Source organism: Marmota monax, unplaced genomic scaffold (assembly GCF_021218885.2).
Source record: "Marmota monax isolate L192 unplaced genomic scaffold, Marmota_monax_Labrador192_F-V1.1 WCK01_AAM20220418_F8-fsc00280, whole genome shotgun sequence".
NCBI lineage: Eukaryota > Metazoa > Chordata > Mammalia > Rodentia > Sciuridae > Marmota > Marmota monax.
Window position 1 is genome coordinate 348,990 of NW_026692080.1, and position 106,011 is coordinate 455,000.

Genomic DNA, 106,011 nt, shown 5'->3' on the forward strand with positions numbered 1-106,011 from the left:
GATGGCTCCTCCTTCCTTCAGTGGGGAGTTCATCAGGCAGGGTATGCTATAGTCTTTCTAATCTCAGTTGTGGAAGTAGCTCCCCTTCCCAATAATATATCCAATCAGCAGGCTGAACTTGTTGCTCTCATAAGAGCATTCACTTTGGCAAAGGGAGCCTCCCTTAATGTCTACACTGACTCTAAATACACTTTCCACATATTTCTCTCCCACTCTGCTATTTGGAAGGAGTGTGAATTTCCTTACCACCAAGAGAACTTCAATTATTAATGCCCTCTTTATCTCTGATCTCCTTCAGGCCTCAAAGCTTCCCACTGCCATTGGAATCTCACATTATAAATCCCATCAGACAGACACCTCCTTTGTGACACTCAGCAACAAAAAGGCAGACTCTAAGGCAAGGGAGACTGCCCTACAACAGCCTACCCAGACTGCTGTCCTCTGCCTTGCTAGTCCCCTGATGGACTCTTTCCCACCTGACACTCAACAGATGCTTACCTTCCTTCACAAGCTCTTTCACCCTAACATCACATCTTTAAAACAATTTCTCACTTCCCACCTTAAATTCTCTCCACAGGACCTACAATTTCTCTCTACCCTCTCTGCCTCCTGTGAAATCTGCCAAAAAAAAAATAATCCCACCTCCAGTCTCCACCCAACTGCCTTCCCTTCACACATCACCCTTACTCTGATTGGCAGCTGGATTTCATCAATATGCCTCCAGTCAAGCAGTACAAATTTCTCTTGGTACTTTTAGACACCTTCTCAGTATGGGTCAAGGCTTTTCCTCCCACCAATAAATGTGCCCCTATGGTAGCCAACATCCTCATTGAACACATTCTTCCCCATTTGGCCTCCATTCCTTGCCCCAGGCTGATAATTGTCCTGAATTTACTTCCCATGTTTCACAGTCTATAGCTAAGGCACTCAACATCTCCTCCCTTTTTCATATCTCCTACCATCCCCAGTCCTCTGGCAAGGTGGAATGTACCAACAAGACCTTGAAGAACATTCTCACTAAACTATCCCTTGAATTACATTTAGAATGGATTAAACTCCTTCCCTTAGCTCTTCTTAGGTTATGAGCCTTCCCAAAGAAGCCACTCAACATCTCCCCTTTTGAGTTTCTATATGGACAGCCTGTTTCCATGCTCAGCTCAACACCCACTCATTCTCCACTACCCCCCTTGCTCCTCATATTTTCTGGCCCTTTCTTGCATATATTAGGAACATTCTTTAGCAATACAGTAATGATATTCTAGCAAAGCCTAGTTCTGCCTCTTCTCTTTCTCCTTCTCTGTCTGCTGGTGACCTGGTACATTTTTTTTTAGAGAGAGAGAGAGAGAATTTCAATATTTATTTTTCAGTTTTCGGCGGACACAAGTTTTTTTTTGTATATGGTGCTGAGGATCAAACCCGGGCCTCACGCATGCCAGGCAAGCATGCTACTGCTTGAGCCACATCCCTAGCCCAAACTTGGTACTTTTTAACTGCCCTAACAGGCCCCCTTTCTCCTTTCAACTCTTCACAAAATGGACTGGACCCTATCAGATCATTCTTACCACTACCTCTGTGGCCCACCTTGAGGGCATCCCATATTGGGTTCATAACTCCCATTTAAAATGACTTTTCTCTTCCCCTTTATACTGTGACACCCACAGGCCCTCTCAAGCTGTGTTTCTCCAAGAATGAAACCCCCAATCTTCCTTTGGTCTCTGAGGACCACAAGGACACTGCAAAACCATGAATACCATCCTTCCCTTTTTCATTTTTGACCTCCTGCCTTATTCTGCAGTAACCTCCCAGGGGTGCCATTACCAGGAATTACCATTCCAGTTTCTAGGAGACTTATAGCAACTTGCTCAAACCATACTAACCATACAGTCTCAGCTTGATTCTTTAGCTGCTGTTGTTCTGTAGAATTGAAGGGGCCTTGATATTTTTAGAGTCAAAAAAGGAAGACTTTGTCTGCACCTACATGAGGAATGCTATTTTTTATGTCAATCAATCTGGTATAGTAAAGGTCCAGATAAAACAATTCCAACAGGACCTTGAACATTGGAAACAATAGCTCTCCTCTACTGAAGGATGACAGCTAAGTAACCCCCTTCCCCAGTGGGCACTTCCCTTCTCTTTGTCATAGGCCTTCTGTTAACTCTTGCCCCCTGCATCATTAGATTGGTTCAAGACCAGATCCAAAATTCCTCACCAAAAATTGGGGCACTGGGCACAGCATTACAACACCACTCAACCTCCATCATCATTCCAATGGCATCCCATCCCCTAATGAAGGATTCAAATGCCACCCTTTCCCAGCAAGAAGCAGTTATAGAAGATTGACCTACATCCCTGTTCCCTAATGATCCCAATAAAAACAAAAAAGAGGGGAATATAAGGTCCATGCTTAGCCTCTGGGTGGCCATCTTAAGTGACAGCTGCTATTTTAAGGAAAAAGTTTCACTTTCTGGCCGAAGGGCGTTTCTGAGAAAGGCTCACCACTCCCTCTTACCAACCCAACCCTTAACTGTCCACATTAGGACCCTCTCAACTCTGATTCCTGAACCTCCCCCATAAACATCCCAGAACTCAAGCCTATTTTGCCTCTCTCTCCTATAGATAGATGGCCTTAATTTGTCAGCTCTGAGAAACAAACTTGTGTGTATCTCTGCCTGGTCTCCATCTTTTATTTCTTGCTTGCTCATCTCATTCCTTGCTTTCCCTTCACCTCCCTTCCTTTTTTTTCAGTATTTTTAGAAGGAATTTCCAAATCTAACTTGAAAATTAACCCTTCAAAATTAACACAAAATACTGCTAAATGTGAATGACTCCAAACATAGAGGTGGGAGGCAATCTATCTGAGAGCTATTTACAGATAAGTTCAGTGTGCTGCCCACTTGACTCTAGGTTTGGGCCTGAGTCCTATAGTTAGCTCACTCAATGAGCACATATAAACCAGCTGCCAGTGAAACATTTGGGTAGTCTCATAAATAAAATGGAAGAGAAAAATATATTTAAAGCTATATTATTAAAGTTCAAGAGAAGTTGAGCATTTCTCCCATTACTTAATTGGTTAGGAAAGTTTGTAGGGAGGGTTTCGAAAGTAAATATAGCATTTTGAAGAAAGCAATGAGTATTTGAGCAAATTTTCCTCATGTTGGTGCTATTAATGATTATACATATATGTACCCATATATGTATGAATATATGTGTATGTATACTTACGTGTGTGTATGTGTATGTATATTTGTGTGTGTGTGTGTGTGTGTGTGTGTAGAGAGAGAGAGGGAGACAGAGACAGAAACTGACTCTCACTATGTTGCCTAGGCCTAAAACTCCTGCACTCAAAGGATCCTTCTGCCTCAGCAAGTGCTAGGATGACAGGAATGAGCCAGCCCATCAGGATTCACTCTTATTGGCTATTTGGAAGGAACTGAAGTAAAATATGAAACTTGGATTTATTTAATGCCTTCAGAAGAGTAGGTTGAGGGATATAAAGAAATTAATAGAGCTACAGTTTTAGAGTTAAAACACCTCTTGGAAACTCCAATAACACCGAATATACTTTCTTACTGTTATAATAAAATAAGGAGCTTCAATTAAAATAAAACAAAGCTTATGCAATACCACAATTTTGTTTTGGCATAACAAAACTGATATATGACTAACAGTATATATGGTTATACTCTTTTGTACCAGTAATGCTTATTTAATTGGTTTTGGACAGATTATTATTATTACTATTATTATTGGTACCAGGGATTGAAGTTGGGGTCACTTAACAGCTAAGCCACATCCCCAGGCCGATTTTGTACTTTATTTTATTTAGAAACAGGATCTCACTGAGTTGCTTAGCACCTTGCTTTTGCTGAGGCTGGCTTTCAACTCACCATCCTCCTTCTTCAGTTTCCCAAGTTGCTAGGATCACAGCCAAGGTGCCCAATTTCCATATATATATTATATATATATTTGTCATAGATAGACAGAATACCTTTATTTTATTTACTTATTTTTATGTATTAATGAGGATCAAACCCAGTGCCTCACACATGTGAGGCAGGCGCTCTACCACTGAGCTACAGCCCCAGCTCTCCCTTTGTATTCTTAATGTAGACTTTATCTCTTCCTGCCTTCCCTTTCCCTTTCTTTCTTTCTTTTTTTTTAAATTAAAGAATAGATTTTTAATTTGTCCCAGAAAACATCTGTAATCCCAATGGCTTCAGGGGCTAAGGCAGGAGGATCACCAGTTCAAAGTCAACCTCAGCACAGTGAAGCACTAAACTACTCAGTGAGACCTGTCTCTAAATAAAAATATAAAATAGTGCTGGAGACGTGGCTCAGTGTTCCAGGGCCCCTGAGTTCGATCCTAGTATTCCTACTCTTAAAAAAAAAAAAAAAAAACGGCCTTGAGTTACATGGTAGCACTCGCCTTTGATCCCAGCAATTAGGGAGACTTGAGACTGCCAGCACAGGAGGATGGCAAATTTGAGAAGAGCCTGGGTAATTTAGCCAGACTCTGTCTCAAAAAATGAAAAAGGCTGGGATGTAGCTCAGTTATAGAGGACTCCTGGGTTTAATTCCCAACACAATAAAGGCATTGTGAATGTGATTTATGGACTCTTTATGCAGTCACTAAATTAGATACAAGACAGACAAAAATATCTGAAGATACAGTACATGAATACCTGAAGTGAAAACTTTAAAATAATAGAGGGAGAGAAAGCTAAATGTAAAATAGCTTAACGACATTGTGTGTGTGTGTGTGTATGAGAGCACACCAGAGACATCACAACAATAAAATTAAATTCCAAACTAATAGTAAAAGTGACATTCTCAGAGAGTTCAACTAAGGAAGAACAGAGAAGGGTTCCCCTTTTACTTTATTAATTTTGGCATTTCTGAGTTTTTTTTTAACCACAATAAATGTATTAATTTTTTAAATCAGCACTTCAATAGTCAATTGTCTATGTTTCATCCTTTCAGGTTATGCTGGGGTTGTGGCTCAGTGGTAGAGCACTTGCTTAGCGCGTGTAAGGCCCTGAGTTTGATCTTCTGCACCACACAAAAAGATAAATAAAATAAAAGGTATTGTGTTCATCTGTGGTGAGCGGCTTCTGCCGTTTCTGCAGACTATGGTCGCCATTACAAGATGACGCTGGCTCCGCTGTGGTCTGTGACAAACAACTCCTTATCTGGGAAAGTTGGCACATGATTTTTCACCACCCTGTGAGAAAGCTCCACGCGGCAGCTTTGCATTGGGGATTGGGATGCTTTATTAAGGCTGGGAGGGGCATCAGAGAGAGAGAAGAAGAAATATCAAGGGCCTGAATAAACTGTTGAAAGAAGATTCCCGAGTTGCGTCTTCCTTGTGGGCAAGGGGTCGCGACAAGTGGTGCCGAAACCCGGGAACCAGAACTTTCAGCAGTCAGGGGTGGTGCACCGGTTAGTCCCAGGTAAGTGGGATCCGCGATCAAAGCGGGGTTAGTCCCAGGTAAGTGGGATCCGCGACCAAAGCGGGGCAGCTCCTCTGTAAAGAAAGAGAGAGCCTTACATTTTATTGCAGCTGCACTGTGTACTTTCGCTTCTACTTTCGCTTTTGTTTTCTGTGTTTCTTTTGTTGTTGTGTCATTTTGCTTTTGTTTTTTGTGCTTCTTTTGTTGTTGTGACGACAGGGATGCTCCCCTGTAAAAGGAAGAGAGCGGGGAATTCATAGAACGGAACGCTCCCCTGTAAAAGGAAGAGAGCGGGGACTTTTGTACTTTCACTTTCTTTATAGCTCTAAAAACATTATGGGCGTTGCTTCTTCAAGCCCAATTTTGTTGGCCCTAGATGGGTTGTTACATTCAAAAGGACTTAAGATAAAGCAGAGTACTTTGCAGATGTTTTTAAGAGAAGCTGATATAGCGGCTCCTTGGTTTGCTTTTTCAGGGAGTCTTACGGTTCCCAGCTGGGACAAATTAGGGAAAGATCTAGATTTTGCTCATGAGCAAGGTACCTTGCAGGGTGGCATTATACCACTTTGGAAGTTAGTTAGAGGATGTATAACAGATGGTAAATGCCAGGAAGCTGTAAGTGAGGGTCAAGCTATTCTTGAGCAGCTGCATGAGGAAAAATCTGAAGGATCATGTAGTGAAGTGGCAGAGAGTATTAAAAGTAACAGTAGTGAGAAGGCAAAAGAGCCTGAAGATAAAAATAGGAGAAGGCTCTACCCAGACTTGACCGAATTAAAAACGCCTGAGAACACAAGCGACTCAGAGAGTTCTGAGGACCTTGATATATTGTTACAACAACTACATAAGATAAAAATGAAAAAGAAGAAAAAGGAGACACAGGGCACACAGGCCTACTGTAATAAGGGGAAGGGAGTTAACATCGGTCAACAAAACTCTGAGGATGAGGAGGTAGAATATCTAGAAGAAGATATGGTGCCGATTGCCCCACCTCCGTATGTGGGGGGAGCCAAGGTTCTGGGAGATCTTTTCATGCACAAGTTTGGAGGACAGTTAATACAGATATGGGACTTGCATACCCTGTATTTCAGGACAATAACAGGGGAAGATATCATGAGCCTTTAGACTTTAAGATAATTAAAACCTTGGCAGAATCTGTCCGCACTTATGGCATAGATGCCGCTTTCACTCTCACTCAGGTGGAGGGACTTACTAGATTTTACATGACTCCCTCAGATTGGGCTAGTCTAGTCTGCACTTGTGTTTCCCCAGGGAAATATTAGGAGTCCAAAGTTGGCTGTTTAATGTTTCTGGCAGTACCCAAGACTCGGAGCGAGATAGGAGGCTTAAAATTTCTGCAAATAATTCACAATTATCTAATGCTACATTACCCTCCGCAGCAGTCCGTCTCCAATCTCCGTTCCTGTTTCTTTTGGCTAATGTTACATTACAGGGGATGCTTAATTGTTCTAATGTTACTTGCTACTTGTCTGAGTGTTGGAATGGCTCCTGGACTACGGCAGTGGTTATGAAAATTCCAACCTTTGTCCCGATTCCGGTTACTACAGATTCAGAGTCATTTCCTATTGTTGAACTGATTAGAGCCCGTAGAGATTTTGGAATTACGGCAGCCATAGTGACAGCTGTGGCGGTATCTGCTGCTGCAGCAGTTATAGCTGGAGTAGCCATGGCCAGCCAGGTACAAACTGCTGCCACTATTAATCAGGTTATTCAACAAACATCCACCATACTTGAATCTCAAAGTAGAATTAATCAACATATTTTATCTGGGATTCTGGCTGCTAATCAAAGGATAGATCTGCTTCAAGCTTAAGTTGAGGAATTGTCTGACCTAGTACATTTGGGTTGTGTTGATCAACGTGCACATTTATGTATAACCTCTGTCAGATTTTATGATTCCAGAAATGCCTCCCGCATCATTGGAGAGTATCTATCCGGAACCTGGTCCATGGAAGCAGAAAACTTGATCCAGTCTCAACTAACTCAGATTGCTGTTTTGAATAGTACCCGTGTTGAACCAGTGACTTTGGGTCAATTCACCGATTGGATATCTTCTGCTTTTTCCTTCTTCAAAGAGTGGGTGGGAGTAGGCATTTTTGGTGCAATGTGTTGCTTCGGTGTTGTACTTTGTTTGTGGCTTCTCTGTCGCCTTAAAACTCGCCATGCACAAGAAAAGGCTATGATCATACAAGCTCTTGCAGCTTTAGAAAATGGCAACTCGCCTCAAGTCTGGCTTGCGCATCTTAAGCAGTAAACCTTTGTCATGGTCGTTACACCCCAAGTTATTATAACATTGCACTGGGATCGACATGACTTTCCTTGTTATTCTCTTAGTGTTGGAAAGCCCTTGCACTCTGCCGGTCTTACTGCCATTGCACGCAGATGGGTTTCCACACTAGTGCTTTTCTATCGCCTTGAAGTCCGTGCCTTTCTTTCAGGGTGCTGTCAACTTGTTTGTCATTATAAACAGCCACAGTTCAGCCTCAGCTATCCCCCTTCGTCCACCATCGTCACGATACAGGATGCGAGGCAAGGCACTGCACTTGAGTGATCCTTGACGAGGACCTCAAGGAGAGCATGTCCTATTGCATGCGGGTTAGACGCGTTCACGCCCCGCCCCACGAAAAAAGGCGTCGGCTGATATGGCTTCAGATCTGGGGAAGGGCCCTCCTTAGGACTAAGTCATACTATGCAGCCACTTCTGCACAGTGGGATAGGACCTCTACTCTCGCCTGTATTGTTTTAAGAAAACAGAAAAGGGGGAACTGTGGTGAGCCGCTTCTGCCGTTTCTGCAGACTATGGTCGCCATTACAAGATGACGCTGGCTCCGCTGTGGTCTGTGACAAACAACTCCTTATCTGGGAAAGTTGGCACATGATTTTTCACCACCCTGTGAGAAAGCTCCACGCGGCAGCTTTGCATTGGGGCTTGGGATGCTTTATTAAGGCTGGGAGGGGCATCAGAGAGAGAGAAGAAGAAATATCAAGGGCCTGAATAAACTGTTGAAAGAAGATTCCCGAGTTGCGTCTTCCTTGCGGGCAAGGGGTCGCGACATTCATCTACAACTAAAAAATAATTTTAAAAAATAAAATAAAAACCTGAGTGCAACGCACACACGCATGAAATTCTGATTATGTGATTCAGTGCTTAAAGAGAACTGGATGTCAGAGGAGAGTGGGGGAAAGGGAAAAGGAATGGGAAAGACAGTAGAATCAAACTGACATCAATTCCTTGTTCATATATGGATACACCATCAGTGAAACTCCACATCGTGTACAACCACAAAAATGGGTCTGTATGACATGTCAAAATGCATTCTACTGTCATGTACAACTTAAAAGAACAAATAAAAATTAAAAGGGGGGAAAAAGAGCTAGTAGAAATCGATTCCAAGGTGAGGTGGGCGTAGGAGGTAGGACACCTAGACTCGGAATCCTAGATCCTCCCAGAAGTGCCTCAGCTCCGTGGGTCGCCGGGACTGGCCGGTCAGCATCTTCCCCGCGGAGCCATTATTTCTTCCAAGATCCAGGTCAAGCCGGAGGAGTAGCCCAGTACCTTCAGCGCTTGTTTCGGGCCTGGTGAGTTGGCCCCTGGGACTGGGGTTGGGGAGGGTGGGGCTGAGAAAGCGGTGTGGACTGTGAGGTTGGAGTACTCCGAGGGAACCCAGGTCTGTGCACCTCTGGGCTGGATTTAGCTACGTTGCACGGGAGGGGGCTGAGGGGACTGAGAGGCTGAAGGGTTTCCAGGGTGAATAACGACCACAACATTAGGACTCAGGGAACGCCGGCAAGTCAGGAATTATCCTCCGGGGAGAGGAAACTAAGGGACAACTTAGGAAAAATAAACGATTTTGCAGCCTTTTTCAGGAAAGTCGGTATGGCTACCCTCTGACCTTTTGGTTCTTAAAAGCTGATTAAAAGGCATTGAATGAGCTGATTTTCAAGAGCACAAGGTGATCCTTCCCTTTCCCTTAGTTCATTGATTCTCAAACTTTATGGTGCATACAAATCAAAGGGGTGTATTAAAGGTGCATATTACAGTGTTCCCTAAGGTTCTTTCCCACCTCCCCACCGGGATTCAGATTCCCTAGATGTTTGTCAAAGAGTCTTCCTGGCTGGAATCCAGCTGCTGCGTGATACTTCCTGACATTTTGGAGACACACAGACCTCCTAGGTCTCAGGCACTGCCTGGGTTTACAGAAAACTAGCTTGGATACTTCCTAAGACTGTGCTCCAAAGATTTGGCCTTGGGTAACCTACTGAACTTTCCCTGCCCTACATTTCTTGTCTGGTGAAATGATTATAACAAAACCTCAGAGGATAATTGTATTAAATAGGGTCCTGTTTGTGTCCTAAAGCAAACTGAAGATTTGTGTGCATGTTGGCTGTTACTTTTAGGAAGCAGCAGGGTAGTATGGAAAGCTGACAGGACTTGGAACCTATCTAAGCTTTTCTTTCTGTAAACCTGGTGAATATAATACCAACTTTAAATGGTTGTTTTAAAGAATAATTTAAGAAAGCTCAAGAGAAAGTTTAAATAAATGTTGGTTTGCTCATTTTGAGAACAATATTTCCGTTCATTTGTTTTCTGCTTTGCTTTTTTATACAGTGAGTTTAAACTTTTTATCCAGACATTGGTGAGTGATCTGTGTGGTCCCTAATTCATGGAATATTTCCTCCATGAACTCTGTTTGGTAAAGGGATTTTTTTTTTCTTTTTTCTCCAGTGCGAAGAATAAAAATCAGGGCTTCATGTGTGCTTGGCACATGCCCTACCACTGAACTATAACCCCGCCCCCATGAGCTCTATATTATTACTATTTCTTTTTCATATACAGAAATTGAAAGAACTTAACAAATTGGCACAAGATCACACAATTGGTAAACATTAGAACTAGAATCAGACCTAGGTCAGAGTACCTTGAAAGTCAATGCTCTTTGTCCATTATAACTTTATATTTTTCTACTAGTTCTATTCTTTGTTCACCAGGTCATTCACTTTACTTTTTCAGCAAAAAGCTTTAGGCTCTATGATGATTATATTATCAGTTTCTATCATGATTTATTGCCATTTTCTCTATAAACAATTATTTTTACTGCTTAGGAGGGAGCCTCCCAGGGTGTGTCTTGAAGCATAGCTCCAGCTGGAGGGTATTTTAAGAACCATTCAAGGTCAAGATGAACACAGAGTCAAAGGAGGTTTTATCCCTGAATGTTCAAGCTCCTGAGATATGGGAAGAGCTTCTGACAATGAAAGTTGAGACAGAAAGTCACTTCCATAGTCAGGAATCCAGACTGAAAAGCAGTAACCCACTGGCAAGGGAAATCTTCCGAAGACACTTTTGGCAGCTCTGCTACCAGGAGACCCCTGGACCAAGGGAGGCTCTAACCTGACTTCAAGAACTTTGCTACCAGTAGTTGAGGTCACATGTGAGCACAAAGGAGCAGATTTTGGATCTATGGTTCTGGAGAAGTTCCTCTCCATCCTACCCAAGGAGCTTCAGGGCTGGGTAAGGGAACATTGTCCAGAGAGTGGGGAAGAAGCTGTGATTTTGTTGGAGGACCTGAAGAGAGAGCTTGATGAACCACAACATGAGGTAGGAAGAGAGTTTTGTGAAGGAAAAGTGTCTTTGTGGAACAGCAAGAGTCCCTGTGTCGACTGTTCCTTGACTTTGGTAATAAAATAAGATCTTCCTTTCTGCTTCCTTTTTTTCTAAAAGTGTTTCTTCAGTTCATTTCTTTAGAAATCAGATCTTGTCTCTCTGTCCCCAGATGGTAACTCACCACCAAGTAAAAGTCCTCTCTAAAGAAATAGTGCCTGTAGCAAAGCAGACATTACTAGCCTTCAGTCCCAGCCTACAGAGTCCCAGATCACATGTGACCCCACTCAGGAGTCCCATGCTATTGGAGAGACAGGTGAGAGACAGGGTTTATCTATTGTTGAACATATCTCACCTGGTCAAGTAAACCAATAAATCACAGCTGGAGAAATGGGGCATCTAATGAGTCTTTACCAGATAACAGTAATGCTCAGTGCTTCTGAATGCCTAGTGTGCTCATCTTTGACTCATCTTATGCAAGCATCTTCCTCCTGAGTACCATCCTGAAGCTCTCTAGAATTCTGGCACATGATTCATTAGGAAACTTTCAGAATTTGCTGTGGGGCATAGCTGTAAAGGATAGGTTTCAAGGTTTTACAGATATAGGTTCAGATCATGGCTTTGCCCTGTGGAAGTTGCTTATACTGGGCAGATTAGTTAACCACTTGGCCTTAGCTCTCTTATCTACAAAATGGAAGTAATAATAGTATTTTTTAGTCTATTCAGGCTTTCATAACAGAATGTCACAGACTGGTGACTTAAACAACAGAAATTTATTTTCTCACAATTCTGAAGGTTGGAAGTCTAAGATCAGTATATATCAGGTTTGGGTTTGGGGCATCTCTCTTCCTGGCTTGTACACAACGATCACCCTGTATCCTTATACAACCTCTCCTCTACATGTATGCAGAGAAAGAGAGAGAGAGAGATCTGGTGTCTCTTCTCATGAGGACATTAGTCCCCACCCTATAACTTTATTTAACCTTAGTCACCTCCTCAATGGCCATATCTCCAAATAATCACATTGAGGGTTAGAACCTAAACATATGAATTGTGAGAGAACACAAGTTAGTCCATAACAATTGTGTACTTCAGAATATTATCGTAAGCATCAAATAAAAACAGTCTGTGAAAATCCCTTAGCATGCATTATGGTACAGACATGGCAGCTGTTCTTATAAGAACTCACCCACTAGTAGCACCTTTGGCACTTGGCCATAGAACGATATGAGAAGTATGCTTAGTAGGTAAAAGACTGTATGAGAAGATCCAGTGGAATCAGACTTTGTGATTTCTTTTTTTTTTAATTTTTTGGTTGTTGATAGACCTTTATTTTATTTAGTTATATGCGGTGCTGAGAATAGAACCCAGTGCCTCATATATGCCAGGCAAGTGTGCTACTGCTGAGCCATAGCTTTGTATATAATCTTAGTGGTGGTAGTGGCCACCCTTGTGAACATAGTACTGGGCGCTTGGGGCTGAGTCAGCTGCCTTCCCATTCTAGCTCTCCCTGTAGGAACTGGCTTCAGCTTTCCTCTAGTTGCCTACACGTAACATAATAATCTCTTGCTGACTTTTTATTAGCCTTCTAACAATCAATCTGTAGCAAGATTCTTGTTCTTTTCACGGTCACATTATTCCTATCTGTATCAAAGCTATTTTCGTTGCCTATGTCTAGCCAATATTTCATCTACCCTAGCAATCATATAGTTACGGTATATTTCTATTATATTGAACACATCTCTTGGCTTAAATTAAAATAGACTTGTTGAGTAAATTCCATGTACACTGCAGACCTTCCCTTGGCTCCCATAATCTTGTCAGATTATAATTCCTTCTGGTTTCATTTTCCTCCTTTATTGTTAGAGTCTGTAAACAAGTCAGGATGGTGCCTGGCAAAATGCCAGAGGGAGTGGTTTGTGAAGTAACACCAGCGAGCCATTAAGTGTGGAGATTCCTTATTGGTTGACTGATGTATCTAGTTTATGCTAATTAGATAAGCTGTGTGGAATGTATAAATACTGCTCCTGTCCTGCAATAAACAGCTTCCACTCCTGCTGTATCAATCTATACAAGTTGCTCGTCACCCCCCCCCCACCCCAGTTATTTTGCTGCAGCCGGACTGCAGCACTTTATGAGCATCTTTCCTGCCAGTTCTTTTGTTTCTTTCCCCTTCTTTTCTTTATTTACTTGGACTTTTAATTTTCTAGCCATCATTTCCTTTCTTCTACCTCCTGAACTGCCTCTAGAATCTTCCTGAGAACCCTCTCCCAACCTTTCTAGGAAGCACAGCTCAGTAAATTCATCCACCTACACATACATCTGTTGAGGCATTCATTTGTTGAACTATTAAGTATTGACCCTGGCTATAGGAGAGTATCCAAAGGGCTTCTATAAATTAGAGTTCTCACTATAGAATATTGATGCCAGTGTTGTCTTAATTCAGCTTATTGAGTTTCTTTTTAGTTCATGCTGATTACAAAAAAATTCAACATAGAAGCTTATATAATGAAAAAATGAAAGTTCTCTAAATCCTTGCACTTAGGAGTAACTAGTCTTGACAATTTGCTGTGTATTTTCCAGACTTTTTTCTATATATAATATGTCTGGCTATACATCTGTCTTATCTTCCCCTGACCCAGTTCGTTCATTCATTCATATATATATACATATACATACATATATATATATATATATATATATATATATATATATATATATAAATTTTTTTTTGGGGGGGTGCTAAGAATTAAACCCAGGGCCTTGTACATGCGAGGTAAGCACTCTACCAACTGAGCTATATCCCCAGCCCCTTACCACCAATTTTTTAAAGAGGTGGAATAGAGCAGCTCAGCAGCTTGAGGCAGGAGGATTGCAAGTTCAAAGCTAGCCTCAGCAACTTAGCAAGACCCTGTCTGGAAACAAAAAATAAAAATGGCTGGGGATGTGGCTTCATGGTTAAGTGCCCCTGGATCCAATCCTTGGTACCAAAAAAAGAATAAAAATAAAGAGGCAGGATAATAACATCAAGGGGGGTTGTGTTGAGTCAATTTGATAATACATATGAAAGTGTTTAATAAGCCATGAAGGTCGTATGAATAGTAATTATTAAAATGTGGAATGTATTCTGGTTTTTATATTCTCCCTAGTTCCTTGAACATTTCAGATGTAATTGTGAAGTCTGAACAAAAGGGAAGTACGAATCCTACTTATGGCACATCTGTTCTATGCAGACAAATTTCTGTTTTCCAAACCTGTTGCAATTCCCCAGCCAAAAGGAGGAGAAGAGCCATGGCCTAACAACAGAGGAGTCCTAAGAGGTACCTACTCAGGTATGTGAAGAACAATACAGTTAAATGTGGAAGAAAGAATCAGATATTTTGGTCAAAAGAGGAGGTCAGAGGCTGTTTTCTTTGGGTTTCATCTGGGTTGCAAGTTGGAAGTCCAAGATCACACAGCAGCTGCTTTCCAGTATTTAGACAATTTGGGTCTGTTTCTCACCATTTTTCCTTATGCTTCTCTAAGCAGAGAGGTCATAATTTGGTTGTCTGGACACTGCCCAATATGGATAGTGGTGCAGCCTTTGCCTTAGGTGTCAACGTTGGGCCAGTCAATTGAGATCATAAAATAGTAGAACTGGTTTCAATCCTTTCCCTTTTCTTCATTTATTCATTCAATAAACATTTTTGAGGAACTACTATGTGCCAGGCATTATTCTAAGGCAATAAAATATATCTTGCTCTCATGGAGATTATATTGTAATAATGGAGAGACAATGATCAACATAAAAATAAGGCCATCTAGTATGCAGGAAGGTAATAAATGTTGTTGAATAAATAAAAAATAGAACAAGATAAGGGAGGTTAAGAGTGCAGTGGAACTCAGCACAATGGCATGTACCTGTAGACCCAGCTACTACTCAAGCAGGAGGGTTACTTTAATTTAGGATTTTGAGACCAGGATAGGCAACATAACAAGACCCCCATCTCAAATTTAAAAAAAAAAAAGAGCAACAGATTAAGCAAACAGATTGCTTTATTAATTAGAAGAATTAAGATAGGCCTCATTGAGAAGGTAAGCATTGAACAAACACTTGAAGGAAGTGAGAGAAAGCCTTGCTCTTTCCAGAAAAGGAGAGGTGCTAGAGCAGAGAGGCCTTATGGGAATACAACTTGGATGGCTGTGGATTTGAAAGTCATGAAGTACTACATGAAATACCTGGAATGGTAAAGCTTGATATTTGTTCCATAAATGAATGAATCAATATATATAAAGTAACTTTCCTTGGAAACTCTCTCTTTGAAGCTTCCTATCTCAAAAGAGAAAAAGACTCCTAAGAGTAAACTCCAGAAAAGCCACCCTGATCTTTTCCCACGTCCATGAAGAAGCATAAAAATTTTCCCCAGGCTAAGTCCACATGGGGACAGACTGAGCCACATTCTGATAATGAGGGCAAACTTTCCTCATTACCTATGAAAAGATATTAACACATGAGCTCTTCAGCTTTTAAAATCTTCCATATGGTATGATGTATGTCTGTGGACATAGTGATCCTATCATAGATGCTGGGATCAAGTGACATTTATTTACCTAGATTTTTTTTTTAACAGATGAAATGACCAAGATTGAAGACAGAGAGTTGGTGCTAGGGAAATACTGTCCTAAGGTAGTAGAACCACATGGGAAAATGTTTCATGGTCAGACCAGGGAGATATCACACCAGGATCCTCGAAATGAAGAAGTTAATGAACCTAATGGTGGGATAGAGAGGGAGTGGAAAAACTCCTTAGGAGATGGGCAACACAAATGTGATGTTTGTGGGAAGAACTTTGCTCAGAGTTCAGGTCTCATTCGACATCAAAGAACTCACACTGGTGAAAGACCCTATGAATGTAATGAGTGTGGGAAGTCCTTCAGTAGAAGTTCTAGCCTTTTTAATCACCAAGGAATCCATAATATATAGAAGCAGTACCACTGCAAAGAATGTGCGAAGGCTTTCAGCAAGAGTGCGGGTCTTATCCAGCATCAGAGAATCCACAAGGGCAAAAAGCCCTATCAGTGCAGCCAGTGCAATAAGAGCTGCAGTTCTCGTTCATTTCTTATTGAGCATCAGAGAAGCCACACAGGGGAGTGACCTCACCAGTGCTTAAAAGGTGGAAAAAGCTTTAACTGCCACTGCAATCTTATCCGCCATCAGAAGATCCATGTAGGGGCTGATCCTGTCTAGCCCTGCTTTAGCATGTTTTCTGGAGCACTGGCCAAGTTTTGTGAGGAAGATGAGAAAATGCTGCTTTCCTTCCTGTCTCCACTAAATATGTTTGGAACAAATACTAACCAATGACCCAGTCACTTCCCAAGAGGAATGTTTGGGTTTTTGAAGCTGCTGCTTTCCATTTTGTTCATTTGCCATTTTCCTGTTCTTACTACTTTGTCCCTTTTTAAAATTATCTTTTAGATGGCTGCTAATATAATAAATGGCATTGCTTACATCAGCACACATAAAAGATCTGGTATTTGTGTTTAATTCCTAAAAATAACAGAACTCTGCTCATGTTTTATAATAGATGGGTCTTTGGTGTTCCCTGAGACCCATGCCTACATTATAAACTCCTTTCCACCCTACTGGTTCCTTCTGACTCTGCCTTAGAATAGTGACCAGCATTGGCTTGGTGCTTCAGTGTTTACAGAAGGCATTCCTTTACCTAACCACCATTGTTCCTTACAACAATCACACAGGGAAATAAGTTTTATCATTATCCCATTTTACAGATGAGGTATCGCAAATTCAGAAAGTCCCAAGCATCAGAACTAAACCTGAAGCCTGAACTTTTCAATAATCTCTTCCTTTTGGAATAATTTTAGTCTTATAAAAAAAATTAGAGTTTTCCTATATATCTCTTCCTTTTGGAATAATTTTAGACTTATAAAAAAAGATTAGAGTTTTCCTATACCTTTTACCAGGTTCTAATGTACACTTTTAATATCATGTCTCTTTGATAACCCTAGGATTTTAACCACAAATTCTAATCTCCTTAAAATTCTGATTTCCTTAGTCACCTGAAATTACCTTAGTATTTTTCTATCACATCTTCAGTGTTACAAAAAAATCACTTGTATTCTGATTACAAGGCCACAACAAAGACTTCTGAGTAGACGGACACCTCAAGGAATTGAACACTGACTAGATAAGATGCTACACAAGCTACTGTTGGAAATCTCCTAATTCTTTCTCTTATGTTTGCTTAAGTCCAGAGAAAAACAATTCTTCCATGCATAGATATTTAAAAAAAAAATCAAAGAAGAGTTTGTAGCCTTGTGAGTTCCCAAATCTCTCAAAGGAAACTCTTTCCAGTGCAGTTTACTCAAGGGAAGGAAGAATCTCCTCCTCCTTGGGATGAAAACAAGTCTTAAGGCTTGAAGATATAAAAAGATTTCTTTGCCTTTTGTATTCCCTTTTATGATCTCTCTTCCATTTCTTTCCTTTAATTTATTTGACTTGATGTTTGGAGGTTTCCCAACATATAGGGGTAAAAGCAGGAAAATCCTGCAGTTTGCTCAGACAACTGTACAATTAGAGCTTTGCACTGTTTTGAATAATTCTTAAATATGTTGCACAAAGCATTCAACTCTTAATTTAAATTGGGGATAATATGAATGAAATATTTTATGGAAAATGTAAATAAAAGTGGAATAGCATAGTAGACCCCCATGCACATATTCACCCAGCTTCAACAGTTATCTACTTGTAGCCCATTTTGTTAAATTTATACCTTCTCCTCCTCACTTCCTCTGTATACTTTTAGAATAAACTTAAAATACAAACGTTGATTCAGGTAGAAATTATTAAGCAGACCTGGTGACTAAGTTCCCTCTTGTGTGGGATTTTGTTGTTGTTGTTCTTTGATTGGTTGGTTGGTTAGTTGGTTGGTTAGTTGGTTTGGTTAGGTTTTTGTTCATATTTTTGTTTGTTTTCAGTTTGGGATATTGGGGATTGAACCCAGGGGTATTCTACCACACCCTTGGAACTACATTCTCAGCCATTTATTTTTTATTTTGAGACAGGGTCTCACTAAATTGCCAAAAGCCAGCCTCCAACTTGCAATCCTCCTGCCTTAGCCTCCCAAGTTGCTAGGATTACAGGTATGCACCAACATACCCAGCCTGAATCCCCCCTTGATCCAAACCTCTATCTCTTTTTTTTAAATTTCTTCATAAGTGGCATAGGAAGTTAGATTTTAAGTCAAGGCCATTACTAACATTTTCCCATCACAAGGAAAATAAATAATCTAACACACAGCATACCAACTTCACAAAGTTTATTCTAAAAAATACAAGCTGGAACTGACATCCATTTTCCTCTTTCTGCAATTCTTTTGGGTGTCAATTAGATTAATTATAATCCTTGATGTTATTTGAAATGCACTCATATCACTGGTATTTAAATGACATACTTTTGATTATAACTTTGGTAACTTAGAGTTATTTTTAATAGTTAAATTAGCATTCACCTGCCATACAAAAGATTAGACCTTAAAAACTGCATGTACAACTGAGGTGTGGCTCAGTGATAGAGTGCTTACCTAGCATGCACAAGGGACTGGGTTCAATCCCCAGCACCCCAAAAAGAAACAAAATATTTATTAAAAGAAAACTACCTATATATCCATTATCTGTGACCCCTTATTTCAGCTACCTGACTTCTTCCAATTGAAGAAACATCGACTACCTTGAACCCCAATTTTATTCACTTCTTGCTTTCTTTTGTTATATATAATTCTATTACATATGTATGCATTCCTAAGAAGTATCATTCTTACTTTTCTTATTTATCTATTTTTGCAGTGCTAGAAGTTGAACCCAAGGCCTCATGCCTCGGTAAGTGCCCTACTCCTACCTATATCCCCAGCCCTTTATTTTAAGTGATTTTAGTATTCTTTTACAGAATTTTCAGTGAAGCATGGATGTATTTATTGCTTCAGAAATATAGCAGGACACATGCTATAAACCTGGAAACAATCCTGTTATTATTGAAGGAAGGAGTCGTGACAATAATATACCACAACTACATTTGAAAACCAGAAGATATAATGAGAGGCTTGATATATTGAAAGGGTTAATAGTGATATATTTTCCATCTATTTGGAATATAAAGACTGATCATAATCTATGAACAAGCATTCATTTATTTAACAAATAATTTATTAAGTACCTATGCAGTAGGAAATGTTTTCAGGACTTAAAATACATAAATGAACAAGACATCCAAATATCCTGGGCTCATCTTTCTAGCTGGGGGAGTCAGACAAATAATCAAGTAAATAAATAAAACATACAATATATTAGAAGAAGATAAAATGTTTTTTAAAAGACTCATCAGGCTCAGGAGAAGATCAGGAGTGCTAGTGCATAGAGGACAATTTGAGTATTAAATAAGGAGATTATAGTAGGCTTTATTGAAAAAAACGGCCTTTGAGGGGAGGAGACTTAAAAGAGGTAAGAAAGTTAGTCAAGTAGATTACTCTAGGAAGAGGAAATAGCTAGAGCAAAGGTCTTGAAAATATGTATGTTTGTTGTATTCAAAAAGTGATAAGGTCCAGCTACTTCAGAGGCTGAGGTAGGAAGATCACAAGTTCGAGGCCAACTTCATCAACATAGGGAGACCCAATCTCAAACTGAAATAAAAAGGAATGGGGATATAATTCAGTGGCAGAGTGCTTGCCTAATGTGTGTGAGGCCCTGAGTTCAATTCATGGTACCACATAAAGAAAAAAGAAGAAAGGAAGGAAGGAAGGAAGAGGAAAGAGAAAATAAAAAGAAACAAGGAGGCCTGGGCCAGGCCTGAGAGAGGGGGTAAGAGATAGGAGATGAGGTGAAAGAGGTAATGGGAAGCCAGAATTTTGAAGAGATTTGTCCACCTCTGTAAAGACTTGGGCTGTTGATTTTGGTAAAAAATGGAAACCATTGTAGGGTTTTGAGTGAAAGAATGATACAACATAGATTTAAAAATAGATTTTAAATTTTCTCAATATGCTCTTCACTGACATATTGAGAAGAGAATAAGGGGAGCAAGAGTCCACTCTTGCAAACTTTTTGCAAGCTACCATACTAATAAATTTGAAAGACAGAGTGTCCTAGACCAGGATGGCAGCAGGAAGGTAATGAAAAATGATCAGTTTCTGAGTCAACTTGGAAAATATACCACAAATGAAAACTTAACATGTAAGAATAGAGGGTAGTTCTCAGGCACTTCAAGGGCAAAGCCAAAATCTTGTTCATCTTCTTTTTCATTCATCTTTAATTCCTTAGTGTTTGATCACAGATATGACATAAACCATCACATTTATTGAATGAATGGTGCGGACACAAAACTTATTTAGAAAAAGGAAAAGACTGGTATTACTGGAAGCAAGAATGCCAGCACTTTGGATTCCATCAGTAGGTGCTAAGAGACCTTGTTTTATTATAATAAGACAAAAGAATGAGTTGACTCAATTTTCAGATTCACTCATTTAATAAGAACTCTGCTAGAAGAAAATATAATGGTAAGCCTAATACATATCTCACATATCTCTTGAATATCTCACATGTATCTTGTATATCTCTCAGCCCCAAACCAGCTGTTCTATGTCCTGTGCTATATACAAATGGGCCTGGAAAGGTACCAACTCCATTTCCCAGGCTCCCAATGTTGATGGGTAGAATTGATGAGACAGAAGGAAAAAATGGTTAAAGGTTTTAACACTTTAATTAATACATGAGAACTTGTTATTTGATGAATTAAGCAATGTGTAATCTGTTTAAGAATTCACTCAGAGAAAATTTAAAATATGGCATACTGCTTGCATTTAATAAGTTACATTAGGAATGTTTTCCCAGACTCCTGAAAACCTTGAAGAACCCAAGAAATTGAAATTTTAAAAAGAGATTTGGAAAGGTGTTCTGAAGATTTTAGATAATGACCCAATTCCTAATTTTAAAAAATACACAGTGCAGACAAGAATATATCACAATGTACATTCAATTATTAGTTGTGAAAGAGAACAAGGAGAACTTGCAATTTCAAATTCCAGAGTCTTAGATTGATGTTGCAAATAGGGAGGGATTGCTAATGCCATAAACCAAGTGAGAAATGGGGGTAGATAAAAATAGAAAACCATATATATATATATATATATATATATATATATATATATATATATATATATATATATATATGGTAAGGTAAAGTGAAACATTCACCAAAAAAAGTTAACAGAAAAGTGGTCATCCTGAAAATTTTCTATAGCAGCAACATTATTTGAAATGTAGAAAATACATACTAGACAAAACTGATGGAAAAACAGTTTCCTCATTTGAATCTGTAAGACTCAATTTTACTATCATGAGAAAAAAAACAAAATGGACTAAAAAAAGTTTTTAGAGAAAAGCAGATAAACTGAGTTTACTTAGTGGTTGAAGTTCTCATCATGGGTAACGAGGAAAGAGTATCATACAGATGTAGGGCATCATTGGAAGATAAGATACTGCCAAAAAGCTACAGGATACTTTTCAAATGTAGTCTTTATTATTAAACATTTATGATTCCAAAATATGGAGGTTTCAGCTAACAAGGTGATTTACAGTTATCTATCAATTATTAACATTTTGAGAGTACTTAGGTAACACTTCTTATTTGTATAAGCAGACCCTTACAACTTTGTGAAATAAGTTGTCACTCCTATTATTCTTTCTCCCATCAAAGGAAGAGGCAGAAAAGGTCTTCTGCAGCATTACACACATCTTTGCCAAAATTAAGAACCAATCTAGGTGGACTCTTCATCAAAAGTTATTTTTGTTATAACCATTCATCCTACCTAAGTAGCAGAGGGGAGAAGTAGAGGGGTTTTACCTGGCTTTCAGTTGGAGAAATGGAATTTGTGTATTTGGTTTTTTATGGTGCTGGAGATTGAACACAAGCCCTGGTGTGTGCTAATCAAGCACTCTACCACTGAGCTACATCCCAAGACCAGGAGAAATGAAATAGAATGCCAGCTAACCAATGCTAAAATTCCTAAAATCAACTTAAGAAAGCATGAATAGTTTATTGTTTTATACTTTATAAGCTGCTTATTTTTTTAGCTAAGCAGTTTACTAGGTCTCAATTTTCAATTTTATTTGAAGATGACTTTTTGCTCATCCTTTAAATAGTCTAGAGAAGGTGGGTGCGGTGGTGCACACCTATAATTCCAGTGACTGGGGAAGCTGAGGCAAAAGGATCACAACTTTGAGGCCAGCCTTGGCAATGTAGCAAGACCCTATATCAAAATAAATAAATAAATAAATAAATAAAAAGGACTGAGAATGTAGCTCTGTGGTAGAGTACCCCTGGGTTTAATCCCCAGTATTTAAAAAAGGCCAGAGATATAATTCACTTATTTATAAAGACACATTTATCTTATACAAAAGTAGAGTGTCTAAAAGACTATCAGCAAAATATTTTATTTTTTAATTTTTTATTTTTTGTAGTACTAGGGATTAAACACAGGGATGCTCTACCACTGAGGTATACCCCCAGCCCTTTTTGAAACAAAATCTCACTAAGTTGCTTAGGTCCTTGCTAAATTGCTAAGGCAACTTGTGATCCTATCACCTTAGCCTCCTGAGTCACTGAGAGGTGTGTACCAGCATGCCCCAAAGTAAAATAATTTCATTTTTAGGTAACACTTCTTATTTGTATAAGCAGACTTTCACAACTTTGTAAAATTATATAATACTGTCAAATAGTTTCCCAGATAAGATCTTGATCATAAAATGTCAGTGGTTTTCTAGTACTTCCTGAATGAAGTTTAAACTCTTTGCTCTGGCTCCCTTACCTAATTCGTCAAACTTGCCTTATTTACTGAATTTAACAAAGTCATGATCTTTTCAACTAAACATGTCATCCTATCCATATAATAATTAGTCATACCCCACAAGTAGTATTTCCTTTCTCTGAACTTCTATAGCCTTCAGCTTACCACTCACAAGATTATTTCTCAGTGTACTATCTTCTCTGTTACAAATCTTGTCAAACTTATCATAATAAAAACCTAAGTATATAGGTATGTACGTTTTATCCCTTCCACTGTCTAGCATAGTAGGTACTAAAAATACTTTTCTATGACATTCCTCTCCTCTACAGAGATTTTAGGGCCAGAAGAGTGAAAGGAGGTCCAGGGGTCCTCTATTAATTTCAGAATTATATTTGTATTGCTTTCTGGTTTCTATAACATGCCTCTCTTCATGTAATTCCCAGAAATAGTTAAATACCACTGAGCTTGATATCACTCACCTGTAAGCCCAGATACTCAGGAGACTGAGGCAGGATTGCAAGTTTGAGTCCAACGTGGGCAATTTAGCCAGATCTAGTCTCAAAATTAAATTAAAAAGGGACTGAGGGCATGGGTCAGTGGTAGATTTTCCTGGGTTAAATTCCCAGTACCAAACGAGAAAGAAAAAAAAAATACAGTTGCTGGCTATTATGGTTTGGATGTGAGGTGTTTCCCAAAACTCACATGTGTGACAGTACAAGAAGGTTTGGAGGAGAAATGACCTAATCGGTGAATACCTGATGGGATTAACTGAGTGGTAACTGGAGGCAGGTGGGGTATGGCTGGAGGAAGTGGTTCATTGGGGGCATAGCTATGGGTATATGTTTTATATCTGCAGAGTAGAGTCTCTCTCTCTCTCTCTCTCTCTCTCTCTCTCTCTCTCTCTTATCATCATCATCATCATCATGTGAGCTGCTTCCCTCTGCCACACTCTTCCACCATGATGTTCTGCCTCACCTCCAATCCCAAGGAATGCATCCCACTGTCTATAGACTGAAATCTCTGAAACTGTGAGCCTCCAAATAAACTTTTCCTCCTCTACAATTTGTCTGGTCAGATCCTTTAATCATAGCAGTGAAAAAGCTGACTAAAACACTAGCCCATCATGAATTTGAATGTTAAAAGTCATTCTAAGATTAGCAAAAATTTAGAAAAGGTAAAGATTATAAGACAAAAGGAAATGGCCAGCTGGTAAGGTTAATTTAAAATGAAATTTTGAAAAGCTAGACAAGATTAATTAGAGAAAGTCTACAGATTTGGAAACTAAAGAAGTTTAAACTGGACTAAAATGGGGGATAATAAAGGCAACGAAAGATTAAATAGAGGATTATTAAATGAAGAGCCCTTCTGTTTTGAAAGTACCTAATCAGCCTGCAGTACTTCAGAGCAGGAATCCAGAAATGGCACTTGAGAACAGACATGAACACTATGCTGTTGGGTGAATAAAACATGGTCAGGCAGTTATCAGAAGCAGAATCCACTTATGACATAGTCTGGCAAGGCTGGAGGCTAGTGATATACTTAAGCACCTAAGAAGATGATATCAGTCTTTGAAGAACAGAGGTGATTTGGGTGGAAAATAAGGGATATCACAAAAGTCTTGTTTCTCATGTTTAACTCACAGCTTTGAGTCTTGATTTCATATGTTGATTCTTTGGATATTGTAGAGTTCTTTTCTTTAGAAGCTCAAGATTCTCAATGTGCTTCTACCTACAGTTGGGTTTCTATTCATATAACCTGCCACTAATCCAATTTTCCTATTCCCATCCCACAGGGAAGTTTTAAAGCCACAAATAATAATTATAAATATTTAATGAGATTGCTCTGACCTGGAGGAAGTTTAAGCTTAGCTGTCATAAGCCTTTGTGCAGTTGACTTTAAGTAGGGGGAGAAGAATATACAGGGTATCTTATAACTTGGTTAGGCCCAAGATATGTAAAAGGTGACAAAGAAGATGTTGAACATTAGAGAATTTACATCAAAATTCATAATCATTTTACCTGACTTAATAAATTAATTTTTATTTACCTGAATGCAAAAGAGTAGCAAACCTGATTGCAATAATACAATTCTATGGATGAAGCCATCTCCCAATATCTTAATCATTAAGAAGTTGTTTAAAGCATTCTTACCATTAGTACTATCCTCATGAAGAAATATGGATTCCCCCACCCCAAATCTGGCAATACTATATACTTGGCACAAATACATAGTATTGACCCAGAATCTAGAATCTGAGAATCAGACAAAACACAAATGGCATTAGTTACAAATCTCTCAGAAATCTAGACACAGATTTCCAGAGCTATGCAGATCATTTCACAGATACATCCAGTCAATATTTATTAGCACCTATATGCAAGGCACAATGAGGGGTAAAAGATCTCATGAACCTGACCTACTCATGAAGGATTCATTATTGGAAAATGAATGGTAAGAGCAGCAGCCCCCCAGATTAAGAATTATCCATCCAGGAGAAAACAAAAATACTGCTGTGGCATTTAGCTATTCTGAAAGGCCATTTAAGTCCAATAGGTAAGAATAAAACACTTTAAGTCTACATTTTCCAGACAACATTCCTCAAAAAAGTTTGGTTCCAACCAATTTCTATAATGTGGAAGATAATTCATCTCAGATTGTTTCCTAACACATGATGATGCACTGGTAAATAAAGCCCTGGCCTACAATTTCTGTAGTGCTCCAGGCTAGCTTCAGTTGAATTACAAATAAGCCCCAACTTTGGCATGTATAGTCAGTGAGACAGAATTTTTTTCCCTACATGGCTCCTCTGATGTTGAACAAGGTATGAAGTTCGGGTGAAGCCTTTTCCACATGCATCACACTGATAGGGTTTCTCACCAGTATGGATTTTTTGATGTTCAATAAGGCTTCTATTCTGAGTAAAACTTCTTTCACACTCATTACATTTATAAGACACAGGAGTTCCAACATTTTCCCACTGGCTTTCCATCCTACTGTGACCTTCCCAGGCCTCTCCATGCTCAGGCTCCTGATTTTTATCAGCATGGATCCTCTGATGTCTCAGAAGATGTGAATTACGCCTAAAGGCTTTGCCACACATCTTACATTGGTATGGCTTCTCCCCAGTGTGAATTTTGTGATGTTCAAGGAGGCTGCAGCTCTGGCTGAAGGTTTTCCCACAGTCATTGCATTCATAGGGCTTCTCCCCAGTGTGAGTTCTCTGATGTTTGATAAGGTTTGAACTGTGACTGAAGACCTTGCCACAGTCTTCACACTCATATGGCTTCTCACCAGTGTGAACTCTCTGATGAATGACAAGGGCAGAGCTCCCAATGAAGGTCTTCCCACAGTCTTCACACTCATAGGGTTTCTCTCCAGTGTGGATTCTCCTGTGCTTGGTCAGGCCTGAACTCTGAGCAAAACTCTTTCCACATTCATGGCAAATGTGTCGCCTACTCCCTGTGGCATTTTTCTGCTTTCTTTGCAACCCACCCTCATCCTGTTCACCAGCTTCTGTACCTGCAGAGATCTGTGCAATGTCCTCACCAAGATGGTACAATTTCTGCCCAGGCTTTTCTAGATGTTCCTTTGCTGGAGGCAAATCCTGAATTGTAGCCTGTATTTTACCACCTGAAACAACAAGCCAACAACTGTTAATTATAGGAGCAAAGCTCTGTGATGAAAAGTGATGAGGCAAGAATTACAGAGTTATATGCTTGCCAAGGATGAGAATTTAAGTTCAAAAATAAGGGTAGGAATAATGGAGGAAAAGGAATGCTGGAGAGGAAAGAGACCTGAGAATGGAAATGGGGCCATTGAAAGAAGGGGACAACTGGAAATGAAAGAAGTGGAAGAAGAGTATCAAAAACAAAGTACTATATTGAGCACTTATGGAGTGGAGGCTTGAAAGAATAGTAAGGCAGAGTCATAGACCCAGGATTAGATACCGATAGGTCTGAGCAGAAGGCAATCGTAAACAGACCAAGCAAAAGGATTTCTGAAACATTCTGTAACAAACAGCAAAAGTAGAAACTTAGAAACTGATCACTGATCAATGATACAAGTTGTTATTTCTGCTCTTATTTCGGGCAGAAGTAGGATCCCCAAACAGAATAGACATTGGTGCTGGGAGTTCTGAGTCAGAGCACCTACTGTGCCATCAATGAGCTGTGTGACCTCTGACAAGTCGGATAACCCTCTGTGCTTCTTCACTCTCACCTCTAAGAGGGTGTAGTCTGTAGTCAATGTCTGAGGTTACTACTAACTTTCACACTGTTTGACTCAATGGTCTGTTTCTTGAAGAGGCCCTTCAGGTTTTCTCTTTTGTCAGGGCTAGAAATTCAAAGGAAATCAACATTTACTGAGCACCTACCTACTTGAGCCACAACTGTACCAAGGTTTGTATCTACTTCCTCTCATTTAAACTGACCAGAATACTGACATGATAGAGAAGAAAGCAAGGAACAGAGGTTTAGGAGTTAATTATACATCTGACCATCAACAGGGGTTCAGAAATGGTGGTTCTGAAACCAAACATACTCCAAACATGTTCTAACAATCCGTTAGGTTCTAATACACAAATTAAAGAAAAAAAGATACCTTAGTAAAAATTAGGGACTATTAATCTTACCCAGGGAAACCAGGTGTCCACAGTTTTCCTGCCTTTCATCTCTGTAGAGGTTCATTTGGGATGAATTCAGCTGTGTCCAACCAGGAGAGAAGGTCAGGGCCACGTTTTCCATTTTCAGCATCCTCTAAAACAATAAATAATCCCACTTAGTACTTCTTGCCTATAATCACTCCCAAAGCAGGATACTTGCAAAGAACAGACATAATTCTTTAAAGGAGCTCTTTAAAAAGGGCCTACCTAACCCTATCTCAATAAAATCTTTATTTAAAAGAACTGTCAAAGGCAAGAAACAATTACATTTGATGTAAGTACTTTCATATAAATATCTAAACAGTTCAGAAAGTGAAAAGGTTTGGAAAACAAGGGGCAAAACAAAAGGAGTAGAACCATATCCAAACTCTCCAAAAGATGTGTGGTATGCTTTGGTAAAGGAGCAGGTAAGGGCTTATTTACATTAATGGTTTTTAAAATACAATGAAATCTAGATCTGAGGTAAGAAAAAAATACAAAAACTCTGCAAACACTGAGTACTTCAAGCAGGACATTAAAGACTGAGAAATGAAAATCTAGGTTTAGTAAATCTTCCTTTTGGGAGTGGTGACACACTCTGTAATCTCAGCTACTTAGGGGAAGCTGAGGCAAGAGGATCATAAGTTCAGGGCCAGCTTCAGCAACTTGATGAGACCCTGTCTCAAAAAATAAAAAGGGCTGGGGATTATAGGTGTGGTAGAGCACCCTGGGATCAATCCCCAGTACCACGTTAAAAATAGGGCTAGGGATATAGTTCAGTTCATAAAGTGCTTGCCTCACACACACACAAAGCCCCGGGTTCAATCCCCAGCACCACAAAAATAAATAAATAAATAAACAAGCAAAAAAACAAAGTTGGGAATGTAGTTCAGTGGTAGAGCACTTGCCTAGTATGTGTAAGGCCCTTGATTTAATCCTCCTCACTGCCCAAACAAAACACCCCACAAAACAAACCACCATCACAATGAAATATTTAGTTGTTGAAGAAAAAAAATCCCACTGATGAAGGGGCTAACCAAAGAAAAGGGAAGCACAGAGAACCCTTTCCTGTAAGAAAACAGGAAAAGCCTCTTAAGTGGGCACCAAATATTAACCAATGATGAGATGAGAAAACTCAAATCCTATGTGGATTTAGAATGGGGTAGGGTAGAACTGGGGAAAGAGGAACCTAATAGGAAGCCTACCAATAGTAAAGTGTGTAGAGTATCAGAAAGAGGAGGGCTTTTAACTCACCTGGGACTGTGGAGTGGATCTGGCAGCTACTGGGGTATCTTCTCTGCAAATGATTCCCTGAGAAAGTCCAGGAACCTGGAGAACTAAGAAAGAAAGAAACTCTGGATAAGACATACCCTGGTGTTTAGCCTCCTTGCCTTATGGAATCTAAGATCAAAAACTGGGTTAGAACAGGGCAGGGTGGTGCATGTCTATAATCTCAGGGGCTCGAGAGGCTGAGGTAAGAGGATCATCAACAGTCAGTTAAAAGCCAGCCTCAGCAAAAGTGAGGTGCTAAGCAACTCAGTGAGATCCCGTCTCAAATACAAAATTGGGGGGCTGAGGCTGTGGCTCAGTGGAAGCACACTTGCCCAGCATGTGTGAGTCACTGGGTTCAATTCTCAGCACCACATAAAAATAAATAAAGGACTGTCAACTAAAATATATTTTAAAAAATTACAAAATAGGGCTAGGGCTATGGCTCAATGGTCGAGCGCCCCTGAGTTCAATCCCTAGTACCCCAAAATTAAAAAAAAAAAAAACTGGGTTAGGAAATTGTTGCTGAGAAGTTTATACAGTGTGTTCCTTTCCAAAGTGCAAAGGCCTAAGGAGTTCTGGTATGCTCCTGCAGACACACAAAAAACATGGGCAGAATTCTTGGGAGGAATGGTAAAGTGAATACAATATAAAACCAAAACAAAGCTTTTCATTTTTAGACTTTTTGATCTTGAGTGTTGATGGGAAGAGAAAAGGGGTTTTGTTTGTTTTTGTTTTTTGTTTTGGTTAAACTGTCTTTAGTGTGTATTAGAGTACTTTCCTCTTAGGGTCTGAAAAACTGAGAAAAATAAGGCTGATCCCATAAAGAAGACAGAGAAGTAGAGAGGAACCTCACTTTCCCTATAAGAAATGAACACTGCAAGATTCAGAAAAGGAGTTGGTTTAGGCCAAGACTTCTGTTGAGAAATAAAGACTACATGTTGAATGGTAAGTCTAAGTATTGTACATTCTGGAAACCTGCCTGAATGAACCCCCTAGAACACAAAGTTGCTTCCTGATAAATGATTTTCACCCTGTTTTCATTACAAATCTTATATTTAGAAGATGTATTCTCTTTAATTTGCAACAGTCCTACCATTTCTGGCTTTACAAATTCAGTTGGCTTTACAAATTCTACCTTATTTTCTTCATAGCACTTGTGAATATCTTAAATTATATTATTGATTCATTTTTATCTTCCCTACTAGAATATGAGCTCCACCAGAGCAAAAATTTGGTCTCACTGATGACTCTATTCCCAGTGCTAACAACAGTGACTATTATAAAAAAGGTCTCCATAAATATATGTTAAATGAAAGGAGATCACTAAGTTATTAAAAAATAAATTCTTTCCTGGTGCCAAGTTTAATATTTAATATGTCTTATTTAATATGTCTTATTTAATATGTCTTATATTTAATATGTCATATTTAATAAGACATATTTAATATGTCTTATTTAATATGTCTTATTTAATATGTCTAGGTTTGGTTAGGAAAACTTTCTACTATTGTTTCAAATTCCTGTTTTAGTTGATCAGTAATCAGCATATAAAGTAAACATCAACAGTCAGTCATGGTGGCACACACCTGTAGTTACAGTAACTCAGGACAATGAGGCAGGAAGATCATAAGTTTGTGGCCAGCCTCAACAATTTAAGGAGACCCTCAGCAACTGTGACCCTACCTCAAAAAATAAAAAGGACTAGGCTTGGTGGCTCACACCTATAATCCCAGCAGCTTGGGAGTCTGAGGCAGGAGGATCATGAGTTAAAAGCCAGCCTCAGCAAAAGCAATGTACTAAGCAATTCAGTGAGACCCTGTCTCTAAATTAAATACAAAATAGGGCTGGGTTTGCAGTTCAGTGGTCGAGTGCCCATGAGTTCAATCCCTGATATTTTATTTTATTTTATTCCCAAAATAAAATAAAATAAAAAGTAAAATGGACTGGGGATGTAGCTCAGTGGTAAAGCACCCCTGGGTTCAATCCCCAATACCAAAAAAAAGAGTAACTGTCAGTGGGTATAAGGAACTGAATCAAGTCTTTAGAATTCATACAGCCCAAGGCTAGGAATGTAGGTCTGTAGTGAGTATTTGCCTAGCATGCACCTAGCACTACAAAGTAAAAAAAAAAAGTAGATTCATACAATCCAGCCCAGAAAATAATACTCACCTCTGTCTTGTAAGTGCTGGGATGCAGGAGATTCATGCTTGAGCAGAGCCTTCATTGGTTGGAATTGGCTATTTTGTGATTCTTGAACTGGTGTCAACAATGCCACCTTGCAACAGAGCAGTTCTTGCCCCTGGTGGCCACCGGGAGGCTGAAAGTCATTCATCAAGCATTTCTATCATGCCTTCTACATGTTATTTCTACTTTCTAGGCACTAAGACCTTTATGAAGATTAATCCACTTAATTCAGACAACCCTAAGAGCTAGAACTTTGTGACTACAAAATTGAGGTCCAGTTTAGGTAGCTCACCTAAGACACCCAATTTATAAACAGCAATGCTAATATAGGAGCTCAGGCAGAACAATTCAAGAGCCCATAATCTTAACCATTACTCTGTGCTCTCCCATTATATGCAATTGTGCTTTTATGAAACTGTTTGGAATCTGGTGCTAAATTCTCAAAGAATATTAATATTTCTTCTTACCTGAAAAAATCTGGATAATAGTATCTAGTTTATGGGGCTTAGGAGACTAGTAAATAAGATTAAATAAGATTATAGTAGGCCAAACCACTCAACAGAGTTTGGCACACGGTATGTCCTTGTTAAATGCAGATTTTCTTCCAGACATCAGTTAGTTTTCAAGTTTCTTTCTCATGTGCGCTCAGAATTTCCCACATTCTTTATAAAGAATGTAAGAGACTCCAGATGATTTTTCACTGTTACAGAGCTCAGTGGAATCGATCCAAGTAAAGAAACTTGGTTTCCTGATAACTGAAGGCTCTGAGAGAACTTGCACAAGAACACTGGAAAAGATAAAGAGGAAACATTGTAAAACAGATGAGAAGATGGAGGTAAAAGTTCATCCATTTTTTAACAAGTTCAAACCCAGTGGTCTGTGAACTTGTATAGGAAAAAAAAATGGTCTTTTTTTTTACTAGTCTCTAAGAAAAATGTAACATTTAAACAAGCTAATGCGACATAAGCAGTACTAAGACTTTGTCATCAAAATAGGTCTTAGTATTTAGCACATTTAAGTTTAAAAAACACATATATATCTTTACTGGACGTTTAATCATTTGCTAACTGTGTATCAATATGATTGAGTTCTTTTGTAATCCTTTATATTTTTCTTTATGTATTTAAATACTCTGAGAAAGGGTCCAGAATACCGATAAGGAGGTTCACAATACAAAAAGTGATCTTAAAGAAATACCCCTCGCTCTGATCTTCAGGAAGGCACAGACCACAGCTCTCAGATACTAAACCTTTTCTTTCTACCTGAGGTGTGGGTTCATCCAGATGCTTCTCCAAATACTCCAACAGTACCACCACCTCCTCCCCGCTCTCTGGATGCTGCTCCCGCACCCAGTTCTGCAGGTCCCCAGGTAGGATGGTCAGGAACTGCTCCAGTACCAACAGCTCCAGAATCTGTTCCTTGCTATACATCTCAGGCCTCAGCCACTGTCGGCAGAGCTCCCGGAGCCGGCTCAGCGCCTCTCTGGGGCCTGAGGCTTCCGGATAACAGAAAGCACGAAAGCGCTGGCGCGAACATTCCTTGCCCCAGGCGAGGCTACCGGGTGCGCTCTCCTCAGTAACCGAGGCGAATTCCTCCTTCTCCACCTTCACAGTCAGAATCCCCATCTTCTCTTCTGCAGAGTGGGCTTCCAGGGCAGTTTTTTCTCTCCGTTCTCTAGCCATCCCAAGCAAAAGCAGTACTTGAATCACACTCTAGCTCCCGTTGAATATCTTCGGAGAATTCATGAAAGATGGGAACTATTTGCCAGTAAAACTGGAAATGGTTCCCTCCTCTCATACCAGGGGCCCAGATCTTTCCTGAGACGCAACTGCACAGATCTCTCCAGTAGTTCGTGCCTTGTGCAGCATACTCCTCTACACCCCACTCTAATCCCACAATAAATATTCTCAAAGGATGTCCTTGGGGTGAAAGTGAACACTGTCCAGACACACGAGAGAAGTTGAGGCTGGGGTCTAGGAAGCCTCGCGGGGAATCAAAGCCACTTCCTGGGCTCTCTAGGAAATTCCTCTCTGTGGTTGTCTCCGAATTAACCCGTTAGGGATCCTGTCTTTACCCTCACTTAAGGGAGGTTTGTTAAGGAAAGAACGGCATACCGTGAATCATAAGAAATAGGACAAGAATCTTCAAAATCTAAAGGTTGCTGCTGGGGTCCTCAATTCTTTCTGATGTAAAACTTGCCTAAAAACCTGGCATAAAATTGACACTAAAATACAGCTAGAAAGCAGTGTTTCCTAGAGTCTTCAGAACTCTGGTAGGAGTTTTTGTTCCTTAGAAACATCAGAGAGGCAGAACACATCACCAGGCACTTGTTTCAGAGTAATGACTGCCTCAGGTCCTTGCTCCCCCAACACCTCCCCCAGTCTGCCACCTTCCTCCCTTTGAGGCAAAAACAGTAAATTGAAGGAAAGCTCTCCCACCCTGACCTCATCCCCTCACAAATCCTTACCACATTCTAGGCAGTGAACTGCCAATGTAGCCACTGAGATAACTCCAGAAAAAGTAACCAGAAACTTCCTCCCCCAGCACCAGGTGGTAACCTGTTTGTTTTCCATAGCCTGTTCTCCAGGTTACCAATTTCAGTTTCCATGGCATGTAACCAGGCTTATGCTGCTCTCTGCTTCCAGAAACTCTCTAGTCCCTTGCTTTAGGTACATATTTTCCTCCTGCTTTCTTCCTTCCTGTTTCTTTCCAGACCCTATTCATGGTCTAGCACAGTGGGTAGATATACAGGCTCTCAAAGCAGGTCAACTGAGTAATCCTGACTTTATCACTCATCAGCTAGGTGATATTGATAACTTAAATTTAACTTCTCGGTATGTATGTGAGTCAGCTTTTTGTTGCTGTAGCAACAATTCTGAGAAATTTCGAGAACGATAGTAAAATGTTACATGTAAAAACAATTTCATTTTAGCTGAACTTTCAAAATCTGGTGCTTTTCTTAATAATTGTAAAGTATTGTTTTCCAAAACTTGTACCTAATTCTTAAAGTTCTTCAAATATATTTGTGTTCTGTTAGTGAGTATTTGTTATCTATAAATAAAACACAAAAAAATAAAATCCTCTCACCTCCAAAATGCATGATATGTGTTTATTCTTATTCCCAAGCACACCTTTTGCACTAATGTTTTTTTGGCCAAGTCAGAGGTGAGTAAACTACTGTCTACAAACCAAAGTTGACTCATTGCCTGCTTTTGTATGACCTGAGTGAGGAATGGGTCATTTTTTATCTGTATACAGTAGTTTACTCACCCCTGACTTAGTGTCATACGAAACCACATAAAATTCAGTTTCCATAAATAAAATTTTATTGGAACAGAGTTAGGTCCATTTATTTACATGTCTATGGCTGCTTTTGCTGTCCAAGAGTAAAAATCAAACAAAATGTTATTTGTATAAAAAAGAATTTCATGCTGGGCATAGTGGTGCTTGCCTGTAATCCCAGCAGTTTGGGAGACTGAGACAGAGGATTGTAAGTTCAAAGCCAGCAACAGTGAACAGTGCAACAGTGAAGCGCTAAGCAACTCAGTGAGACCCTGTCTCTAAATAGAATACAAAATAGGGCTGGGGATGTGGCTCAGTGGTTGAATGCCCCTGAGTTCAATCCTTGGTACCAAAAAAAAAATAAAATTCATCCTTCCTGTTAGAAAAACTGTATTACAAAAAAAAAAAAAAAAAAAAAAACCTGTATTTTAATTGCATTCTGAATTAAAAAAATTATATTTCACCTATCTTAAAAATGTGTGAAAATTTGTATTTTCTCTTGCTATCAGTATATCATAGCTCCATGGTAGAGCGCTTTCCTGGAATTCATGAGATTTGGGGTTTCATCCCCAGCAGTACAAACAAAACAATGAACAAAACACAAAAACTAGGTATTTATATAATATCCTCCACATTGCCTCTTGGCCCACAAAGCCTAAACTATATTGGTCTTTTACAGAAAATATATGCCACATCTGTTGTAGGTTATAGGTTTCCTATACAAACGGATATATTCTAAAATTCATTTTCCCACGTGCTATTGGTTTGTTAATATTTGAATTTCCCATCAAATACTGCATGGCTTAATTTCAGTAAACTGAAGTAACATTTCAGATCCATTTCATTGAACTATGAAGTCCTCGAAACAAATTTTTTCTTTATTTACAGAGAATCTGTAGTGCTTACCTTATTCATTGCGATATTTTCCATATACGTGTGATCATTCATTTATATTACTCCCAGCTTGCCAATTCCTATATTAGAATGGTCTACGGTATGGTGCTAATCCATGTCCTTTTCAATCACATTACTAAACTTCTTAGATCAAATTATATATTTTGGTTCTATTCAATTTAATTTCCTCACTTCATTGTTTACAATCCTAGCATCATGAAAGCATCATTCCTAAATTGTGGTTTAGCTCATCTTTCACTTTCAAAGTCTATGAGCTAACTGAAACGGATCAACTTAACTAGAGAGAACTCTGGTGAGAGAAATGCCTACGTACATTTTAAGACCAGGGAGAAATGGTTTTATGTGAAATATTCGCCATTTCAGAGAGTTTGCTCTAAAAATATCTTCAGAAAGTGGTTCCGAACTAAGTTTCTTAAGAAATGACCCCAGATGAGGAGAGTCAACGGGGGAAAATTTGGGAAGGCTGTGATTCAACAAGAGAGGAACTAATTCGTTTATTTCTCACGGGGGCCCAGGTTGTAGAAAGTAAATTTAAAAAAAATAGGCACCCACTCCCCAAAGGAAGACCCATACAGCCTCCCCTGATACGGGCACCTCACCGTCCAGGCGGTGACTCGGCGTTCGCCTGGCAACCCGACGGAAGCAGAAGCCGAGCGCGGGGAGCCCAGGAGCCATTCCTAGTGCTTGCCCCTGCGTAGACAGGAAGTGTCGAGGCCTAGGTGTCTGCAATAACTGTCCTGCGTTGGCCATTTGGAGTGCTGCTCATGGCTCCAGTATCTCGGTCCAGCTATTGCGAGGACGCCCCAGGTTCTCAGAGGCCACGACACAGCTCTTCTGGGAGCCCACCGTCTGCGCGGAACAGGCACTCCCCTTGGAGTGGCAGTTCCCGCCCTCACTCCCGAGGACCGGAGGGCCTCAAGCCTCCCTGGGTTGGGGTGAGCGTTGGCCCTTCTTATCCCCTTAGCCGCGCTGGGTCTTGGGAGCAGCCTCCAGGCCTCCACAGCTACTACTTCTCGTCCTCCTCTTCAATTTACTATGGGGGATATCGCTACCACCACCGTCACCACCACTATGGGGGCGATTGGCAGTGGGCAGAACACTATGAGAAGGAAAAGGAAGAGAGCTGTCGGCAAAGGAGGCTGAAGGAGAGAGAGAGAATTGGGGAGTTGGGTGCGCCTGAAGTGTGGGGGCTGTCACCAAAGTTTCCTGAGCCAGATTCTGATGAACATACCCCAGTTGAAGAGGAGCTGAAGAATCAAAAGAGTACCAATTCAGATTCCAGCTCTGAAGAAAAAAGAAAAAAGAAGACCAGTCGTTCAAAAAAGAAAAAAAGAAAGAAGTCCTCCAAAAGAAAACATAGGAAGTATTCTGATAATGTTAGTAATTCAGTCTCTGACACTGATTCTAGCTCTGATGATGATAAAAAGAAAGTCAAAAAACCTAAGAAGAAAGACAAGAAAAAGAAACACAGAGCGAAAAAATACAAGAAAAAGAATAAGAAGACTAAAAAAGAATCCAGTGACACAAGCTGTAAAGCTTCAGAAGGGGAATTTCCAGAAGGTATCTGGATGGGACAGTCAAAGACTGCAGATACAAGGGATTTAATAGGCCCAGAAGCACCTATAATACATACCACTCAAGATGAGAAACCTTTGAACTATGGTCATGCTCTGCTCCCAGGTGAAGGTGCAGCTATGGCTGAGTATGTAAAAGCTGGAAAGCGTATCCCACGAAGAGGTGAAATTGGGTTGACAAGTGAAGAGATTGCCTCATTTGAATGCTCAGGTTATGTCATGAGTGGTAGCAGACATCGCAGAATGGAGGCTGTAAGACTGCGTAAAGAGAATCAAATTTACAGTGCTGATGAAAAGAGAGCTCTTGCATCCTTTAACCAAGAAGAGAGAAGAAAGAGAGAGAATAAGATTCTAGCCAGTTTCCGAGAGATGGTGTACAGAAAGACAAAAGGGAAAGATGACAAGTAAAGACGTTTGTTGCACAGCAGGACTTTCAACAACAAATTTTCCATCACCAAAATAATTTGAAAAGATTTTACAGTGCTATTATACTTACTACATTAGTAAGTCCCTCAGGGAAAAAAAAAAATCTGCTTTTTGAGATATCTTTAGTCATTTTATTTTTATTTTCCATTTAAAAAAATACCTGCACATGATTTTTAAAATATTCAAATGTTACTGAAAGAGAGTAAAAGTAAATCTGTCATTCCAGTCCCCAATTTCCCTTCCCAAAGAAACCTCTTTTTGGTGTCTCCTGTATCTTCCCATCGTTTTGTGTTTATACAAGGGCATACTTTGCTGTATGAAGGTTAGCTTTATCCTGAAAAATGTTTTAAGGGTTTTTTTCTTCCACATTTCTTTGATCTTTCTTTTGGAGGGCTTCATTGCCTCTTGGAGCCAGTCACTTGCCTCGAAAGGACTAAAAGAATCTCAAAAAAGAACAAAGGATTCAATTGAGTTCTGGTTGCAGTTAACAGATGAGCTTTTTGAAAAATAGAAGACATTTGATTCTTATAAACTGAAAAGTCTAGACAGCAAATGTATTTCCAGTATGGCTTTACTAAAACTTGGGATTATTTCCCAATCTTTCTTTTCCATGAGTCATTTTCCTCAAACTGGTTTCAAAAAGACTGCCAAATCTCCTGGTCTGCCTGTAAATAGGAAAATATTTGTAATATTGTCTATACTATCTTTAAAGAGCCAATATTTCTGACTTCACATTCCAAACAAGAATCCAGACTTTCTTGGGTCTCATGCCCACTTAAAACAAGGGCTATTGCCAGGAAAACAGAAAGGCCTACTCCCAGAGCTACAGGTATAGTTAGTTTATGAGTTACATGGGAAAAGAGTGCTATCTGCTGAATGAAAATCAGGGTAATGTTGGGTAGGGAAAATAGACAACCAACATATGCCTGTGGTGTTGGATTTAAAAAAAAAAAACATGAAATAGTAGATTTCTGAAAGTTCTTGAAGAAAGTCTTGGCTTTGACTATTAGAAACCAAGTTCTGATTAAAGAGGACATAGGGTTTATCCATAAATGAGATATAAGTGAAACGATGAAGATTGGAGGTGCTTGAGTCTTCCAAAGAGTAGATTGGGGTCACTGCACTAACAAAGAAAAAATGAGAAGATATAAAGGAGGAGCAGAACTCATGAAGAGAAGACCAGATCAGGAGGTACTCCATGCACAGGAGAGTTAGCATTGAGAGACTGACTCAGGATTCTCTAGGGAAGACTAGAATAAACTCAACTTGTGGTCTGTCATAAGGCCTTTGTTGTCATTTAGTGATTTCTGCCTGATATCTCACTGACCTTGACAAGTTCAATAGTGGCCAAACTATCTCATTTGAATAACACCCTTCTCAAGGCTCAAGACACTGGTAAGCTGAAGGTGCAAAGGTGGGCTTCTAGAATCTAGCATGGAAGTGTAATGTGAAAGGTCACCTTCATCCCAACATATGGTGCAGTTGAAACTGGACCATTCCAGCTTGAGGTTTTCCCAAAAAAGATGGGGGAATATTGACGAAAGACTGTTACATCTTCATTTTTAGAAATAAACAATTTATTCCAAACTAAACACAGGAATTGACAATTTGCTTTCTTCGCTTAATGGTAGATCTTGGAGATGTTTTGTGTCTGTCCATGTCATTCTCCTAAATGACTTATAGCATTCCATTGTATGAAAGGACTATATTTTACCGAATGTTTAAGGTATTTCTTATATTTTACTATTACACAGTACTGTAATGAAAATCTCTATGATGTGTGACAATATACCTAGCATATTCATCTAAAATAGAATTATTGGGTCCAAAAAAATCCTCTGAAAGCCGGGCACGATGGTGCATCCTTATAATCCCAGAGGCTTGGGAGGCTGAGGCAGAAGGATCTCGAGTTCAAAGCCAGCCTCATCAGCTTAGCTAGGCCTTAAGCAACTCAGTGAGACCCTGTCTCTAAAATTAAAAAAAAAAAAAAGAAAAAAGGCCGGGGATGTGGCTCAGTGGTTAAGTACTCCTGAGTTCAAATCTGGTACCAAAACAAAACAAAAACAAAAAACAAAAGAATCCTTTGAGTCATCTAGAAATGTTCGTCTTTTAGTAGGATTACTGGATCAAAGGGAAAAAGTATATTAGATGCTTTCTATGTGCTTCACACTGTGGTAGATAACTAGGAATAAACCCAGGATCAAGTTAGTCTTGATCACTACCATCATAGGATTTTACATTCTATTGGGGGAGACAGACTTAAGAATTAACAGTTACAAGTTGCAGTATGCTATAAAAAAAAAATATATGGGTCTAGAGATTTTGCAGGGGGAACTTTTTGATATGGCTGTCAAGGAAAGTCTAAGAATGTCACAGTTAAGCTCTGTGTGCTTTTAATGGTTACTGAAACAGTGCTCTCTAATAAAATAAGATGCATCATTTTATAAACCAACATCAACACCAATATTGTACTTTCAAAAGCTTTTTATATTTGCCAATCTGATGATGAAAATGGCAGTTCATTTTCTTTTCATTTCTTTAGGAGGTAAGAGAAAGCATCTTTTAATATATTTATGAGTGTTTTACAATTTGTATGTGTGAGCACACTTTATAACTTGTCTATTCTTCTATAGGCTTTTTGTTTTATTAATCAAATTTTCAAATAATAAAAAATATCTATCATGTATCTTGAGAATATTTCTTCCTTTTATTTTTTCCTCTAAATTTGATTTATATAATCTAATGGATATACATTAAAAATAGAAATTTAAGCAAGATACATTACCAATTTAACAGAACCCGATAATCTAATTTCTTCCAATTTTTCTCAAATTCATTTGAGTGTTTCCATCTTGGTGCTCATAAAGAAATCAAACAACATATGGCTACTACAATTGAATGTCAAATTAAGTACGTATGACATACTAAATTCTTCTATAATACAATTATGAAGAATCTTTAAGGAACTTATGTTTTGTATATAGAAAAGAGTCAAACATTTAACTCAACAAAATTAAGAAACATTTCTGATTCCTCTGTTAGGTGTAGACTGCTTCTCCTTTTCTTAATGAATGTTTTTTTAGCTGTAATATCACTGAGCTGAACAAATAAATCACCTTCGGTACATAAGGAAAAATAAACACATGCTAAATGGATAAACATTACTACTACATCTTTACTAGACCATCTCTACCTCTAACACTTCAGAAGCTTAGAGATTTAGAGTATTCTTACATTAACTGCAAGAAAAATTAAAGGATAAATTCCTTTTTTGAGATCACAGCTATGAAGTCATGTGGTTATAAAATTCTGCATTTGTGTGCAAAACATTAATCACATTTACCTTTATTCACCCTAATAGTCTTGTCAATCACCTAGCAGGACTTAACAGATACCTTTCAAAGAAACAGGGACTGAGATGTGTTTATATAACTTCAATAATCTCATCACTACAGTAATGAGAGATGCAGTATCCTTTTGCTATGGTTCAAGACAATAAGGAAGGAGAGATCGCACGAAAGAGAAATCAAAATTATTACAACTGAGAAACTACTTCTCATTAAGTTTTACCATAATGCCACTTTCATTTTTACATAAGCATGGTGGCATAATTCAAGTTCAATAAATCGGAAATCTTAATATTTAAAATTTACCTTGACTTTCATTTATCACCATATTAACAACCAAAAGAATTAGAATTGAGTGTTTCCATCATGGTGCTCATAAAGAAATCAAACAACATATGGCTAATATGTTGGAAAGGGTAATGTTAAACCCACTTTGCTGAGTTGATTTATTGACACATTAACTCATTTTTATATAGAAAAGGGATAGTGCATCTCAGTTTGCTTACAAGCTAGGGCATCACTTAAAATTCTGCATTTCCTAACTGCAAACAGAATATAGCACTTACAACAGGTTATAAATAAACTGGTTTTTAAGCATAGAGCCAGCCCCAATGATAATACACTATTTAAAAAGACCTAAGGCAATGAATTTCATTTCCAATGGGAAAAAAGAACTGTGTAAACAAGCTTAAAACTACTTTTTTTGTGTGTGCCAGTGTTATAAAATGTAGCTTTTAATAAAACCTTGACCCAAATGCCATTAACTTCAGAAAATAATTTGGTGGAGAGAAGAAAGTTATTTCATTTAGGAAAAATAACCACTATCTTCTTTCCTAATCTTCAACACACACAATTTATTTATTTATTTATTTTTGAGAGAGAGAATTTTTTAAATATTTATTTTTTTAGTTTTCAGCAGACACAACATCTTTTTTTGTATGTGGTGCTGAAGATTGAACCCGGGCCGCACACGTGCTACCGCTTGAGCCACATCCCCAGCCCCAACGCACACAATTTAAACATATACAGTTGCTTTTAACACTTTACACAATTCCTATGTACTGGAGCAATAACAATGTCTAAATACAATTATATTCTTAAACACTGGATCAAGGTTTTACATAAATATACCATCCTACTCCCCACCCCCACCCCCACCCCCCACCCCCCATGGAAGTTTCTAAAATATCACATAACTTTCTTCAACATCTGCAGCCATCCAGGAATTTTTAGGAAATTTTTGTGCATGATCTTAATTCCTAATTCCTGGCTCTTTGGGCTCAGTGACCAAAGATCAAAACCACCAAAAATAATGGTTCACTTAAAGTCAGACGAGAGACCCTGGCTCAATTAGTCTCATAGTGTTGTAGGGACAAATGAGGCAAGGCACCAAAGACAGCAGGAAACAGTTTTATTTGGCTGCAGCCAGGTTCAGAGGGCACAGCTTTTGCTGAGATCAATTAATCCCCTGAACCCCGAGTTCAGGGAGTTTCAGAGTTTTATACCCAGTGTGTAAGGGGAGGGGCTCAGAAGTTCACAGTCTGCAAAAGTTCACATAAAAGCAGCTTTTTCTTTCACTGTTTTGGGCAAGTTAACTCTTCAAGGACAACACCTGAGAAGGGAAGAGCTTCTTCTCCCCTTTCTTTCTTCCCCCTGCCAGCTGTTACCATGGAGCCCAATTGTAAATTATCTTAAAAATGTAGACATCTCTGTGAAGCCCAGCTCAAGGCCAGAGGCCTTGTTTGCACATTTCTTCAAAGTACTATACTGGATATGTTTGTGAAAAACTAGTAAGGGGGTGTTCAGCACCTGGAGTGCTGGTATCTTCTCTTCTCTGCCAGTAGCCAAGTAAACAGGGCCACATGAAAACAGGAAGTTTATCTACAGTGTACTCTTTTGCAGAGACTCTTTTGTTGACAGTCCTAAAATCAGCCATGGAGAAGAGGGCTTTTCTGTGGAGAAAGGGGGTGCCACTTCAATAGGATGAGGGCAGTGCTGCATCAACTGGCTCCATGCAGGAGGAGCATGTGAAGGATCTCATCAACCAGTCATCTATACAGTCCAAGTGATGTGCATGCGCAGCAGAAATCGAATTGGGTCCCTATAAACAAAAGTCCATCATACAGATCACACACTCCTGGATCTTTTTTTCTGATCCATCTCTTCCAGGGTCATAAACTCCTTTAAGCAGATGCTATATAAGGCCTATTCATTGAGCTATCCTAATTTGTTCCTCTTCAGTCAACTAAGTTGCTAGCCGAGTCTGGCTAGGTGTTGGATAATAAACTGGAACTGGAACTTTTTCCTGATATGACGGCAGCAGCGGCTCCTGATCTGGCTGTGTCCCCTCGCCAAAGCTAGCCTGGTCGGACTGAGACTCCTGAAGCTGGAAGATGTCATCCGAGGTGGGGGATTTGAGGCAGTTCCTCATCTTCTGTGGCTGGGGCGTGTGATCTTTGCACCGTTGTGACGGTCTTCTTTCTCCCTGTTATTTGAGTTGGTTTTCTGGGAGACACTTGATCATATTGTCCTTTAGTACCTAACAAGATTGTTTAACATTATCCAAACAAATATCTTTTGTCTTTCTCACTTGGGGAAAAGATGAAGCTGAGAAACTATGACTTCTAAGAAAATCAAAGTAATATTGGTGGACTTTTTTCCAAAAAGAAAAAATACACACAATACATCAAATACTACATATAATACTTACAGAAGAATTTTCCTAACAGTTTTTTTTACTGTAGTTATGTGTAACTTGCTATTTAACATTGCCATTAATGAGGGACCTAGCCAATTAACCTGACTTAAAAAGATTTTGAGAATTATAATTTGATTATGTATCACCTGTGTCTTGGCGGAGTTAATAACAGAACAACTTTTCCTTTAAAGTACTTTTGCCTTTATGTGGTTACAGGTTGTGGAAGAGAAGATAAGCAGACAACAAAAATTTTGTGTTATGTTTGTTTCAGGAAATCAATAGAATCACTTATTATTAAACTCTGCTCAGGTAGGAAGTTGAACAGATCAAATCACTTGTCTTAACCGCCAGAATTACACAGTTTTATTCAGTGCTAATAAACACCACAAAAAATCAAACTAGAGTCACTTCTGCTGATTAAATTACGATTGTGAATTTTATGAAACTTCATTAACTTTCTTATGGACCTTTATTTTATGAATTCATGAAATTATTTAAAATAATGTTTCACCAAACACAAAACACCAATCATAAAAATCCCCAACTGGCCTGTCTCTACAATGGATATTTCATGGTAATTTTTAAGTTCTATAGTATTATAGAAATTAAATATAAAGGCATTTCTTAGCTATAAGCAGTTTAATAAGAAATTATAGATTTGGCAAAATTCTGTCTTTTTTATTTTTAACCTCTGTTAGTTGGTTTTCTGTCACTGTGACAAAATACCTGAGGTTAAACTACTTAAAAGGAGGAAAAAGCCAGGTATGGTGGTGCATACCTGTAATCTCAGCAATTTGGAAGGCTGAAGCAGGCAGATATAAAAAGTTCAAGGCCAGCCTGGGCAACTTAGGGAAAGCCTTGCTCAAATTTACAAAGGGCCGCGTGTGTGACTCAATGGTAGAGGACATCCAGGTTCAAAACAAAAGGAAGAACTGTTTATTTTTGGCTTACAGTTTCAATTTATGGCTTATTGGCCCTGTTGCTTTAAGCCTGTGGGAAGGTAGAACATTGTGATGAGCAACACATGGCAGAGGAGGTCATTTCACCTTACAATAGCCAGGAAGCAGAGAGATGGAAAAGTGGGTAAGGCAGGGGAGGGAGAGGGAGAGGAGAGGCTGATGTTCAAATATCCCCTCAAGGAAATGCTCCCAATGACCTAACTTTCTTCCATTAGGCCACACTACTAAAACTTTCAACATCTCAGTAGCATCATAGGCTGGCAATCCAGATTTAACACATAAGCCTTTGGGAGAACATTTAAGTTCAAACCATAATATAATCCAACAAGTTCAGTGAGGTTTTTCTGGAGATACTTCTAAGATTACATCATCAAATATAAGGGAAATTTTTTATTTAAGATGTGTTTATTTTTGTATGATGAAGCATATATCACCTGGCAGTGTGGCCCACACCTATAATCCCAGCGGCTCAAGAGGCTGAGGCAAGAGGATCCTGAGTTCAAAGCTAGCCTTAGCAAAAGCGAGATGCTAAGCAACTCTGTCTCTAAATAAAATATAAAATAGTGCTGGGATGTAGCTCAATGGTCAAGTGCCCCTGAGTTCAATCCCCAGTACTCTCTCTCCCCCCAAAAGAAAACATACATCTATTTTTACTTTATTAGGAATCTCCTCTTTTAATAAGAAATGCATACTGAGTTTTATTAAATAACATTGTAGCATTTATGAACATCATATGATTTTTATTAGCCTATTAATATGATTCCTTAAAGTTATAAATATTCTGATATTTAACTAAGGGTTAAGTTTATTAGGTTTATTTGTAGAATTCTGATAGTTTAAAACAATCACTGGTCACATAATTTTCTTTTTTGAAATTCAGAGATCTTGCTGTTGAGGGCAGACAGGAAGAGCATCATCATTACAAGAAGATAAGAAATATAAATCTTATGTTTGGTGACATGATTTGCAGTGCAGTTGTGTCTCTACTTATGATATTGGGGGGGGGGGTGTCTTTTTTTGCATATCCAGTGAATAGACCTTGTTTAAGTCAGCTTTTTCACTTCTGCAACTAAAAGACCTGACCAGAATAATTTTAGAGGAGGAAAAGGTTGTTTAAGGGCTAACATTTTCAGAGGTCTCAACCCATAAACAGCAGACTCCCTTCCTCAGGGCTCAAGGCGAGAGTGAACATCATGGAGAAAAGTGTGATGGAGGGAAGCAGCTTACATGATGAGCAGAAAGCAGAGAGTGGGGGTGGGGTGGAGGGCGGAACTGACTCTACCCACCAGATACAAAATATATACTGCAAAGCCAGGCACCCCAATACCCTACCTCTTCCAGCCACATCCTACATGCCTTCAGTTACCTAATTTTTATTAGGGGTTTAATTCACTGCTTGAGTTAAGGCTCTCAGAACCCAATCATTTCTCCTCCAAATCTTGCATTGTCTCACATGTGAGCTTTTGGGGACACCTCACATCCAAACCTGATGGCACCATAAAGATCACTGTAGTTTATAAAAATGAGAATAATTCTGGAAAATGAAAATCTTAAATTAGAATGATTAGCAATGACTATTCTGTCCTGGTAAAAATGGCATTTTATCTACACTTGCCCCTCCCAAAAGTTGCAGACAGACTAATTAACATGCACACTTTGCTAGTTTGGTGACTTGCACCTGTAGTTCTAGTTCTTTGAAAGGCTGAGATATAATCATCACTTGTGTCCAGGAGTTCAAGACCAGCCTGGAGAACATAAAGATTCAGGCTAAAAAATAAATTAATTAAAATGAATTAATGGACTGGGGATGTAGCTCAGTGGTAGAACCCTTGCTTACTTTGTGCAAGACCCTAGGTTCAGCCCCTCGCACTGAAAAAAAAAATGTATTGTACACCCTGAATTTTAAAAACTCTATTTAAGAATTTTGATTTTCATAGGCTTTTCAATTCAATGCCAATGATCTCAGCCTTGACAAATTAGCCATGGAAGGGGAGTTTGAGAGGGAGAGTAAGGTACACTTACTTCCTTTTGAAATGTAAAATTTTGTTATGTTTATCCTTTAAATAATTGGGGGGCAATCCCTTCTTTAGAGATAAAAATGAAATCAATGAATAAGTTTTCCCTTAAAGAAGGAATTCACATAAAATATTTACTGAAATTGTTAGCCTAACAAAAAAATTAAGTTAAATATATTTAACTTTTAAAAGATACTTTCAAGTATCTGATGCCCAAGGATAAAAATATAACTTTCTTCATGATAATGAACCTGCTATTTTTCTTGTCATGGAACTACGTCGTGGTACAATGGTTCCTTTAATATTTAACGATGTTTCAAAATTTCTATCAACTGATCAATTAAATAGAAAAGTTTGTTCAGATTTTTTTTTAAGGATTCATTTTATTCAAAGACTATAAACCAGTTTGTGACAAGATAGGAAAGAGGAACTATTTCTATTCTCTGCGATAGAATCTATTTTGGTAAAATAATATTATATAGATTTTTTTTTCCTCTCTGAAACCTACATTCAAGGGATTTTTTTATGACTCTTTCCTAAAATAACAGTCACTTTTTTTAATCACTTCAAACCTTTCAATTCAAATATCTTAATTGTTCAATTTCACTTTCAAAATATTTTGACACTAATTATTGTCATTGATGATTTTTTTGTAATTGGGAAGAAATGTGAAGTGTGAGCTTGTTTTATTTATTTAAGTGAGCAAAGTGGAAATGTTGGCTATTTGTGCTAACATTCAACTGAGCTGGCCCATTGCGAAACTAAAATAAGTTAGCGCTTTAAAATGAAAACAGGTACAGCAAAAACAGAATATCAACATAAGCTCACATTCCACTCTCCTCTTTGATGAGCAGGGATGCTTTAAAATCTCTCTAGCGAGGCCGACGCAGGACACCACAGAGTCAAGGTCCTCCAACGATCCTAGAGTGGAGAGGAAAGTGCGCCGGGGAGCTAAAGCTGACATTCTGAAAAGCTTAGCAACGTTTTCCAGAGCTTTTGGCTACCTCTGCGGGCCCTTGGTCAGTGAGTGGTGATTGGGCTCGGGTTAGGGCAGAATTGTGGCATGGAGGTTTTAAGAATGGCCAACTCTAGATGGATGCAGAGAAGCCTTCCCCGATCGAGTTGCTGAGAATTGGAAGCTGGATACGTGGCGGCAGGTATCAACACTGAGGCCTATGAGAGGACTTGTTAACGGTCATAACCTTCGGTATATTTTTCTTGCATTGAGCGCAATTTTAGATAAGTAGTAAAGGTGGGCCTCACTTGGAAGATAATCTTTGAGTAGAAATCTGAGAAGGAACAGCAAGCTCAAAGGCCTAAAGCTGGAACTTGTTTGGCATATTTGGGGAATAACAGGGAAACCAGAATGGTTGGAGCACAGTGAATAAGGATGACATTTATAGGAATGATGGATTAGGTAGAGGAAGGTGTGGAAAAAATGGACATCGAATGTATAAAAAATTTGGTCTTTTCTTGGTGATTTTGGAGATAAAGCAGAGGAAAAATGTGAATTATTATTATTGTGTGTGTACGGGGTGGTTAAGTACCCAAAACAATCTGACATGTTTTAAAGCTTCTCTAGCTGGGAACTCATGATGAGAATAGATTGTAGACGGGCAAGAGTATAATCAGGAAACAACATTTAGGAGTATTAAAAAAAAAAAAAGCTTGGGGCTGGGGATGTGGCTCAAGCCGTAGCGCGCTAGCCTGGCATGCGTGCGGCCCAGGTTCGATCCTCAGCACCACATACAAACAAAGATGTTGTGTCCGCCAAAAAATAAAAATAAATAAATATTAAAAAATTCTCTCTCTCTCTCTCTCTCTCTTAAAAAGAAAAACTTGCAAATATGTCAAGTTTTTCATTAAAAAAAAAAACTTGCAAATAATTCAAGTGGGAGATAAAGATAGTTTTGGACCAGTATTGTGGTAGATGTGGTTAATAGTGGTCAGATTATTTGTCTGCATTGAAAGTAAAGTCAGTAATATTTGCTACTGAATCAAATGTAGGGTATAAATATAAGAGAAGGCAAAGGTAAGCCAAGGTTGTTGTACTGTGGATGCAAGGGAAATTAGAGGAAATCTGAGGTTCAGCTTTGGGACCTTATGTAAATTCTTCACCTCTTCATGTCTCAGTTTCCTTCTCTATACAGCGAGGTTGTAAAGTTGGCTATGGCCACTCAAGCCTGTAATCCCAGCAGTTCTATAGGTCAAGGCAGAAGGATTTTGAGATCAGCCTCAGCAAGACTTAGTCTCAAAATAAATAAAATAAAAAGAGCTAGAGATATAGCTCAGTGGTGGAGTGCCCTTGGGTTCAATACCCAATACCAAAAGAGGGTGAGGGAAGAGAGCAAAGAAGTTACTTTTTATAAGTTTATGTGAGGATTAAGTGAATGAATAAATAGGAAGCAGATAGAATAGCTATATAGGCTAGGCAGTAGGAGTAGGATATATAAGGACCTAGGAGCAAGAAAGAGTATTGCAAGCTTGAAGAACTAAGAGTAATTCATAAGCAAAGTAGGTCATAAGAAAAGTTAAAGCACATTAAATATTTTGAACTTGATCTTAAGAGTAATGATGAGCCATTAGATGTAACAGACATAGACACAATACAGACACAATATTTCATATCCTTCTTAGAAAGATCACTAATGGCAATGTAGAAAATAGATTGGTGTAGCAGAAAGACTAGTTGTAGTAATCTGAGTAAGAGAAGGTGGTGGCAAAGGGGTTGGATTTGAGGGATATCTAAGCAATAGAATCAGTAAAACTTAATCAGATACATGAACTATAAAAGGAGGAGAGAGCAGCCAGTTTTCTGACTCAAATAGCTAGGTAGATGGAACTCTCCCCCAAAACAGGTTGTTAATTACTGATTATGTATTATGCTGATATATTTAATTAATCATAAAAATCAACCATATCATACACAATATACCTGTATTGGTCAGGGTTTTCTAGAGAAACAGAACTAATATCTATATTGAACAATCAGTAGATAGATATATAGAAATAGAGTTGTTATAGTTGGGTGTAGTGGTACATGACTGTAAATCAGCTGTTCAGGAGACTGAGGCAAGAAGATCTCAAGTTCAAGACCAGCCTGAGCAACTTACTGAAACCTGCCTCAGAATAAAAAAGGGAATGGGGATGTAGCTCAGTGGTAGAGTACCATTGGGTTCAACCCCCAGTACCACCCCCACAAAAAAAGACAGAGATTTATAATAAAGAATTAGTTTACATGATTATAGAATCTTCCAAGTCCTTCAGGGTGAATCAGCAACTTGGAGACCCAGAAGAAAAATGTTTTAGTTCTAGTCCAAGTCAAAAACCTGAGAATCAGGGTGGGGTAATGGCTCAGTGGCAGATCTCTTGTCTAGCTCCTATGAGGCACTGGGTTTGATCCTCAGTACCACATAAAAATAAAGGTATTTTGTCTATCTACAACTAAAAAGCTAAACAAACAAACAAACAAACAAAAACACCTGAGAGTGTAGTTCTAGCCTGAAGGCCAGAAGGCTTTAGACCCAGGAAGAGCTAAGAGATGTTTCAGTTCCAGTCTGAAGTCAGAGGGAAAAGATAATATTTCAGTGTGAATACTATTAATAGTAAATATTCTTTCTAACTTGGGAAAGGGTCTACTTTTTTGTTCTAGCCAGATTTTAACTGATTATATGATGCCTACCACATTATGAAGGGCAATTTGTTTTACTCAGTTTGCAGTCTACCAATTTAAATATTAAACTCATGCAAAAACACTCACAGAAACATCCAGAATAATGTTTGACCAAATATCTGGGCATCCTGTGGCTCAGAGTTGACCCAAAATTAACTATTATAATACCAAACTCATATTTTCTGGCTAATAATAATCATTTTTCATTATTTTCTCATTTAACCTGAAATCTCTGTGAATTAGGTATCATCTTCATTTTACAAATAAGTTAACTAAGTCTCTAGGAAGATAAGGGGACATGGCTTGTAAGTGACAGGGCTGAATTAGAATCCAGGCATAAGACATAGGTTTTTTCTTTTTTTTATCTTTTCCTTTTTTTTTTGGGGGGGGGGGTGGTAGTTCTGGGAATTGAACCCAGGGGTACTTTACCACTAACATACATCCCTAGTCCATTTAATTTTTTGTTTTGATATAGAGTTTCACTTAGTTGCTGAGGGTCTTGCTAAGTTCTTGAATTTGCCATCCTCCTGTCTCAGCCTCCTGAGTTGCTGGAATTACAGCATGCCCCACTAGGTCCAGTGGCATAGGTTCTTGCTATCAGACCATATTTACAGAAATAGACCTTATTGTCCCTCTAGATACTCTTTATTTTCACTTTTCTTCTTACATATAAATGTTTCCCAGGGTTCCAGCTCCCCATAATCTTTCTGTAGCCATTATAACTACTGTGCTGAAGGCCAACAACTCTATGTTGACTTCTCTCTGTCTGAAAACCCTTTCCTTGTTTCCTTGTCTAACTTTCACTCATCTCCATGAAGCCTTTTCTGACCTGTTACTGAGATTTAGGTACTTTACCATTTTGCTCTTCTAGCATCCTATGCATGCCTTCATCAAGACACTTAATCCACTGAACTATAATTGCTTCTTTATAGTAAACAGTTAATAACATTTAAGATTTATTGAACCAGGTGCAATGGCACATGCCTATAATTACATCTACTTGGGATGCTAAAGTAGGATCACAATTTCATGGCCAACCGCATCCATTTAGCAATATCCTGTCTCAAAAATTAAAAAGTGCTAGGGATGTAGCTCAGTGGAAGAATGACCCTGGGTTCAATCCTCAGTACTGGGAGAAAAAAAAATATATATATATATATATATATATATATATATATATATATAGAGAGAGAGAGAGAGAGAGAGAGAGAGAGAGAGAAATAGAGAGCAGGGCTTGGGATATAGCTCAATGGTAGAACACTTGCCTAGCATGCAAAAGGCCCTGGGTTCAATCTTCAATACCACAAAAAGAAAAGAAACAGAGCAGTAGAGGTTCAAGGAGTTGTCCTTGATTTCTTCAGCGCTTAAGAGACTGGCACATAACAAGCCATCAGTAATGATTTATGAATATTCTGACACTGGATTTAATGAACATATAACCAGTAATAATTATTTATTTATTTACATTAAAATATTTTTTTAGTTGTAGATGGACACAATACCTTTGTTTATTTATTTTTATGTGGTGCTGAGGATCGAACCCAGTCCTTCACGTGTGTGAGGCAAGCACTCTACCACTGAGCTATAGCCCCAATCCCTACTTATTTTTTCTGTATCTTTTACCAAGCCCATTTTTTTACTTGTTTTTTTGAGACAAGGTCTTGCTAAGTTGCGGAGGGCCCCACCAAATTGCTGAGAGTGGCCTTGAACTTTCAGTCTTCTACCTTGGACTTCCAAGTCATTGGGATTACAGAGCCACCACACTTGGCTCTCTCTCATCATTTTGAGAATTTTCAAATCCTTCAGAAATATTGAAAGAATAATACATGTAATGTCTTTGTGTACCAGCAGTTGTCAATTTCCTATTACATTTGTGTGTTCTTACTCTTTGCACACACACATTTGAAAGTTTCAGCATTCATTTTCTGCTAATAAGACTATTGTTTTTTTGTGACCATGAACTATCATACCAGCTAAGAAAGTTCTGTGTCAGGGGTTAATAACCACTATCTAGCTGGGGATGTAGCTCAACAGCAGAGCACTTACCTACCATGTGCTAGGGCCTGACTTTGATCCCTTTGATCCCCAGCACTTGCAAAAAATAAATAAATAAATAAAGATTGGGCATAACCATTGTTTATAAAGGATTAGATAGTAAACATTTTCAGCTTTACAGGTGATACCCTTTGTGGCAGCTGCTCAACTCTGCCATTGTATTGGGAAAGCAGATATAAACAATATCTAAACAAATGGATGTAGCAGTATTATAATAAAGGAATCCAAAATAAGGTAATAAGGTCCAGGCTTTACTTGGTTTTCTGGGCTATAGTTTGCCTACCCCATTCTAATATTTCATTCACATTTGGACTTCTGAATTTTTCAAAAAAAAATTTGTAGCTTTTTAAAATTATTATTTCACACATTGCATTTAGTGCTCTCCTTAATGTAGAATAATAACCTCCCAATACCTTCCTTTTATTTTTGAGCCCATGCCTGTTATAAATGAGCTGCAGTCTGGATTTATCTCAAAGTTTTCATTATTAGATTCATGGAAAACATTTTTAGTAGAAATGCTGTATAGATGATAAAGCACTATTGTTGTTGCTAAGTTTGATCATTCGGTAAATTTGTGACTGCCAAATATCTCCATTTTCTCCTTTGTAACTAAGTAGCCATTGGTTTGGGGTTTTTTTGAGACTGAGAATGTCTATTGTCACACTCCTTTCACCTAGTAGTTTTAGTAGTCCTTGATTGAATAATTCATTTTGAGGGCTGAAAAAATGGTGATTTTTCAAATCTATTATTTCTGCCATGTTAGATGGCAATCTTCTATAAAACAATGTTTTCTCATTTTATTTATGTGCTTAGGAATGGTTACTTTAGGAAAAAAACAAATAAATAGTAGAAAGCTTATAAATCCAAGAAGAATTGATATTGTTATTATTGTTACTACTAACATTACTACTTCTGTGATTCTTGTTATTATATTCTTAGGAGTACTCCTGAGAATACAGTCAAAAGAGAGTTCTCCAAAACAGAGCAGTCTGAAATTGGGGATGGCAACTGCATTGGTGAGTGCTCATTCCATTTCTCCTCTGAATCTGAAGAAGAAGAAACTTTGGGTAATGAAGGAGGATTGATATGTTACCAGAGTCCTAGATTCTCTGGGCCCCAGTAGACCAGATGCAGATACCCAGTGTCTCAAGAATACAATCAAAGAGAAAAAGTGGTGATGAAGCAAGAAAGAAATTTATTAATCAGTATGGTTACACTGAGAAAAAAACAAGCGGATGAGCATCCTAAACCTTGTCTTCTGGGTTCTGACAAGAGCTTCAGGAATATATAGGAGAAAGACAAAAAGTGGTAGCAAGAAGTCTTAGTCAAAGTGTAGTCTGGTTGACCATTATATCAGATCTGGTTCTGCGAGGTCCTGCTGGCTCTAGGAAAATAGTTATTACTTGAGGAGGCAATTTGGTTCCCATGATGACACAATTGTTCCCATGTAGTGGAGCATCCTTGATCCCATCATGGGGTGATCTGCCTGCAGATCCTAAAATTCTTGAAAATATCTTGAGGCTTGAAAGGCTGAAATAAGAGAGGTTGAGTAAATGTAGAGTTAATGAATATTACATTACCAATATTTAAAAAGACACTTCTTATTAACATGTCTATATGCAGAGTTGAGCAGAAATCTGACCCAAAGTTTAAGGTAGCAAAGGAAATAGCTGTAGGACCAAGTGAAGAGTCAATACTTTTAGTAAAAGCAGCCTTTAAGTCCCTGTTATAAGTACTCTACTTGAAAACAAGGATTCAAGCTGTAAGGAAATAGGAAAGGCCTTGGACAGAGCCATTTACAAATAATTCAGGCAGTTATGTAATGAAGAAATCACAGAACTTGAGGGACTTTGAGCCATCTCTGCAAGATCTGCCAATAGTGGCTGAGCCTGAGACGAAGAACAGACCCTGGAGCTGCTGGTGCTCCAGCAATTCCCAGCCATCCTGCTCAAGGAGTCCCAGGACTGAGTGCAGGACCATTGGCCAGAGAGTAGGGAGGACTTGGTTGTTGTACTGGAGCATTTGTAGCAGGAGAAACAGGACAAGGAGATAGAAATCAGATGTGCTCTTTTGCAGGAAAACTAGAATTAAGCCTCTCCCCAGACAGCTGGGTGTGAGCACAGTTCAGTTTCTTTCCTGTCTGGGTATTCATCTTTATAGGTCTTAACATCAGCCTTACTTGATCCCTACTGGAAGGAAACTGAATGTGCTCTAGATTTCCCTCCCATATTCTTTGCCACTTTGGGGTTTCTTTTTTCTATCTTTGAAGTGTTTTTTGCAACAAGTTTCCTAAATCTACATGTACTTAATTATCTCTACATGTACCTAATTATCTGTAAAACCCAAACCAGGCAAAGAAATAAAAAATGTTTGTGGAAGAAGCAGCCCCTCTGAAAAGAGGGCAAGAACAGCAGGTCCTATCCAAGTGTGACATTCAAAAACCTGAGAAAGAGAAGGGTAAGAACTAAATTGCATGTTTTTGCTTATGAGGTGAGAGAGGCTGTGCACTTCCCTTTGAGGCCCTACCAGCAACGTTGGTGTTTTGTTTGTTTTTGTTTAAAACCTTTATTTTATTTATTTATTTATTTATTTTTATGTGGTGCTGAGGATCGAACCCATTGCCTCTCATGTGCTAGGTGAGCGCTCTTCCGCTGAGCCACAACCCCAGCCCCAACCTTGGTGTTTTGTGTTTTGTTTTCGAGTTAGACTTATTGAGGTATAACTTACATCAGTAGAATTCACTGTAACTCTACCAATCAGTGAGTTTTCACAAACATGAGAAAAGTATAGTCTTCTAATCAGCACCACAATCAAGATATAAAAAATACTCATCACTCTAGGCATTTTAGTTGAATAAAACACCCCAAAAGGTGAATCTGGACCTTCATCTTGCTCTTCTTCCCTTTTACTATAGGAATGAATTTTAGAAGTAGTACAGTTTTCCACTGAAGGCAAAGAATCTCGGCCACATGTTTCATTACTTTTTTTCTCCCTTTCTTTTGCTACTATTTGAGGATTGATCCCAGGGATGTTCTACCACTGAGCTACATCCCCAGGGGTTTTTTTATTTTTTGAGACAGTTGTTGAGGATCTTGCTAAATTTCTGAGGGTGGCTTCAAATTTGCAATCCTCCTTCCTCAGCCTCCTTTGTTTCTGGGATTATAGGCTTGCACCACTACACCCAACTCATTTTTTCTTATCTCCTTCAAATTATTGTAAATAGCAACTGTCTTTTTTTAATACTTTTTTACTATCAATGGATCTTTATTTTATTTTTTTATATGCAGTACTGAGAATCGAACCCAGTGCCTCATACATGCTAGGCAAGTGCTCTAACCCCAGCCCAAATAGCAATTATCTTTTATTTCTTAATGTCACCTGGATTTTTCTATTCTACTCTTAATTTCTTGGTTACTAAAATCCCTCTTTTTCTGTTTCTTACATTTTTCTTTTCTTCTTTTTAGTCTGATATAATCCCTGCTTCTTTCTCTCTCTCTTCCTCCCTTCCATTGAAACTACCTTCTGCTCATACTTCATTATTTGAATACAAATTCATTAATGTTTCTCTTTTCCTTAAAACCTTTGTCTGTATGTATGGTACTTAGAATTGGGTACTCTACCAGTGAGCTATATCCCCAAACCTTTTTATTTTTTATTTTGAGACTGTCTTGCTAAGTTACTCAGGCTGGTCTCAAACTTGCAGTCCTCCTACCTTAGCCTCCCAAATTGCTGGGATTACCATTGTGTGCCACCATGCCTGGCTTAAAAACCTTTTAATAAGCTGAATAATATAATTTTTCTATAAAATTTTATAATAAAAAATTAAAATAAGATAAAAATCACTACCTTAACTCCCAGTTTCATTAACAAAGGCCTCACATGGCCTGTTATCAGTCTTATGTTCACTAGAATAACCAGTTTGTCCCAGTTTTTTTGAGACTTTTAGCAGTGACAGTTACACATCCTAAGAAATCCCTCAGTCCTAAATTGGGACAATTAGTTGCCTTTTGTCCCACCTACTCATATTGTATTTTTCTATCATGCCAGGCAATGTTCCATTTCCTACTTTCTCCTTGCGGTTTCTCTCTTTTGAACCTTTTTTGCCTTGTTTTTTTTTTTATCTGGAACAATTTTTTTCCTGCTCTCCCTGACTACTTCCTACTCATCCTTCAAGATATATCTTAGATATCACTTCCCCAAGTCTGGGTTAGTTTCCCCAGTTATGCTTCCAGAGCAGCAAGGTTTCTCATGTCATAGAATAGATGATATTCCATTATAGTTTCTGGTCTACTTCTTTTTTTTTTTCTTGCCAGACTAAAAGGGCAGGGACTTTATTTGTGGCATTTTGTTTTGTTTATTTTGTTTTTCTTTGAGTCACCGTCCTTGAGTAGACAATCAATAAATGTCTATTGCTGAATGACTGATTTTCTTTCTTTCTTTTTAAATTTTTTTTTTTTTTTTTTTTAGTTGTAGATGGACACAATAACTTTTTTTTTTTTCATGTGGTACTGAAGATTGAACCCAGTGCCTCATGCGTGGTAGGCAGGCACTCTAACACTGAGCTATAGCCCCAGCTTGGCTGATTTTATTTCTAAAGTCATCCTTTACTTATTGCCCACTAGGCTGTTCAGTTTGAGTCTGCTTCAAATTCCCTTTCTTCTGAGAGTCTCCTGAGTAAATTAGCTGAAAGAAAGGGGCCTACCATTTTCTGAATGACTTTGAAGAAATGAACTTATAAACAATGACAGGTATATATTTTAAAACAAAAAGTGAATATAATGATAGTAAATTCCTGAGAATGTTCCTTATCCTCTGGATCTGTTGAAATGTTATTTTATATTCAAAGTTCCGGTTATTTTTTGTTTTAATCCCCCTCCTTCCTTTTAGTTATACATATCATGTTATTGTTGAAAAAGAATCTCCTCTGTTTCCTTCCCTTCCTTCTCTTAGTCTTTCACTTCTTCATCCTGTGTAGATTACTTCATTCTATTAAAAAGAGCTTTAATCCACAGTGTAGTCCATTATTTATTATATTATTTAATATCTCCACTCCTCACATGTGACTACTTTCTCTGATGCCTTCTTACTAATCCCTTCATGTTCACTTTTACTTTTGGCTCCCATCTCTTCTCTACTTTTTAATATCTGCTACCTTTCATTTGATCACACTGATTAACCTTCAGGTGTTTTTTAGAGCTGCTTAGGGTCTCACTCTTCTATTTTGTCTGTCCATTACCCCATTCTTACTTTTCGTGTCTATTCATATTCCAGGCCTTAAAAGCCATTTTCCCATCATCCTTCACATCCTTCTGCCTGTGTGTTTGAACAGAGGTTTTCCTTCATCTTCACATAATTTCAGCCTTACGACTCAAATCTATATTCATAAAACATTTTTCTAAAAAAAAAATACCACTTGTTTAGTGTCTGCTATGTACCAGGCACTGTGCTAGTCTCTTGAACTATTGGGGTTGGGGTGGAGGAAATAGTCATATGAAATTATAAAAAGTCATATGAGATATAAAAAGTCTGTTGAACCTATATAGGAAACCAGTTACTGCTGTCCACGAAGATTAGGATTTTCATGAACACATTACCCTCAAGTTTTTATGGTTCAATGGTTTTTGATTTATTGATAAGGATACTGAGCCCAGAGGACTTAAATTACTTTATAAAATTGTGTAGCTAAGCTAGTTGGCATCACATCTACATTTCTTCATTTTCACTTAAAGTGCCATCCCTTTCTTATTGGCCTGAGGAACCGCAATTGAGCTAGTTTCCGCCCCCCCCCCCCCATGTAATGAAACATTTTCAAGACTGTACAGTCAAAAACAATTGGTTTGCTTGTTTTCTAGCTTCTCTGTGTGTGGTGTGTATCACATGATAAAACTTAAGCCATTGAAAAGAAGTCATCCTTCACCGCAACCCTCTATCCTTCCCTGAAGGTCACTATTAACAATTTCTTATATATCATTCTATGTACTTTATACAAACACAAGCAACCACAGCATTTTTACTTTGCACACATGGCTTGATTTCATTTTTTTTTCTCCTAGTTGCAGATTCCTTTTCCCAAGCACCAAAAAACAGGTAATTAGTGATATATATTTAATGTTTCAGGTGAAGAGACAAGGATTAAGAACGGGAATCTTGTTTTAGTGACCAACTCTTGTGGAAAAGTGGAATCATCTAGGAAAATTTCTGAACCTATAGAAGCTCTTTATGAAGACTCTGATTTGGGAAGGGAGCAGGCTAAGCCCAAGGAGAAGACTGACTATAAATGCTGAGAATGTAGGGAGGGAATTATCCAGCATTCAGACCTGATTGAACATGGACTTGTACCCATGGGAGAAAAGCTCAGTGAATCTGAAGGCTGTCAGAGTTCTACTCTTACTGGACATCAGAAAATTCTTTCTAGAGAGAAAGGTCATCAGTGCCATGAATGTGGGAAAGTCTTTCAGAGAAGCTCACATCTTGTCAGACATCAGAAAATCCATCTTGGTGAGAAGCCGTATCAGTGCAAAGAGTGTAGAAAAGTCTTCAGCCAGAATGCAGGCCTTTTGGAACATCTCAGAATCCATACTGGAGAGAAACCTTATCTATGTATCCATTGTGGAAAGAACTTTAGGCGTAGCTCTCACCTTAATCGACACCAGAGAATTCATAGTCAGGAGGAACCTTGTGAATGCAAGGAGTGTGGAAAAACATTTAGTCAGGCCTTGCTTCTCACCCACCATCAGAGAATCCACAGTCATTCCAAAAGCCATCAGTGTAATGAGTGTGGGAAAACCTTCAGTTTGACCTCAGACCTTATTCGACATCATAGGATTCACACTGGAGAAAAACCTTTCAAGTGTAATGTATGCCAGAAAGCATTCCGACTTAACTCACACCTCAATCAGCACATAAGAATCCACAACGAAGAAAAGCCCTATGAGTGTAATGAATGTGGAGAAGCCTTCAGACAGAAGTCAGGTCTCTTTCAGCATCAGAGACACCACCACAAAGGCAAACTGGCTTGATGAGGTGTTCTCTTCCTGTAGAACGTCAGAAAGTATACATTGAGAAGCAAACAGCACTTTAGGAAAAGTTATTCTGGCCAACATCAGAATTCTTAGGGATTGAGTTGGAAGCTGTTTGCCTCCATTCTCTGTCCTTTGCTTTCCTTGAAGTTAGTTTTGGAGCCAAATAATTTCACCCTAGACAGTATAGTGAGATCAGAGTTAAATAGCATTCTTTACTATAAGACTTCTCAGAATTTTTAATGTGTTAATGAATGATTATGGATCTCCAAGAAATAGCCTCATGACTGAGTGAGGTCTTTGAAATTATCAGCAAATATAATGTCCACTGATTCATTAGACTTGTGTCAGTCAGGGGCAGGTTGTTATTTTTTGCAAATGATATAGCAACAGACTCCTATAAAACTCATGATGTTTGGAAGTATACCACTCTCAAAGTTGTCTTAAAGTATGGGTTAATAGTGAATTCTTTTCCCTAACAGGCTCTACCCCTCCCTCCCACTAGCCTTACCTTTATCCCTCCAACTCTACCCCCCATGCACAGAGGAAGCATTTTGGAAAGCAAGGATGATCCTTTCCTGGTTAATAATAGAACTTGCCTTCAGAATTATGTCATTTCATTTTTACATTTTCTATCCCCACCCCAGTATCTCATTAATTCAAGATATTAATCAAAGTTTTACAGTCTGTGGAAGAGATATTACATTTTGAACTGTACTGAATTAATCCAAATAGCAACTGTCTTACTTGGTAACTCCAGTGCCAGTACAGTAACTACTGCATATATACTATTCAATAAATATCCACAGAAAGATATTGGACTTATTCCCTTTAATATTGATGATGCAGTTTTTAAATGTTGCTTGTTTGGGAATTCTTTGAAAGTCAAACAATAAAATCATCTTGGAGAGAAGATTATGATCTTTATATCATGAATAATGAAGTTTCATGATAATGACAAAGAATCTTAAGCTTAGAGTAGTCCATTCCCAAGCATAATAATAGCATCACTAACTGGTCAGTAGTAGCTGCATAAGGTACTGCTCTTTGGAGAAGCTGTCTTAGTTCACCAGTGTGGGAAAATTAGTGAATCCTCACAATGCAATGTCCACTAATATATCCATTGTGGAAAGAACTTTAGGCTCAGCTCTTACCAGACAATTGTTAACACCAGACAATTCAGTCAAGAGGAACCTTGTGAGTGCAAAGAATATAAAAAAAACTTTAGTCAGGTCCTGCTGTTCACTCACTATCAGAGAAGCCAGTCACTCTAAAAGCCATCAGTGTAATTATGGTTAAATCTAGGTTCAGCCAGGCATGGTGGTGCACACCTGTAATCTCAGCCACTCGGGAGGCTGAGGCAGAAGAATTGCAAGTTCAAAGCCAGCCTCAGCAAAAGCAAGGCACTAAGCAATTCAGTGAGACCCTGTCTCTAAATAAAATACAAAATAGGACTGGGGATATTGCTCAATGGTCCAATGCCCCTGAGTTCAATCCCCAGTACCCCCCCCAAAAAAAAAAAAAAAACAACAACTAGGTTCAGCTACATAGCTTAAACACACACACACACACACACACACAACACACAAATAGTAGTCACAGTAGTGAGTTATTAAAAGTTTTTCTATTTAATATAGAAGAGTCCAGTATTGAAAAAGTAGTTCCACAGTATCACTAGGGTCCTAGATTTCTGCCTTTTGATTCTACCATCCTGGTCCATGTCATCAGTATTTAAGGTCCTTGTTTCATCTCTCTGTGGCTGCTCAAACTCTGGCCATCACATCTAAAATGTGGACAAAAGACAAAAAGAATAAAAAGAGGCTTCTGTCAATTTATTCAGCTTCCTTTGAACAGTCATTCCCAAAACTGCTTAGCACATATGTCTTGATCAAAACTTTGAGGAAAGAAAGCAGAAAAGGGTATTTTTTCTTTTCTGCAGAGTGCTTACTGAATGTTAGGTTTCTTTCATTAAGAACAAAGGAATGAATGTCAGAATAGGCACTTAGCAGTCTTTGGGCCACTTCCTATTTCTTTCCATTCAATCTTACTGAGTGCAAGCTGACCAGAAGCAACAGTTAATACCATTTTCTGGAGGAAGACCAAATAGGGGAAGCAGCTGTAACTTTTTGGAACACAAAAATTTCATGAAAAGTCAGTTGTATTTCCCCCAATTACAGTTTTTTTCTTTGTGATGCTGGGGATTGAACTCAGGGCCTCAGATGCTAGGCAAGCCCTCTACATCCTAGTTCCCTAGCTACATCCTTAGTCCCCTCCCCCAATATTTTTAAATGCTATGCTGAGATCAGTAACTAAAAATTTAGCTCCCTGTTATAATTTAAATCTATTTGATTCTGTTCAGTTAAAGAAGAAAAGTACATAGAGTATTATGAGAAAGCAATTAAGCCAAGCACAATGGCATACAACTGTAATCCCAGCAATTTGGGAGGCTGAGGCAGGAGGATCGCAAGTTCGAAGCCAGCCTCAGCAACTTAGGCCCTAACTTAGCAAGACTGTCTCAAAATAAAAAGCAGGGAATATAGCTCAGTGGTAAAGTATCCCTGGATTCAATCCCCAGTACCAATAAATAAATAGATAGATAAATAGATAGATAGATAAATAAATATTACTGGGAAGTTTTGACTTTTCTCAATCAGAGCTATCCCCTGAAAGTCCCCCTCCTCCTTTTATTTTCCTGATTAAAGCTTTGTCTGTATATTTGTGCTTACTTTGACTAATATTCAGTTTTGGCCATCATCAAATCACAAGTCCCCATCTCTAGTATCATTTCCACCATTATAGTTTCATATAGGTTTATTTAGGTAAGCAGATACATATTCAAGGGAGAATTAGTGACCTATGGGATTAAGTAAGGAATACATATTCAAGGGAGAATATGGGCCATATCAAGAGTGAGAGATGTGTTTTGGGGGTTCCAAGAGATGTTACTGGTATCCTAGGCCAAAGGGTAGGGGACCTGACTTCAAGGAGTCTCAACAATCCACAGGGTCTGATAAAAGTAAACATGGTTTTACCATATGATTGATTTAGGATAGGAGGAATAAAAAGTAGAAAGGAGACCTACAGGAAGGACAAGGAAATTAAATTTGACTTCAGAAGTTCTACACACTTTTCCAGGTCTGTCTCTTCCAGGTCTGTTACTCCCAAATTCCTGTAAATCTACCTCTGCACTGTTAATTAACACCCCAATAAATGGGTTAAGCAAAGAAAGATATGATATCATGAGGATCCCAAAATTTGGGGAACTTTACAGTGCTATCTACTGATAAGATAGTGAAGATCATGTTAGTGAGGATCCTGAGATTGAGCAGATCACCAGAAACCATCTTGAGATTGCTGGACTGATTCCTACATAGCTTTCTGATTAAGATAAGATAGATAGATAGTAAAACAAATAGACACTTAAGAAAATGCCCCCCAAAAGAGGCTTCTCCATGAAATTATCCTGTACAAACATTCCAACCAACTGCTTTGTCCTGGGCTGAGGGTCGGGGGACAGACCTGAGTAAAAGCTACAGATTCAAGAGCTAACCAATCAGTGTTTCAGGCTGAACCAATAGCCTTGGCACCTTTCCAATATCCGATTAGCTTGGATATTGATCACTGCTCCTACCCAGTAGCTATATAAACCCTTACAAATCAGTACACTTAATTGGCAACCTGCTATCAGGTAGCTTCTTGCCCAGCAAGAGAGCTCTGCTTCCTTTGTTCTCACTTAAATAAATCATACTCCTTTTAGTCTCATCTTCTGTTTCTGACAATAATCCAGAAAGAAGTCACAGATGGCTGGAGACTGCTGCAATACTGAAGCAGAAGAGGCTGAAAATTCCATTTAAAAATTTTTTTTAGTTGCATATACGCATATGCTGAGGATCAAACCCAGTGTCTCACATGTGCTAGGCAAGCACTGCACCACTGAACTACAACCCCTGAAAATTCATTTCATTCCATACCCATGCCTCCCCAAGTTTCCTTTAAAAAAAGAGCTTGGAACCCCCAAAACATATCTCTCACTCTTGATATGGCCCACATTCTCCCTTGAATATGTATTCCTTGCTTAATCCCATAGGTCACTAATTCTCCCTTGAATATGTAGCTGCTTCCATAAATAAACCTCTGTGCCTCTGACTAGCACATGCTGAAATTCTTTTTCATCATGTATTCCATGAACTCCACTGGTCCTAAGTCAATTCCCCCTTTTTCTCCCGGAACTCCTCAAACACTTCTTTAGATTTATCTCTTCTTCTGTGACATGATCACCCTCCTTGGTGACTCAAAGGAGTTAAAAACTTGTGTCCACACAAAAACCTGCGAACAGAATTGCCAAAACTTAAAAGAAAGCAAGGTGGCTTTCAGTAGGTTAATGGATAATTAAAGGGCCTGTTTTTAAGAGGTATTTTATGTTTTTACTATTGGATTAAACATCTTTTTACATGTTGGTTTGGTAGTGGAGTCTCAGAGGCATGACCCTGAAGATCCAATAAATCAGATCTGGCAACTCACCTCAAAAACTAAAAAGGAAAGTTAATGATGAAAAGAGCTTTAATCAGTGTGGCTACATTGGGAAGATGAGGAGACCCGTATACTTAGCCTTGTATTCAAAGGGCTGACAATGAATTTGAGGTTTTATAGAAAGGGAAATAAAGGCAAGAGTTAGGGGATTTGTATAGCTGGAGGCTTCTCACAGTTAACAAAGCAGAGTGTGTTAATCAGGTGTAGTCAGTCTATCATCTCAGGATTGGTCAGGTTGGGCCTTGTCCCAGACAAGAAGTTGCTGTTGCATGGCTGGGAAGGTGACTTTGGCTCATCATGTGATGTTTATAACATCAGACCTTGTTCCTAGGGAGCAAAGTAGATGAATGCAAAATGGAAGCAGAGATGCTTTTAACCATCCATTGGACATTTGCCAGCAAAAGTGAGGAGTCATTCACTGAGCTATATTCCTAGCCCTTTTTAATTTGCATTTTGAAACAGGTCTCACTAAATTGCCCAAGCTGGCTTCAAACTTGTGCTCCTCTTGCCTCAGCCTCCAAAACTTCTGGAAATACAGGGATGGACCACTGCACTCAGCAAGTGTCCTTTTACTCTTAATTCCCTTAAAAATTAGAAGAAAACTAGGTGGCTTTCAGTAGGTTAATGGATAATTAAAGAGCCTGTTTTTGTTTTTGTTTTTTTTTTAATTTTTTATTGTGGGTTGTTCAAAACATTACAAATTTCTTGACATATCATATTCCACACTTTGATTCAAGTGGGTTATGAACTCCCACCTTCACCCCATACACAGATTGCAGAATCACATCAGTTACCCATCCATTGATTTACAAATTGCCATACTAGTGTCTGTTGTGCTCCGCTGCCTTTCCCATCCTCCACCCTCCCCCCTCCCCATCTCTCCCCTCCCCTCCCCTCCTCTCTCTCTACCTCCTCCACTGTATAACCCTGAGGGTCTCCTTCCATTACCATGCAATTTCCCTTCTCTCTCCCTTTCCCTCCCACCTCTCATCCCTGTTAAATGTTAATCTTCTTCTCCTGCTCTTCATCCCTACTCTGTTCTTAGTTACTCTCCTTATATCAAAGAAGACATTTGGCATTTGTTTTTTAGGAATTGGCTAGCTTCACTTAGCATAATCTGCTCTAATGCCATCCATTTCCCTGTAAATTCTATGATTTTGTCATTTTTTAATGCAGAGTAATACTCCATTGTGTATAAATGCCACACTTTTTTTATCCATTCGTCTATTGAAGGGCATCTAGGTTGGTTCCACAGTCTTGCTATTGTGAACTGTGCTGCTATGAACATCGATGTAGCAGTGTCCCTGTAGCATGCTTAAAGAGCCTGTTTTTAAAAGGTGTTTTATGTTTTTACTATTGGATTAAACATCCTTTTACATGTTGGTTTGGTAGTGGAGTCTCAGAGGCATGACCCTGAAGATCCAATAAATCTTGAGTTTTCAGTGTACACATAGCTCAGAGACACTGGGTTCGAACATCAGCACCACATAAGTAAATAAAATTAAATAAATAAAGGTATTGTGTCCATCTACAATTTAAAAAATATTCTTAAAAAAAATTAAATAGAGAACTATCAAAAAGTGTAAATATATATGCCCTTTGATCAGTTTCAATATGTAGTACCACCCAATAAATATACTCATAAAAGAAAGTAAAGCTATTGAATGACATTCCTTACATCATTGCTTATAAAGAGAAAATTTAACCTACACAGACATCAATAGGGATAAGTTATGGTATACCATACAACAGAATACCATTAGCTATAATAAGTAGATATAGAAAGATCCCCAAGCTATCTTAGCTGAAAAAGAAAAGGTACAAAATTACATTATGGTATCATAAGTGTTCTAAAAGATATGTGCACATTTATTCAGTAAACAAAATGTTCGTTGACTGATACTATATGGTAAGTAGTGTCCTGGGATGATATGTCAAAAATAAATACATAAATAAAGATAGATACCATTAACCCTGAGTACTGAAACACTTCATTTTGTAGTCTTCATGAACTTGAGTTTTCAGTGTACACATTTTTTTAGTTTCTTTAAATTTTTTTAGTTTCTTCCATTTATCAAATTATAATTGTTTATTGATGAGCGTGGTGGTGCATACGTATAATTCCAGAGACTTTGGAGGCTATGGCAGGAGGAATCACAAATTTGAGACCAGTCTGGGAAATTTAGCGAGACCCAATAAATAAATAAATAGCTGTGGGAGACCAACCTTACACGTGACTGAGTCACACTCCCAGGCTCGTTGCTAAGACACTCAGTTGCAGAAATGTGGCAGAGCTTTCCCCACCCTTCTTGGGTCCAAGGGTCAGTGTCTCCTGCATGGGTGTGTCTTGCTAAAGCCCCCTGGGTGAAACTATGCTCACCTGTTCCTTTGTAATATAACCCCTTGCCCTGTTTAGGATAGAATCTTCCATGGAAGTGCCTTGTGTGTGTCCCCTTCTCTTACTATGCCCTTGGGTGTGGCCTACTCAGGTGTCAGTCAACCTGCTGACAGTGGACATCATGAAGATAAACTCAGCCCCCTGAAATTTGACCCCTTGCCTCATTTGAATAGCTTCTCCTCAATAAAAGGGGTCAGCCCTTGCTCTCCTGCTCTCTCTCTTCCTGTGGACCCTTAAGGTCAGAGGAGCCGTCACAGTGACCCCAAAGAAAAAGGTATTTGTGTCTCTTGTGTGGTTATTTTTGCGCAGCCCAGTTAGCCCAGTTTAACTGGAGTGACCCCTGAGCCTTTTAGTCTCCAGAACAGAACCCAGCAAATAGCTACCAACATAACTCAGTGGTAGAGTGCCCCTGAGTTTAATCCCCAGTACTGGAGTGGGGAAAAAAGAAATATAAAAATTTATTGATCACCTCCTCCCCAGCCTGTGCCTGTGAGGAAGCCAAGGACAGATATGGCTTTGCCTTTACCATGCTGTTGGGTTTTTGTTTGGTTTTCTACTGGGGATTGAACAGAAGGGAGCTCTATGGCTGAAGAACATCCCCATCCTTTAAAAATTATTTTGGAACTTGAGACCCAATTGCTTCAATTAGTAGTTGGGATTTCAGGTGAGGGCTACCCCTTCCCCTTATTTGGGGGAGTTTGTGTTGTCTCCCCCCACCCCCACACCCCCCGCCGCCTCTGCCCCTTGGTACCTGGGATAGAACATAGGGGCGCTTTACCACTAGGTTACAACCCCAGTCCTTTTTGCCAATGGTCTCGAATTGCTGAGGCTGGCCTTGAAGTTGCGATCCTACAGTCTCAGCCTCCAGAGTAGCAGGGATTTCAGGCCTGTCCCACAGCGTCCCGCTACCGTTGGTTTTTACTTGAAAAGATTTGTGTAAATGTGAGGTATACTAGGGCCAATGGGAAGAGCCCCGAGCCTGGGGTCGAAAAAAGAACCGGCCTGGGTGGGGCAGCAATTGGAAGCCAGGCGTATCAGAGAGATGAGGCGAAGGCTCCTAGAGAGGCATGGAGCCCGGCAGGAAGTCGCCGCAGGCCGCCCAAAGCGGCGAGAGGAAATAACCCTGGCTGGCATCTCTGTCTGCAGGAAGTGTCTCTCAGCCTCCAGCACGGATAAAGGAAGGACCCCAGAGGTTTGCCCGCCTAGCTTGACTCCCCGGCAGGGGCCTGGGAAGACCAACCAGCCCTTCCCTACCGTGGAGCCCCAGGCCTCCATATTCCCGCTGGAGTTCTTCCTGAGGTTCGCCACGTCTTTGTTGTGCTCCTTACCTGAAGTTGTAGTCTGTTAATCAGCAGATACTTATTGAGTGCCTGCTGTGTGCCAGGTACTGTGCTAGTTGCTGGCGTGTGCTGTTAACAGACTAATTTTGGGTCCACCGGAGAGACCTGGCTACTGGCATCAGGACATCCGCATACGTTCATCAAGAAGTCCACCAATATTTGTCAAATACCAGGTACGTACTGGGCACCTAGAGTTTATGCAAAGATAACCCCCTACCCGCAAGGTGCAAGATGGGGCGATCTCTAATACAAGATGGAGAAAGAGGGTGGTGGGTGTAGTTTTCCATGGTTCCACCGCCACCTGTGTGGCTTAGTGGACAGTTTTCCCCTTTCTATGTGAGGTTTGAGGATGTTCACGAAAGTTTTATTCCTGTACATAAGAGATGGCATTTGCACGGGACCTTAGGAATTTACCTTAGAAGAATGATAGTACTTGCTATAAAATACAAAACAGGTGAAAAATTTTGGAGTAAATATCATTTACCACACAGAAATGACAGTAATAGCGATTGAAAATAACAATAAAGTAATAAAGGACAGAGGCATTTTGTATAAAGGATTAACTGGAAGCCTGGGGTGCATGCCTGTAATCCCAGCACTCAGGAGGCTGAGGCAGGAGGATCACAAATTCAAAGCCAGCCTCAGCAAAAGCAACTAAGTAACTCAGTGAGACCCTGTCTCTAAATTAAAATACAAAATAGGGCTGGGAATGTGGCTCAGTGGTTGAGTGCCCTGAATTCAATCCCCAGTACCTGATAACAAACAAACAAAAACCCCAAAGGATTAACTGGACTCAGAGGGATTATTTATAAGGTATTGTTTATTTGTACATGGAAGTTGGTGACACCAATAGAAAGGAGAAATACAGAGTGCAGCTTTGAAGGGCTCTCTGGTTTGGAGTATATTTAAATTATGGGGCAAGTGAATGAAGCCTATAGCTGAAGGTATCCAGCTGACATTTTAAGTGTGGATCTACAGTGTGAAAGGCAACTTGGAGCCAGACAAAGATTTGAGTGTTCTTGGAACAGAGGTATACTGAAATTGAGATTGTAAATGCAGAAAGTGAGGAGACAAGAGAAAAGAACTTGATGCATGTGTACTATTTCAGTTATCTATTGTTGTATAAAAAATAAACTAAAATCCTAACCTTCATGGTTAAAAACAATTTCTCAGGATTCTGTTGGTTGACTGCCACTTCTGCTGGTTTCACTTGCAATTACTCATGTAGCTGCATTCAGCTGGTGAACTATGTGGAAGTAGGCCTAACTGAGCTAATGGGGCTTTAGCTTTGGAGCCTTGGTTCTCATTTACCTTGAGCTTCCTATAGCATGGCAGTATCATGATAGCATGCCAAGAGCTATAGAGGCACTCTTTTACAGTGTCATATCTGCCATATTTCAATAGTCAGAATAAGTCATAGATCAACACATTAAAGACAAGGAAAAAGATTCCACTTAATTATGAGAATAGTGGAAAAATCTAATTACAGAAGGTATTTGGGAATAGGAAAGTTTGGAAACATTCTGTGACACCTACAAGGTAGCATACACTTGTAATCCTAGCTGCCTCAGGAGGATCACAAGTTCAAAGTTAGCATTGGCAACTTAGACCTCATCTTATAATAAAAAAAATAATAGAGCTGGTGATGTAGCTCAGTATTTGAGGGCTCATGAGTTCAACCCCCAGTACCTCAAAAGGAAGAAAATAAGAAAAAAAAAGTGGAGTTGTCAGTACACAGAGAAAAATGACCTTTGAGATGCATTGTATGCCCACAAAGCTAGCCATCTTGGTCCTCCCTGGGCAAAATTATCCCTTTTCCCCAGTTGAAGTATAAGCTGTTCCAGCATTGATAACCCTTCTTCCTCATATTCTACATCCCTTACCTCTGGGCTGAACCCCTTTATGTTTGAACCCCTTTATGTTCAAGATATATTTTTTATTGATTTCACTTGTAATAGAGGCAAGCAGGCTCAACTTTTGAGAATGACCTACAATGGGGACAAAGATTTAAGTACATTGCATAAGGTTTTGAATCTCTTGTAATTCGTATGTTTCTGATCAATTCTTATATTTAGATGTACATTTGGGAAACAATATTTGAAACATAGTCCTCAGCCAAAAAGACCTTTCTCCAGCTACAAAGCTCAACATGTATGAAGCTTTACTGGGTTCTGCTCCTGAAAATGAAGACAGCCTTGTGAAGGTAAAAGTGGAAGATCCCACTTGGGAGCAGGTGTACAACACACAGGAGGGCAGCTCCCACACTCGGGAATTTTGCCGCCTGAGATTCCGGCAGTTCTGTTACCAAGAGGCTCCTGGGCCCCGGGAGGCTCTGACCCAACTTCGAGAACTCTGCCAACAGTGGTTGAGGCCAGAGATGCACACCAAAGAGCAAATACTGGAGTTGCTAGTGCTGGAGCAATTCTTAACCATCCTGCCCAAGGAGCTGCAGGCCTGGATGCAGATGTATTCTCTGCAGAGTGGGGAGGAGGCAGTGACAATGCTAGAGAATCTAACCTCTGGACATGGAGACACAGGACAACAGGTGAGAAGATAATGTGTATGGTGGTGTGGGAAAAGAAATGATACATATGAATTTGTTAATTTTTAATTTTATTTTGAAATAATTTAAAACTTACAGAAAGATTGGGAGAATAGTATAGAGAACTCCTGTATGCTCCTCACCCACGTTCACCAGCTGTTAATACTTATTTTAAGATGTACCCATCCCACTTCCCTACTTGTGCAAGTGAGCCCTCTTTGTATGAATATGTGCATTCAAGCAATGACACACATACACTTTTTTTTTCCTGAATCATTTGAGAATTAATTGCAGACATTATGCCCCTTAACCTCTAAACCCATCATTGTATATTTCATTCTCTTGTACAACCAGAATACAATACCAAGGTTAGGAAAATTACATAAAATTGTTAGGGTACTATCATATAACACTAGTATTTCACATTTTGCCACAATATCCCCGCAGTGCGCTTTTTTAAAAAATATTTTTTATAGTATATGGACATAATACCTTTATTTTTTTTTTATTTTTATGTGGTGCTAAGGATTGAACCCAGTGCCTCACATATACTAGACAAGCAGTCTACCAACTGAGCTACAACCCCATCCCCAATAGTGCTCTTTATGGCAAACTTCCCCTTGATACAGGGCATAAGCCAGGGAGTGTCACATATTATATTTAGATGCTGTGTCTCTCTAGTCTCCATGAATCTGCTCAGTCTTTGTTTGTCATGACATCAATATTCTTGAAAAGTACAGGCAGTTTTTTTGGAGAATTTTCCTGTTTCAGTTTGTCTTGCATTTTCTCCAGAAAATTTTGGCCAGAGTATCTACCCTAGGGGTAATACTTTGTTCTCAGTCTGCCATTTCAGGAGGCTTTGGTGGTTTATCTCAATACTGATGAGATTATGGTGGAGCCTAACAAGTTTCTTCAATACAAAGTTACCATCTTCCCCTTCATAATTACTGCCTAGTGTGTAGAAGACATTTTGAGACAATGTATATCCGAGTCCTTATTAAACATTCATCTAAGGAGTCTTTTTTTGTGTTGTTTTTCTGGGTAGGAATCCTTTGCTTGTCTTACCTGCCTTGCTTCTATTCTGCACCCTAGATACTGAATAGGACCTGACTGCATGCAGTCCTTATTTGACAGATGAGTGTCTGTTTCGCTTTCTGCTTTTTTAAGGGATTAATGGGGCTTGTTCTCTGTTCTCTTGGAGAAGTCTCTAACTGCTGTTCAGTTCCACCAAGATATGTTTTCAAGGTGAATCTTTTGTCTACAGGCCTCTTTCTATATTCAGGGACCAGACATGCACCTAGTGATGACACAATATCAGGAAGCCTCTTTGGAGTGTCAGCTCCTGCCTGGGGTAACCACCCTGACATGTGAACCTCCTCAGCTTCCCCAAGAAGTGAGTGGTGAGTGCCAGAGGGTGAGTGGTGAGTTTAGTAAAGACACAGGAAGCAGGCCACTGACAGGAGCATGGTCTTTTTTAATAGGAATGTGATTATCTGTGTCCTCAAGGTTTTGTTTTTTGTTTTTATATATATTATGAAATGATTACCACAAACTTCTTAATGTTCCTATTATCTCAGTTATCTTTGGTGAGTGTGGTGAGAATACTTAAGATCTACTCTCAGCAAATGTCCAGCAATATTTATTGTTAACTGTAATTGCTGTGCTATACATTAGGTCTTCAGAATTTGCTCATTTAGCTAGGCACAGTGGTACTGTCTGTAATTCCAGTAACTCAGGGGACTGAGACAGGAGGATCTCAAGTTTGAGGCCAGCCTGGGAAGTAAGAAAGGCTCTAAGCAATTTGGTAAGACTCTGTCTCAAAATATTTTAAATTAAAAAGGATTGGGTATGTAATTCATTGATATAATATTCTTGGGTTCAATCCCCGGTATTATTTGTGTTTATATATATATAATTTGCCCAGGGTCAACAAAGGAAGAACCTCTTCTAAAATTTAAGGCTGCTTACTTTTGACCAAAATACCTTCTTTATGACATCTCTATATTCTACATTCCTAAATTTATACCCCTCCTCCTCCGAAAAAAGATCAGAATTTTTCAAGAATATGCTATAGTGGATATTGTCCCTCCTACCCAAACACTCATCACCAGCTTCTTCCCTTCTCTTTATTTTCATATCTGATTTTAACTTTTTGTGAAAATGCATCACTGTAAAGCATTCATAAATGTCACTGACTTTGGGAGTGGGAGACCCTGAAGTTTTAGAATTTCTGACAGAATAGAAACAGTTATAGTGCCCTATCCTAGACAGTAAGGTGTACATCTTCATTTGGATGTTTAATAAATCGAAGTTTTAGGGGCTAGGTCCTAAACAGAGGACACTCTTAAAGACCATTGCATTCAGGACTCTTGTTTCCTTTCTTTACAGAGTTTACTCCCCAGGAACCAGCCCTTCTCCTAGAGGAAAATTCCAGAAATACGACAGCAGTGCTTGAGTTTAACTCACCCAGGTTCCAGGTAAGCAAGGGTGCCTGGGCTTTGGAAACCTCAGTAGTTACCCTCCTTTTCTCCTTGACCTGTTCTTTGCCTTTCTCTTGGCCCACACTCCTCACTCATGGTATATTTTCTTGTGTTCATTCCATCACAGAATGTCACAGGCCATGTGCTCAATAATCCAAGGAGTTCATGTCGATTACATTCTACTACCTCATATTATACTGTGTTGAGGAAGTACATCCAGATCTCAAGATATGAGAGTGAGGGGTTTCAGAACGTGCCCCCCTATCAACTAGTCACTTGTGTTTGGAATCTCTGGTTTTTCTCCTCAGCCTGAGAACTAGGACCCTTTTTCACATTCCAATTAATTTGGTGACGATAACAGAAATTCTGTATATGCAAAATAAAACTTCACATCATCTTCACAAAATGAACTGCTTTTTTCCTTTTTAGTGTCTCAGTGGTTCATTTGTTTTCCTGGTTATTTGGTTTTTAAAAAACTACACGTTTCCCATTTAAGTCCTCTTACATACTGCTGGCACATCAGTTTTCTCTAGACACCATCTTCATGGAATCCTTTCCTCACTCAGTCCTTTTCTTTGACTTCTATTATTCTCAATCCCATTATACCCAATGTCTGCTGCTCTTAATAAGTACTTTGTCTTCTTGAAAATAAATGTATGGATAATAAAATAAATATATGAAATAATAACGATTTAAGAAAGTGTATATACATTTTAAATATCAACCCAGTTGTGGCTGGGCATTGTGACACATGCCTATAATCCCACCAACTCAGGATGGTGGCGTGGGTACAAGTTCAAGGTTAGCCTTGACAATTTATTGAGACCCTGTCTTAGAAAATGAAACTCATTAGTACACTGACCCTGGGTTCAATCTCCAGTACTGAAAAACAAACAAAAAAACCTACTGCCTTAAAAATATATATATATAATATAAAAAAGTGATGTATGTGTGTGTGTGTGTGTATGTGTGTGTGTGTGTGTGGTACTAGGGATTGAACCCAGATTCACCCTACCACTGAGTTATATCCCAGCCCCTTCTATTTTTAGTAACAAGGTCTCACTAAGCTGCCCAGGTTTGCCATGAACTTAAAATCCCCCTGCCTCAGCCTCCCAAATCACTGGGATTACAGGCAAGTGCCATCACACCCAGGTTCTAACAGATTAATTTTGGATTTCTAGCTTCTAGAACTGTGAGAGAATTAATTTCTGTTGTTGTAAGCTATCAAGTTTGTTACAAAAGCCCAAGAAATCATATAGGTTTCAAGGCAAAGTAGACTGGTAAATAGATCATAGAAGGGATGTGCTATTTAAATAAGGTAGATTTTATATTTTTTAATTAATAATTTTTTTTGTACTAGAGATTGAGCCCAGGGCACTCTACCACTGAACTATATCCCTAGTCCTTTTTATTTTGAGATAGGGTCTCACTAAATTAGCTAAGGCTGGTGTCAAATTTGTAATCCTCCCACCTCAGCCTCCCAAGTAGCTGGGATTACAGGTATGTTCCACTACTTGGCCATAAGGTAAGTGCGTGTTATTTTGCGGTGGGGGGGGGGGGGGTTGCTGGGGAATGAGGTAGGTTTTTAAGTATCAAAATAATTGTTTGCAGTTTGGGATGGTATAGTGATGAGGTAAATATATCTTCTGTCTCGAAACTCACCTATTTGTCAAAAAGTCTGTGAAAGACTAGACACAATATCAGTGTCCAGGCAAAAGGAAAGAAAGGGTAATTTGGAAAATGAAAAAAATCAAAAAGTTAGTAAAAAGCCATATGGTAGACCTTTGGAAACTGTGTCAGATAAAGATAGAAAACCATAGACAACCCCCAAAATAAATAATTATAGTGTATAATATTTCTGACTTAGCTGTCTTATATTTCTGGCTTTGAAATATTTTAAAGCAATCTTCATTAATGAAATTCAATGAAATCTCTACATTTATATTGTTTTACATCTGTTTAAAGTCTCAGAACTCTTCCATTATATATTTGTAATCAGTTTAATTGCATTTTCCATAAGTGCCATTTTGTATTGAAATGCCTATTTAGCCATAATAGAAAATGCTGTTAAAACAGTGGGTAGAACCAATTTGAGTCAACTTTTTTTTTTTCTTTTTTTTTTTGACAATACTGGTGGTTATTGAACCCAGAAGTACTCAACCACTGAGCAGCATCCTCATCCCTTTTTGTTTTTTATTTTGAGACAGGGTCTTGCTAAGTTGTACAGGTTGGCCTTGAACTTGTGATCCTTCTGCCTTAGCTTCCCCAGTTGCTGTGATTACAGCTGTGTGCCACCATGACCAGCTTAAGTCAACTTATATAAAAATATCTTTACTCCATGTAAGCCTCCTTCTCTGAAACATTCTTATATTACTGTTGGTTAAATCATCTCATAAAAACTTTTCAGAATTCTTATTCTTAGGGGTAGCCAATTTATATCAATTGTAGATTTGGTTCAGCAGGACACTGAAAAGTCCTACAGGATATGTGACATTTTGTTATAGCGTGGGACTATTCCATGCATTTCAGGATGGCCATATCCTGTGAATAACATTGGCATGAGTTGGTGGTCATCATCACTGGTAAAACCAAAAAGTTCTCACAAATTTACAGAATACCCTGAGTGGCTGGTACCACTGTTCTGTAGTGTGATATTCAACACCTTTCACAACTGGACCCCTTCTCCTTACCACAGTGAAAACTGAAAGGCCACTTTTTGCCTTTTAGATGTCAGCGAAGACTGGGGAGGGAGAAGCCCAGGCCTTTGCCCTAGCAGAGTGGCCACATCTGAGTCTGGCTCAGAGGAACCTCTGTGAGAATTCAGCTCAAGAAAAGGTTACAAGCCTAATGAGTAAGGACAGGCCTCTAACTGGTCCCCTGTCTGTGCTATCCTTGTCCTGTCCTTTCCCTGACTTGGCCCATGGGAGCCCATACTTCTACAAACCATTACCCTCCCTTCCTCTTCTTCTGGCCTCTGCCTCCAAACTTTTCTCAGTCCTTATAATTTTGCATTTTTCCCAATCACATTATATTCTGCTGCTGCTACTTGTCCAGGTTGTGAATTCTTCTTGTGATCTTCTCTGATTTTCTCTCCCTATTCCTTTATTCCCTCAGTGACTCCTTTGCATCTCTTCTTCTTCCCCATCAAGGATTCCATATAACTTATATCCTTTCACATTTAGAAGACCCACAAATACCTCTGCCTGATCCCTCTTTACCTTAGAAGAAATTCTCTTTATTCTCTCAGAACAATGCTATCCATGTTTTCTTTCTTTTTATCCTTTAGCTGATAGATGAATCATTTTAACATTTTTATTTTGAAATGATATTTAGGCTACCAACAAGTTTTAAAGATAGTACTATCCATGTTTTCTTAAATGTGCTCTGCCCTATTGTGTCTTCTCCCCAGCTGGTGTTTGGTGCCCAGGTTAACCTTTCTTATCATCTTCCCATAGCATACCACATTTTGTAGTATTGCTGAAACTGGATGCCCTGAAACACCTGTTGATTTCTTTGTTTTTTGAGGGATAGTACTGGAGATCAAACCCAGAGGTACTTTACCACTGAGTTACCTCCCCAGCCCTTTTTATTTTCCTTTTTGAGATAGGGTCTCACTAAGTTACTAAGGCTGGCCTCGAACTTATGATCTTCCTTCCTCAGCCTCTCAAATAGCTGGGATTAATTAAATATATGCCACAACACCAAACCCTATTGATTTTTTTGTTTCTTTTATTTTGAAACATCTATTCCCAACCACAAAGATTGTTTTTTCTAAATTCATAGAATATATGACATTAAATAATTAATGTATTATTTTAGCAAAAGTAATTGTAACTAAAGATGTTTTGTTTAATATAGAGCAAGACATTTCTGAAGCAATGGATCAAGGTAGGAAGACTTCAGGAATACCCAACAGGTGAGTATCTGTGGTCCTGAGTGGATCCATATTCTGCAGATCTAAGAAGAAATTAGAACCATTAGGTTCAACCCCTAGTACCACACACAAAAAAGAATATCTTGTTGTTTTATGTAACAAAAAATTCAAACTGTAGATTTGGTGCAGCAACTTACCATGATATCAAAGATTCATCTCCCTGTGGTCCTACACCCTTTTTCTAGTTCCCCATTCATACCCAGCTTCCTTACCTCACTCTTTTTCCCATTTCCCACTCCAAGATCCTTCTCTCACCACATTGAGCTTAAAGTTTAAAATTTCATCAGTGAAAAGGTTCAGTGACATGACAGGATTCAAGAAGTATTCCCAAAGTTAAGAATGTCAGGGAATTCTTAAGATGGATATGTTAAAGAGGTCATGCATATAGATACTGAAGACACCCAGGATTCCCCCTTGTGTCTTCTAAAAATAGACTGGTTTACTAATAGGACACAAATACATAATATCCAAAATTTTAAAAGTAGTAGTATAAAATAAATCTTTCATCTTAAAAACGTTGGCTTTCTTCCTTGTAAATCCCATAAAAATCCATTCAAGTGCAATGAGTTTTGAGTTTCTTTTTTATTTTCACTCAAAGAAATACATCTACCAGATCAAAGAGGATCTAACACCTTCCATGTGTAGAAATTATGTGTGAGGAGGCCTGGTAAATAGCAATTGCCTTCCTTTTCCAAGTTAAAAACCAGTTGACATAGACATAGTAGTAAAACAGATGGTTCCAGAACCTTCAACTTATTGATAGGAGCTAGACTGGATAAAGTGGCTCAGAGGTAGAGCTAAATAGGCTCAAACTGGCAGAGGAGAAGTGCAGCAGAAGTCTTCTTTTGTGGGCCTGCCTAATGCAACTAGTGACAAAAAGGGGCATGGAATGTCTGCATCCTACTCCTAAAGAGGATAGAAGGAGTTGCTATGCTACCTGAGTTTCTTCTCCTAAATTCAACAGTTATGTCCTGAGGAGTGAGTTGGGGAGAGGCCAGCAATGTTAAATCTAGCCAGTTTTCCCCATGGAAACATGAGAATTGAGAATTAGCACCCTACTGTACTGCTTTAGATTTAACATGTATGAAAGAATGAGACTTTCTTTGTAGCATATTTTCTTTTTTATTTCCCAGAGACTGTGCACCCCACATCTCTTGTAGCTCTTCTGTCCCTACTGAAAAGACAGTCTCAAATTTGAACACTCTAAAGGACCGTCATCCACCCCGTGACTCCTGGGCCCGGATGCACATTGCATCCTTGCAGTATGCAGCAGGAGATATTACCCGAAAAGGAAGAAAAAAAGACAAAGCTCGAGTGAGTGAACTGCTCCAAGGTCTTGCATTTTCTGATGACTCAGAAGTGGAGGAAGATGAGCCTGAGGCTCAGCCTCAAAAGAAGCTAAAGGTGTCAAGTGTCCTAGAAAAAAGTTGGACCAAAAGAGACATTAAGCCAAACTTTCCCAGCTGGTCAGCACTGGATTCTGGACTTTTAAATCTCAAGAGTGAAAAGTTGAACCCAGTAGAACTCTTTGAATTGTTTTTTGATGATGAAACATTCAACTTGATTGTCAATGAAACCAATAATTATGCTTCTCAGAAAAATGTTAACTTAGAAGTCACAGTTCAGGAAATGAGGTGTGTATTTGGTGTCCTGCTATGGAGTGGATTTGTAAGGCGTCCCAGAAGGGGAATGTACTGGGAAATCTCTGATGCTGATCAGAACCTGGTTCGAGATGCAATTAGAAGGGACAGATTTGAGTTAATTTTCTCATACCTACATTTTGCAGATAATAGCCACCTAGATCAAAAAGATAAATTTTCAAAATTGAGACCTCTCATAAAGCAAATGAATAAAAATTTCCTCTTGTATGCTCCCCTAGAAGAATACTATTGCTTTGATAAGTCAATGTGTGAATGCTTTGATAGTGACCAATTTCTGAATGGAAAGCCTCTTAGAATTGGCTATAAAATTTGGTGTGGTACAACCACACAGGGTTATTTGGTTTGGTTTGAGCCCTATCAAGAAGAATCAACTATGGAGGCAGATAAGGATCTTGACCTTGGGTTAGGTGGAAATCTAGTGATGAACTTTGCTGATGTTCTTTTAGAGAGAGGTCAATATCCCTATCACCTGTGTTTTGATAGCTTCTTTACAAGTGTCAAATTGGTGTCAGCTTTGAAGAAAAAGGGGGTGAGGGCAACAGGATCAATTCGTGAAAACAGGACTGAAAAATGTCCTCTTATGAATGTAGAACATATGAAAAAAATGAAGAGGGGGTATTTTGATTTCCGAGTGGAAGAAAATGATGAAATAATCTTATGTCGTTGGCATGGTGATAGTATTATCAGTCTGTGTTCCAATGCCATAGGCATAGAACCAGTCAGTGAGATAAGTTGTTCTGCTGATGGTGAAGAGATCCCACAGGTAAATCAACCATGCATAGTAAAATTGTATGAGGAATGCAGGAAAGGTGTAGCTAAAATGGATCAAATTGTTTCCAAATATAGAGTGAGGTTAAGAAGCAAGAAATGGTATTCAATTTTGGTGAGCTACATGATTGATGTAGCTATGAACAATGCATGGCAACTACACAGAGTCTGTAACCCAGATTCCTCTTTAGACCTCTTGGACTTTCGGAGATGTGTTGCACATTATTACTTGGGACACGATGCTAATCTTCCAGACTAAGGTAGATAAACAAAATGCATACAGTAAAAAGATAGTAAAACCACAACTACCACATTTGGTTGTATCTTACCAAAGCAAATCTGATGCATATAATGCAATTATTGAGTAACTACTATTTTTTTAAATGAGACATTTATATAAAAGAGTTTCAAAGACTATTATAAGAAATAATGTTCAAAGTTATCTGACAATGTTGAACTCCAGTGGTACTTTTCTATATGTCTAATTTGTATCAGATGTGAGAAATCATTTGTTGAATTTATTTTGTGCATTAAAAGAATGGAATTCTCCCTCTCTTGTTTTCTCTAGGGAATGTTATTTTTTATTACTTTTTTTAAATTTTCTTCCAGAAATAGTTTAGTAAAAATTGACCATTTCTGAGAAACCCCTATTGCATGCCCATCAATAAAAGAGGACCATAACACAATATAAAATTTGCTAAAAGGCTTATAATTTCTTTGAAAAATTGCAGACTCTCAAACACATCAGCAAAGTCCAATATTAAGTTCACATTCCTTTTTATGGGCTATGAATAAGAATCTGATTAGATACCAATAAAACAATACAAATGCTGAACTATTTAGGTCAAAAGACCTGTACAGAAGCATCTGTCCCCAAAGGCATTCCAGTTTGAGACTCAATTTTAGAATAAGGCATAACAAATGTTAACAAAAATATACAAGGTGATGAAAAGGGGACTCTACAATTGCCAGCATACTCTGAATCTGATAAAACAAATGTAGAAATTTTATTATTTTTCTTTAATCAACTGCTAAGATTGAAATCAAAGATAAGTAGAAGTCACAACAAGTTTTGATCTAGTTGTTATTTGAATTTTCAGAATTTTTTTGTTTTCTGTTTTGTACAAATGAAACATGAAAAAAATGTACTTCAAAATGGTCTTATCAATTCAAGAAAAGCCTATCAACCACAAGAGAATACCATTTTAAAAATACTGGCAATATCATAACCATAGAATGACACTGTATCTATAGTCCAAAATGGAGCTGTTGCCCATGAGCTAATAATTATCTAAATAAAACCCATATGTCAAGAAGCTTAAGACCAGAATTGATATTAAGCTAGATCAGACTGTGTAAGCAAGTTGAGCCAGACAAATGTTGGAGAGTTCAACAGAGGAATACCAGAGGTGAAGCAGTGCCACTGAATATTGAAGTGAAAGATGTGTACTGTTGTATCTGTGTGGATTGGCAGCAGAAGTCAAAAAAGAGTTGAAGAAAACAGGAAAATATGAAGCACATCAGGGTCAAAGAAAGGAAAAGATAACAAGTTGACATCAAACCCATTTTGAAATACCCTAAGTAGTAAATCCAGGAGTAAGCAGAAATACTTGGAAAAGTGAACTGATTCATTATTGTTGAAATGTAGTTTTGGTAGATTAAACGGTAAAGAGAAAATGGATTTCACTGCAATTGTGTTGTAGACAGAAGTTTTCTTTCAGCAGGAATTTTTTTTTTTTTAGGTTCTCTAAATTTATTTTAAAAATCATAAAACTTTTCTTACAAAAGAGCATTACATTCTGCACACTGCTCTGACAGATGCCAGGGACATGTGGACTATTACTTTCTTCCCTGTCCCCCCCCCCAAAAAAAAAAGGTTTACAGTGCCCACAAAGCAAGGTGCTCACAATAATTACATAGAGGGGTTGTTTTGTTTTTTTTTAAACCACCAACAATGAACAAAAAAATAAAATTCACTCACTCTGCTTCTGTTTCAAAATTTCAATGTTAGTTTTTGCTTGCCCTTCCCTCCCAACCCTGTTTGTAAGGAACTAAAACTACATCTGGTAGGTGAACAGCAAAGATTTCACTATACCTCAAATGCAGAACACATATGAAGCAGAGGAATGTTGGCTTTTTAAACAGAAACAGATTTAAAAAAAAAATAAATAAATAAAAACATGCAGGGCTCCTTCAGTTCTTCGTTAGTCTTAGAAAAACTTTCCAGAGTACTGCTTCACACTGTTCTGCAGCAAATACGATACATTCTGTATCTGGTCCTGTGTTCCTGTAAAGGTAATGATCTGATCTTCAGATCCTTCTAAAGGCTCTTCAATTCTGATTGAGGCTCTGGATTCATGACAGATTTGCTTAATCTGCTGACCATCTTTGCCAATAATAGATCCAGCCAAATCTTTGGGAATACTTACTTGTGTTGCAATAATAGGTCTACCAAGATCACCATATGAGCCACGACCCCCTGCATAGGAATAATCATATCCAGAGCCACCCTGTGGTTCATACGCCATCTGCCATTCTGATGGGCTCCATGTATCTATTGCAGACTCCCAAGTTTCATCAGCACTGAAACCAACCATGCCATAATGGTCTCTAGGTTTTTTGCTTTTGTCATAGGCCATTAGATCTCCTCCTCTAGATGGTGGCGGTAAAGGAAGAGAAAGATTTCAAGCTCTGCTCCCACCTTGGCCACCTCGACCAGAAGGAGGAGTCGTGGTCCTCGATGAGGGCTCATATCAACATAATCTCTTCTAGAGGGAGGCATGGGATACCCACCCCTACCAGGTGGAATTCTGTCGAAACCACCTCTTCCCCACATGGGAAATCCCACTAGATGTCTGCGGCGGTCATCAAATATCATAAAACTACCATAATCATATGTTTCATCATAAAAACTAGGATCATAAGGGTGTGCATGCCCTTTGATGGGAGACTCAGATATAATATCAAGGATAATCTTTATGTACTCTACCACCCTATCAGGCTTTCCCCCAATAAGAACAACTCTGTCAGTGGAATGAGGGCAGCATTCTTGGAAAAGCTTGATTGTTGTCTGAGTGTTCTCTCAAAGTCTTTGATTTTAGCATTTTTGACCCCAATAATTCCTCCTGCCAGACTCTGATGAATCAACAGTCTCAACTGGAAGTCAAAATCACTTCCTTTATAGTGCTGATAATTTAAGCATTCCATATCATCAGATTCAAGCAGGAGCTGGCTGGTTGCAGTGGTTGATGGCAACTGCAGGCCCTCTTCCAAGGTAGCGATGGTTTTCTTCAGAATGTCTCCAATTGTACCAATATCAGCAATGATTCTCAATATGGTCTGTCCGGAGACCCTTAGTATTCTTGTAGTGTTCTGGGGCAGGACCAATAACTGACACACTACTGCTGCAGTAGCCACATGAATCTGCTGTCCCCTCACAGCCCTGCCATCTCAGACAGTCACAGCTAGACAGAGAACAAGCGCAGGGCCCCTCCCCAGCCTTCTCTCAACAGGAATTTCTGTTGTGTGCATAGTTTGTGATGGAAGTGTAAACTCTGTGTCACGGAGTCACAGATTGACCTATTCCACACAAGCTGCTTAAAGTGTAAGTTCAGTATTTCCTGTAATTTGTTTCTTCATGATATATTCTTCAACATTTCTGGTATCTATAAGCATCTACCCACAAAAAAGTCACCTTGCAGAAGTTCAACACCTTTGTAATTATGAGACTGTTGCCTTAGAAAAGGACTTTCCAAAGTTTCTTGCAGAAGAATGATCACTTTGTGTACTCTGCCCATTAAGCTCAACACCTGTGATACTTCTCTCCATACCACTTTTATGGTGCGTATCCAATACTACCTTACATGGTTATTTTTATTCAGTACATGTCTATTACTAGAAAATAAACATCCAGAAAATCTCTCTGCAACCAAAACAGGACCTAAAGTTATTTGCTATTACTATTCAGGATACTTGTTCACTTCAACTTCATGGGAAACTTAGAAATCCAAATAAATAGCTTTATCTTTAAAATGTACTTTAGAAAGGGACAGATTTGAGTTGAGTATGGTATTAACCTTGATGGGAAACTTGGGGTGAGAGATGGTGAAGACAAATGGTGATTTTAAACTATTAGGGGTTAGGGTATAGCTCAGTGATAGTGTAAATGCCAGATTTGTGGGACCCCAATAGACCTCTAGAAGCCGAATCCGATGCAATCACACAAGAGTCTTTATTGCACCTCCAGCCTGGGCTCACAACCGTTTCTGATGCAGAGGTCCCAGGGAGTGAGTCCTGGCCCTTTGTTCAGTGAGATTTTATAGGTTTTGGGGGATACTCTATGTGTCACAACATCACACAGCAAATCATTTCACATCGCAGGAAAGTCAAACAACAACTCTTAACATTGATTAGCACATTCACTGGAGGGAACAAGTTGGGTAGGGGGATTCCTTTGAAATGATTGTTTAGGCCACAAGGGATGTATGTGCTAAACTATATGGTTTCCCAACATGTTATCAACCACTATAAACCTGTGGGGGGGTCATCTGGCATCCCAGGTATTTTCCCTGTCTCATGCTGATTGGTGGCTGCTAGGGGGTTCCTATGGGTCCTCACCTAGCCTAACTGAGTCAGGGATACCTGGTGCCGAAGATCTCTCTTATTTGTAGACAAACAACTCAGCAGGGTGGGTATGTGCTTAGGAGTGCTCTGTGGGTTTTTCCAAGGACAAGGGTCACGCCCCCTTCCTTGGACAGGCTTTGCTCTGAGGTAGAGGCTGGTTTCTCAAAAATGGAGTCATAGCAGTTTCTCAATAGAATATTTACATATGTGAAGCCCTGGATCCAATCTCCAGCACCAGGGAAAAGATAAGTTACTTTAAGTAATCTGGCTAGCACCAAGGAACTATTCCAACTGAGTCACCATAGTTACTGTAAGGCAGGACTATGATCAGGTTTCCTATATCTCTCACATTGAAAGATCTAATTCAGGATTCTCAGCATGGAGGGATCTGATTAGGAATTCTCTGATTATCAATAATTGGGTACAAAATTAGGATCAAACTGGTTTGCCTTTTTTGCATATACATTCTGAAATAAGGCCCATAGTCAAGAGTAAATATTTTCTTTATTATTTTAAATAAAAATTTTGTGTAAAGTTCTTTACTGTAGTTTCACTCCCCTGTCATTAAGGGAAAATCCCATGTGAATATGTAACTTCTTCACCACAGTGGGTTTTTAAGGTTGAAAGTCAGAGTTCAGAAGAAGAAAGTGCCAAATACAACTATATAAAGTTTTTTCTCCAGGATATATTTACTAGAGTTATGAGGCTAACTAAATCTATAGCTATCTTGCATGTACAACTACAATTTATCTTCAAGGTAGGGCTTATCTAAGTGTCAATGTAACCTCCAGGACTGTTTTAGTTATAGTTTTAGTAACAGGTATATGACTAATGCAAGTAATAAAAATGGGCTCTGAACAAAGACATAATTGGTTTTCACTGTACTAGCTGCACTCCTGGAATAATAATTAAGCTCTTCACTTCTTCTTTCATTGATTCATCTATTGTTTTAATTTATGGCCCAGCATGGTGTTGCATGCCTGTAATCCTAGCCTCTCTGGAGGCTAAGGCAGGAAGATCACATAGTATTTTTTTTAATTGACATTCTTTCTTTATTTAGGTATTGGGGCTTGAGCCCAATGCACTTTACCACTGAGCTACATCCTAACCCTTTTATGTATTAATTTTGAGATAGGATCTTGCTAGGTTCCTGAGATTCTCACTAAATTGCTGAGGCTGGCCTTGAACTTGTGATCCTCTTACCTCCGCCTCCCAATCACTGAGATTACAGATGTGCATCACACCTGGCTCCTTGATTTTGTGTGGGTGAGGCGGGGGTGAAGGGACAGTTGTACTTAGGCAGCGTTGATCTGGCCAAAACTGTTGCTAATCTCCACAGTGATAAGGCCTCTCGCCTATGTGGACTCTGGTTTTGCTGCTCTTAGCACTCCTAAGGCCCTCATCCTTGTGTTCTCGCCAGTGCTGGACAAGTTTGTAGCCCTGACAACTGGCCTACCGCAGTCCTCAAAAGAGTGTTGAATGCTCTTCATAAGCAGAAGTGTTGCAGCAAGAGGTCGCCACTGAGAAGGGTACCGCCCGTGCGCAGAAGCCCAGCCCAGCATTTTTAACCATACAGGTAGGTGCTGGAGCCAGAATGGTGGAAGCCTAGCCACCTGCCACAAGAAGTTTTGTTGGCCCTGTAGGGTGCGGCTTGCAGTAGAAAGGGTTGGTGTCACTGAGCTCGCGCAGGCGCTGAATTTGGTTGGAGGCTGCGCCAGTGGATACCAATCCTCTAGCACACCAATGTGGCTCCCTGCCCCCCCTTGCCACCCACCAGGTGTATGCTCAGTAGATTTGGAGGTCCCAGGATTGGATAAGGTCTTTCCTACACACCACACACGTGGACCTCGTTTTTTCCCTTGTGAATTTGCCCATTGACGGCTTCTGTGGCATTTGGAACTCTGAAAAACTTTTGAGGAACGCATGGGATTAAGGGAGTTTCACTTCTTCAGGTGTTTCCTACTCTAAGGCCAGCTCCTTTTTCTTTTATTAGTCTCCATATTTTCAACTTTGGATTTTTTATCTGTAATACAAAAGAAGTTTGTCAACCCTTCCCCATATTGGATAAGGACAGGATTAATCAGATGAAATAATAGTAAACTTGAGTGTTGACAAAGACTGCCAGGGCCCCTCTCTGCTTTCAACTGCTTTAGACTGAAGCTCCAGAGGAGAAACAAACAGAAAAGTGATCCGGGCTTGGTAAGTGATAGACCCAACCTGATCTTTTCTTAAAATTGGAACCATCTCGCCACACAGCCATGAAAAGATAATTTTGGCTTTACTATAAATTACTGCAAATTCTGAACCTGCTTGGAATGCCTGCCCATGCCTTGAACTCATCCATGCCTGGCTCTCTGACCAGATAGCAGCCCTCTCTGAAACTTTAGTGACGCCTCACAAATCTTGGCCTTCCCTGGCCAGATAATGACACTCTCTGAGGCTCTAATGACCTTCATAAATTCTGATGTCAGGGCCAGCAAAAATGTAAACTACCATTAGTGTTATGCTCCTCAGAGTTCTGTTGTCTGTAAAACCCCCCTTGTGTAACTTTCTAGGCTATAAATCTGGGCTGCGGGAAAGCTGCGGGTGCTGTCTTGTTCCCGAGGTTTTGGGTGGGAGAGGCAGCCTGGCCGGTCGAAATAATAAGCTTGCTTTAATTTTATTTTAATTGGAGTCAGTGGTCTTTTCTTGCATCTAACAGTAAGGAGGTTTGGTAAATGTTCAGGCAGGAAGAATGATCTCCAAAGGACTGGAGATCAGCTATTCTGAAGAGAAGAGGATACCAACATGGCCTTAGGATTTGGAAGACATAGAAAAGGGACTTACTGGATAAAATATGGCATTGTGGATGTCAGCAGTGGTATGATGTGCCAGAAAAGGTACCAAGCAATCTAGACCCATAGTTGTGGCAGGTATCAAAGAATGAAGAACATAAAGAGCCTGTTGGGCAAAATGAAGGAAGATTGCTAGGAAGTAAAGAATGGGGTATGTCATATGTGTCAGGTTGATGGCAGTGACTTAGGAACAAAGCACCAGCCAGCCTGCACTGTGCAAAAGAAACACCAATCGGGCACTAACGGGACCACCTGTCAGTCAGGGGTCTCCTGGGCAATCCTGGATCCTAGCCAGCTACCCCTGACCAACCCTAGAAGGACAAAGGACTCTAAAAATCCCTTTTCCTGTCCCAAGCCCTCCCTTTCTGCCCTAAGCCCCATAAAATTCCAGTCCAGTTGAGCCCCCACAGGGTTTCTTTTCAGACCCTATTATCTACTCCGTGGGTCTCATAGAGTTCTTCCCCAAGCGAAATCTCATTAAAACTTCATTCAGCAGCCTTTTAAAATCTGCCTCCTTTTGGTTGTCGACATTGCCTGACCTTACAATATGGCTGGAGAACATCAAGAGAACTTCAACAAAAGCAGCCAGGGTGAAGAGGAAGCCTTGTAATGCCAGATTCGTGGGACCCCAATTATCTTACCTGATAAGCAAGATAACACAAGAGTCTGTATTGCAAGCTCAAGCCTGGACTTACAACCGTTTCTAACACAGCGGTCCCAGGGAGTGAGTCCTGGTCCTTTATTCAGTGAGATTTTGTAGGTTTTGGGGGATATTCTATGTGTCACAACATCACACAGCAAATCATTCCATACTAAGGTAAAATCAAACAACAACTCCTAACATTGATTAGCACATTCATTGTCGGGAACAAGTTGGGTAGGGGTGATTGTTAGTACAAGAGGGGGATTCCTTTGAGTTGATTGGTTTAGGCCATGAGGGGTGTATGTGCTAAACTACATGGTTTCCCAACATATTATTAACCACCATAAACTAGTGGGGGGTCATCTGGCATTTTCCCTGTCTCATGCTGATTGGTGGTTGCTAGGGAGTTGTTATAGGTCCTCACCTAGCCTAACTGAGTCAGGGACACATGGTGCCACAGATTTTTTTCTGTTATTTGCAGACAAACAACTCAGCAGGGTGGGTGTGTGCCTAGAAAGGCTCTGTGGGTTTTTCCAAAGACAAGGGTCTCTCCCCCTTTCTTAGGACAGGCCTTGAGGTAGAAGCTGCTGTTATTAATTTATTTTCAAAAATGGAGTCACATAAGTTTCTCAGCCTCATGAGGGCAGACTACACAGAAGCTAGTAGACCTACAAACTCAAGATGTTTCAAAAGAATTTACTAAGTTACCTGATAAGCAAGCTGTAGAGATCTACAGGGATTGTAGACATTCCTGAGACAATGAGACAATGGAAAACTTTGTTTCTTCTGTCAAAGATAAAGCACTGGCCTGAAAGGTTCATAGATGTGGCCTACTTATATACACTGTATGTTCTTCTAGTCAAATGATTAGTGGTAACTAGAGACAGGCAGCAATGAGTTTGTAATAAGAAAGGGCAAAAATATTCTACTGAAGCAGAACTCTGGATCTTGACTTTGTCTTAGCCTGTGGAACAAAGAAAATTGACTTTAAAAAAAATCCCTAAGCACTAACATGTATGTATAACATCATAAAATCTAAGTTTTAAAATTTATGAATTATTATTCCCAGCTGCCCTGTTAACTACCTACTGGATAGCCATGCTTTTCTTTTTTCTTTTCTTTTTTTTTTTTTTAAGAACTGGGAATTAAACACAATGGCCTTCTATCACTGAGCTACATTCCCAGTCCTTTTTATTTTATTTTGAGATAGTATCTCACTAAGTTTCCCAGGCTGGCCTCAAACTTGTGATCCTCCTACTTCAGATTCCTGAGTTGCTGGGATTACAGGTGTGTATCACCACTCCCAGCTATCAAATATGCATGCTTAAATGAGGCATATTAAATAATTCCCTTCAACACAGATGCCAGAACAATTAGTCACTGAACTAAAATCAGAAAACCACAAATGGCCTCAAGTCAATAAATGCTATGGCATCTGTGGCAGGGACAAAAAGGAATTTTAAAAATATGGAGATGGCTTGCTGATGATTCCTTTTTGCCACATCCTGGGCTTAATTAAAGAAGCCCCAGGTTGAGAAGAGGAGCCACCTGGTTGAAAAGGAAATAAAATATTATACAATAGTTTCACCTGGGGCAAAATGGAGGCATCAAGTAAAGGTTGGTAGAATGGAGGCTTTTATGATAATTTGGGCTTTGAGGTGCAGATCCACAAGTTTGCATCTAAAACAAGTTTGCTGAGAAGGTAAGGATATGCATAGGAGATCTGGGATTTGTCAAGTGCAAGAGGGCTAAGAATGAGACATTAAACAGCTTGCTTTCTCCTTTCCGCTTTGGGTCAGAGGCCTAGGAATAAATGAATGTATGGCTAGGGAGTTGGGCACATAAGTCAGTGGTAGAGTTTAGCACATGTGAAGACTTGGGTTTAATCCCTAACACATGCACACATACGAAAGATCATAGCTAGGAAAATGCTCGGAGAGGGTAAAGTGCTAGATATGTAATGCAGAAGTAGATTTGGGAAAAGATTAGAGAAGAAAATTCAGAAGCTGAAGTGAGCAAGATGAGGTGGTAAAAGAGCCAAGTACTCATTACAAGGTGATAAAGATGTGGATTTCCAGCCTAAGATGTTGCAAGAGGCAGTGTTACAAGTAGAATTGGTTAAAATGTAGATATAGTCTTATGATGATCTTAGTTTCTGGCAAGGTGCTATGGTGGTAGTTGCCACAGTTGGACCGAATCCAGGAGTGTTGTTTTAGTCAGATTTTTCATCACTGTAACCAAAATACCTGGCAAGAACATCTTAAAGTGGAGAAAAAGTTCATTTTGAGGCTCACTGTTCAGAGGTTCAGTCCATACATGGACTGCTTGATAGTTCTAGGCCTGAGGTGATGTGCAAAAGGTCATTGGCAAAGGAAAGCAGTTCAGAATATGGCAACCAGGAAACAGAGAGAGCTTTGTTACCGCTGTTGACCTGTGACGGGTCCTTGCTTCCCCAATGTTGAAGAATAACACCAGAGAAGCACACGGAGGACTTCTCCCGGAGGAAGAAGGGGACCCAAGAGATGGAATCTGTGGAAGTGCGGTTGTTTCCCCTTTTTATAGTTCTTTCAGTGATGGAATGTAGGTGGGAAGGCCCGAGGGGTGGGACACAGGTGGGCCAAAGAAGTAATCTGGGCAGGAAGGACTTCTGAGTCAGCGTCTTCAAGTTTGCTGGGGGCTGTTCATTAACATTCTTTGGGATGGGCTCTGGGCCTTGGGCTTTTCCCAGACTTCATTAACATTCCATGAGTTGTCCTGCTGTTAGACCACGACGCAAGAAAAGACCACTGACTCCAATTAAAATCAAATTAAAGCAAGCTTATTATTTTGACCGGCCGGGCTGCCTTGCCCATCAAAATCGTGGGAGCCAAGGACAGCGGCGAGGCTTCTTTTAGGCCCAGTTTTATAGCCCCCCCCCAAAAAAAATTACACAAAGGGGGGGTTACAGATAACAACACTCTGAGGAGCCTAATACAAGTTTACATTTTTGCTGGCCCAGGCATCAGAATTTATGGAGATCTTAGAGACTCAGAGAGGGTTGTTATCCGGCCAGGGAAGGCCAGAATTTATGAGGCCTCACTAAGGTTTAGGAAAGGGTTGTTATATGGTCAGGGAAAACTGGACATGGGTGAGTTCAGGGAACGGGCAGGCATTCCAATCAGCTACAACATCAACTAATGGCCAGGCCATACAGACATCCTGATATTTTTACAGAAAACAGAAATGAATCCTTCATAACTTGTGAAAGCTGGCTTCTGATCTAATGAGAGAACTAGGCTAGGTATATCACTGCTTTCCCGGAATTCATTCTCAACATGGCCTCCATTTTAGATCTTACTCGATATTAGACCTGATTTACCTAACTATACTGACTACCTAACTTTAAATCTGGCTTCAGCTTCACTCACCAGGGACAATATATAAACCCCAAAGACAGACCCCCCAGTGACCTATTTCCTCCAACCACACACTACCTGCCTATAGGTACTGCCCAATAAATCCACATAGATAGAGTAATCCACTGACTAAGTTAAGACTCTCATAACCCAGTCATTTCACCTCTGAAAATTCTTGCATTGTCTAATACATGAGCTTTTGGGGAATACCTCATATCTAAACCATAACAAGTAGTATATTCACCAACGGCCTTCCTGTATATTCTACTATCTTCCCCTGATAACACCTGAATATGGCCACCATGTTTACACTTTCCTAAGAATCTCCTGAGTCAGTAACAAAACTGAGGAAATGAGAGGGTAAGCTATAATTAGCAAAGGAGATTCTTCAAGCAGAATAGGCCCTGGTTATTCTCTCATTCCAAGTTCATGGAAAGAAACAGCCATCAAAAAGGGTCTTTTAATGTTCTTTTCTTTCTTTGGTGCTGTGTTCTGTACCTTGCTTCTTGCCTTTAGGGAGGCACCTAGAACAGAGAGCCTCTGCCAAGAAAGGCCAGGGTTAACATGAGAGCCATCTAACTTTGAAGGAGAGTACACAGAATTCTTAGTATGGCCCTAGAGTCATGTTGTGTCTAGAATTGTGCATAGCAACAATGTAATGGTGTATAGACATTTATATCTTGATAGAAAAATGTCTTAAGATATTGGTCATTCTCCAAAGGGCTTATCCACACTTTTTTATGGTGAGGGATACAGTCAATTCTTTCTTGTCTAAACTGGTTAAATAAACACACTCAAATGATAGGGGGAGAAAAGCCAAAGAGAATAAATTGTTTCCTAAAGAAAAGGGTAGATATTAGTTCTGCTCTCCTATCTTCATTCATTTTCAAACTAATAAATACTTCATATGTATTAAATGGCCATCAAGGATTAATAAAGCAGGATCTTGATGAATGGGGGAAAACAATAAAAATAAGCCCGAAGATTACTTAGTTGTCTCTAGCTGGCAGTACTTCCACATCAGAAGAGATTCTGCTTTTCACCAAACTTTGGAATGGCACATGGTTTTGGAGATTTTCCTTCAATCTGATTTTCCTTTATGGATTGCACAGCTGGATGATTAAAGTGTCTATAATGCCCTTGGAGGTATTTTTTTCAGGATTACATCCCTTTTATGGAGATGGCTGGACCCTTATTCTTTAGAAATTATGATGTGAATTAGGGCTAAATCCTAATTCATGGGATTTATGGGAAGAAAGAATCAGTGCTTCATTTGTCCCTTCAGGGACTGCAGGGGTAACATTAGGTCATAATTTGGAGGTCCCTTAGTTTTCCAGATAATCTAAACCTCAATAATTTAATAGCAGGTTTACATCATTCAGCATCTTGTCTTCAGTCCCAATTTTTTTAAAAAATGAAATATATATGATAAATATGTGTGTGTGTACAACAAGAGATTATTATACAAAATATAAAGAATTTCTACTCACTAGTAAGATTAAAAACCCCAAGGAATATGAATAAAGAATTCACAGAAGAGGAAGCTGTGCTGTGGTGTTCACCTATAATCCCAGTGGCTGGGGGGGGAGGGGGAGTGGCTGAGGCAGGAGGATCACAAGTTCAAAGCCAGCCTCAGCAAAGGCGAGGCACTAAGCAACTCAGTGAAACCCTGTCTCTAAATAAAATACAAAATAGGGCTGGGGGTGTGGCTCAATAGTCAAGTGCCCCTGAGTTCACTTCCCTGCCCCCCCCAAAAAAAAGAATTTACAGAGGAGGAATGCAAATGTCCAATAGGCATATAAAAAGGTATGTAATTTCATTATATTTAGTATTAAAAATAAAAATAAGATATTATTATACACTAAACAGCTTGACAAGTATTTAAAAGTTTGATAATATAAATATGGAGAAGAGAATGGGATAACAACCATACTATGCTGGTGGAAATGTAAATTGGCATAGCCAATGTGGAGACATTTTGGTAGTATTAAAATTTTACAAGCACATATGATGTGATTTTTTTTATTTTCAGTACTAGAGATTGAACCTAGGGCCTTGTACATGCTGGGCAAGTGCTCTACCAATGAGCTACACCCCCAGCCCTATGGTATGATATTTTAATTCTGTCATCCCCTACTGCCTTTGAGAACAGGTTTCTGTTTTTATTTTTTAATAAACTTCTTTTAATTTTATTTATTATTTTTGAGACTGGGTCTTGCTATATCACTCAGGCTGACCTTGAACTCGCTATTCTCCCCACTCAAGCTTCCCAAAGTACCTGGGATTATAGGCATGTGCCATTCACATGGCTTGTGAACTGGGATTCTTGACACAGGAGAAAGGTGTCAGAAGTTCTCTTTTAAGATGTTCCCCCAATGATCCCACATCCCAGTTTTAGAGAACTTACATAATTCTCTCCCTTTAAATAACTTGCTTCTAAACAATAGAATACATCAAGATTGAGAAACCACTTCCATGATTAGGTTATAAGAAACTGACTTTTATCTTCCTAGCAGATACTCTCCCTTAGAGGTTCTGATGAAACAAACCTCATATTAAAGAAGCCTATATGACAAGGAACTGGGTGTTGCCTCTTGCCAATAGCCAGCAATTAATTGACAGCCTCAGTCCATGAACACGTAAGGAACTGAATTCTGCCAACAACCGCATGAACTTGAAAGCAGATCTTTCTTCACGTCTTCAAGTCTTCAGATAAGATGCCAGCCCTAATCACTTGATTTCAGTCTCTGATGCAGAGGACCCACCTGAGCCACACCTGGATTCCCAAACCCATGGAAAGATTATTTAGTTAGTTAGTTAGTGACACTGTATATACGAAGACTGGTTACGAGTTGCAAGCTGTTAAAGGTGGATGGACACATTCAGGTCATTTTTTTTTCTTTCAACTTTCATCAGTGTTTTAAATTCTCTGCAATAAAAACTTTAGAAATGTACATATGCTATGGTTCTTATACTTGTGCTCAAGGAGGAAAGTACAAGACCTGCCACTGCAGTGCTGTTTCACATGGTGAAAAATAGGACAAACCTCAATATCTAGCAATAGAATTACTAAATAAACTCTGCTCTCAATTCTGTAATATTGGAGGCAAATCAATGACTGAATAGAAGGCTTTGGCATTATCTGAAATGTGGTTAAGGAGCACAGAGAGCAGGCAAATCTGCTGCCTACAAGATGTGTAACTTGGGCAAGTGAACTAACTTCTTTAAACCTCAGTTTCTCTTTCTTAAAAATGGAAATAACAATCATGTTCAGATCATGTTTAGGGATTATATGAGTTATAATATTATAATATAATATGATAATCCCCACTCCCCAAACATCCAGAGACTTCTATTCCACAATACATAGCTGACTCTTTGCTTCCAATTCCTAACACTCTTCCCATCCACCCCACTCACCCTTCAAATGGATTTATAAGTTTAAACTGTATTGCCTCACCTCCTCGTATCTCTCACAAACCTAGAATTCATGTCTTTCTGCAATGACTCAGAGAAGAGAAGTAATTTACCCACAGCCACATACCTAGATAGTTACACCACGATGCTATATATACCAAATAGCAACTCAATGTATCTCCCATTCTTCCATCTCTACTCTTTTTGAGTTCTTCCTTCCCATCAGGCTTTCATTGACTCCAGAATTCCTGCATTTCCCCTTTCTCCCCAGCCTCTCACATTCAACCACTAACATCATATGATGTTCCAGGATTCTATCAGTTTCCTCCAACAGGTGTTCTGCCAATGTGGTTCCTAAGTGCTTATAGGGTAGAGCTGCCCATTAAAAATAATTACTCAACAATCATAAATATATATGCCCAAAACAATGGGGCATCTACATTCATCAAACAAACTCTTCTCAAGTTCAAGAGTCAAATAAACCACAACACACTAATTTTAGGTGACTTCAACACACCTCTTTCATCACTTGATAGATCTCCCAAACAAAAGCTAAACAAAGAAAATATAGAACTCAATAATGCAATCAATAACTTAGACTTAACTGCCATATATAGAATATTTCATCCTTCAATGAGCGAATATACTTTCTTTTCAGCAGCATATGGATCCTTCTCTAAAATAGACCATATATTATGCCACAAAGCAACTCTTAGTAAATACAAAAAAGGTACTATCCTGCATTGTATTAGATCATAATAGAATGAAATTAGAAATCATTGATAAAATTTAAAAAAATAGAAGCTACTCCAACACCTGGAGACTAAATAATATGCTATTGCATGAACAATGGGTTGCAAAAGATATCAAAGAGGAGATTAAAAAATTCCTAGAAGTGAATGAGAACACTGATAGAACATAATGAAATCTCTGGGATACTATAAAGACAGTACCAAGAGGAAAATTCATTGCATGGAGTTTATTCCTTAAAAGAAGAAAAAAGTCAACAAGTAAATGACCTACATTACACCTCAAAGCCCTAGACAAAGAACAAATCAACACCCAAAGCAGTAGAAACCAGGAACTAATTAAAATCAGAGCTGAAATCAATGAAATTGACACAAAAGAAACAATGGAAAAAATTGACAAAACAAAAAGTTGGTTCTTTGGAAAAATAAATAAAATTGATAAACTCTTAGCCAGGCTAATGAAGAGAAGGAGAGAGAAAACTCAAATTACTAACATCCATGATGAAAAAGGAAATATCACAGTGGACATCAGAAATACAGAAGATAGAAGTTATTTTGAAAATTCGTACTACCATAAAAATAGAAAATATTGAAGGCATTGACAAATTTCTTGAGTTGTATGATTTGCCCAAACTGAATCAGGATGATACACACAAGTTAAACAAATCAATTTCAAGCAATGAAACAGAAGATGCCATCAGAAGCCTGACAACCAAGAAAAGCCTAGGATGAAGTGGATACACAGCTGAGTTCTACAAGACCTTCAAAGAAGAACTAATACCAATACTCTTCAAATTACTTCATGAAATAGAAAAAGAGGGACCACTTCCAAACTCATGTTATGAGGCCAATATTACCCTGATTTCAAAACCAAAGACACATCAAAGAAAACTTTAGGCTAATATCTCTAATAAACATAGATGCAAAAATTATCAACAAAATTCTGGCAAATCAAATACAAAAACATAGCAAAAAGATAGTGCATCATGATCAAGTGGAGTTCATCCCAGGGATGCAAGTTTGGTTCAACATATGGAAATAAATAAATGTAATTCATCACATAAATAAAATTGAAGATAAGAATCATATGATCACCTCAATAGATTCAATAAAAGCATTCAACAAAATACAGCACCCCTTCATATTCAAAACACTAGAAAAACTAGAGATAACAGGAACATATCTCAACATTGTAAAAGTTATCTATACTAAGCCCCAGGCCAACATCATTCTAAATGGAGAAAAATTGAAAGCATTCCCTCTAAAAACTGGAACAAGACAGGGATGCCCTCTTTCACCACTTCTATTTAACATAGTTATTAAAACACTGCCTAGAGCAATTAGATGAAAGAAATTAAAGGGAAGGGGATGGGAAAAGAAGAACTCAAATTAGCACTATTTGCCAACAATAGGATTCTATACCTAGAAGACCCAAAAAATTCCACCAGAAAACTTCTAGAACTAATAAATGAATTCATCAAAGTAGCAGGATATAAAATCAACACCCATAAATCAAAGGCATTTCTGTATATTAGTGGCAAACCCTCTGAAAGAGAAACAAGGAAAACTACCCCATTTACAATAGCCTCAAAAAATTACTTGGGAAACAACAAAATAGGTGAAAGACCTCTACAATGAAAACTACAAAACACTAAAGAAAGAAATTAAAGAAGACCTTAGAAGATGGAAAGATCTAACTTGCTCTTGGATAGGCAGAATTAATATTGTCAAAATGACCATACTACCAAAAGCACTATACAGATTTAATGCAATTTCAATCAAAATCCCAATGACATTCCTCATAGAAATAGAAAAAGCAGTCATAAAATTTTTCTGGAAAAATAAGAGACCCAGAATAGCTAAAACAATCCTTAGCAAGAAAAGTGAAGCAGGTGGCATCACAAAACTATACTACAGAGCAATAGTAACAAAAACAGCATGGTATTGGCACCAAAATAGACTCGTAGACCAGTGATTCAGAATAGAGAACACAGAGACAAACCAACATAATTACAGTTATTTTATATTAGACCAAGGCACCAAAAACATATTGGAGAAAAGATAGTTTTTTCAACAAATAATGCTGGGAAAACTGGAAATCCATATGCAACAAAATTAAATCAAGACCCTATCTCTTACCATGCACAAAACTCAACTCCAAGTAGATCAAGGACCTATGAATTAAACCAGAGACCTTGCACCTAATACAAGAAAAAGTAGGCCCAAATCTCCATCATGTTGAATTAGGCCCAACTTCCTTAATAAGACTCCTATAGCACAAGAAATAAAATCAAAATTCAATACATGGGATGGATTCAAACTAAAAAGCTTCTTCTCAGCAAAAGAAACAATCAGTGAGGTGAATAGAGAGCCTACAGAATGGGAGCAAATTTTTACCACACACTAATTTCTAGGATACATAAAAAAATTCAAAAATCTTAACACCAAGAAACCCCAAACAACCTCATCACAAATGGGCCAAAGAACTGAATAGACACTTCTCAGAAGATGATATACAATTAATCAACAAACATATGAAAAAATGTTCAACATCTGTAGCAATTAGAGAAATGCAAATAAAAAAACTACTCTAAGATTTCATCTCACTCCGGTAAGAATGAGAGCTATTAAGAATACAAACAACAATAAGTGTTGGCAAGGATGTGGGTCCCACATTGCTGGTGGGACTGCAAATTGGTGCAGCCAATATAGAAAGTAGTATGAAGATTCCTTGGAAAACTTGGAATGGAACCACCATTTGACCCAGCTACTATCCCACTCCTCATTTTATACTCAAAGGACTTTAAAAAAGCATACTATATGGATGCAGCCACATCAATGTCTATAGCAGAACAATTCACAATAGCTAAATTGTGGACCCAACCTGATGACCTTCAGTAGATGAATGGATAAAGAAAATGTGAGATATATATACATACATATACACATACACACACAATGGAATATTACTCAGCATTAAAAGAGAATAAAATCATGGAGTTTGCAGCTAAATGGATTGAATTGAAGAATATAATGCTAAGCGAAGTGAGCCAATCCCAAAAACCAAATGCCAAATGTTTCCTCTGATATAAGGATGCTGATTCATAATGGGGATGCAGAGGAGCATGAGAGGAATAGACAAACTTTAGATAGGGCAAAGGAGAGGGAGAGGAAGGGAGGTGTCAGGGGGTAAGAAAGATAGTGGAATGAGATGGACATCATTACCCCAAGTAGATGTATGAAGACACAAATCGTGTGATTCTACTTTGAGTACAACCAGTGACATGAAAAATGTGCTCTATATGTATAATATGAATTGAATCACATTCTTCTGTCATGTATAACAAATTGGAATAAATAAAATTTTTAAAACTTTACTAAATACCTACTTATGTGGCATCACATATGTTATCTAGATGGGGAAAAAAGAATAATAGCTTCCAAATTGGGAAATAAAGTTTCCATGTATTTAGTAAAGAGCCCTAGAAATGGAGTCAGTCTTGAGTGAAGACCTTTGCCATCTTGCAGGTATTGACACTGAGCAATCATTTCATTCTATTCTGTTGATACAACTATAAACATGAATAGTAAATATCATGCTTTCCTCTTCCAGGAGGATTGTGAGGACTATTTTATAAACTCAATGGAAAGCTAATTTTATTCCATACTTTAGGACCTATCTACAGGCTGATCTCTTCCCAGAACACCCTTCAGAAAGCACCAAGCTGGCTCCTTCATCTCCTCCAAATTATAATTCATATGTCTCCTTTTCAATGATACCTCCCCTGACCACCAGGTAAATGAAAACTCATTCCTATTTTATGCTGCTCCTCTCTGTTCTGGTTTCTTTTTGTTTTGTTTCATTTCAGTACTAGGAATTGAAGCCAGGAGAGCTTTACTACTGAATTACATCCCAGTCCTTTTTATTTATTTATTTTTTAAAGAGAGAGAGAGAGAGAGAGAGAGAGAATTTTAATATTTATTTTTTAGTTATCAGCGGACACAACATCTTTGTTTGTATGTGGTGCTGAACCTGGGCCGCACGCATGCCAGGAGAGTGTGGTACCGCTTGAGCCACATCCCCAGCCCCACCCAGTCCTTTTTATGTTTTTATTTTTGTCACAATATATGATGGAATCAGTGTCACTCCGTGTGGATTGGGCTGGCAACAACAAAAAAAAATAAACCACACAAACACAGAAAATACCTTTTTGGGGGTTCAGGATAGCTCTGCAGCCTCAAGAATCAAGTTCCCATGCTGGAAGGCAAGGAGGCAAGAGGCAAGAGGAAGAGGCAGGCAAGAGAGCAAGCACGCTCTGAACCCTGGTGTTTATTAGGAAAAAGTTCCACCCAAATAAGGCAGGGATTGGGTTTCAGAGGGTGGAGTCTTACTTGGTGATGTCTTACGGTCAGCAGTTTTAATGACATCTTGGAAAGTCACACCTATCTCAGGTGTTGTGTGGGATCATAGGCAGAGCTAAAGGAAAGGCACACATACATGGCACAGCCCAATCAGGCAGCATCAGTCCAGTTCCCTCATACACTCAAATGTGCATAGCTCACACACACACAGCCCATATTTTATTGATTGATTGATTGAGACAGGGTCTCACTAAATTGCTGAGGCTGATCTCAAACTTGTGATCCTCCTCCTGCCTCTCAGTCACTGGGATTACAGGCATGGGTTGCCACACCCAACTCTACTTTCTTCTATTTCTAAAGCACTGTATCACTTCTAATATGCTATATAATTTAGTGATTATGGGTTTTGTATATTTCCTCTTCTGCTAGAATAGAAATTCTGTGAAGAAGGGGTTTATTACTTTGCTCACTGATGTGTCAAGGCCTTACCACAGCATCTGATGGCCTTGAGCACGGAAGTAGGTATTCAGTGGGTGCTTGCTGATTAAGTGCCCCTACCTATGGTTTGATCCTCACTTCTTTTCTAGGTCTTTGGTGTTCCACTGATCCTTCTGTCACCATCATTGAGGTTAAGTGTGGGGAAGTGATGTCATACACTACTTTGGACCAGATCAATGAAAAAGAATTTGGACATAAACAAACCACAAAACCAAACAAGTAAACCATTTCCAACAATTCCCATTTCCAACATCTCCTATAATTTTCTCTTTACTCTAGTCTTGCCCCATCAGGCTCTTTTCTCTTCCCTGACCCCCTTCTCCACTCCTTTCTCATCCATTTGGGAAGTCCTTCCTTCTCTTAAAATTTCACCTTTGCCTCTTTGGTCTCTATTTGGTGACCACTTTCTCTTCTGTGAGCTTTTCTTTTCTTTTTCCTAAGTATGTGAGAGAAGAAGGGGCTATCTGAGCTCTGGGGTTGGAGTCACAGAGGGACCAATCCAGGCTTAAGTGCTGAAAGTATTTATGGCATATAGTAGTACCACAGGTAGAGACATTTTAGCTGGAATCTTGTCCTTGGAGCCTAAGCAGCTCAGAAAGTTCAAGAAAGGACTAAGGATAAGGATTGGCAGGGTTGTAGTATGCTCATAAACATGCAGCAGCTCCTTCTTCACCCTGGGAATTCATGTGAGGAGGAAGAAAGAGGTGCTGAAATGCTGCAGCAGCATGAGTAGTATTTTCCTAAAGCAAACCTTTATAGGTACCATTTAGATTTCCAGAGTAAAGATTTGGCTGAATTTGTGTGGAAGAAGCTGCAGGTCAGTGTGAATGGTACAGGTGTGCAGAGGTTGCTCATGGAAGGATAGGGAAGGAAGCTATCATTTACTTGGCACCTCTAGTATATCACAAAAGACCAAACCTGAGTATTAGTTAATACTCAGGGCTCTCTGGGGCCTTGATATTCAAAATATACTTCATGAAGCAGCAGCATCACCTGAGAGCTCATTTAAAATGCAGATTCCTGGGATCCCTTCTAGACTTTCTAATTAGAATCTGCATTTTAATGAGATCCCAGGTGATTCTCAGGCACTCTAAAATGTGATAAGCACTATTATAATTTGGATTTAACTGGCTGGTACTTATTCTAATCATGAATGAAACAGTAAAGGAATTTTAAAGAGGTTTTGGTATGGTTCCAAAGTTACAAGGAAAAGTATATACATATACATATAATTTGGGTGGATACTAGAGATTGAACCCAGGGGCACTTTACCACTGAGCCACATTCCTAGCCTTTTTTATTTTTTGAAACAGGTATTGCTATGATGCCCAGGCTGACCTCAAACTTATAATCCTCCTACCTCAGCCACCCAAGTCACTAGGATTACAGGTGTGTGCCATCATACCCAGCAGAGCATTATACTTCTAAACTGAATTTTTATTTACTCTTTATATTCTGATTCAGATTCTAATTATAAGGAAAAATATAACAAGAATATCAACAGAAGCATTTAATATCCTATTTAGTTTTAACTTGATTACAGTTTCACCTACCAATACCTAATACCTATTAGATGGTATTATTTCTTATGTAACTCATAGTTCTTTTTATTTAAAGCTATGGTTCAAGAGCTTTACAAGTTTGTATTCACTTAGTCTTATATATTTTATGAGAATGGTAGTGATATCTGTTTTCCAAATGGAGAGACTATAGCATAGGGGCATTCCTCAATAAATGATTAAGGGCTTTAGGTCCCACAATTCACAAATAGAAAAGAAGGATTTGAATCTTAATCTGAATAGTCTAGTGTCAAGAGTCTGTGTTTAAGGTAAAAGGCCTAACATGCCAGTCTCTCCAGTTAAGTACCAGCTGCCTGAGATCAGAGGCTCCTTTTCTTTATAAAGCTACTTCAATGATGCTGCTTGCAATGGCACTTAAAATGGCTAACTAACACTCAAAAGGCAATGGCAAGGAAATAATAATGCTGAAAGAAAAGGTAAGTAAAGAGGTACTTTGTGGAGAACAGAGGTTTTAATATATATATATATATATATATATATATATATATATATATATATATATATGAAATCTTAAATATGCTAATGACCTGCCCTGAGGACTTGGAGTCAGGTGTGAAATGGGACTTAGATTTCCACACCACCAACACTGCTGGTTTTACACACAGATTTTTAAGATTTTTAAACTGTCAAGACTACATGGATACTACTTCTTAGTTAATGAGTATACCACCCCACCTCTTCTAATGAAAGTGCTATGGAAGTTACCCATCATGCTGTCTTTTTGTGTGGGTGGGTGGGTGTGGGTGTATGTGTGTGTGAGAGAGAGAGAGACATAGTCTCACTATGTTGAGACCTTGAATATCTGAACTGCCACCCCTGACCAGCACGGGCAGCTGAACTAAGATCACTTGTGTGAATTTGCAGGGTCACAAAATAAAACACAGACACAATTTACCTTACAGAAGCTTCAGGATGGCTTCCCTGGCTCTCGGCCTCAAGCTCCCCAAAAGGGAGAGTAAGAGAAAGTCACGAGAGGCTGACGAGAGAGAGAGAGGGGGAGCATGCTCGGAAGTGAGCGTTTATTAGGAGGACTCTGTTCTTAGAAAGTTCTATCCATACAGTGCAGAAGAGATAGGGCTACAAGGGAATAGGTGAGTGTAACTCAACCCTAGGGTTGCGCCCACAAAGAAGACCTCCTTACTATTCAAGCATTCTCTGCCCAAGCCACAACAAATGCAGTGGTTGGTCAGAGCCTGAGGCATCAGGACTGGAAGGTGTGGTCATTCAGTGTGGCTCCCCACACTGGACTCAAGTGATTCTTCTATCTCAGCCTCTCAGGTAGCTGGGACTACAGGCCTGTCTTCCTGTCACATTGTTAGAGAAAACCACAACAATGATTTCCTATGAGAATGACTCCTATTCCCAGAAGCTTTAAGTGTGTTTAAAAAATAACTCCTACAGAAAAAAAAAAAAGACTCACCTCTATATATCCTTTCAACTTACCAGGTCTTTAAAAAGTATGCATTCGTACTATCCTTTTAGGGTTGGTCATTGGTCAATATTCAGCATTACTCAAAAACAACCTCTCAATGCCAATTTATTTCCAGATAAGATTTGGTCCATTTAAGGGAAATCATTAAGAATGAACCAAGGGACAGGGAATAAGGAGGCTGCCCATATCCACAGACATCCACCCAGGAGACACCAGCCTTTGATTTATAGATAAGGTATTCATTCCTAAGCAAAACAAATTTGATAAAAATAGAATAAGTCACTTAAAAAATCTTACTTTCCAAGAAAGTCACATTTAGGGGCCTGGAAGTCCATGAAATGAGACCAGTTCAGCAACAGTATGGATTCTAAAGTGGCTAATAAGGTGGCAGTGATGACCAAAGTTTTCCCACACTCATCACACTTATAAGGTCTCTCTCCAGTGTGGCTTCTTTGATGTTTCATAAGGAGTGTCCACCTACTACAGCTTTTACACCACTGACTGCATTGATAAGGTTTCTCATCAGTGTGGATTTAGAGATGCTGGAAAAGTCCTGCATTCTGACTAAAGGCTTTGCCATACTGATTACACTGACAGCATTTCTCTTCAGTGTGTAATCTAAAGAGCTGAGGCAGAAAGCCTTTCCACATGCTTCACATTGATAGGGTTTTTCTCCTGTGTGGATTCTTCTGTGTCTGATGAGGCCATTGCTGGCACTGAAGGATTTCCCACACTCCCTTACATTGATAGGGTTTCTCTCCAGTGTGGTTCCACTGAAAGCCTTCCCACATTCTTCACATTCATGTGGCTTCTCCCCAGTGTGGATTCTCTGGTGCTGAATAAGGACTGAGCTCTAAGTGAAGCTTTTCCCACATTCATTCCACTGGTGACATCTTTCTCCAACTGAATGGCAACTCTGCTTTTCTACCTTGTTCTCATGTTTACAAGTTTCTCTGTACTTAGAATCCAGAGAAACATTTTTTTGGAATCTGCTCTCCCCAAAATGTTCCATTTCTTTTAAGACTTTCTGTTTTGATACCAACTTCTGGTTTTCAGAATAATAAATGGACCAAACAATGTCATCCTTCTCCATTATGAAAAAGCACTATCATAGGATGGAAATCAGATGTATATATTCTAAGAATGCAAACCTAACAGTTTAATGTCAGGAGTTTTAAATGGGGATATTAAGGTCAAGAGCATTGCTGAAATTGCTGGAAGGGATTACCCAGAAAAAGCAAGATTCCCAGAGAGGATGCACATGACCAGTTACTACAAACTATTCACCACAAGACTAGCACTGTTCTAAGTGTTTCATACATATTAACTTGTTGAATTCTCAACTGACTATTTGACTGAGGTATGATGATTAGCCCCATTTCATAGATGCATCAATTGAAGGAACAGAAAGCTTCCCTGAACCGCTTGTTGTCAAGAGCTACAGAATAGCAATGCTTAAATTCCAACTCAGGCAATTTGGCTCCAAAGTCCACAGTCTTAAACAATTTCCTACAGAGAGCCAATGGAGATCTCCTGAATGGACCCGTCAAAGTCCTTACCTTGTTCTTGAAATTGGTGGAGGCCAAAAGCTTCATATTTGAACTGTGTGTCACCATAGACTGGAGCTGGATGACTGTTGATTCCTGCTTGCCCTTAGGATGTACCATGTCCTCTGTAAGCACGTTAACATGTCTGTATTCCTGGTATGGGGTCTGAAGGCAGGTATATTTGGGTTCATAAGAGAAAGACTATGAGAGTCCAAGCTAATACTTAATTAAAGAGATCATATGGAATAATTTGAAACATTTTCTAAAGCAGTGGCTCAGTGGAAGGAGCAGAGTTTAGTTTCATACTCTAAAAGAGAACAGGGGGATGGTTTAAAATAGGTAGTTTTTGATAGTCCTCCCTTTAAAAGACAGAGTCTAACTCCCCTTCCCTCGAGTGTGTACTGTACTTAATGGCTCACTTCTACTGAACAAAAGTGTGACAGAAATGATGGTATATAACTTCTATGTCATGAAAAGCATTGTGGCTCTTTCCTTTCTTTTTCCTCCTGAGAAAACCAGCTGATATGTCATAAAGATATTGAAGCAGGTCTAAGAGGAGACTGATGGAGCAAAGAACTAAAACCTCCTGCCAACAGCCAGAAAGAAAATTAAGCTGCCAACAACCATAAAAGTGAGCCATCTTGGAAGTGGATCCACCAGCCTCATTCAAGTTACCAGATGACTATAGTCTTGGCTGACATCATTACTGCTACCTAACAGGAGATTCTTCTAAGTAGCTCCCAAATTCCTGACTCATAAAAACTGATGTTGTTGCTATTGTTAAGCTAGTAAAGTTCAGGGGCAACTGTTTATACAGTAACAGAGAACTAAGACATGTAGTTAAAGCCAACTAACCTGTGTCACCAAACTTCACTCTTCATTTAGTATTCAATGTCTAGAAGCCCATCTTCCTCCTCTTACCTGGTTCCCAGGCTCACTAAGCTCTTGCTCCAGATCTTCCACCACAGCCACTCTCTAGATGGTGCTCCTGCACCCAGGCCTGTAGCTCCTCAGGTAGAATGATCAGGAGCTGCTCTAGCACCAGCAGCTCTAGAATATGCTCCTTGGTGTGAATCTCTAGTCTCTGCCACTGATGACAGAGTTCTTAGAGCCTGCTTAGAGCTTCTCAAGGACCAGGAGTCTCTTGGAAACAAAATTGCCTAAAAAAGTCCGTGTGAGGCCTCCTGGCCAGAAAAGCTGTTCACTGGAAGGTAGGTTTCTTGATCCCAGAGAGGATCTTCTTCCACCTTCACAATCTTAAGTTCATCCTGTTCCTCTGCTGAAGCCATTCTGGAACTAATTTAGAAGACTCACACCAACTTGGGGTAAAAAAGAAAAATCTGTGATTTAAGATTTAATCTTCTTTTTAAATTTTTTTTGGTAGTTGTAAACAATAACTTTATTTTATTTATTTATTTATTTTTATGGTTTTTTTGTCTTTATTTGAATATATTTTTATTTCATAATATTTATGAATTCATTCATTTATATTTTTCTATCACTTTATTTATTTATTTATTATTATTATTTTTTTTGCCCCTCCAGCCCATCTGCTTCTCACCTATTTCCAACCCAGAGCCTTGCACGTGTGAGGTGAGCGCTCTACCGCTGAGCCATAACCCCAGCACTTTGATTTAATCTTCTTAAGGAGGATATACCTAATGATAGAACATTATGTATTAACAGAAAATAAAACAATAAGAAATGCAAAGTATTAAAATAAATGAATAGAATACTATCATTTATGTTAATAAACAGTATATTAGGTATTTAGTTTGTTTAGAAACCGGAAAAAGAGTATGGCAGAATACATCAATGGCCTCAAGTCTTCACCCTTCTCTGTAGTCTATACTTAGTAGTGCCCTCCCATTGTGATTCTGGGCGCAACTATATGACTTTGACCAATGTGATATTAGCAAATGTGACACAAACAGAAGCTTTAAAAGCTTAAAAAGGTTTTCTTACTCTTACCCTCTGAAATCTCCATGCCCAGGCTAGCCTTCAGATAATAAGAGGCATATAAGGCAAATCACTCCACTGGAGCAGCTAACAAACAGGTGACATGTGAGTGTGCCTAGTCTGAGATCTGTAGGGCTGTTTATATTGTTTGATTGTTCTACCATACTTAATGAAAGAGATCACATAGAACCATACAACCAAGCAAACAATGTAAGTAAAAGTAACAAAGAGTCTAAGGACAGGCTGGGAATTCAGGTGGTTAAACCACAAAATGTTCAGTGTGAGAAAAAAATGTGTGACAAGAGAAAAAGATGCATTATATTAGAATTTAAAAACACTTTCAATTCTAGAATAAAATGTTTA

The 106,011-nt window shown here is 39.0% G+C and overlaps 6 protein-coding genes and 2 pseudogenes across 10 annotated transcripts; 4 read left to right on the plus strand and 4 right to left on the minus strand.

The window, feature by feature from the left end:
- Positions 1-10,645: 10,645 nt before the first annotated feature.
- Positions 10,646-16,294, plus strand: Zscan9 (zinc finger and SCAN domain containing 9). The gene is given in 5 exon segments (XM_058584642.1): positions 10,646-10,925; positions 10,928-11,064; positions 11,240-11,306; positions 11,309-11,383; positions 15,678-16,294. Coding segments are annotated over 5 exon segments (1,176 nt in total).
- Positions 16,295-21,609: 5,315 nt separating this feature from the next.
- On the minus strand, positions 21,610-33,362 carry Zkscan4 (zinc finger with KRAB and SCAN domains 4). 2 transcript variants are annotated; one of them, XM_046459579.2, is made up of 5 exons: positions 32,256-33,362; positions 30,979-31,126; positions 28,792-28,874; positions 27,529-27,652; positions 21,610-26,528 (listed from the first exon to the last, which is right to left on the minus strand). In XM_046459579.2, the coding sequence occupies exons 1-5, from the start codon at positions 32,673-32,675 to the stop codon at positions 25,669-25,671; spliced, it is 1,635 nt and encodes a 544-aa protein (XP_046315535.1). In that variant the 5' UTR covers positions 32,676-33,362; the 3' UTR covers positions 21,610-25,668. The 2 variants fall into 2 exon arrangements, with proteins under 2 accessions (XP_046315535.1, XP_046315545.1); XM_046459589.2 differs by having other exon boundaries at positions 30,979-31,780; positions 32,256-32,380.
- A 2,592-nt stretch (positions 33,363-35,954) lies between these two features.
- On the plus strand, positions 35,955-37,172 carry Nkapl (NFKB activating protein like). The gene has a single exon (XM_046459643.1). It carries the CDS (start codon positions 35,955-35,957, stop codon positions 37,170-37,172), a length of 1,218 nt encoding a protein of 405 aa, XP_046315599.1.
- A 5,340-nt stretch (positions 37,173-42,512) lies between these two features.
- LOC124103180 (RING finger protein 11-like) lies at positions 42,513-42,983 on the minus strand (annotated as a pseudogene).
- A 4,151-nt stretch (positions 42,984-47,134) lies between these two features.
- Positions 47,135-79,162, plus strand: Pgbd1 (piggyBac transposable element derived 1). Of its 4 annotated transcripts, XM_046459513.2 has the most exons (10): positions 47,135-47,366; positions 52,877-52,953; positions 67,031-67,183; positions 67,269-67,397; positions 69,300-69,769; positions 71,031-71,166; positions 72,155-72,243; positions 74,974-75,097; positions 76,105-76,162; positions 77,314-79,162. In XM_046459513.2, exons 5-10 carry the CDS (start codon positions 69,374-69,376, stop codon positions 78,866-78,868), a joined length of 2,358 nt encoding a protein of 785 aa, XP_046315469.1. In that variant the 5' UTR covers positions 47,135-47,366; positions 52,877-52,953; positions 67,031-67,183; positions 67,269-67,397; positions 69,300-69,373; the 3' UTR covers positions 78,869-79,162. The 4 variants fall into 4 exon arrangements, with proteins under 4 accessions (XP_046315469.1, XP_046315467.1, XP_046315468.1 ...); XM_046459511.2 differs by having other exon boundaries at positions 67,031-67,397; XM_046459512.2 differs by having other exon boundaries at positions 47,193-47,228; positions 67,031-67,397.
- Zscan26 (zinc finger and SCAN domain containing 26) lies at positions 52,877-59,772 on the plus strand. Its single transcript, XM_046459651.2, is given in 3 exon segments — positions 52,877-52,953; positions 54,289-54,394; positions 58,055-59,772. Coding segments are annotated over 2 exon segments (993 nt in total). The 5' UTR covers positions 52,877-52,953; positions 54,289-54,303; the 3' UTR covers positions 58,957-59,772.
- Positions 79,163-80,819: 1,657 nt separating the features above from the next.
- Positions 80,820-84,471, minus strand: LOC124103222 (heterogeneous nuclear ribonucleoprotein K-like; annotated as a pseudogene).
- Positions 84,472-102,435: 17,964 nt separating this feature from the next.
- Positions 102,436-104,978, minus strand: Zscan31 (zinc finger and SCAN domain containing 31). The gene is given in 9 exon segments (XM_046459735.1): positions 102,436-102,764; positions 102,767-102,878; positions 102,880-102,914; positions 102,917-103,198; positions 103,678-103,750; positions 103,753-103,854; positions 104,611-104,656; positions 104,658-104,854; positions 104,856-104,978. Coding segments are annotated over 9 exon segments (1,299 nt in total).
- Between the last annotated feature and the right edge of the window lie 1,033 nt (positions 104,979-106,011).

Bases quoted from the DNA above. Each gene is read 5' to 3' on its own strand.
- Zkscan4 (XM_046459579.2), bottom strand. From the start codon at position 32,675: ATGGCTAGAGAACGGAGAGAAAAAACTGCCCTGGAAGCCCACTCTGCA. The intron at 28,875-30,978 runs GTGAGTATTATT...TTTCTTTCTTAG, and splicing joins CCAGCACTTACAAGACAGAG to TTCTCCAGGTTCCTGGACTT. The intron at 26,529-27,528 runs GTAAGATTAATA...TTGTTGTTTCAG, and splicing joins TGGACACCTGGTTTCCCTGG to GTGGTAAAATACAGGCTACA.
- Nkapl (XM_046459643.1), top strand. From the start codon at position 35,955: ATGGCTCCAGTATCTCGGTCCAGCTATTGCGAGGACGCCCCAGGTTCT.
- Pgbd1 (XM_046459511.2), top strand. From the start codon at position 69,374: ATGTATGAAGCTTTACTGGGTTCTGCTCCTGAAAATGAAGACAGCCTT. The intron at 71,167-72,154 runs GTGAGTGCCAGA...CTTTCTTTACAG, and splicing joins GCTTCCCCAAGAAGTGAGTG to AGTTTACTCCCCAGGAACCA. The intron at 75,098-76,104 runs GTAAGGACAGGC...TGTTTAATATAG, and splicing joins AAAGGTTACAAGCCTAATGA to AGCAAGACATTTCTGAAGCA.